This window comes from Felis catus, chromosome B2 (assembly GCF_018350175.1).
Source record: "Felis catus isolate Fca126 chromosome B2, F.catus_Fca126_mat1.0, whole genome shotgun sequence".
NCBI classification, from domain to species: Eukaryota; Metazoa; Chordata; class Mammalia; order Carnivora; family Felidae; genus Felis; species Felis catus.
The window spans coordinates 123,283,763-123,427,941 of record NC_058372.1 but is presented as its reverse complement, the minus strand read 5'-3'; the positions used below and the strand labels follow the sequence as shown (position 1 = coordinate 123,427,941).

Genomic DNA, 144,179 nt, shown 5'->3' with positions numbered 1-144,179 from the left:
CAGAAAGGTATCAAATGACACAAAGTTGCAATACAAACACATCTTTCAAGCCAAACAGATATTCAAGTCTTGTATACCTGCTTTTTTAGGTTGCTACCCACTTAACACCACCAACAGGCTCAGATCAGCATTCCAGGTGGAATTGGTTTTGTTTTTCCCACAAAGATTGCATAACATCTTGTTAATCAAAATCTGTGTTCCTATGGACACTGACCAAGCAAACTAGTCCCCAGGTCAACCCAGCACTATCGACCCTCCTCTCCCTACCTGTCTTTCACAGTAACTCACAAACACCCAGAAAATCTCCCCAACCGTGGAGAAGCCCAGGACTCCAGAATCCGTTCCAGAATGGTTTGATAAACTGAGCTGGTGTCATGCCTGCCAACTATAAAATCCTTCAAATTCCTTCTAAGAGCAAATACACACCTGCAGCTGAAAGACATGCTCCTGAATTGGCCGTTTATTTCAAAATTCCCAATAAAAGAAGAAATGACGCTATTAGCTAAATGCTATGATTTCCTTCGAGGGCAAAAAGTCAATAAATCTAAAATGTGTAAAACTGTAGATAGATGCTATCTTAATAGTTGCCTGTCATCATACATGTATGAAAAAATATATGAATATATTTGAAAATATACTTAGATTCAGATTAAGTGACTTACCTAAGGTCTCTCAGCCAGTTCTAGAACGCAGATCTGTTTGGAAGGGTAGAGCTCTTTCTATAGCACTACTCTGCATCTGATGGTTTTTATTTAATTTATTAAATTTCATATATTGTCATAAATTAAGCTGTTAAGTGGCGTTCACTACACTTCTAATAACCCTTGAATAAAAACTGCTTACAAAGGGACGAACAAAAACACAAACAAAAATAGGCGAACAAAACCTTATAAAATGAGTTAAAGTGGGATATAAAAAATAAAATTTTAAAGAATTTTTTTTAAAGTTCTCGAGTCATAGATTAAATTAAGAGCGTGTTGACTTAAAAATAACTTACTTATGTTATTCTATTTACAGCCCATTATGAATATAATTAGCTATAACCTTTTTTGGTAGTAATTTAAACCTTTTGAAAATACATTTTATTTTGGTTATTTATTTTTAAAATAAATTTTAAATACAGTTGGCATGCATTTGAGTGATATGTAGTATGAATTTAAATTCTATGGCATGAGTTTGAAATCCATGGTATGAATTTAATGTAATCAAAGGAGTTTTATGTTTGGTTTTACCTCTCAAATGTATTTTAATTAACACAAGAACTCTGGCTATTTACTTTGTACTAGTTATTTATATTTTAAGGTAAATTTTATCTCACTATATCTCAACATGTGTTATTATTATTCTATGTAACAAGTTATATGTAAAATCTATGTGTTAATCTATAGGTACTATCCAAAATGAAAGTCACTGAAAATTACCCATTTTATGTTAACAATAATCACCACAATGATTTGGTGTGAAACGTAGCACAGCTATCATTTTATCTATAAGATTTACAGTTTTATGAAGTATCCCTAAACTGAACTCAAATTAATTGGTCCTGTGTCTTAAAGCACATAGCTTTGTTTCACTGAGTAGATGACAAATGCAGTGTTGTGTTTTTTTATTATTTTATTTTTAACCCTAGTAAAGTAATGGTGATCTCAGTGTCCAAAATCCCAATGACAAAAAAAAAAAAAAGGAAAGTAGAAACTTTATCAGAAATGTAAAACATATTTTGTGCCACAGAATGCATAAATATATAAATGTTTACAAATTCTATTCTAAGTAAACAACAATACATTTTTCTGACACTTTAAATAATCAGAAGGATAAGAATCAGACTCTCATTTTTGAATGATTGAAGTATGTAGAAATCTTCATTCTGAAATTATATTCATGGATCAAATAAAATGTTTTCTCATATAAATGCATCTAGATTTTTTTTTTATTTTACCATTTTATTAGAGATCTTAATCTTACATCGTTCATCCAGAAATAACGTAAAACGATTTACTGATATATACCCTTTTACAGGGATTTATTTAAGAATCTTTCTGAATGTTGTTCATTCAGAGTTTTTTTTGAGTGCCTGGTAACTTTATTTTCAGTAAATGTATTCTAGTAAATCTGCCCTTAGGATAATATATTTTGTTAATTTACTTTTTTTAAATTTATATCTAAGTTAGTTAGCATCTAGTGCAACAATGATTTCAGGAGTAGATTCCTTAGTGCCCCTTACCCATTTAGCCCATCCCCCCTCCCACAACCCCTCCAGTAACCCTCTGTTTGTTCTTCATATTTAAGAGTCTCTTACGTTTTGTCCCCCTCCCTGTTTTTGTACTATTTTTGCTTCCTGCCTTTAGGATAATATTAATTAAATGTGACAGTATTTTATCATTTTTGATAGAAAATATCAATTTTGCACAATAATACAAATTTCTTGTTAAGTATGAATATACATTAAAAAGAAAATTAAAGTCAATCTAGTAAATGATCTGTGATTAAATATATCAAATTACTATTTTTTAAAAGGGAAATTTATTACACATGTCACCTTGAAGTATGTTTTATTTTGATTATAAATTTATCAACATAGATTTTTCCCACATGCTTCTAAAATAAACATAACTTCACTAGAGAAAACAGCGATTATTTATTTTATTTCACAGTGTGCTTTTTTTTCTTATTTTAGCTCAAAACATATCAGTAGTATCTATGCCATGGGCAAGATTGAAGGTTTAGGGTTAAAAACCTTTCTCCCCAAGTAAGATACATTGATTATGTTGTCAAAGATTTTATACGAAGAATAATTGTTTCTTACTTTAAAAAATTAGCTAGTTAACAAAGATATTCCTAAGTACATGCAGAATTGATTTATATTTTATTTGTAGAAGATCATGATAACGCTGAATAAAATCACAATTTATTTCATTTGTAATTTTAGTCTTATTGGGTTGAATAAAACATTTAAAATAACATTTATAGTGCTTTGGGTATTATGATATCAAAAATATGTATTAACTGCATTTTGCTCTTTAAAAATTCCAGGTTTCTTAATCCACTTTAATGATATTCAAGGAAAAAGTATTATATAAGAATACAATTGTTTTGTTAACTCTTATTTTACTCTAAAATATAAATGGAAAAACCTGTGAATACTATTTTTTTACTGAAGAAATTTAAATCATGCTTTGTTTATATTGTCAAAGTGTACCTTAACAGGCTTTAGTAATCTACATAGATTATCATTCTTTGCATATAATATGATTACGTATTCAGATCATCTAAAGAAATCAAACGGCAACCCTTTGAGTTCAGTGACGTGAATGGATATAAAATAAACATACAAATATCAATAGCCATGGAATGACATACAATGCCTAGAAATAACCCTACAAGATATAAGCAGGACCTATTTACAGAAAACTATAAACTTTTATAGAGCGATAATAAAAGGTAAGCTGAAAATGTTAGAAACACTTCATATTTATGGGTAGAATAATGCATGACTGTAATTCCTCCTAAATTAATTCTTATATATTAATGAACCAAATGAAAATAACATGGCAATGAGATTTTATCTGAAAGGGATGACAGTTTTCAAAATGGTTCTTGAAAAATTAATAAGCAAGAACGGCCTAATAATACTTGAACCAAAACAAAAATAGAGAAATATGTTTAGGAGTTTTATAATATTTCCATGTAAGTGGTGTGGTATTATGTAAGAATTAAGGCAGATTAATAGAGCAAAACGGTTTGGAAAAATCCTAATATATAATAAATACGTGTAATGTGAAGAGGCATCATAAACTAATGCAAAAGAGATAGATTATTTATTTAGAAGAGACTTTTGGAAAATTACATATTAAAGAATAAGCATTCAGCTTACACCATACCAGCAGATTTATTAAAGATCTTAGTGTAAACAATGAAACTCTAAAATACTATGTGGCAACAGGTGTGTATTTTTAACTGGTATGAGGGCAAAAGGGATTTTTCTGAGATAAAAGCAATGAAAGAGATCACAAAGGAAAAACGATGTAATAAAATTAAAACTTCTGTACATTATAAAAAAAAAACAAGCCCTGGGGCGCCTGGGTGGCGCAGTCGGTTGAGCGTCCGACTTCAGCCAGGTCACGATCTCACGGTCCGTGAGTTCGAGCCCCGCATCGGGCTCTGGGCTGATGGCTCAGAGCCTGGAGCCTGTTTCTGATTCTGTGTCTCCCTCTCTCTGCCCCTCCCCCGTTCATGCTCTGTCTCTCTCTGTCCCCAAAATAAATAAACATTGAAAAAAAAATTTAATTTAAAAAAAAACAAGCCCAAAACTATAAACAAATTATAAAAGTAAATACTTAGTTTGGTAAAAATAATTTTGACAAGAGGTAGCTATCCTTAATACATAATAAAAGGCTCTAAAAATCACTGTTACTCTAATAAAAAAGAAAATGAATAGATAATTCTTGATTGAGAAGACATTAATTACAACAAATATATGTCAAAATTACCAAACTCATTGCTAGACAAACATGCAATAGAGTCACAAGACACTATTTATAATCTGTACAATTGGCAAAATGTACTTTATATGTTAATTCTTTATCCTCACTAAAAAGGTATTCATGCATTATTTGTGAAGGTATAAATTAATATCAATTTTAAGAAAGCAAACTGACAATTATCTCAAAAACATTTATAGTCCTTAAATTAATAATTCTCCTTCTAGGGAAATAAACAGATAGTTTCACAGATGTATTTGCAAAGATGTTTATTGCAGTGTTATTAATAATAGTGAAAATTAGCAATAGTCAAGATGTCCAACTGTAGGTAAATAGTAAAATAAATTAGATTTATAATTCGTGAATTTCATAGAATATTATACATCCATTATAGTGATGCATTCAAGGCATATTTATTAACTTGAAAACTTTTCATGACACAATGTTAAATGAAAATTTAGGACTCAAATTTATATTTGTATAATTACTAAGAAAAATAAACATTACAAATGGGAATAAACCAAAACATTGGTAAGCTTAAGTATAATTTTTATTTTCTTCTTTATATTTTCCAAACATCTTACAGTGAACTATACTCCTTTTACAGTTATAAAAGTTCTTTAAAAAGTTTTTTTAATGTTTTTATTTATTTTTGAGACAGAGAGAGACAGAGCATGAGCAGGGGAGGGGCAGAGAGAGAGGGAGACACAGAATCTGAAAGCAGGCTCCAGGCTCTGAGCTGTCAGCACAGAGCCCGACGCGGGGCTCGAACTCCCAGACTGTGAGATCATGACCTGAGCTGAAGTCGGACGCTTAACCGACCGAGCCACCCAGGCGCCCCATGTTCTTAAAAATTTTTAAAGATATAACAGACAACCTTATACATTGACATTATTCAGGTAACAATTAAGGTGATATAGCTAGACTAGAAGATAAACAGATGTAGACAGAGATATGTTGTTATTATAGATACATATTCATATATATCACAATATCACAATAAAAAGTTACACTAAATAGCATTCACTCAAGTGTTTACATTACTTTTCTGTTGCAAGGTAATGTGGTAGCTGAGGATGGCCATTGCTTTTCCCCCTTGTATCACATGAGTTTTCATAAAACTTAACACTGGTTTAATTCTCTACTGACTTACCACTGTTCATTGTTTCGTTCATCTTTGAAAAATGGGATGTAATAGATATATAACACTGTAAGTGTAAGGTATACGATGTGTTGGTTTGACACACTTATTTATTGCAATGTGATTATCACCCTAGCTTAGCTAACACCTCAATGATGTCACAGTTACCAATTTCCTTTTTGGGAGAGAACATCTGAGATGCAACCTCTTAGCAACTTTGAAGTACATACATAACACAGTATTGTTGGCTATAATCACAATGCTCTGCATTAGATCTGCAGATTTATTCATCTTCTAACAGCAAGTTTGTAGCCTTTGACCACCATCTCCCCAGTTATCCCATCCCACAGGCTCTGGAAGCCACCATTTGTACTCTCTGTTTCTTTTTCTTCATCTTTTGGTAGTTCAAACTCTTTGCAAGCAACTACCATATAAATAAATACAAACACTATTGTCATTTTCACACAGACTTTGCCCTGGGCTTCACTGTAATTTTCATTTTAAACTAACTTCTTTTTAGGCCCTCTTTCTCCCTTCAAGAATAGCTTCTGCGAGGAGATGCCAACAGTGGACCTGGAAGGCGACTCTGCCCTGCCATCATAGGACTTTGCTTTGCCACCACTCTCTCCAGGCTGGCCTCTGGGATTACTTTCTCCTGAAAAGACAACCATTCATAACTACAGAGAAGCCTTTGTAAACCATTCCAGGAAGGAGGAATTTCCTAGGGAAGGAAATCACTAAACCATGTGTATCTCCCCTTCCTGCATTAGGGCTGGAGATCATCAATATCTCAGGAGTTGTACAGTAGAATATGACATTTTGTTAAACTGGTGACCATTTTAATAATGATTTTACCAAGAAAAGAATGTAAAACACAGATTTAGCATTGTTGAAGCAGATAGAAATCACTCTCAGTGAATATAGATTGCTATTCTGAACATAATCTGGAAATAAGTCATTCTAAATTAAAGACTTTCTTATCAGCAATTTACAGTTGAGATTGTAACATAAACTCAACTAGTTCAGATAATTAATGCAAAATGAACCTTTTATTTATCCACAGTTGCCTCCATTTATTTGCCTGACCTTCTGTTGCAACCCTGATCATTGCTGGTTTAGGGAAATGAGGAATGACTAGTATTATTCTTTCTAAAGCTGTGGTTTTTGTAGTTTTCACAGTTTCTGCTTAGGAAAAACTACATGTCTTGGGCACATAAGAGCGTGTGCACGCATTTGCCTGGAATTCAAACATGTTGAGCGTATTACTTATAATGGCACACGAGTGAAAGGCAGAATTTTAAAAAATGAAACAACTATAACACCAGTGACTTTCTCACCCTGCTGCCCTTAAAGTTGTAATGAAAAAAAAAAAAAGAAAAAGAAAAAGATAAACCACACTTTCCAACATTCTGAATTAAACATCATTCTATATTTAAAAAAACTTTTTTATTATCCTCCCTTTGTTCGAGGGGTGGGAAATAAGATGTTTATTTTCATCCGCTGGATAAATATTAATTTATCATAAGGGATTTAACAATCTGCCATGGATCAGATTACTAAATTACTAATTGAATAAGTAATTTCACACTTAATATATAATTTAACTCTAAACAGTATACTATTTGGTAAGACCATTGTCTCAGGTTATATTGAACATTATTGCCTCCTAGACAGACCCAGTTTTAAATGTTATTTTGTGACCGAATGATTTACTTTCAGTAAATCATTGCCTCTTGCTTATGGAATAGGACAAATTCTGCAACTGTTGATTTCAGAAGTGGAACTAAACTTTTTAACTTGAACAATGGGAAGATGACACAGCTGAAAAATATTAACTCTATTACAGTTAGAGTCTTTGAAGGAGAACAGGTGTATTTATCGTGCTTTTTAAAACAAGAATATTTGGCATCGAACTTTTAACAAAAATAAATAACATAAATAACAATTACTCTTACTATTATTCTCCTGATTTGAGGTCCAGGATCTCAGGCTGAAGTGACCCAAAGTACGTTGCTGTGTTGCATCGACACCTGGTGGATTAAAGCCGTTATTACAAGGTAGAAGATGGCTCTCAATTTTTCGTGAGGACAATGTTAAAGCTGAAAAACAATGTAAAGATCGTCTCCAGTCTAACCGTGTAATTTTTCAGCGATGAAAACTGAGGCAAAGAGAAAGTAAACTTGTCAGAAATATTTCAGGAACTGTGAAGAGACATGAAAATAAATATAGCAGTATTTGTTTAATTCAATTGAAGAAGCAGCAAACAAATACTAATACAGAATATATAGACTATACATATTCCATTTTGGCGGAAACATGTTGTTCCATTGCACTGCTCTCTGTGTATGTTTGAAATAAAAGAGTTTTTTTAGAGGAAATAAAAAAAATTGTGTGGAGTTAAAAAAAAATACATTGCTGCTCCTATGGTGAAGAACTTTAGTTTTTTAATTTATTCGAATGTGAAAAGGGACGAGAGAAGAAGTGAAAATGGAGACCACTGCGGGTCCCCCTCTATACATATTGTAGCAGTCCTCGGAGATGCTACTTCTTGAGGAGGAAATCACACTGAGTCAGACAACTTCCTTCAGCTCAGATACTTTGTCTCTTAAAGTAGTTCCTTCCTCAAAGAAACTTAAACACAGCATTAGAGAAAAGAACAATCTTTTGTGCAGTTTCTCAGACATTCGCTCTCCCTGCCCACAGGACCTTTTTTCTCCCTGAATCCTCATCTCAGATGCCCATGTGTGTCAACTACACTCTCTTCTCCTGCACAACAAAATTCCAACCAAGTAAATTGTGAAGATCTGGTTGGCTTTATGGAACAATTCATCTACCAAGCAGCATCCCATCTAGCAAGTAGGAAGGAGCTCCAAAAGGCTATAAGAAGGAGGAGGAGGAGGAGGAGTAAGGGGAGGAGGAGGAGGAAAGAGGAAGAGGAAGGAAGAGGAGGAAGGAGGAGAACCCTTTTAAAGGCACAACAAAAAAGTCATAAACAAACCCCCAAAAAAGATTATTTCAGGCAAAAGGGTCTATGTGGTGGATTACCTCACTGGTACTGACCAGAAAATTCCAGACTAACCAGTTAAAAGACTGTATTTCTGAGGAAGGTTGAAATTGCACTTAGGTTAGGTATTAAGCCTCAGTTTGGTAAAGTGGGTTTAGCGAAAGTGACTCCATTTTGGGCCTGTTTCTTTTTAACACCACCCAATCCTGACTCCTTAGAAGCTCCTCCAAAGAGCCTTTCCTGCCCTCCTCCCTGTCTTTAGTTTGTTTGCATTCTGTCGCTACAGCACCAAAATATAATCTTAAATGGGTTTGTTCCTTTCCCTAGCCTGTAAGCTTCTTTAGGGCAGGACCCCAGCCTGCCCCAGCCTTTTTTTTCCAGTGCCTAATACCTTCTGGCAAATAACAGGTGCTCAGATACTGCCTGCCAAATATATGTGTGCTATGGTATTATCTCCTGCACGCCTTGGTAACTTTTACAATGCTTCCAGCACCTGTGATTAATTTCCCCTATTAAAATTATGTTTTGAAAGATTCGGTCTAGCAGAAAGCCTGTATTTCTGAAGTAGTAATAATTCCTTGGGCCAATTCGTCGATCAAAAGACAATACAGAGTTTCTAGGGCTCCCTGCCCAGCTTAGGAATTGCATCTGGAGTGTGTCCAGAGAATTCCTAGCTCAGCCCAAGTTCATTATCATCTGGCCTAGGGATCTGGAGAAGTAACAAGTTACAGGAATTTCAATTAAAGGGATTCAGAAATTAAACGAATTGCATCAGTCTCTTGATTTTGGCTAAGGTCATGATCTCAAGGTCATGAGATGGAGCCCCATGAAGAGCCTGCTTAAGATTCTCTCTCTCCCTTTCTGTCTGCCCCTCCTCCGCTCATGTGTGCTCTCCCTCCCTCTCTCTCAAAAAAAAAATAATATATATATATATATATATATATATAATTAAAAAAAAAAACTTTTAGGTCCAGGAGGTGTGTGTGTGTGTGTGTCCATGTGTGTGCTGTGACTGAATCTTATGTCCTCTTATTATTATTTTATTTAACAATAGCTTTACTGAAATACAACTCACATGACATAAAATTCATCCCATTAAAATGTAAAACTGCATGGTTTTCGTAGATTCAGTGTTATGTAACCATCAAATTCCAGAAGGTCTGATTTCAGAGCATTTCCATAACCACTAAGAGACAGCTTGTACTCATTAGGTCTTTTTTTTTTCCTGATGATTTTTTGACAAATCTAATTTTCGACAACTTCTTCTTTTTTCACATTAGTAAAACCACCACTCTGTCTTGAGTTATATGCTTATTCAAAACTAAAGTGCGTTCAGGCAACTTGTTATGATTCACCTTGTCTCTAGAGAAATCTTAAAACTTTTTCAGGGAAGTGGTCAATTATTTTCATAGAACTGAAAAGTCTGTGCTTCTCAGCGTTTGAAACACAAGGTTCTCCTGTATCTTAACACTGCCCAGGCTACATTGCAAACCTATAATAGTGGCTCTGTATTTGAACATCTAAATTGCTGAAGAGTTTGGGAAATAAAACAATTTGACGTGGGTCTGTATTCTTTTTTGTCTCTCTTTTACATAAGAATCGCATTAACAAATGATTCCCAAGTGTATTGTGAGAAAAACGAATAAAAGTAATGTAAGCAAGGTGTATCTGTACTCAATTCTACATCAGTAATGAATAAGCCTCTTACTCATCTCATTTGAAAACACTGCTTGGAACTTGGCTGTAGAAGCTTCTGACTTGCATCAGTGGAAGCTTTGCCAAGAACAAACAAAACAATGAGCTCAAAATTAGGGAATGTCCTACTTTCCAATTATTTTCAAAGCTATCAGAACTCTGAATCTCTTCATCACATGGAAGTATAATAACAAAACTTCAGGATTTGAAGTTTAACCGACCTGGCTTAGAATTCTACCAAGCAGCTCTGTTACCTTGGACAATACCAAAAAAACCAAAAAAACAAAAAAAACAAAAACAAAACAAAAAAATGAAAAAAACCCAAAAACCAAAAAACAACACACAAAAAAAGAAAAAACAGACCTATAGTCTGTGACCCTCAGCTTCCTCATCTATGCTTGTAACCTGATTTCATCCAGGCCTCCCCAGTTAGACATGCAGATGAGTTCACATCAACAGTAATGATACATACTTCCTTGGCGATCGTCCCCTCCAGCTCACGCAGGATTTCTGGTTCCCTGTAAAGTTCATCTTCCTCATGTATTTCACATGTGCTTACTTGAAAAACAGTTCCACTCACATCCTCAAGAGCACTGTCCCTTCTCCACATTGTACTATGGGCGCCAACCTGTTCTTCTGCTCCCCTGGGTCCAGAAGGGGCCCTGCTGATGCTTCACCAGTGAATACAGGATTGCCTGACAGGGTGAGGGTTGCCAGGTACCTGAAATTATTCTCATACTTGAGTCTCAAAATCTGTACCCGGATCTGAGTTTCTATCAGGAATCTCTACCCTATCTGAGTTCTAAGGGCAGGAAGTCCGGGCAAAGCATCTCTAGATATGTGCGTTTCCACCCCCAAGGTGCGTAAAAAAATCAGCTGATGAATTGTTGAAAATGCAAACTCCTAACCCCACGCTCGGTCTCAGTTGAATTTCCGTGTGGAAGGTCCACAGGCCACTTGGAAAACATGCCTCTGTGTATTGCTGATTTGAATAATGGCAGTCCCTCTGAAATGTCCACAACATGTCTTCAAAGTCGTTTCTGCCTCTTCCCTCTTACAACAGGGTGCTGTCCACAATCCAGCTGAGCCTGTGAAGAAATGTAAATCTGTCACCCCATTTCTCACCATCCCCTAAAGCATTCATCCCCCCAAACTGCATCCAAGATCCCAATATATTTAACTGTTAAAACCAAAGCCGCTCAGCTGAAGGAGACTCCTGCGATGGGTTGATGGGAGCAGGCTTCCATGTACCCACTCTGCCTCCCTGGATCAACCCCACCTCTACAACCAGCACTGGCAGTAGCTCTGAGTTATCTTCATGGAACCACTGGCCTCCACAGAGCACAAGTTGAAAAATTCACCTCTAAAGGATAAATTTATAATTTCTTCCATGGCAAAAAAAACGCCTCTAGGAATCTTACCCCCACTCCTAGCCCCATCTCCTCCCATGATTCCCTCAGAAATAACCCCACGCTCTGTAGCTGTGCTGATGATGTTGGTAATCACTGGTCACATGGAACTCTTTGAATTCAGGTTAAGTAAAATTAAATCACATTAAAAATTTAGTCCCGTTGTCAATTAGCCACATCTCGAGTACTCAAGAACCACACGTGGCCAGTGGCAGCCATGATGGACATTGCAGACACGGAACATCTCCACCATCGCAGAAAGTTGGATTGGACACTGCTACTCTTTGGATACCAAACAAATTTCAGTTCCCCAAACTCTGCACATTTTCTCACAGTCTAGAACTTCTGTACATGCTGCCCTTTCTACCTAACATTTTCTCTTCTTTCTTGTCTATTTGGTCAATTCCACGCATTTTCTTTAAGATTCTGTCTGGGGAAGCCTCCCCTAAGGAACCTTCCCCTACCTGTACAATTTCCTGTCTCATTCAGGGACAGTTTGACACTGTTTCCCCATTGATCTCTTTGGACTCGGAAATTCTTTTAACATAACACTTTCACGTGGCTTTGTAATTATTTGCTTGGCTGTATATATTTTATATTAGGCTGTAGGCAGCAATATTTTAACTCCTCTTTGCAACCAAAGCAATCAATATAATGAATGAGTTGACAAAAGATGGAGAATAATCAGATCGCTGTATACATCTGGGTGAAAAATGGTAGTTGCGGTAGGCCAGCATAGTGCCCCTCCCCGAGAAAAGTTGTCCACATCCTGATGTCAGAATCTGTGAATATGTTACATGGCAAGAGGAGCTTTGCAGATGCTGATAAAGTTAAGGACCTCCAGATAGGGAGGTTAAAATGGATTATTCAGGCGGGTCAATGTAATCGTGATGTAATCCTTAAAAGTAGAAGAGGGAGGGCGATCAGAGTAATTCAATCAGAAATCATGAGTTTATCCACCACCCCTGTAGTTGGTGCCTTTGAAAAGGCAGAAGAAGGCCATGCACCAAGGACTGTGTGTGGCTGTCAGCCGCTGGAAAGGCAAGGGAACTAATTCTCCCCTGGAGCCTTCCAAAAGGAGCAGAGCCTGCCTCTACCCCTTGCTTTTAACCCATTGAAACCCACTTTAGACTTCTGACCTCCAGAACTACAAAATCTGTGCTGTTTTAAGCCACTGTGTTTGTAGTAATTTGTTAGAACACCAAAAGACCATGAATACAGTGGAGTTAGACAGGGAAGGGGGTTAGTACAGAAAGAAAATATGTTTACCTGGGGTGACTTCCCAGCCCCAGGGCCCTGGAACCCAATGGAAAGAGAAGGGCCCACCGCACCCAGAGTAAGGACATCATCACTGACCCCAAGGCAGCAGAGAGGATGTGTCCCGGGTTCTGGCTTTTATCTGAGGAGTATGGTCAGGTGTGGGAGGGTTTTAATGGGAACTCGGAGTTGGTAATTTAGCACAGGCAGGAAGATAGATTCTGTAGCCAGGCCCAGTGGTGATACCATCTGGTCCAGACTTTATCCTCTTTGAGAGTGTAGAAAATGACAAAAGATTTCTTTAATCCCTGTGGCTTACCTATTTTATAACTGGAAGTTTGTATCTCTTCATCCTTTTCACCGATACTTCACCAAATATACTTTTTAAAAGCCCACAAGTGTCTAGGCCATTACATCAATACAACAAATATTTACAAAATGACATATAAAAGACACTGCACAAGCACAGTGGCAATTTTATTTTCTACCGTGTAAACAGAAGAAGTTGCGTTATAACTATATCTTCACAAGCAATGGAGAACCTTCTATTCAGAGAAACTATAAATATTTACTATCTATTTCGCAATTAGTTTCGGTATGAATTGAATAGTTTTCAGTGTTTTTATTTTGTTTTTGAAAAAGCACTTATCCAACAAATATGCATATTCCAGGAAGCATTCCCTTGGACACAGGAATGAAAAACCTGGTCACAGGCTAGCAGTGAGGACAAGGCCGTAAAGTCTTGGTCTTGAAGTGTTGAGGGCATGCTGATCACCATGTCATACATACCCCCGGGGAGAGGTTTACAAAAGGAGGTGGTGATTAAACCATATCTTGAAGGATAAGGAAGTATCTGCCAGGCAAAGAAGGCAGGGTGGGGTGGCTCTGGGAGCATAAGGGAGGAGGGTGGCATTGGGGCCAGATATTAGCCTGAGCCATGATTGCAGGCGTGGCTGACTCAGGAAACTGCAGCCATTCTACTCTGCAGGATCACAGTGTGAATGCAGGGAGAGAAGGAGGTGAGAAGAATGTTTTTAGAAGGAAGGTGAGGGGTCCTGTCTTCCCCCAGCCCCCCCAGATCGTTTTAAGCAAGGAAGCAACACAATTAGATCTGTACCCTAGAAAAGACAAGCTGACGGCCATGCACCCGACAGAATGCTGGGTGGTATTATGAGGAAACTATGTGAATGATGTCAGAATTTATAAGAGATGGAGGGAAGAAGTCATATGCCCAAGACGTTAGCGAGGCACGGCTAGATGGGTAAAAGCTCCAGAACTTGGTTATCAGTTTGCTTAGGGAGAGTAATGGAAAGGTTTTCCGTCTGAATGACAGGAGCATGGGGGATGCCACTGAGATAGGAAGAACTTGATTGTAGACAGGTTGGGCCACAGATAGATTGATGTCTGGGCATCTTAGCAGAGCATAGCACCAGCAGTCAGATATCTGTGCTGGAAGTTCAGCAGAGAGCCCTGAACTAGAGCTGTCGACTGGGGAGGTACCAACAAAAAGGCGTCATTCACGCTCTATGCTGTGTAATAACTTCTACCAGTTGTTACTTCCTAAGTACCAGAAACTATGAGGAAGCCTTTATGCCCATTGTTGAGTGTCATCTTCATAACAGTCATGCAATGTGCATGTTGCTATCACATTTCACAGCTAAGAAATCTAACGTTTAGAGAGTTTAAATCACCTAGCCTACCCAAGTCACAATGCTTGCAAATGATAGAGCTGGAATTCAAGTCTAGAAGTGTATTCGCTTCAATGTTAGACAACACTGTCTATTATAATTGTCATCATTATTGTCGTTGTCATCATTATTATTCTATTTTAAAGATATATATTCTTTGTTTTTAAAATTCATCCAAGGGGTGCCTGGGTGGCTCAGTTGCTTAAGGGTCTGACTCTTGATTTGGGCTCAGGTCAGGATCCCAGGGTCATGGAATCGAGCCCCATGTTGGGCTCTGCACTGAGCGTGGAGTCTGCTTAAGATTCTCTCTCACCCTGTGCCCCTCTCCCACACTCATGCTCTCTCTCTAAAAAAAAAAAAAAAAAAAAAAAAAAAAAAATTCATCCAAAATGCAGATTTCAAATCAAGTGATTAAACATTGGAAGTAAATAAGACCTCCAAAGAACATGGAAAATGAAAATTGTAATGGGCCATAACAGTAAGTAAAGAATAAAATAATGGGGCGCCTGGGTGGCTCAGTCGGTTAAGTGGCTGACTTCGGCTCAGGTCATGATCTCACTGTCTGTGAGTTCGAGCCCCGCGTCGGGCTCTGGGCTGACAGCTCAGAGCCTGAAGCCTGCTTCAGATTCTGCGTCTTCCTCTCTCTGACCCTCCCCCATTCACGGTCTGTCTTTCTCTGTCTCAAAAATAAATAAACATTAAAAAAAATTTTTTTAAAGAATAAAATAATGAAGAGGAAGAAGACGAGCTTACAAAAGATTCTAAGAATGAACAGTTAGAGATGCAAGAGAAGAACAGAGACATCCCTCCAAGTCTGATACCCTCCTAAAATTATTCAATTAAAAAATCCAAAATTAAAATTATATTAGACTATCTAGAGTAAGAATTCCACCTGCTCACTTGAATTTGTTCTTTCCGAGAGATTGCTCATTCACTGTGCAGTTAAATCACAATGAAGGGGCGCCTGGGTGGCTCAGTCGGTTAAGCGTCCGACTTCAGCCAGGTCACCATCTCGCGGTCCGTGAGTTCGAGCCTCACGTCGGGCTCTGGGCTGATGGCTCAGAGCCTGGAGCCTGTTTCCGATTCTGTGTCTCCCTCTCTCTCTGCCCCTCCCCCGTTCATGCTCTGTCTCTCTCTGTCCCAAAAATAAATAAAAAAAAAAAGTTGAAAAAAAAAATGATCATTTAAAAAAAAAATCACAATGAAAAGACTTAAATATGGAAAAATGACAAGATAAAAACAAAAGAAAACAAGTCCTGGGGATATAATATACAAAATGGTTACTATAGTTAATATTTTATTGTATACTTGAATGTTGTTAAAAGAGTAGATTTTTTTTTTACACATTTTGCTGGATTTTTTTTTTAATGTTTATTTTTTTTTGAGAGAGAGAGAGACAGAGTGTGAGCTGGAGAGGGACAGAGAGAGAAGGAGACCGAATCTGAAGCAGGCTCCGGGCTCTGAGCTGTCAGCACAGAGCCTGACATGGGGCTCGAACTCACAAACCGTGAGATCATGACCTGAGCCGAAGTTGGGCACTTAACTGACTGACCATGCAGGTGCCCCAAGAAAATAGATCTTAAAAGTTCTCATCACAGGAAAAAAAGTGAACTATGTGTGATGATGAATGTTACCTAGACTTATTGTGGTGATCATTTTGCAATATATACAAATATCAAATCACCATATTGTACACTTGAAACTAATATAATGTTCTATGTCAATTATATGTCAATTGAAAGAAAAAACTGACCTTGCATCTAATGCAAATGCTGTCTTAGATAACTGACAGTTGAGTTTTCAAAGGTAGTTTTTGAAATACATCTTTCATCCTTAACTCAAAAGCTTCATCCCTAAATTTTTTCTACTCCTGCCATCTGGAAGCGATTTCTCCCCTAAACAGGGTCTGAACTCCCAAAACTGTATGTGTAACTTCCAGCTGGGTATCACATTTCTTTTTTTTTCTTACTATACAATAAACTATTTAAGGCAGAGGATCTTTTTCATAGATTTTTTTAGCTTTCCATAGTGCCTTTCACAAAGCACCTAGTAGTTGCTCAATAAGTATTTGTTGAGTTCATTTATTCATTCACTCAACAAATAGATGTTAAAGTGCCTCCTCTATGTGGGGCATTGCATAAGACAGCAGGAATACAACTGCAGGCCAAATATGCATGAACCGCACCTTCATGGAACTTCCAGGTCACTGGCAGCACAGACATTGATCAAAACATCACAGATGCAAATACAATTAGAGTGTGATTTGTAATGAAAAGTCAAGGTGTGGTGCTATGAGTGCCTAAAAGGGGCATTTCCCAGCCAGAGAGATTTGGGAAGACGTCCCTGAGTGAGTTATTCTTTAAGCTGAGGTCTGAAGGAAGAACGGGGGTTAACGAAGTGAGGGCCGTGAGGAAGCATACCAGACAAAAGGAACAGCATGCAAAGCCCTGAGCCAGATGGAACAGGAAGGAAACATGACTGACTTCCTCTCCTAGAGCAGGTTGGCCCATAGGGAAGAAGGTCAGGCCTTGTTCCTCTGCACTTTCCATCACCACTTCCCCACTCTTTCGCAACCTTGGTATCACCTATTAGATGGCAAATATCCCTACGTTAAAATAGCATAGAAAGTTTGGATTCTTTAAAACATTTATTTCAAAATTTCTCATCCACAATTCATGAATTTATATTGCAGATATAAATCAAGAAACAATCAATGCCCCAAGAATCTGCTAAAAAGAAACAGTTCCAAAATGGAGCCATCTGTGCCAAACCCACATCACCAAACCAGGGCTAAATACCTAACTTAAATTGCTATTTCAAGAATGGAATGCAATCTTACCTGGTCAGTCTAGAATTTCCTGGTCAGCACCAGTGAGGTAATCCACCTAATAAGACTCTGTTGTCCCCTAAAGGAACTTGCCAGAAAATAATCCTTTTTGCTTTTTTGTTTAGGAGTTCTTTGTCCTGCCTTTAAAAACCTTTCTCTTTGGTGGCACCCTAGAGCTCCTTTTTACTTCCTAGATAGGTTGCTGCCTAATTCATGAGTCATTCAATGAAGCCAATTAGATTTTTAAATTTTACTCAGTTGAATTTTGTAAGGTTTTTTGTTTTCAACAAATCAAAAGATCTAGGTTCTAACTGCCGTGTGATCTTGGTTACTCACTTCACTTCTCTGGGTCTTGATTTCTTTTCTTTTTTTTTTTTTTAATGCTTATTTATTTTTGAGACAGAGAGAATCAGAGTGGGGGAGGGGCAGAGAGAGAGCGAGAGAGACAGACAGACAGACAGAATCCAAAGCAGGGTCCAGGCTCTGAGCTGTCAGCACAGAGCCCGATGCTAGGCTCGAACTCACCAACTGTGAGATCATGACCTGAGCTGAAGTCGGACGCTCAACCGACTGAGCCACCCAGGTGCCCCATTGGGTCTTGATTTCTTAAGACTGCACGGTGTGTATGCTAAGATTAGACAATAGACTGTTGCTTCCTGCTCTGAGTCTTATACGTTTATGTGGGTTTAGGTATTTAAGGCTCAAAGGGGCACTGGCACATTATAATAAGAAATAGAACACATTATGACATTGTTCACACCCCAAGTGTACTACTGAATAGCTGTGTTACATTGGGCAAATGACTTAACCTTTCTAATCCACATTTTATGAATATAATAATATCTACCCTGCAGAGTTATAAAATACACACACACACACACACACACACACACACACATATATAGCAACTGACTCACAAAAGTTGCTAGTACAACTAAGATCCACTATTTTAATACTGTGATAGGTCCTATGTCCTCTTTTTAAAGGAAATTATAAAATACACAAGAGTCTCAAGAAAAATGAAACTTTGTTTCAGAGTTTTTCCAAAGACAGTAATAATTTTTCATCCAAGGATATAGGGTGGTATTATTCATTAGTGTCATTAACTTAGACACACCCAGTTAGGTAGGAAATTGTATTAAGTAAGCATTTGGCCTTTAGCCGAAAAGACCATTGAACTTGAAGACTTGGGAGGCCTTTTTTTCATCAAATAAGGGGCAAAAAGAGAAAAGAATTACTACCAATAGGGAATTTACATCTGCAATTTAATATTTTTTGTTTGTTCCAGCTTCCATCGTAAGAGGCATTGTCATTAAGATTAAGGAAACAAAAATGTGGGAAGTAAACCCATCAACATGACAGGCTGTGAGAATGCTCACTTCGGAGAGTTTTGCTATTAATTCAGTGCAGTTTTAGAAAAATTGCGTAAGAGAAATAATTTTCCCCAATGTTTTATCAACACAGGACCTGGCCCTGAAATTCCATGCAAGTATAAACCCTCCCTCTTTTCTGAATAATTGACATTACAAGGCTATGTCTTCTAAGGTAAATTGGGTTTTTGAAGACATAGTCTTTGTTCATTACAAAACAATGGTTAAAGTTATTTTAAATTTTTAAATCAAAATATTTAAACCAAAATTTTTCATTTCTTTAGTTCATTGCTTTTACTAAAGTTTTTGAAATATCATAATATTTATTCCACCTCCATTTTTGGCCAAATAGCATATTACCTTTTATAGAAGAGGAAAAATAATTTTCCCTCTACCTTCTTAGGTTCTTGACTAAAACACTCCAGGAATAAAAGACAGATTAATAGGAGAAAAACAAACAGAAGTTTAATAACATGTATACAGGAAAAAAACTAAGTAACTCCCCCCAATGTCACAAGCCATCATCACTTTAAATACCATCTCCAGATAGAGACAAAAGAAGATTGGAGGGAGGTGAGCTGGGAACAGGTAATGGGAGGTTATCAAGAAAAGTTCAATAAACAAAGATACAGGTTTTTATGCAGATTTAGGTCCCTGTTTTCTCATTGGCGATTTTGTAGAGCTGTAATCATCTATCCTCTTCCTAGTGCATAGAGGAAGACACACTTACAAATGGAGATTTCCCTTATAAATGCAAATTTCTCTTACAAAAAGGCAACTTGTGTTTTTAGAGTTTTTCCTGTCTCTTTTTTTTTTTTTTCCTGTCTCTGCTTTTTCTTAGAAATTATCTTAAGATACTAGGATAATCCTTATGCCAAAGAGGCATATTTGGGGGTAGTATATTCTGCTCCCCTTCACGATATAGAAGAGAAAAAAATTCCCAGTGCAAAACAGTTATATTAAAATTACACTAAAACCATTTATTTATTTATTTTAACTATATATTTTTCTAAGTTTTATTTTATTTATTTGAGAGAGACAGAGACAGGGCGAGTGGGGGAGGGGCAGAGAGAAGGAAAGAGAGATTCCCAAGCAGGCTCCACACCACCAGCTCAGAGCCTGACTCAGGGCTTGAACCCATGAACCATGAGATCACAACATGAGCCAAAACCAAGAGTCAGATGCTTAAACAACCGAGCCACCCAGTCACCCCTAAAAACATTTTTTTTAAATGAATGGTTGTGACGGGGTTTTGGAGTGGTGGAGGTCCAGAGCTGATGGCCAAGAAAGAATTCTTGAGACATCTTTGGTGCAAAAAGGTGATTTTATTAAAACACAGGGACAGGAGCCTTGGGCAGAAAGAGCTACCTCGGACCTTGAGGAGAGACTGATTATATACTTGGGATTTGGGGTGGGGGAGGGTGGCAGGTAAAGGCTAGAGGAAATTTCCAAAGGTATTTTCACATGCTGAAGAAGACTCACAGGGTCCTGGAGGCCTTGCTATTGTCAAACTAAGGTTGTTGTTCCCTCTAGCAAAACGTTAACATCAAAATAGTAGGGGTTGCTGGAGAAATGTTATACTCTACCTGCCTCCAGTATTTATCAATGGGCTGAAGGTTATAAGGAAATTTAATTTTATCTGTCATTCCCTTCCACCTTTGTTTCCCACATCAGTTGGACTTGTGGGACAGTAACACAGTCCTTACAGCCCCCAAACAATGGAGTTAAGGTGGTATTTATGCTGAGAGTATATTGCTAATCCTGGTAGCCCAGGGCATATAGTCTGGGTTCAAATTAATCAGATTGAAGCCCCCAGCATAAAGTATAAAGGGAGGCTAACTGGGGGGAAAAACCATTTGCAGAGCTAGGTGCTAGGGCTAATTGCCACTTGTAGCTGTGGAGCAGGAAGGAGAAGGAAGGAAGGAGGAAGGAAGAAGGAAGGAAGGAAGGAGGAAGGAAGGAAGGAAGGAAGGAAGGAAGGAAGGAAGGAAGGAGGAAGGAAGGAAGGAAGGAAGGAAGGAGGAAGGAAGGAAGGAAGGAAGGAAGGAAGGAAGGAAGGAAGGAAGAAGGAAGGAAGGAAGAAGGAAGAAGGAAGGAAGGAAGGAAGGAAGGAAGGAAGGAAGGAAGAAGGAAGAAGGAAGGAAGGAAGGAAGGAAGGAAGGAAGGAAGGAAGGAAGGAAGAAGGAAGAAGGAAGGAAGGAAGGAAGAAGGAAGAAGGAAGGAAGGAAGGAAGGAAGGAAGAAAGGAAGGAAGGAAGGAAGGAGGAAGGAAGAAGGAAGGAAGGAAGGAAGGAAGGAAGGAAGGAAGGAAGGAAGAAGGAAGGAAGGAAGAAAGGAAGGAAGGAAGGAAGGAAGGAAGGAAGGAAGGAAGGAAAGAAGGAAGGAAGGAAGGAAGGAAGGAAGGAAGGAAGGAAGGAAGGAAGGAAAGATGGAAGGAAGGAAGGAAAGATGGAAGGAAGGAAGGGAGGGAGGGATAGAAAGCTTAAAGATATAGGAAAAGAAAGAGGACGTAAGGAGAAAAGAAGAAATGAGAAAGGAAAGAGGAAGAGAAGGGAAGGGAAAATAAAGAGGGAAAAGTCTCTTTGGAAAATTCCTACCCTAACTGATACTTACATGAGTTTGAGAATTAAAATTCAAATAACCAGTAACCCAAGTTACTGGTTACAATAAAATTCCAGTAACCCAAGCTGAAAATTTAGTTAAAAATCTCTAGGTTGGTAGAATACTAAGGTTCTTGGCAGAGCTAAGGATGAATATGCTCTCAGAGACTGCACTTTAAATCAAGACATCAAGGAATTTCCACAAAAAACTTTCCAGGGGGCATGGTTCAACAGTCCTGACTGATGCAGAAATGTTGGGGTTCAGAGCCAACAGCCAAGAAAGGGTTCTTGAGCAACCTTGGGTGCAAAAAGGTGGTTTTATTTAAGCACAGAGACAGGACCAGTGAGAAGAAAGAGTTGCACTGGGGTTGTGGTGGGTGACTGATTATATACCTTAAAGTCGGGAAGGGGGACGGGATAGTGTAAGTCTCTAAGGAATTTTGGAAACAAACTTTCCAGGACTTTGAAGGAGCTAGCTGCTATTAGGAAAACGTCATTTATTATTGTCTATTAAAACCTTAGTCATGAGACAGCTTCAGATGTATATCAGTGGGCCATATGCTTGGAGGATGACTGCTAACCTATTTGGGGGATAGAGATAAAGGAAGTTTCAAAAGGAATTTTTGCACATTAAAGTAGACTTACAGGATCCTGGAATGTAGGGCTAAGATTGACTTTTGCCCTTGGCAAAATGTCAACATTGAGGCAGCTGAGTTCCTACAGTAATGTCACTCTGCCTGTTTCAAAAACTTGTCAATGCGCTGTAGGCAGTAAGGAAATTTAATTTTTTTGTTTGCCTTTGTTTCCCACATCAATGACCCCAGGCCATCAAGAAACCAAGCTACTCTATGCAAGAGTCAGCAGGAATAGGACACAAAATGTCTGTTAATAATGGCATTATTGAATACAGGAGAGCAAATAAGTATGTTCACTATGTTATAAGGAAATAATAGAAGGAATTAAAAATAAGATGAAGAAATACAAAGTTATAAAAAATGACCAAGCAAATTTGAAAATAACCAAATAGAAAATGTAAAATTTTAAAGGTAATATTTGAAGTTAGAAACTCAATGGATGGACTGAACAGTGGATTAGACACAGCTAAAAAAGACCACCTGAACACAGCCAGAAAACAATGGAATGGAAATTACGAGAGAGAGGTTGAAAGTTTCAGGTCATAGATGAGAAAATATAAAGTATATTGAATCAGTTTTGCAGAATGAGTCAATAGTTGAGAGAAAAAAAGAAGAGATATTGGCTAAGAAATCCTTGGAACCGATAGAGAAGAACAATTCTTGGATTGAGTGAGTTTAAGGAACTTTCAGCAGGATAAATATAAAGAAATCTATATCTGTAGAAAATGTATTGAGGGGTGCCTGGGTGGTTTAGTCAGTTAAGCTTCCAACTTCAGCTCAGTTCATGATCTCACAGTTCATGGGTTCTGGCCCAGTGTCCAGCTCTACATTGACGGTGCAGAGCCTGCTTTAGATTCTCTCTCTCTCCCTCTCTCTCTGCAACTTATCCACTCTCTTTCTCTCTCTCTCCATCTCTCTCTCCCAAATAAATAAATAAAAACTTAAAAAAAAACTAAAAAAAATATTGAAACAAAAGAGCACCAAAAATATCCAAAAGTAGTGAACAAAAAGGTATTTACCTATATCTTAATAATACTAAAAAAATTTTATATCCAGTTAAACTATCTTTCAAGAACAAGGGTTCAAAAATTACACAGACAAGCAAAGATGGACTTTACTAATAATAGAACTTCACTAAAGAATTTCTGAAGTATGAGGGCACCTGGATGGTTCAGTCAGTTGAGTGTCTGACTCTTGATTTCAGCTCAGGTCATGATCTCACGGTTCATGAGTTTAAGCCCCACAATGGGCTCAGTGCTGGCAGTGTGGAGCCTACTTGGAGTCTCCCTCTCTCTCTGCCCCTCACTGCTCATGCCCTCTCTTTCTCAAAAATAAATAAATATTAAAAAAAAAAAAGAATTTCTGAAGTATGTTCTTTCAGAAGGAAAATGACCCTGTTTCTGGGTGAAATGGAAAGACCTTAGGACCTGAGGCATCAACCTAGCTGGTTCCAAACACGTTGCCAAAGGTTATTGGTCTTTACTTGAGAAAAACATGACACAGTATACAAGTGAGAGATTTCAGGGGTGCCTGGGTGGCTCAGTCAGTTAAGTGTCCAACTTCAGCTCAGGTCATGATCTCATGGTTCATGAGTTCAAGGCCTGCATGGGGCTCTGCACTGATAGTGAGGAACCTGCTTGGGATTCTGTCTCCCTGTCTCTCTGCCCCTCCCCTGCTTGTTCTCTCACTCTCTCAAAATAAATAATAAATAAACTTTAAAAAAAGAAAAACAAGTGAGAGATTAAAGTGAAAGTGAAAGTATACTCTTGAGATGTAAGAGCTGGTGAGTTCAAGAGAGAAAGCTGTGCATTCTGGGGCATGGGTTGCTATCTTTTATTGACAGTAGGTAACTAGGGGGTGGAATGTTCAGTACTTGGGGTAGGGATTTCTTGGAAGCAGGGTTTTGTGCCTTTTCTTTTTCATTTGATCAGGGATTTCCTGTCATGGCACCTACCATCTTGGGCTTGTCTGATTCAACTTGGCTTCATGTGGAATGCTGCCAGGACGGGTTTTTGACTTTCCCAATAGCTGGCCATGACTTCCTTGTCCTTGGCCTCCAGTTATTCTGTTAGAAACTAACTAGCTGCTTACTCTAACAATTCCAGAGGAAAGATCTCAGATGCAAGATGGAATGGTGAGTGAGGAAAATAACATATGGCTAAATCTAGAGACTTATTTATTACATAAAATAATAAAATCAACAATGTATACTTTCTGCAAGTATAAAAATAAGACAGAACCAAAATACTGGATAAAAATAGCATTGAAATTGGGAAAACAGTAATCAGGGGCCAAGCATTCTAAGATACTGGTATTTAAAAGGAAGGTAAAGGTCTAAGTTGACTAGTCAACTAATTGACTAGTTAACTAAGTTAACTAACTTTGTGAAATTAAATATGAATGTTAACATTTATAGAATAGCTACTAAACACATAAAAATAGGATGTATAAAAAAGAAAATGGCCCTAACTGGAGTCACTTATGTTAAGTCCCACCAAGACGTAATGCCTAACCTAATTGTACTTTCAGCCTCTTTCCAATGTGGAATATTAAACCAATGAACCTCGAATTTCCTATGAGCACTAATAAGATAACCTGCATGATAAGATCCCCTGCTTTTCCCCCAGGAAAGTGACCTTGCCTGAAATAATCTTTGCTTTTCTCTTTCCCTAATAACTTTCTTGTTTCACCCCACTTTAGCCTATAAAGTCCTTCCAATTTGCACCGCTCCTTGGAATTCCTTTCTAGTTCCTAGACAAGTATGCTGCCTGATCCATAAATTTTTGAATAAAGCCAATTAGACCTTTAAATTTACTCTGTTGAATTTTGTTCTTTAACAAAGTTATGATTTCCAAATGAGCAAAGAGCAAAAATGGAACATGGTAGAGGGAGACCTTAAATCAATACATTTACATAAGTTAAAAAGGCAAAACTAAACAATATATATATATATATATTTTTTAAGTTTATTTATTTATTTTGAGAGAGATGGAGACAGCACAAGTGGAGGAGGGGCAGAGAAAGAGGGAGAGAGAATCCCAAGCAGGCTTTGCACCGTCAGTGGATGTGGGGCTCAGACCCACAAACCCACAAAGCATGAGATCATGACCTGAGCCAAAACCAAGAGTTGGAAGCTTAACCACTGAGCCATCCAGGCACCCCTAAACAATATATTTTAGCCTATATACGTGGCAAAACTGCATCTTTAAAAGGCAAGGAAATGGTGAACACAAGAGCTGGTTGGCCTTAAAGGAAACAGACGACACACTCAAGTTAATTTGAGGGGAAGTTACTAAAGGGACTACTTAGAAGGTAGAAGCAGTGTGTAGAAAAATAAGTTAATGCAATGTCCATTGGCCAAAACCAACTGGAACTTGGAAGGCAATAGAGACTATAGGTGGAGGTCATGCAAGTCAGCTAGAGCACAGAGCATGTGGGACAGAGTGAAGCAAGGTCAAGGTGAAGGGCAAATTGAAGATACCCATTCAATAAAGTTTATTTCATCCTCTTTTTAAATCAATATTTATACCAATTTGTGTACATGATATATTTTAGAACTTAAAAATAGGGGGAAAATACAACAAAAATAATGTTGTTGTTTTTTTTCCCAACCAAGGATTATTTTAAAGATGTCTTAAAAGTAGAAATGAAGAGCAAAGAATGCAAGAAACGTTGAAATGACTAGTAATAGGCATTATTTTCCCTTTGCTGTTAGCTAGCTCCTTGACTGCTATTTTTCCTCATTTGCAGAGAAGACAGTAAAATATTTTAAGTTGTCACTATCTCAGTTATCAGATCATCTACCCAAGAAATAAAGGCAATTTCCAAGTTTCTTACTGGGAAGAGTCAGGGATAACTCTTGTCATTTTCAGGGAGGGCAATGTATTGGCTCAAAAGCAGCAGATAGGGAAAAAATTAGATGCCATTTACTGTGAAAATGACATATAATATAAATAAAAATTAAATACACAGAAAAAGTTTAAACATGAAAATTTCATCCATCACAGAGATGGTGGTTTTTTTTTTTTTAGTTTTAGCTCTCTGATTATTACAAAATTATACACAAAAGCATGATTAAGCAATAGTAATAGCCAACCATTACTGAATGCTTATTCTTTTTCAGGGAGTGTTATAAGTGCTGTGCACATATTAAGTCATTCAATCATTACTGGCAACCCACAGGGTAGGATTATTAGTACCTTTTTCACCGATGAGGATACTGATAAAAACTTTATTTTGTTAGAAAAATCAAATCACTGGACAATGGAGTTGAGCTCATGTACTTGTGTCTGTGTCTCCAGAGCTGCCCCAGTTGAGTTGTGAGGATGTGCAGCCACAGTTTCATTCCTTCCATTTTCTCTCCTAGCATCAGGGCACCCTTTGCAAGGGTGTGGAGAACTCCAAGTACTACATGAGACAGTCTGAAACTTACCTATCAACTTAAAGAGTGGGAAGCACAAAAGATTATTTGAGGGCATGTCAGAATTTAGTGTATCTTTCTCTTTCTTTCTTTCTTTCTTTCTTTCTTTCTTTCTTTCTTTCTTAATGCCTATTTAGTTTTTAGAGAGAGTCAGAGACAAGCAAGGGAGGGGCAAAGAGAGAGGGAGACACAGAATCTGAAGCAGGCTCCAGGCTCTGAGCTGTCAGCACAGAGCCCGACGCAGGCCTCGAACCCATGAACCGTGAGATCATGACCTGAGACGAAGTGGGACGCTTAACCGACTGTGCCACCCAGGCACCCCTTTGAGTGTTTCATTTGATTCAAGATTTCCTTAAAGTCATAAAAACTGGGAAATAACAAGGCTTACACTGGGAGTTCTTGACCTGTGGTTCATTGAGAGCTCTGAAATCAAAGGATAACTGTTGCACATGCACATCACCTAAATGTCCCAAACATGGGACACGAAATCAAGTTTCCCTTGAACTTCCCAGTCAGGAATAGTTGAGTCTCCAGCCAGTCTTTTTCTGGCTTCCTGGCAAAAGGATTCTTGGAATTACTAGGCAAGCTTACATGTGTCACAGAGCATCCCAGTTGTACCTTGTCACCTCATGTAAACTCCTGGCTCTAGAGTGTTGTTCATCCCCTCTGCAGATCACCTCTAGCCAATTTACAAGAATAGCTGATTCCTGGAACCTTTGCCTTAGGGAGACTAAGAAGCGTAATAACATTGCAAAACAAAGATTAAGGACATAGACTTCAAGATCAAACAGGCCTGGGTTTGAATCTTGTGTCAAGCACTTAATAGCTGTGGGCAAATTGCTTAAATTGGCCTTGTTTCCTCAACTACACAGGGAGAATTGTAATACCCACTCAGCAAGTTTATAGTGAGAATTAAATCCAGTAAAGCACGCACCTAGAACATGCAGTGTGCTCTTTGAATGGTAGCTCTTGCTAGATTATTAATCTCTTGCAACAGAGACTTCTAAAAGGGTGCAGAAATCTGGACTCCCTAGGACCATTTCTCATATCAACAGTCAAGAATGCCAAAGACAGCAATATTAAGTTATATTAGTAAAGGCAACTTTACACAGAATTACATTAATTCAGGCCGGATATTTAATTTATAGTTATTTAACGGGCTAGAACTGAAACCTTACAAAGGATAAATGGCCAATATTTTCCTTAAACTGGTATGTTTTCGGGGCGCCTGGGTGGCGCAGTTGGTTAAGCGTCCGACTTCAGCCAGGTCACGATCTCGCGGTCCGTGAGTTCAAGCCCCGCGTCAGGCTCTGGGCTGATGGCTCGGAGCCTGGAGCATGTTTCCGATTCTGTGTCTCCCTCTCTCTCTGCCCATCCCCTGTTCATGCTCTGTCTCTCTCTGTCCCCCCCCCCCCAAAAAAAAAACAAAACAAAAAAAAAAAAAAAAAACTGGTATGTTTTCACGTATCAGGTACCTGAATGACATTTTTTTGCATGAGTTAACTAGCTCAACTCAAAACTGAGTTTTCTGGTGAAATCATAGGATACAGACATTCTCTGTTGTTAACTGAGAATAGATCCACAGATTTAAGGTAGCAGATGTGTACAGGGCAAATCTTACTCCTTATTTGGAAGTTATGGAGTATGGTTTGTGTGCCACATAAATGAAGACTTGGTCCACTCTGTCAAGGAGGTGGAAAACAAGGGTAAAGAAAATTCACCCCCAGAGAGCACTTCTCCTTTTTCTTCTTAGAATATAACCAAGAAGGTCATGTGAATTTTCTTTAAAACAGGGTGAGCAAGTTTTTGCCTCATGATCAAAACTTCTGCATTCAATATTACAAAGCTCATTCAAAAACAATCCGTGTATTTTGGTCCAAACTGAGAAGTTAAAATGTCTTTTTTTAAAAACATTTTTATTTATTTTTGAGACACAGAGAGAGACAGAGCACAAGCGGGGGGAGGGGCAGAGAGAGAGGGAGATAGAGAATTCGAAGCTGGCTCCAGGCTCCCAGCTGTCAGCACAGAGCCCGACGCAGGGCTCAAACCCACAAACTGTGAGATCATGACCTGAGCTGAAGTCAGATGATCAACCGACTGAGCCACCCAGGCGCCCCAGAAGTTAAAATGTTTTTAAAATAACAAATCCCAAACTACAACCAAGTGTGCTAAAGGATTTGGTCAAAATTCACCTGAATTTGATACGAGGTTTCTTTTCTCTAAACAAAGGACAACAGCTATGGTGTTAGGAAATAGTTCTGTAACAGTGGCATGCAACTTACTCATATTACTCATCTAAATTAATATTTAGGGGTTATTTACAAAGTAGTTATTATGTGCTAAATCATACTAATTTAAGTACAGAGTATTATATACAATATATATATAATGTATAATGTGTATATATAATATATAATACATACATTATATGTATGTATGTAAATATATATACATTTACATACATTTATTTTTGAGAGACAGAATAAGACAGAGCATGAGCGGAGGAAGGGCAGAGAGAGAAGGAGACACAGAATTTGAAGCAGGCTCTAGGCTCTGAGTAAGTGGTCAGCACAGAACTCGATGGAGGCTGGAACCCATGAACCGTGAGATCATGACCTGAGCCAAAGTTGGACACTTAACCCACTGAGCCACCCAGGCGCCCCCATTTTTTACATATTTTTGAAACATACTTGGTCCTCATAATGAACTTGGGAGTTAGGTGAAACAGTGCAGGTCAATATTGCTGCAAACATATCTTAAGCAGTTACGTACTATCTGTAAGGAATTAATGTCTCAGGAATTCTAGTTCCTCAGAAGATGATGAACTAATGTTGAATGCCATCACTCCACTCCAGACCGAGCCCAGAAGGGCTCTAGTGAAAAGAGAGATGAGATGAGAACAGAAAAGACTTGGGAAAATCTCAGGCAATACAGAAGAGGAAGGATCCTAGCTTTGGAGCAGAAGAGACCAAGGGCCACAGAGCAGGGGACAGGCTGCTGAGACCTTCCCTGTGGCCCCTGTTCTCTGCCCCTTGACCCTTGGCTGGATCATTACTAGTCAGCGTCCACAGCAATTGTCAGGAGCTGTGGTGTCACATCAGGGCAGCCGGTGTGAGATAAATGGCAGCAGGCACAGGCAGACCAGCTACCTCCAGATCATTTATCTTTCAGCCCTGCCCCAACATTCTTGGAGGAAAGGAGATGACAGCCCAGAGGAGGCAGCTCTGGGAAAAGGGCAGTGCTGGTCCGAGGCTCAGGGAAGTCCCCCGAAATATGGGGTAATGGGAGTTGGGGTCACAATAAATGAGACCTCACACAAGAACTCCCCAGGCTGAGGAAAATGAGTGTGTGGGCGCTCACTCTTTAAATGTGCTTGGAAGGGGAAGGGTTCCTGGGGGGCTCGGTCAGTTTGAGGTTCAACTTCAGCTCAGGTCATGATCTGGCAGACCATTGGCTCAAGCCCCATGTCTGGCTCTGTGCAAACAGCTCAGAACCTGGAGCCTGCTTTGGATTCTGTGTCTCCCTCTCTCTCTGCACCCCCCCCACACTTGCACTCTTTCAAAAATAAATAAACATTTAAAAAAATAAAAATAAAAAAATGCACTTAGAGGGGCAAAAGCTAAGGGCTGAGCCTTTGTCCTTTCCCCCAGGTATGCCAACCAGCTAAGGGCAATATGTTAGCTTCCTGGGAAAATAATAAGACGGTAAGCTCTAAGCACTTCTCCCAAATTGATCTATTGTTCCCGTACATATCTTGACATTAAATTGATTGGTGCATGTATGACTGTCACATCTTCTTGATCTAAGGTTTCTTTTACCCATATTAATGTCTCTGGCCCTCAGGATGTTTGTTGTCTTAAATTCTGCCTTAACCCAAGATGGTTACCTCAGCTTCCTTTAAGTTCATGTTTTCCTGGTGTATCTCTTTCCATTTACTCCTTTTACTCCATTTACTCCTTTCTGTATCCTTCTTACCAGAAAATGTGTCAGTTTTGACCCATCAGTTTGACTCTTTTAAGTGTATTGTAATTATTGTATTATTGTATATTGTACAATTCTGTGTTGTATTTCACACTTCCTATTGGCCATACTTTTTATTTCCTTTTTTCCCCCTTTTATGCTTTTTCCTTGGTAATTCAAACTTCTTTGTTCTGAAATGTGTACATTTTTTGTCTATCCAGGGAGCACCCCTTATATTCTAAGGTGCATATTTGTGTTTCTGTTTATTTTTCCGCATTCAACTATTTTGTCAAGATCTATTGTTTCCCTTGAACAAGGCATTCTTAACCTTCTTCGGGTTCTACTCCTTACATCCTACTATGTCTCACCACATTGGTTTTACCTAACATTTTAGTCAAGGATTGTTAGAGATTTATTTGTCCAGGGAAGGGGCAGTCTTTGTTGTTTTCTTTTAAGACCTCAGCTATGTTTAAGTGGATTAATCACAATAGATTGTCGTCACTTTATACATGACCCCCTTCAACTTTTAAAAACATGTATATATCTTCATGTATATGCCCATGAACCCATCATCCACAAATTAGAACATGTAGATTATGTAAATAATCTACATCTTCCAGTTTGCTCTTGCCATATCTTATCTCTATCTTCCCTCAGAGGGAATAGCTAAGGCTGCACAAGGCTGAACCATGGGGAACCGTTTCTGGAGTCATGGAGCTAGAGGGAGCACAGGTATCCATTACTGGTGGAATGGATGGATAAGATACGTTGGATGAGTGTGAAGGAAGGTTACGCAGCAGAGGTGAAAGAGATGAATTTTAAACATTCCGTACCTACTTACTATTTTTTAAGAAATCTCAGAAAACTGAGAAGATAGAGAATTTCCTTAAGTGAAAAAAAAAAAGATTATCTAGCAAAAACCTTTAACATATATCCTACTTAGTGGAGAAACTTTGGGTGCTTTCATGTTGAGGTCAGAAGCAACATCCTCTATCACAGCTTCTATTGGACCTAGTATCAAAGGCCTCGGCAAACATCCCAAGATAGGGAACACAAGTTTAAGGACTAGAAGGATGGTGAAACTGTCATTACTTGCAAGTGATATCATAAAAATATTCAAAAACCTACAGAGTCAATAAATGGGGGCGCCTGGGTGGCTCAGTTGGTTAAGTGTCTGACTCTCGATTTTGGCTCAGGTCATGATCATGGTTTGTGAGATTGAGCTGGGCAAGGAGCCTGCTTAAGATTCTCTCTCTCCCTCTACCTTTGCCCCTGCCTGCCTTGTGCTCACACGTGCACACTCTTTCTCTCTCAAAAAAAATTTTTTAAAGATAATCAGCAAATGGATTCTAGCGAAGAACCAGGTTTAGTAAGCTTGCCAGCAATGAGGTCAATTTGCATCCCTTAACATGAGCAATTACCCAAGAGAAATATAATTGAAAATAACAGAGCAATAAAAACAGCAAAGGAAGTTTTATTTGGAACAAAAATAGAATTCTATAAAGGAGATCACAGACAAGACAATTTAACATTATCGAGATGTCATTTCTCCTCAAATTGATCTAATGCAACTCCAAGCAAAGGTCCAGCTGGATATTTTTGAAGAACACAAAAGATGAAGAACACAAAAAAATGGTTTCAAGACATATATAAAAGAATAAAAGATGGTGCATATCTTGAAATAGTTTTGAAAAAGTAGAGCAAAGTAAGGGGCTTCTCCCCGAGAGATAATGAGCATATTACAAAGCCATGGTAATGACATTTTAAAAATAGTACAGCAACAGAACAAAGTTCAGGAACAGACCTTCGTATATATTTAAATATAATCATAAGGGAAATCATGGATTGTTTAGTAGATCATTTTGGTAAAATTGGCTTTTTATAAGAAGAAAAATAGATTCCTATTGTACATCACACCTAAGGTTAGCTCTAGATGTTTTAAAGAATTGAATATGAAGGGAAACTATAAAGGGAACAGAAAAAAGATAGGAAAGGGACTCCAAGGTGGCTCAGTCAGTTGAGTGTCCGACTTTTAATTTCGGCTCAGATCGTGATCTCACGTTTTGTGGGATCGAGCGAGCTCCGTGTTGGGTTCCCTGCTGATGGTGCGGAGCCTGCTTGGGATTCTCTCTCTTCTTCCCTCTCTGTCCCTACCCTGTTCACTCTCTTTCTCCCTCTCTCAAAATAAATAAAACTTTAAATATATATATATATATATATATATATGAGAATATTTTTGCAGACTCAAAGTCAGAAGAAATATTTTATTTTTAAAATTTTATTTATTTATTTTGAGAGAGAGAGAGAGAACACACAGGCAGGGGAAGGGCAGAGAGAGAGGGATAGAGAGAGAATCCCAAGCAGGATCTGCACTGCCAGCACTAGAGCCCAATGTGAGACTCAAACCCATGTACCATGAGATCAAGACCTGAGCCAAAGTCAAGAGCCAGATGTTTAACCAACTGAGCCACCCAGGCGCCCTAAAATAACAATAAATTCAGAAGAAACATTTCAAATGAGACCCACATACTATAAGTCATAAGGTAAAATAAAAAATTGATAAACTTATGTCAAAATTAAGGATTTTTTTTTCCAACAAAGAGTACCACAGGCAAGATAAAGTCATTGGTGAGAGAAAAGGAGAAAACATTTATGATGTCTAACGTCTAAAAGGGAGTTACGTCTAGGACAGAGAAGAAATCTGTGCAGATCAGCAAAAGACAAGAAACAAAATAAGAACAAAGGATATGATGCAATTTACAGAAGGGGACATACGAGGCTAACAAGTATATAGATGCCCAACCCTACTATTCCTTGCAGACATGTAAACTAAAGAAGATCAAGCTTTCAGGTAATCAGAAAATGTTAAGTTTTAGTAAAAACAGAGGAAAACGGGAATGATTATGCCTCACAGGTGGAAATGCAGTGTTATAGCCGTCCAGGAGAGCACACGGCAGTACTCAGCAGGCCCCTGAACAGGCAATCCTACTCCTGGCCGTAGCCTTAGAGAAGCCCCCACACAGGTCCACAGACATGGGGCCTGCACACAGGAGCAGCTCTGCAGAGCAGAAAATTAAAAGCATCACGGATGCCCAATACTGAGGGAACAGATGAGTAAAATCTGGGATGCTTCTGTTATGAATGTCATGCTACAGTGAGAAGGGAAATGGAATATTGAGTTTTAAATGTAAGGAATAAAGATCACTAGCACAATACTATTTAAATAAATTTCAAAAACTGACCTATATGTAATCAGCAACATATCATCTGCAGGATATATGTAACTCTACATTTATATTTATGCGTTTAAAAAAAAACAAAAACAAACTTTGGGACTAGTGAACCTAACTTGAGCTGCTACAATTAAGAATCATGGTCTCACATCCGGGTCCCAGTTCTGAGCCAGTTATAGGGACAGAGTTCCTTCAGTGCGAAAATGGAGCCCCTTATTAGACTGGATCTGAGCAGATCCCAATCACTGTGGAACCAGAATCCTTCTCTGGACCATCTATGAAGAGGTCAAAGAGGGAGATGAAAATAAAGTCTTGGCCTGAATTTGTCTGTGAAACTGTGACTGCTTCTCCAGTTCATGAGTACATAGTTGAAAGAGTTGTAATCAAATCCTCTAACCATGGAATAAGGTATATTTTGGTAGAAAAGACTAAACTAAGTGGGAACCCCTCTGCCTCTTCCTTCCAAAATAGCAACTGAAAACAATAACATGCCCCTAAGGGAATTACAGAGATCAGTGCCACACACCATGAAACACTTGGAAAATGTTGGGGTTGGAATGTGACTCCTGTGATATCCCCACTTGATTCACTTGCCTGGTTTGTAACAGAGATACATGGGTCCTAGAGAATGACTGTTAATTACCATAAATGTAATCACATATGGGATGACTCTAAGTTAAGGTATTTTTACAAATGTGGTCTCATTCCTGGAGCACATCAACTCAACTTAGCCCCAGCAAATTATTTGGGGACACGGAACAACTGTCAGGATTTTCCTATTCAGTGACAAATTTTGTGGAAGGCCAGAATAGCTCAATAGAGGTAGGACCACTAAGGGCTCAGACCCTTTAGGAACAATGGTAAAAAAAAAAAAAAAAAAACAAAAAAAAAAACACAAACAAACCTCAACCAAATAAACTCATTCAACCATACAAAGAATTCCAACCAGCTAAAGTGCTGGCTAAAAGCAAACGGAACATGAGTGGGTAAAGGATGAATAAAAATATAAATATCAAATATGATAATTTGCAGAAAGAAGTATTAGACTACTCAGAATTTACTAGTTGCATGGTTGAGGAGGAGACTACTTCTCAACTCTAAGCATCAGTTATCTGATCTATATGATGTAGGCTGAGGATAATCATTATCTACTGTGCAAGGTTGTTTTCAGGATTACAGTCAATATATTAGTATTTGGCACTTGGTAGGTATTCAGCATGTTTTACAGAGGCAGTAGGGTCTAGTGTAAGGTGAGGAAGAACAGAGACCTTGGTGTCAAAGTAGAGGTTGGAATCCCAGATGTTTACAGGTCTGGGGCATGTTGATTAAGTTCTCAAAGTTTTAAACATTTTTCTTCTATAAAATGGAGTTAGATATACCTATTTAATGGCTCTCTTAAAAATATTCAATTAGGCAGGGACACCTGGGTGGCTCAATGGGTTGAGCATCCAACTTCAGCTCAGGTCATGATCACACGGTTCATGGATTTGACCTCCACATCGGGCTCACTGCTGTCGGCGAGGAACTTTCTTCAGATCCTCTGTTCCCCCTCTCTCTGCCTCTGCCCCACTCATGCTCTCTCTCAAAAATAAATAAACATTAAAAAAATATTCAATTAGTAGGATAGGACACTTAAAAGTACTAAAAAGTAGTAGCTATTATTTTTATAGGGCGGAGCCCAAGTTTCTTAAATCTTGTGGGAAGAACATGCATAAGTAGATCTCTTCAATATAATGTGGTACGTGGGGAGACACATAGATGCATTCACCAGGGTTCAATAAGAACATGACAAAGTGAAGATAATGGAGATATTTAATAGTCTGGCAGACACTGTTAATGGGTCTAAGTCCAGAAAAGTAAAAGTAAATTTGCTCACGGTACGAGACATAATTAAGGAGAGAGCTGGTCCTACAGCCCAGAATTTCTAACTCTTGTACAAATTTATTTTTTGTGACTAAACGTTATATTTGTATGACATATAAAATAAATATACCTTCTTAAGTTTTCCTGTGTGGAATTCTCAGAACATAAGATGTATCTATCACGTAATTGTATCTTTTTGTTAGCAATAGTTAAAGTATATAGGTCTCTTATTTGGAACATCTTACCTCTCATTAAAACCCATCTTTTAAATGTAATACAATATGGTATGACCATTAATATCTTTAGAAGGTACAAAGGAAGGAAAAGATATTAATTCACTCACTCAATTATTTTGTATTGTGTTTTAGGTATCAGGTACTACTCTAGGTGGTGAGAATATGGAAGTTAACAAAAACAGACAAAACTGGGAGAAAGATAATAAATACTCAAGCAAAATGTGGAATGCTGCATCTGCCTTTATGTGATAAAATGGGCCAATATGGTGATATCCCTTATATATGTTTTCAAATATTGCTGTTGATAAAAAGTGGTGCTTAAATTTAACTATGTTTTCAAATTTAACCTCTGAGAGATGTGGCTGGAGAGACTATTCAATGTACATTAGTAAAATAATAAAGCAGAGGCTGAGGTTAAGAGAAAAGAGAAAGTATTTCCTGATTAGACATTATCAATAAGATTTTATCCAGGCAACTTTAAAGCTTTTCATAGGCAGATACAATCTCTCTTTTACTTCCCTATAGAACAAAGAGAAACAGAAGTTTCCATAAGAGGGAATGAGAACCTCTGAGAATTACCTTAGAAGTCAGCTTTGAGGGAGGGCTGAAAAAATAGGCAAGAATTTTAATCTTCAGCAGTCAGAAGGTTGTAAGAAAAATGTTAGGGATTTTGCCTCAAGGATTGGGTAGAATTCTCAAAGCCCAAAATTGCATAACATGTGAGAGTTGGGGGCATAAAGTCTTTGGATTTAGAAAGAAATTTCAGAAGTTTTTTTTCCATGAAGAATGAATGAAAAACCAGTATTTATGAAACAGGGAAGAAAATGTTAATTTTATTTAATTATTCATATTTCTTTGATTTTTCTTCTAATTATGTTTTTCGATCATAGAAATTAAATAGCTGTGCTCATGCTTAAAGCTTTATGATTTCCTTAGACACGCATAACAAGAAAAAGGCAGAGCTCTTATCTGAATCATAGCTCGAATATGGTGACTGTTTGGACCTTAAACCAAAGCACAGTGGGTTCTGGCATAGCTTCCTCTCAATATACATTCCCAACACCGAGCTGGTAAATTTTAGCCAACACATAGTGATAGCAATTATCACAGCCACTCAAGAAAGTCCACATGTCAAAAGAACTTCCAAGAAATCAACATAGTTCTGTGATGTGTTCCCTCAAATATTTGACCGTGCCAGGCTTTTTAAGACTTTAAGACTTTACGACAGTCCCACTCTCTCATCTCCAGGGACATGTGGACCTCTTTCATTGCCACTTAGCATCACTGTTAGTATCTAGTTTGTGTCCCACATTCTGATCAGCCTCTTCTAAAGGCAGTCAATTTTCACAAGGATTACCAAGAAAAAGGTTGGGATTGTGAACATTTTTTAAAAAAAATTTTTCCTAACGTTTATTTATTTTTGTGAGAGACAGAGCATGAGCCGGGGAGGGGTTGAGACAGAGAGGGAGACACAGAATCTGAAGCAGGCTCCAGGCCCTGAGCTGTCAGCACAGAGCCTGGTGCAGGGCTCGAACTCAGAATGGTGAGATCATGACCTGAGCCGAAGTTGGATGCTCAACCGACAGAGCCATCAGGTGTCCCATCTTTTTTTTTTTTTTTTTTAATCATGACCGGAAACATAACCCATATCCTAGAATAAGTCAATAAAGACTTTTTTAGTAGCCAACAGAAAACTTATGTTGGACATCTTTCCAAACTCTACACCTCATATCTTCTGAAATGAAATGGTTAGGGAAGTTTGAATAAGAGCATTTATCGCCTCTCTTTCTTGATAACAGTAGCTAATTTTAAAAAAAGTTCTCCTTATATAGGTCTTTCTATCAAATAAAAGATAACAAAGTCATTCTCTAATTTTTAATAAAGGATCATGCAGTGCAAGGATTAGAGGCCTCAATTTAGAGGCAAGGGAGACAAGAAATATTGCGTGTTCTAGTGTCTGGAAACAGAGGAATGGGGTGCCAACCCAAAGAATTTCTTCTTCTATTCTAAACAAAAAGAACAGCTCAACAACAATTCAGAAACATGCTAACTCTTAACGCCCAGAAATTCCTGTTTTAAGCCATGCTTTAGGTTATTCAGATATAATGTTTGACTCCTCATAACAACTTAGAAATTTCTTAAATGGTCAGCACAAATAAAGTACGTTGTGCAACTTCCCTTTAAGAAACCACAATTACAGAATAAACAGTCACATCCTTAAAAGGAGCAACTAAATAATAATAGATCCAACTTTGGGACTATGGAATAGGGAAAATCTTTTGGAAATGTAACTTTACATAGCTTTTTTTGATAAGGAATACCTCTTTCTATCAGTGATAGAAATAATAAATAACTTTAATTTACTAGGTACAAGATGCTATACTATACTACATGGGTTATCTCATTTATTCTTCGTACAATTCTATGAAAAAGATATTGTTATTATTATCATCATCATCATCATTAGTAATTATTATCCCCTTTCTACAGGTGAGAAAAATAAAGCTTCTAGAATTGGTGACTCAGCCCATGATGGTAGCAATAGAAGCAGATAGAAATGGTCAGGTTCTGAGCATAGGAAAGCCAAAAACATATGCTAATGAGTATGACGTAGATCTGAGAGGAAGAGAAGTCAAGACTGATCTCATGATTTGGGGCCTGAGCATTTGGAATAAAAGAGGACAAGTGTAGGAGACATGGGTGTGGGATTATGAAGACCAGGAGACTGGCAGTGGATATGCTAAGTTTGAGGTACCTATTACACACCAGAGCAGAGGTATTCAGTAGGTAAATATGCAAGTCAAGGCCACGGAAAAGGTTCAGGCTAAGGACACAAAACTTGAGAGGTGGAGGGGATGAGGAGGAACCAACAAAGGAGAAGCAAAGGAGCAGGCAATGTTACAGAAGATTTAAGAGGGAGTAGTATCCTAAGGTTAAGAAAAGAACAAAAAAAGCATCTGATGTGTCAATTGGCGCATGTCTATTTTGCTGAGAAGTCAGTAAAATGCATCTGGAAAACTGCCTGACCATTGGATTTAGCAAGACGGAGACTTTGTGAAATGCTATTCCACTTTGCTATTGGGATCCTTCCCCTTATCACTTAAATGTAAAACTCCAAGCGCTCCAACTCATTTATTTGCCCTCACACCAATATTCAGCTACTAATTTAGATTATCCTTTTATCATATCCATCCCTAATCATTTTTTTTGTGTGTGTGCGTTTTTTGTTGTTGTTGTTTGGTTTCGTTTGGTTTTAGTCATATTCAGCCTTTACCAATACTACAACCTAGTTCTGATCTCTGTTAGCTCAGGACTGGATTCCCACGCACCCTCCTAAACTGTCTCCTGGTTTCTAGTCTCCTCACCGGCAATGCATCCCGATTAGTCACCCTACAACAAAGTTTTTCTCAGGGATTCCCTAGGCCCTTTGGTTATCAGCAGAAACATACTAAGAGGCTTTTCTCACCTACTTCCCCAGCTCAGTGCATGAGTATGCCCTCCTAAAACATAGCATACCCGACCCTAAGTGCTTGTGAACAGCAAAGTTCTGCCTCAATTTCACAGAAGAGAATCCACAATGAGAACCATCAATCAGAATGACTGGGGTCCTCTATTTGTCATAACCCGATGGACTGATTCCATCTCTTCCGATCTAAGAAGAAATATGGGGGATTGAGAAATACCACACTGATGAACTGGGCAAAAGATTGGTGCTTTCCAATAAAATATAAGCTGACACACCTATTAGAATGGTTACAGTAAAATTAAACAAACAAAGAAACTTACACTGGCAAAGGCACTGGTGTGAATAAGGAAGGAGCAGCTGGAACTCTCATTTACCGCTAGTGGGAATGCAAAAGGGTTTGGCCAACTTGAAAACTAGTTTGGCAGTTTCTTATAAAGTTAAACAAATACTGTACGTCCTCATGCTCCCATTCTTAGGTACTTACCCAAAAGAAACTAAAACCTGCGTGCACACAAAATAACCTGTCAGTGAATGTTTACAGCAGCTTTAGCCATAATAAACCCAAACTGGAAACAACATAAATGACCATCAAATGGTGAACAGATAAAATGTCTCGTGCATCCATGAAATGGAATCCTACTCAGGAATAAAAAGAACAAATGCCTGACGGATGCAACAACACGGATGAATCTCAAAAGCATTATGCTAGGTGAAAAAAAGCCAGACACAAAATGCTACATAGTAAATGATTGCATTTATATGGCATTCAGGAAGAGGCTAAATTATAGAGACAAAAACCAGATCAGGGCTTATGAAGGGCTAGGGGTGGATAGAGGGTATGAGTATAAAGGGGCTTTTGATTTTGGTACTGGAAAATATACTATACCTGGATTGTCGTGGCATTTACATAATTCTATAGGTTCGTCAAAATCATAGAACTGTACACCTGAAAATGGCAGATTTTACGGCATGTAAATGATACTTCAATCAACCTCATTTTAGAAAGAACGTTCCATGGGGGCATGTACTTTGTTTTAGTTGCTTTATCCCTAGCAGCCAGAACAGTAATTGGCACATAATAAGTATATATAGGAAGGAAGGGAAAAAGGAAGGAAGAGAGAGGGAGAGAGGGAAAGAAGGAGGGAGGGAGGGAGAGAGGGAGGAGGGAAGGAAGGGTATCACTTCTCTTGGATATCTTGGAATTTTTCAATGCCCAATCTTAGAATCACTTGTTATTAGCAGTCTTAGTCTTTCAATGTCAACCACAGATTGTCACTTTGAAGCTTAGCCACCTCTGTCCCTGGGGAGTTACTCATTGTCTCCTAGGCCAAACCTTTTCCCCCAGTCTCTAAGTGGAGACAGAAACCTCCTCCTTTCTGAGATGAAGTAGTGAGAAATAATACAAACAGATAAATCACGGTTCACAAATCATGCAATGGGACAAAGGAAATGAATTGATTTTGTAACAGAAAAAATACAGATGGCAAGAACACATGTGAGACAATATTCAACCTCACTTGAAGGTTGAACGGATTCAATTTTTTTTCCCATTAAACCAGAAACCTTTCCTTTTTTTTCTTTTTTAAAATGTTTTTTCTTAAACTTTTTAACTTTATTTATTTTGAGAGAGAGAGAGAGAGCGTGAGTAGGGGAGGGACAGAGAGAAGCAGAGAGAGAGAGAATTCCAAGCAGGTGCCACACTGTCAGCACACAGCCTGACATGGGGCTAGAACTCACAAACTGAGATCATGACCGGAGCCAAAATCAAGAGTTGGTTGCTTAATCGACTGACATACCCAGGTGCCCCTCTTTTTTATTTTTTTAAAGTTTATATATTTAAAGTTTATTAATTTAAAGTTTATGTATTTACTCTGAGAGAAAGAGAGTGCAAGAGAGAGAGAGAGAGAGAGAGAGAGAGAGAGAGAGAGAGAGAAAGCATTAGTAGGGGAGGGACAGAGAGAGAGGGAGAGAGAATCCCAAGCAGACTCTGCGCTATCAGCACAGAACCCAACGCAGGGCTCAAACTCACAAACCGTGAGATCATGACCTGAGCCAAAAACCAGAGTTGGACGCTTAGCTGAGCGAGCCCTCCAGGTGCCCCCAGAAACCTTTCTTGGTGATACAAGAAGCAATGCTAATAAGGACACACAGCAGAGACGCTTTCATACATTGCTACTAGGAGTATAAACTGGTATAATACTCCTGAAATTTTGGGGGAAATAATTATCGAGCACACCTAAGGCATTCAGATGGTTTGGCAGGTAACTTTACATCTAGATACCTCCCTGTAATCAGAAGTGAGGGAAAAGATTTATGTATTAAAAAACTAACTGTTTGGCAATTAAAAATTTAAAGATTCCCTCAGAAGAATGAGTAAGTACATGATGGTTCATTTATGAAATGAGAATATCCGGTTTTTAACTATGATATTCATGGGACATTCACTTCCGAATGTCCCCTCTCTGCAAAGAGAGCTTTCCTACTATTCTTCCTTTCTAATATTATACTCCAATAGACTTTTGCCTGCTGCTGCAAAAAAAATGATATTTATGAAGAATATTTAATGAAAAAGAAAATGTTAAAATACAATATTAAGCCAAAAGAAGGAAAAATTCGAAGTTGACTACTCAGCTCATCCTCGCTATGTAAATTTGTAAAACATTTCATACAGGTGCCTGGGTGGCTCAGGTTAGGCATCTGACTTCAGGTCATGATCTCGAAGTTCAGGGATTCGAGCCTCACATCGGGCTCTCTGCTGTCAGTGCAGAACCCACTTCAGACCCTCTGTCCCCTTTTCTCTCTGCCCCTCCCCCACTTGCACACTTTCTCTGTCTCAAATAAATAATCTTTAAAAAAAATTTCATACAAAGAGGATTGGAAAAAATACCCAAAAGTCTTAATTAATAGTAGTTCTCTATAGATGGTGAGATTATGCATATTATTTTTTTTGTTTATTTATGCATCTTTGTACATTTTAGGTTTTCTACATGAGAATGTACTGAAAAAATCACAAAACCTTTTTTTTCTTAAATCCTTATTCATTTTTGAGAGACAGAGAGAGAGTGAGCATGCACGGTGAGGGGCAGGGAGACAGAGAGGGACAGAGGATCTGAAGTGGGCTTATAAAATGATTGATGGTTAGTGAAAGAACCTAGACACAAAAGAGTACATACAATCCAATTCCATTTATGTAAAGTACAAACACAGGCAACTCATCTCTGGCGTCCAAAGTCGGGACAGTGGTTGGTCTTGGCTAAAGAGAAGGAAAATTGAGACCCAGAGACTGCACGAAGGGGTTTGGCATAGGAGACAATCAGTAACTGCCAAGGAACCGAGGTGGCTAGACTTTACAGTGACAATCTGTAGCTGACATTTTAAGATTAAGGCTGATAATAACAAGTGATTCCAAGATTGAGCATTTAGAAATTCCCAGATACCTAAAACATCTGAAAGATAAGTGAATCAGGGGAAGTGAACACCATTTTTAACCAAAGACTTACTCTATAATGATACAGCCATACATATCGTGGAAGCTACTGTTTCTAAGCTCATTTCTAAACCTTTTTTTTTTCTTTCTCTTTCAGGCAGGGAGCATGAGAAGAATTCTAGGGTGCTGTAATGTTCTGTTTCTTCTGGGTGCTGGTTACTTAGTATACTCAGGTTTTGAAAATGAATAATATTTTCTTATGTATGCTTTTCTCTGTGTATAATTCATTAAAATATTTTAAGTTTATTTTTATTTATTTTGAGAGAGAGATAGAGAGCGAGCAGGGGAAGGCAGAGAGAGAGGACAAGAGAGAATCCCAAGCATGCTCCATTGCTGTCAGCACAGAGTCCGATTCGGGGCTCAATCTCATGAACCATGGGGTCATGACCTGGGCTGAAATCCAGAGTCAGGTGCTCCACGCACTGAACCACCCAGATGCCCCTAAAAGTTTTTTGAAGTAAAAATATTATAGTTCTCTTCCAGAAGGAGGCAAAATTGGGTATGTTAAAGAGCCTAGAAACCTTCATAAAACTATACTCGAACATAACATTCATCGTCCAATTACTCTGGTTTCCCAATACAGGACTTAATTCATCCCACTACAGCAAGCAACCAAGTAAAATAGTAACGGTTCAGAATGTCAGGGGTGAGGTCTGCACTGTGTGAGTGGAGGTCTTGGCCCTTGTATTTCCCACGAGACTTACGTGGGGATCTGCACTTGGATAAAGCCAGCCAGAAGGAAAGTAGCACAAAGCAGTTTATTAAAACGAAAGTGCCCTCTCATGGTGGGAGAACAAGTAGGTTCCAGGTGGAACAGGTGTTTTGGGATTGGATATTATTGGGTCTCTCTGGGCTGGAAGGAGATGGGAGAGTGGGGTGATCTCTAACAGAGGCTGCTTCCAACCATTTGGGAGACTCCTGCCACAGGTTGGGAGGGGGAGTTTTTGACTCTAGAACGTTTGTACCAGAACCATCATGGCAGCCTTCCTCAATGTGGGGGGAGGGGTGACTGTGCCTGCAATGCCAACGTATATAATGAGTCTAGGTGTAACCCTGGGGCAGAGGTGGAAGAGGAGAGTGTATATGCACTCTCTAGGTCTCTAGAGAGTGACTCTAGGTCTGTCAGGCTGAAGGTCTTAGAAGCCACAGGGTCAGGATGTTGTGTCCTCTGGCTTGTAATGTGTAATCTATTTATCACTCTCCTTGCTTCCAGCTTATCTCTGTCGTTCCCTTCAAGGACTTGGGACGCTGCCTCTATCTACCGCTCCTATCTAGCTTCTATCCAACAAGACCTTAATACTAACCAGTTCTCCAGATTCTCACAGATAATACTAAATACCCCCCCCAAAACTTTTAAAGGCTGGCAAGAGAATGTTTAAGGAGAATACATGCACAGAAAAAAGTTACGCTATGACTGTGACTCATCCACAAGTGTCTCCTGCTGAGAAGATTCATTGTTCTTTCCTTCCCGGCCAGGAAATAAGGACATCGATCAGAATGCTTTCTTGCAAATGGGTGGAGTATTTGAGAAGAATCAGAAGAGCCAAGCAGAAAAGGAAGAAAAATGTGATAAACCTCAGCGAGGCTTATTCGATTAAGCGCAGACCTGAATGTTAGTGGGAAAAGAGTTGAAAAACTGCCTTGTGGGGCACCTGAGTGGCTCAGTCGGTTGAGCGTCTGACTCTTGATTGCGGCTCAGGTCATAATCCCAGGGTTGTGAAATCAGTCCCCACATAGGGTTCTGGGCTGAACATGGAGGCTGCTTAACATTCTCTCTCTCTCTCTCTCTCTCTCTCTCTCTCTCTCTCTCTCTCTCCCACTGCCTCTCTCCCCAGCAGGTGCATGCTTCCTCTCTCTCTCTGTCTCTCTCTGTCTCTCTCTGTCTCTCTGTCTCTCTCTCTCTCTCTCTCAAATTAAAAGAAAGAAAGAAAGAAAGAAAGAAAGAAAGAAAGAAAGAAAGAAAAAGAAAGACTGCCTTGTAAAGCATATGTACTTAACACCTCTCCAGAGGTTGTCAATTAATGTCAATTTCTACAATGCTATAGAAAGTAAGTAAATTACAACAACACCAGGCATTTTTAACAAGAAATTGTTAAGGTCAGTAAGAAATGTGCAGGTGAGAAATGTAATAAGAAGAATGTGCATCAAAAGGAAAAAGGGAAAATAAAAACCTGAAGTCTGTTTTCCTCTTTTCCTTCACTTGTTTGTTTTTAACATCAAGAAACTCACCATCCTCCTGAAAAGTCCCCAAGATACAAATCTTGGCTTCCTCAATCTTGAGACAATGACTCATCTATTTAGTACAGCTCACCACTTTCCTCCTCCCACATCCAAAGTACCTTTGATAAAAAGCAGATGATGTCTGACAACTTCTGACACGCTTTCTGCAAGGTCAGAGCCAAGGGGGTTTTCCTGAGGAAAGAGAGTAGCAAGAAGCACGCAAGAGTGGAAAGGGTCCCAGACATGTGGCCGAGAGCCCAGCCTTCAGGATGAGCCAACCAAATCACCTGGCTTGGGACCTCGGGAAAGTCAGTTCGCTGATCTGCACTTCTGTTGGTATGTCTACAGAATGATAATAAACAGCTTGCAGTTGTGAGAATTCAGGAATATAACGGCTATTTACAAGTGCTTCCTAAAAGGTAAAGCAAACAACAATTTCCTGTTACTACCGTGGTATCAGTCAGTGAGTATTGAGACAGCCCGTATGCTCAGGCCAACTGCAATGTGAAAAATTAAAAGGAGTATTAGATACAGTATTAGACCAGGGCCCCCAAGCTGGACATCTCCACTTTAGAATCAGAATGTGACAAGTGTCATTCTACCAGTAGCTGAAACAGCCTCATAGGTAAAAATCAGAGGCCAACCGGTAGCCTTTTTAACCACGAGCGTGGGAACAGGACAGCAATGAAATAACTCTCCTGAATTAGCCCACGGTGCTCTCCTTATCCCTGCCTCCTTTCCCAAGGCCCAGCCTTTGGACCTCCTGAAAGGCCCTGCTATCCTTTCCAACAAATCCTATTGTTTGGACTAAAACAAGAGTTAATTTCAAAGCTTATTGGTAATGCAAAGGACGACCAGGCAGAAGACCTGAAACCTTACACTTAGCAGGATGGAGTCACTGTCAGTCTCTAGCAGGGAAATGCTGACTGAGGGAGATCTCAGCAGCAAGCAGAAAGTGGGGAAGTGAGGAAGGAGTTGCAGACAGCAGGCTGTTGCAGGATCCAAGCAGAAGAGCCTGAGACCAGCGTGGTGTCCACACATATGCAAAGAAAATGACAGAAATAAAGGACTTTCGCGTTTAGTCTGGTAGATTTTTTTCTTTTTCTTTTTTTTTAAGTTTTATTTTTATTTATTTTGAGAGAGAGAGAGAGAGAGAGAGAGAGAGAGAGAGAAGGGGCAGAGGGAATGGGAGAGAGAGAGAGAATCCCAAGCAGGATCTGCAATGTCAGCACAGAGCTGGATGCAGGGCTCAATCTCAGGGACCGACCCTTCGATCTTGACCTGAGCCCAAACCAAGAGTCAGACGCTTAACCAACTGAATCACCCAGGTGCTGCTAGTCAGGTAGATTTTAGTGTGAGCCGTGTGTGTGTGTGTGTGTGTGTGTGTGTGTGTGTGATTTTAAATTTTCCAATAGCCACACTAAATAAGTATGAAAAGGTGTAAGTAAACAGGTGTAAATTTTTTTAAGTTCATTTATTTATTTTGAGAGAGAGAGAGAGAGAGAGAGGAGGGGCAGAGGGAATGGGGGAGAGAGAGAGAGAATCCCAAGCAGGATCTGCAATGTCAGCACAGAGCTGGATGCAGGGCTCAATCTCAGGGACCGACCCTTCGATCTTGACCTGAGCCCAAACCAAGAGTCAGACGCTTAACCAACTGAATCACCCAGGCGCTGCTAGTCAGGTAGATTTTAGTGTGAGCCGTGTGTGTGTGTGTGTGTGTGTGTGTGTGTGTGATTTTAAATTTTCCAATAGCCACACTAAATAAGTATGAAAAGGTGTAAGTAAACAGGTGTAAATTTTTTTAAGTTCATTTATTTATTTTGAGAGAGAGAGCGAAAATGGGGGAGGGGCAGAGAGAGAGAGGGAGAAAGAGAGAATCCCAAGCAGGCTCTGCATTGTCAGTGTGGAGTCCAACAAAGGGCTCGAATTCAGGAACTCACTAGTGAGATCATGACCTGAACCTAAATAAGAGTCGGACATTTAACCGACCGAGCCACCCAGGTGCCCCAAGAAACAGGTATAGTTAATTTTGAGAACCCTTTATTAACTCGCTATATTCCAGGCATGATCATTCAGCGTGTAATCCGTACGTTTAAAATATTAATGATATGTTTTACTTTTTCCTTTTGTACTGAGTCGTCCGTATCCAGAATTCGTGCCCGAATCCGAGCACATTAAAAGTGTTCGGTAGCCACAGGTAGCTATTGGCAAGTCTAGACTCTTAAAACGTCTTCTGACCTTTTTCTCCTTCTTGTTCCCTAACCTGAAAAAGGGACTGGGTTTACAGATTTTTTAAATCCAAATCTTCATCACTTAAAAATGGATCATATGCCCAGTCTCTTTTGTGTTTCAGGCTCGGACATTGAAACGAGAAGAGTCTGCTGACATTCATTCGGACTCAAGCAATGCGAGGATTCTCCCGAGTATTCTCGCTAAAAACCACAATTACAGTTCAGCGAACTCCCCAGCTCCTTTTCACTGCTGACAAATTAACACACACATTTTAAACCACAAAGTTGAAAGAACAAACCTTTTGAAGTGATAATGACGTAATGATTACAATGTAACACTTTCTAAAAAGGAAATTCATTGCTAGTAGCTGTTTAAACTTCTGGGCTCTGATTTAAAACCCCCGCAATTCTTCCACAGAGAAGATGAGAACAATTTTTACCATCAACAGATTATTATTTCTGAATTTTCATCCCTTTCCCTAAAAGAAATATAAAAATAAATTTAATACAGTCATCATTACGGTCGCCATTTTGTAATGAAACTAGGGAGTTGCCGAAAATTTTGAGGCACTAATAAGAGAGAAATTCGAAATCGGTTTCCCCGTGAGGTTGAGCCCTGCCAACAAGGGTTTTGTCTTCGTCCTCGCTCAGTCAGACATGGGGCCCATTCACCTCCTGAATGTCTCCTCTGATTTCCAGTTTTCCTGAGGTGCTGTGCCTAGAACGTGTGCAAAAACTGTGCTGGACACGAACTGTCCTCTTCCTGAAGCGGATTTTCCTAATTTGCCTTTTTGCTTCCCAGAGGCGTGGCTAGGTCGTCAGGTCTCTTACTCTCCCAGGCCTCCTTCTGGGAATTCCGTTTTGGGCCAGTCCTTACCTCCTTTCTCTGCCTGCTCAGTGCCAAGTACCCCCAAAATGGCCACAGGAAGGCCTAGTTCTGCCCGCATCACATGCCAACGCCTGGGTGCCCTGGGACTGCGGACCGGAGAAAAGAGGAGGAAACGGTAACTAGTTGATGCCGGGAAAGGAAAGGTGGACCGTAATTTCTCATGTGCCCTCTCAGGACCAGGCCCTGTGCTACCCTCTCATGTATTCGCTCAACTCTCACATCTGCCCTGTTGAGGTGAGTATCACTATTATCCACATTTCCCTGAGGAGGAAAGTGAGGCACACAGAGGTATAATAACTTCCCCAGGATCACAGGGCTACTACACGGGACTGGGATTTGAACCCAGGCAGTCTGCTTTCCCACCCCTGTATTCTCTGGCAAAGGGGCTGAATGTGAGCATAACCAGGAATGGACATTCTCTCTGGGGCTCTGCTGGGGACACACTGAACCATTTTGCCTCTCAGGACTCTGCAGTTTTTTCTGTTTCCATCATTACTGTTCCTCTTAGATTGATGCAATTTTTTAAAACTATTCTATTGTCTCCACTTAGGTCATGATGAAATTGTTCCTCCCACTTTTAGCCTAAGGGTTAGTGTTGGCTTCATTATATTTTAATTTTAATAAACAAGCTTCTTTGTAGATGCAGACAACAGATGGGTAGTTGCAGGGGGTGGGGGGGCAGAAGGAGTGAAATGAGTGAAGGGAGTCAAAGTACAAACTTCCAGCTATAAAATAAATGTCATGAGGATATAATATACAGCACAGTGACTATAGTTAATAATACTGTATTCAAAAGTTGCTGAGAGGGTAAATCTTCAAAGTTCTTACAAGGAAGAAAACCTGTAACTCGGTATGCTGACAGATACTAGCTAGATTTATTGTGGTGATGATTTCACGATATATACAAATATGGAATCATTATGCTGTATACCTGTAACATAAAGTTGATTAACCTGTAACTGATATAATTGATAGACAGCATATATCAACTCTATCTCAATTTAGAAAAAAGCAAATTCGTGTTATGATCTTCTACCAACCTGCTGATGTACTTACACCTGACGTGAATAAGTAAGGAATGGGGTATAGGGGAGGTGCAGAATTTGGGGGCCTGTAGGTACAGGAGCTATAAAGGCAAAAACAGGGGAAATGCAAGCCGATGATGCTAACAGATTTATTATTTGCAATCATCGAAATGTACGTTGAAATGTTCACTGCAGTCAATGAAAGGTACAGTCATTTTATTTTAGTTGATAGGAAAAATACATACCTGTTGGGAAGAAAGAATTTCTTGTCCCCTTCAAGGTCCTTCCAGCCAGACTAAGAATCAAGCTGACATGAGAAGATTAACAGGAGAAAATCAATTTTAATTTAAGGCATATGAGGAATCCACACAGACATAGACATTCCAAAGACAGGCAGGATGAGGTATGGATGTCATTCTGAACTAAGGAGAAGTGGGTAGGGGTCTTCAAAGGGAAAGAATTCAATTCACGGGAAGATGGAAAAGAGCAAATGTTGGGAAACAGATGTTTGCTCAGCTTCTCAGAAGCAACTGGGCCACAGAGGAGTTTGATCAAACAGGCCTTGCGAGGTTCCTTCCTGTCTGCCAATCTAGCTCATGTCATGACATCATTATCTACAGGGAGAACTGTCTTCCTGGAGCAGATCCATCTCACTTCTCGTAGGCACTTGTGGGGAAGAAAAGAGTGGTTCCCGAATCTGCTGGCTTTTCATATTTTTTTGGTTAATATTTATTTTGAGAGAGAGCAGGGTGGGGTTGGGTCAGAGAGAGGAGAGAATCTCCCGCAGGCTCAGGCTCCACGCTGTCAGCACAGAGTCCGACGTGGGGGTCCATCTCACGAACAGTGAGATCGCGACCTGAGCTCATATCAAGACACGTAACCAACTGAGCCACCCGGGCGCCCGAGGCGTTTCATTGCTTTTTAACTCAAAAATGATTTTCATGCCAAAGCGGCCCATTTTGGCCCCCACACGTTGATAAAGTTTCTATTTTATTTTCTTCACCACTAGTCGGTGGTGGCTAGGACCCCCAGGTGAGACTAGAAACTGGATTCAAGGTTTAGTTCAAAGGTCCCCTCCTCTCGGAAGGAATTTCCAGATTGCTCTTTGAACAGAACATCCCTGCTCTGTTCCCACACAGCTAACAGGAACTTCTAAGACAAGACAAATCTGTAACACGATTTTTGTTTACAATCCTCTGCCTCATAGAGTAAGTCCCTTCCCAGAAGTAATTATACCTTATTCTTCTTTACATCCCTATGGCAGAGGGTATCTGGCATATAATAATACACAGCTAATGTTTATCTACTTACCTGTCAGGCATGGGGCTAAGCACTGTTCATAATGATCTCGTTTAACCTTCACAATAATCCTGTGTGGCACACTCTATTCTATCTCCACTTTACAGGTAACAAAACTGAGGCACAGAGAGGCGAAGTAACTTGCCCATGGTCACATGGCTAATTAACGGTGACGGATGCATTGAAGCCAGGTAGCCCAGCGTCAAGACACTTCGCACTGGGCACATTGCACTGTACAATCTCTCTTAAAAAACATCTGATGATGTGTTGACTCAAGAAAAAGACAACAGTCTTGCAAATCCATTGTTTTGCTAGTTAGGGAATGTTATAATGCTAAAATACCTAAGGGTGCCAACGCTAGAATAGTTACCAAATGCTGAGGTCTATAAGCTGTTTATCCATCTTTACTCAAAGCCAGCTAAGAGCATGTGCCTGCAGATTATAAAACAGTTTACCTAAATGTTGGTTAAAGATCAAGGTACAGAGAAGCCTTACGCTGAAGCCTTGTGAGCCAGGGCAGTTCTAGGTACTCTCAATGTAGGACAACTCTTGGTATCCAAAAAGCAGCAAGAAGGGGAGTCTCGGTGGCTCAGTCGTTAAGCATCTGACTTTGGCTCAGGTCATGATCTCATAGTTCGGGAGTTCAAGTCCCACATCAGGTGACCTTGAGCCCTGCTTTGGGTGAAACACGCACCCCGCTTCGGATGAGCCCCACATCTCTCTCTTTCTCTCTCTCTGTCTCTGCCCCTCGTTCACTTGAGCCCTCTCTGTCCCAAAAACTAAAAAAATATAAGAGTAAAAAGCAGCAAGAGGGCACTGGACATTCGTGTGGTGAGAGGAAGCACTCAGAGAGGCAGAAGCACTGAAAGAGGAAGTCAGAGGCCCTGGGGACAAACTGCAGCTTCTTTACGTCTCTCGGGTTTTTTTCAGCAGTAGTCATCCAACAGCTCAGTGTTTTGTCTGACATTGAGAAATGGTTTCTGGAAGAATATGGTAGCTGTTCTTCAAGAGACTGACCACAATGGCTAGAAATTAGGTTAAGTGAGCTTTTTTTAGTTGCCACGGACAGAGACACTCAGGTTACCTTTAGTGACCAGGGATTTGGATGAAGATGTGCCGGAAAGTCAGAAGAGGAAACAGTCACCAGTGTGCCGGTCCTCAGGGGCCACAGGGAAGGAGCACTGGTCAGGGTACACAGCAGGGCCAGCAAGCTTCTGGAGACTGTTGCAGCCCCAACACCGGGGCCTCCTGTTCCCCCTCAATGACAGATCACCTTTGCTTCGTATGCTGAAGTTCTACTTCCTGCGGCGCCTGGGTGGCTCAGTCAAGTGGCTGACTTCAGCTCAGGTCATGATCTCACAGTTCGTGAGTTCGAGCCCCGCGTCGGGCTCTGTGCTGACAGCTCAGAGCCTGGAGCCTGCTTCGGATTCCGTGTCTCCCTCTCTCTCTGTCCCTCCCTGCTTGCACTCTGTCTGTCTCTCAAAAATAAGCATTTTTAAAAAATTGTTTAAAGTTCTACTTTCTGTCCTTGAGTTGGCTGCTTTCTTTTTTTTTCTTTTCTTTCTTTCTTTCCTTTTTTTTTAAAAAAAATAATTTATTTTGAGAGAGAGAGAGAGAGAGAGAGAGAGAGAGAGAGAGAGCATGCGGGGAACAGGGAGGGACAGGGAGACTGGGAGAGAGAGAGAATCCTAAGCAGTCTCCACGCTGTTGGCGAAGAGCCTGGCTCAGGGCTTGACCTCACCAACCATGAGATCGTGACCTGAGCCGAGACCAAGAGTCAGACGCTTAACCCGCTGAGCCACCCAGGTGTCCCAGTTGCTTCTCTCTCGCTCTCTCTTTTTTTTTTCTTTCCCACTTAACCCCATCCATTCTTGCGGTTTACATTCCAGCTCTCTGAATGAGAATTTATTTAGGGTGTCCTAACAAGGAGTGCGAAAAAAATGTCAGGTCAACTAACAGAAAACCAAACTGGCAGTACCTTAAATCAATAGGGTTTTGTTATTTTTTCCCTAAAACAAGAGTCCAGAGGTTGGTGGTTGCAGACATTGGTCCAGCCGCTTGATGCTAACATTGACTCCTCAGGCTTTCTTTTTATTCTTCCATTTTTAGCTGTTGGCTTTTTTATCCTCAATCATGTTGCTTCGTGGTTGCAGGAGGACTACTGTATCATGAGTCTACAGTTCAGGCAGGAAGACTGGAGAAGGGTCAAGGCTAGCAAGTTCTCCTTTCGCATCCACCACATGCTCACATGCACACACATAGGCTTCTGCTTACATCTTATTGACCAGAACTGTGTCACGTGACTCCACGTAGCTGCCATGAAGGTTGGGAAGGTGAGTATTGAGTTTTATAGCCTCTGTGAGAAGACAGAAAGGTAGAAGGATACTGAGAAACGTTATTAGCACTCAGCTAGTGAACAGTTTCTGCCACAGTCACCATCTTACATGTGGCGTCTCTTAGGCAATGCTTCCGGACAAGCTATCTACTAAAAGACTTTGCAGTCTATGGACAATTGCCTTTGAGTCAGGGGTTGATATGATAGGATTAGATGTAACATGACAGCCTTCTTTGGAAGGGGGCTGTGTGCTGGGCAAGAACAAATGGTCTAAATTCTCATCAGTGACCCAATTATAGTTTAATCAACCATAAATTTAACTGTATCTGTTCTAATCCCGCATCTATTCACAAGCTTGCTTTGTCATTCATATATTTATTCGATAAATATTTGTGTAGTGATAGGTGCTTCTCAAGGCATAGCAGTGAAGAAAATAAGGAGCTTACTTTCTAGTGGAAGAGAGAGAGAATCTATGCTCTAATAAACTCGTTGCTCTCTTTGGTAATGATTACCACCATTTCAGTACTTATGTATCTGGAGATATATATATTTACACACATATGGATGGTAATAAGTTCTGTGGTGAAAACGTAGGTAAGGGGCAGGATAGAGGCGATGGTAAAGTGTGAGAGGGTGGGGAAGTGTTAGCCATAGTTCCTAGAATAATTAGAATTGGAAATAGACTAGTTCATAGAATAATTGGAAAGTTTGTGGCCTTTAAAGCGAAACTGGCAGACCTTTCTGCTCTAGAGGAAAAAGGAAGGAAATACACAATGCCTGCCAGGAGCCCAAAGTGCATAGCTTGTGCTGCACACTCACCCTCTGTTCTCATTACATCATAGTTCTAGCATCTTAAATTATTTTATTTGGGCTATTGATTTCCTGTTTTGACCTACAAAATGCAGCCTTAGCTTCTGAGTGCCACTTCAGTTCACACTTGGCTTTGGACTTATTCACCCCTTACCCTACATTGGGTTTGTTTTTTGTTTTGGTTTTTTGGCTTTAAAAACTCACCAGAGGACATAGTGGGGACCAACATATACTTGGATGTTCAAGGATATACTTGGATAGGCACAAGATTTTTACCAAGGAAACTGGCACTGCTCATTTGCTTTCTGTGTGGCTATGTAAGATTTATATACTGGGTTTTAAAATATATTTTATTGATCATCCTCTTACCTCTCATACTAGCCTGTGAGTCCCCATGCCCCAGTTTTGTCCAAATGAATTCCCTCTTATCTTGCAGGTCATGATTATAACTTTCTTAAGAGAGAATTTCCTTCAAACTTAGTCTAAACTAAGTTTCTGTTTACTCACCTGTAAATCCACTGGTCTCCTTGATAAGGATGACCACAATTTTAGTACTTAGTTACGTGATAGTTTGATCAATGCTTGTTTAATCGCTCATAGACTGTAAGCACCATGGGCGGGGGGCATATCGGTCTTATTCAGGTCTGTATCCCGGTGCATAACAGGGTTGCAGAGACATAATAGCACTCAATAATATTTAGTGAATTAATAAACGTCTTTAGTCTCCAAGCGACTAGCAAGGTGCCTCAGAAGGATAGGTACTATGGTGGATGCTGACTTTGAAGCTCTGATCATATCCCCCTTTAGGAACAGAAGACTTAGCCCCATCCCTCCTTGTTGCTGGGAGTAGTGCTGGCAAAACCCTTTAACTGTCAGCCCTCTTTGGATAATGCCTCAGTTAAAGAAATGGACAAGCTCAAATCACGTCTCCTTCAAGGGGTGGTGTGTATCCAATGACCAATCAATGTTGGGAGGTGAAGGCCTAACCGCTCATATCAACTCATGATCCCTCCCTCTCAAAGGCCATCCCAGCTCCCAGAGGTCCCCTGAAGCCTTTGTTAGGATGGCATCACAGATCAATCTCTCCCTCTGCTCAATCCTGTTTCCTCCCCCTCCCTTTCACAGAGGTTGATCCCAAGAGCACACAACAGCCTGTTTTGCATGCTAATCTCCCCTGCTGGGTCCATTTCATGGATAGCCCAACCAGTGATGGCTACTAAAAAATAGTTACTGAACTGGATTATGTTTTGTCCTACTCCATAAACCCCTACACAGCAAAGATCAGTTCTTATTCATCCTTGCATGCTTGCAATGACTAGGTGCCTTTCATATAGTGAGTGCTAATGTTTGAATGTCTGCGCTCCCCCACCCCCACCAAAATTCAGATGTGGAAATTCTAACTCCCAAAGGGGAGTTAGAGATGTATTAGGAGATGTATTAGTATTAGGAGATGTGGCCTTTGGGAGGTGCCTAAGTCACGATGGAAACATCATGAATGGGATTAGCACCCTTATAAATGAGGCTCCACAGAGTTCTCTCCCTCTCCCAACATGGGAGGGCACAACTAGAAGTCTCTAACCCAGAAGAGTGCCTGATAATGCTGGCACTTTGATCTTTGACTTCAAGCCTCCATAATGTGAGAAGTAAAATTCTGTTGCTTATAAGCTACTCAGTCTGTGGTTTTTTGTTAAAGCAGCCCAAACAGACTAAGACAGTGGGCATCATAAATACCAAGCAAAATATTCCCCCAAACTTGGTCTAGATGGAGCTGAAGCATTCCTATTCAAAGTATGGTCTCAGAGTCAGAGGCCCCGGGCATTCTCTGTGTATTCTGTTACAAATGCAGAAATCTCCAGATCCAGCTGAATCAGACCAGTTAAATCAACCTGCATTTTAACAAGATCCACAAGTGGTTCATATGTTCATTGAAGTTTCAGAAGTCTCAGAGCTAAGGCATTTATTAATGTAAATAAAATGATCCTGTTAATAATTCCTCTCTAGCATCTTTTTTTTCTCTCTAAAATATTGCTTAATGCTAGCATAATCAGGCATTCTTTCACTCAACAAATACCAAGTGCCAGACTTCAGGCAGACGGAGCTTACATTCTAAGAGAAGAAAATAAACATCAATATAGGAGAAATGCCCAGTAATAGGTGATGTGGCCAGGGAGGAAAGAGGGCGGATCACACGATGAGAGGTTGCTTAAGAAATCGCTATGTGATATTTAATTGCTGAAAAGATAACACAAGTTGTTTTTCCTCCAAAGATAAAGTAGTTCTGGGCCAAGCCAATTCGATATGGGCTGTCTACACAAACCATTTCACCACTGAAGCTTTTTAGCTTCCTCGAATAGAAATGCAGGGATTAGAGAAGGCATTTAAGGCTCTTCGCGTTCTAAACTCCCAGGCTTCCAGACGCCTTGATGGTGAAGTCTAACAGGGTAAGGTTAGGATTGTGGCTGGGTTGTGGCCTCAGGAAAAGCTCTGCAACCCCAGAACACTGCAAAAACAGGAAGAATAATCGCGGAAGGTGGTGCCGAATCGAAAGAACGTAACCTTTGGACTCAAGTTCCTCACAAACCTGTGGGCCGTTGTCAGGACCACAGACTTCCATGCCCTTAAGGCCGAGCGTCCTTGGAACGGGCCTCTTCCTGCCTTCCGGTCCTAGGCTTGCCTACTAGACAACGCCCGGTTCGGCACTAGGGGTCCTGCCTTCCCGCTCAGGTGCTGGTCCCCAGCCCCCCAGGCCGCATCCTGGCCCCGCCCCCCGCCCTCTCTTTCCCCCGCCTCCCGCTTCCCTACCCTGCCTCCTACTCCCCGCCCCATCCCCCACTGCCCCGCCCACGCCCGGCTTCCCCGCTCTATCCCGCTGCCCAGTCCACGCCGGGCATCCCCTCCCTGGCTCCGCCTCCCTTCCCATGGCCCAGTTTCCCCGCCCCAGTCCCGCCTTCCCGCCCTATCCCGCTGCCTGGCCCACTCCTGGTCTCCCCGCCCCCCGGGGCCCCGCCTTCGTGCTCTGGCCCCGCCTCTCCACTCTGGCTCCTCCACTGCTTGCGGGTCCGTCCTCCCCTTGGAGTGTTGGTCCTCTGGTCCGGAAGTGACGCGGGGGTCGGCTTGCAGGCTGGACGCCCTATTCTCAGGGCCGCACCTCGAGGCACCCCCGGGCAGCATGGCTCTCCTCCTTCTGCTCGTCCTCGTCTTCCAGGTCGGGAGTAGGGCTGAGATTAACGCCGCGGATCTGGAGCTGTCTTCGGGTATGTAGCTCTCGGCAGGGCGGCGGCCGGTGGCGGGGGGGGGGGGGGGCGGAGGGGACCGGACTAAGGAATCTGGAAGCACGCCCCGCGCGGCCGCGTCCTACTTAGCCTCAGACCTCGCACCGGGTTCCCGGTCGCCCCGGAACGTCTTCGCGACCGCCGGGAAGGCCACGCAGGTCTGCGCCGTCCGCGGACTTAAGTTCCCTTTTTCTCTCCTCTTCCGTTGTTGCCGAAATGACAAAACTCGCCTCTCGGTCCTCCAGTTCTTTTAAGTCATTTTCAAATAAGTGAGTTTCCCGATCAGCATTTTGTAGACGGTGGCCAGCGCTCATGACTTAAATATCCTTAGGGTGGACCCAAAATCCTTAAGAGAGAATTGTTCTTTCTCCAACTGAGAATCATTAAGTGGCATCGACTGGCCATCTTACATCTAAGTCTGGAAGTTGTGTAGTGCGTGAATTCAGGAGCGGATTTGTCAGGCTGTGCGTCTCTTCACTTAGCTTAGTTCCTCCGAGCATTTTTTTTTTCCTCCTGCTCGCTGAGATTTCTCCGGAAATAAGTGCTGGGAATACGCTTTCCAAAGCTCGGCGTAATGGTGATTAGGAACTCCAGTGAAATCAGCGAATCTTTCCTGCAACGGGGTTAAATCTAAAATATCAGAAACCCCATCAGTCTTGAGTGTCTGTTCAGTGCCCACAGTTAGCAGCTGCCTGGAAGGGGTCAAGGAGACCCACCCTCCTGCACCGTTGGCCAAACTCTGGGTCCAAACCTCTGTATTATGACTTCCTCTGTGAGCTCCTGTTAGGTGTGCTGTATTCGTATCCAGCTGTCCTTTGGACTGCTCTATAAGAGTCACACAAACAAGCAATTAGTCATTCCTTGGGACAGGTATTGTTCCAGACGTTGTCAATACAAAAATGGGAGTTACTCGGTTTCTATTTTCGAGGATCATGATTAGATAGCTAACAGTAAGTGCTGGGTACACACTGATAACTTCTCATCCCATCCCGTTTTCACGACAACCATATGAAGTAGGTGCTATTGGCATCTCCATTTATGGATGAGAAATCAAGGCACAAAGAGGCCTGCCCCACTTGTAGAGAGGTCACTGGTACTCAGTAGGGAGCTTGGCAGCTGGGCTCCAGAGTCCAAGTTCTTAACCACTGTGCAAACTGCCATTATCTAGGGCAGCTTCGTTGTCTACAAGGACAGTTGCCATATATTGTGGTAAGAGCCTGGACTTTCACACAAGCCACTGGAAAGCAAGATAGAGGTACCGGACTCTGACGAGGGGATTCAGGGAGGACTTCCCAGAGAAACATCACCCCAGAGTTGAAGCTGGAGCTGGAGGTAGAGAGAGACTTGTGTGTGCAGAGGGAGAAGTGTGAAACAGCATGTTGAATTAGTGGAATACTAAGGGTTATCACTGTAGAATAGGTGTGTGAGGATACAAGGGAAGTTAAGATAGGGAGAGAGGTAGGAACCAGTTAATGAAGTGCATTGTCACGTCTAAGAGACAGCAACATAGCATTGGCTAACCTAGGCAAAAAGAAGAATTTATTGGCTTAGAGAATCCAAGCAACAGTTAGAAAGGTGTAGGTGCCATCTGGGCCTCAGAGAGCTGAACCAGTCAGTCAAAAGTGCCAAGACACTCTTTTGCTTATTATTGACTCTGGATGTGGGTACCTTTTCCTACTTGGCAGGAACCATGGATGTTGACAGCTTTTGGGTTTTGACATCTTGCAGCCTCCACCGTTCTGACAGAATCCCAGGGGAAGGCTCTGATTTGCCCAGCTTGGTTGGGTCAGCCACCAGCTGGCATGGGAAGGACCATGTTACAGAGGCTGGTGGTAGGGGAGTTGCCAGAAGAGAAATAATGTCCCTGAAGGGAGTACTGGTGCTGAGCCAACAAAATAATATGCTCACTCACTATACCTTGCTCAAGTTGGTGGGCAGTCACTGGATTTTAAGAAGACAAATGATTTTATGCAGGATCAGTGAAGCCATTTAGAAAGACCGTTCATCTTACACAGTAGTTTGGGGGTAGACCCAAAAGAGGGAGGCCAGTTATGCCGCTGCTTAAGTCGGGAGGAATTGATGAAAATGGCAGTTTAAATGGAGAAGAGATGACAGCTTGAAAAACATTTAAAAGTCAGAGTCAGCAGGAGTCGGTGTTTGGGTGTGGGAAGAGAGGAAGAGGGTATCTAGGGTTCCTGATGTAGGTGGAGCATTAAACTATGTGCCACACCTGTCTGAGTATGGCCCCTCCTGAGCCAGCCTATCTTGCTTTCCAGTAGCTTGTGTGAAAGTCCAGGCTCTTACCGCAATGTATGGCAACTGTCCTTGTAGACAAGGAAGCTGCCCTAGGTAATGGCAGTTTGCAGAGTGGTTAAGAACTTGGACTCTGGAGCCCAGCTGCCAAGCTCCCTGCTGAGTACCAGTGACCTCTCTACAAGTGGGGCAGGCCTCTTTGTGCCTTGATTTCTCATCCATAAATGGAGATGCCAATAGCACCTACATCGTATGGTTGTCGTGAAAACGGGATGGGATGAGAAGTTAACAACAGCGCCTAGCACTTGCTGTTAGCTGTATAATCATGATCCTCAAAAGCAGAAACCGAATAACTCCCATTTTTTGTATTCCAACATCTAGAACAATGTGGGCCCCCTTGTGATTACACAATTTGCATATCCTTGAAGCCAGCCCTGGGAGTATCGCCTGTCTGCTCCCATAGGAACATCTACTCCTATGGCCTTCTGTACCCCAGCATTTTGTAAACACAAGAGCGAGTGACCCCCCCCCCCACCCAACCCTCCTTTTTTCAGTGCATTTTCAATACATTTGCCTAGATTTTTACAGTGTATTTCTCTAGTTTGTGCTGTGTTCCCTAGGCTTTTAAAGTTAGTTTAAAATGTAAAGTCTCAAAAAAAATAAAAAATAAAAAATAAAATAAAATGTAAAGTCTCCAGAGATTAGGAGGAAAACCCATTAGGACAACCTACTTCTGGCTCTTGGCTAGCTTTCTTGGCTCACCAGTGCCTGACACTTAATACACACTCAGTGTGTAAACTCTTATAGCGTTGAGTTTCACTGGTATATTTAGTAGTTCATCTCAGATGAGGGAATCTGGCAGGAACAGGAAGGCAGGCAAGAGAATACAGCCAGTCTCTGCAAAATCTAAGTGGTTGGGAATGTACTGTGTTACAGTTATGGGCTTTTGTTAATATTTCTTAGGGAATGGATAGGGAGAATGAACCCATGTGTGCTGTCTAATAATCAGTGGTGTTTTGCTTTTCATATGGTTTTACCTATAAAAGTAGTATATATATTTTGAAGTGAATCATCTCTCCCTTCTTAGAGTTTTCTCTTCCACTCTGGGTATTACCTAAAGAGCACACTGTACTTCCGCACAGATATAGGGCTCTTAACTTACCTTCTCCACTGATAAAGTAGAGAAAGCCTCTTTTCTGACTTGAGGATAATGTTCTGGGTGTGCTTGAATTTTTCCTGATTTTCTTTGGATCCTATTTTTACTTCTTTCAGAAATTCAGAATACTTACGACAGTGCATTTTAATTATATTTATTGAACAGGCTAATAGTTTTCTTTTTCAGCTTATTCTGAAACATGATCCGAATGGACTTTGAAAGGTCCACAGTTTGGTTCTATATCTAGGAAAACCTCAAGCTATCTAATACAGTGTAGCAGCACCTTGTTATTATAGGAACTAGACCAATGTCTTAATGGTTCCATTTTAAGTGGACAGAGAAACAGAAGGAGAATTGAACCAGAATTAAATGAATTCCTGACAGGAAGGAATCCGTTTGCTTACAGTTTTCTTACTACGGGAGTCCCTTTATGTTGGGTTATCCCAACACATAGTAATCAGAACGGTAGATACCCATTCAGTCGTGTCCGTTCCAAAGAAATTATTTCCTTTCATTACATGGTTCAGATTTCACAGTGGCCGTCATATAATTGTGGTAGTATGATAAATCAGGTAAAACTACTTGAATTAGATGCTTGTGAAGTCATCAGCAAATGATCATCTCCAATTCCAGTTTATATATGGAGGTCATTTTCTTATTTTATTCAACTGTGACAAACATGATGCTTCAGTAGCTTTTCTTAACTAAAACCAGCAAAACTTGACAGACTGTCTTGCCTTTAAGTAGCTTCTCTAAGCCTTTGTTCTTTCATTGGTAAAAATATGTGTAATTATCTCAACTCCCTTGTACAATGGTTTGTGTGGGTTAACTAAGACAATGCATAATAAAGTGGAGCACATCCGACTCTTGATCTCAGCTCAGGTTTTGATCTCAGGGTTATGGGTTCAAGCCCTGTGTTGGGCTCTGGACTGGGTGTGAAGCCTACCTAAAAAAAAAAAAAAAAAAAAAAAAATTATATAAAATTAAATTTAAAAAATAAAGAAATAAACCAAACTCATCCATTTCAACTATGAGAAATTTAAAATAGGCTCAGCCGCTCACTTGTTCTAGATGGAACCGAATAAATGGGAGCCTGTGTAAAATCCTGCATTTCAGGTCAGAAAGTGGCTGAGCAGATGTTTATTGGATAAGCACTAACTGGGTGGTGGTTTGAGTAAAAGATCTGGGGGGATTTGGGGTAATTATAAATTCAGCACAAGCCACTAGTTGATATGTCCATCTGTTTAAGAAGAAGAGGAAGAATAGTATTTCATTCATGTCTGTCGTATTCTCGGTTCCACAGCTTAAGAAAGAGTGAATGATAAAACCAGATCCGGAAGACACACAGGAAGACGAGCAGACTGCAGAGATATTAAGAGTATTGATCGTATTGATCCAGCTGAGGAACTATTTTGTAGAGAGTAGTAATTTTATTATGGACAATAATTATTTTATTATTTGAACCCTTAGCTCTGACACTTTTTTTCCGAAGGTATAAGAAAGCAACAGAAGCAGAAAACAGACTGTTTTTGTATTTGTTTCACAAAGTGATGGATGATTCAAAGCCCGAAAAGACTGAAATGTTTGAATTAAAAAAATGTATTTTCATGTACAAAACTTTTATGAACACTTGAAACATGTGCAAGAAACATGTGCAAGAATTCTTAAAATGTCTTTATTTTTAAACCTAGAGGCTGCTGCTTGGGCAGCTGGGTGGCTCAGTCGGTTAGGTGTCCGACTTCGGCTCAGGTCCTGATCTCACAGCTCGTGGGTTCGAGCCCCGCATCGGGCTCTGTGCTGACAGCTCACAGCCTGAAGCCTGCTTTGGATTCTGTGTCTCCCTCTCTCGCTGCCCCTCCCCCACTCATGCTCGCTCCCTCTCTCTCTCTCTCTCTCTCTCTCCCGGAAATAAATAAGCATTAAAAGAAAATTAAAAAAAAAAAAATCTAGAGGATGCTGTTATTTGCTAAGAGAAAATTTTGGAAGGCATTAAGAAAATAGCCATTTTGGGGTGCCTGGGCGGCTTCATTGGTTGAGCGTCCGATTCTTGATTTCTACTCAGGTTCTGATCCTGGGGTCATGGGCTTGAGCCCTGCGTCAGGCTCCATGCTCGGCATGGAGCCTGCTTAAGATTCTATCTCTCCCTCTGCCCCTTTCCCCTGCTTGTGTGTACTCTCTCTCTCAAAAAAAGGAAAAAAATTTAAAAAGAAAAAGAAAATAGCTATTTTGTCAGCTCTATACAAGCTTTCAGGAGGTAATCATAATATATTCTGGAAAAGAAATTCATAAGTCTTGATTTGGTATTTTTCACTTTTTTCCCCTGAATTTCTCATGTCATTTTTCAGTTTGCAATGAAAGAAGAACCCTTTGTAAAAACATCTTACATGCATGTAAGACCCCTGCATGTAAAAACATGCAGGTGGCCCTGCATCTTTCATTTGGGGAAAGTGTTAGAACTTTCCTCTGACAGTTGTTCATTCACAGAAGGGTCTGGATGCTTTCATCTGGAGCATTTGTGTTTGACCTGTAGTGTCAGATGGCGTAGAATCCCCCAAAACAATTTAATTCCTGACCCCTGTATCTTTCTTTATGCTTCTCAGCGTGTCCTTCCCGTAGAGAGGTTGGCAGGCAGATTGTCAAACGGATGTCTTCAGACTGCAGAGCTCTGTTCTGCCTTAGATGTGCCCGTCTTTTATAGTCTTTGCTGCTGTGTTCACATCGGTGAAGAGCTCCTGTGGCTGTCGCTTTTTCAGCCACGGTGCAGATGCTGTTGGTGGTTATGGAATGGGGGGGGGGCCAGGTGCAGCCTGTGCTCCGGTTAGCATCCACGCAGAAGAGACCTGGAGATGTCTGTCGTTCCCTGCTTCCCCTCTGCTGCTGTCCCCAGCAATTAGAACAGAGCCGTTCTGGCTTTTGGTCTTCGGTGACATCCCCATTGCCCTGTTTTGTGGCGCTGCTCCCTCACGTGCTGATCTCCGTCAGTTTTTCTGTCCTCCTCTTGCTCTTTTTCCATATCCTGTCTCTCCCAGTTTATCAAGAGGAAACAGTTGATTATAACCAGAACTCTCCCTTCCCCCCCCCCCCCAGTGTGATAAAGAACTGATTCTTCTTTCCTCTGTTTAGTTTTGTTAAATCCCCTAAGAGGCATCCTGGGAAGCAGATTTTAAAACAGCTGAAGTTTATTCTGGGTTGTTTGTAGACACAATGTATCAAATAACTGAATCCATTTCCAAAAACAACCGGAGTCCCAGAAAGCTAGTTGGGCATTTTCCAGAGATGGAGAAATCCGTAACATTATTTAACTTCATTAGATACTCTAGTAGCATCTTTCCCTAAACTCTATAGATAATCCTCTTGCTGTTTCTCCACACATTTTTATTGATAGAAGGTAAATTTCTTATGAATAGAAATTTGCTGTAAGCCTTCATTATTTTAATTTGAATGTATAACAGTTTAAACTTTAGGTCACAAAATTCTGAAACAATGAGAAAACTACTCATGGCTGTTTACCGTACAAGTTTGGCAAATAATGACAAAGGCAGATGTGTAATAACCACACGGTTTCTCTTCTGGTAGCATTAAAACCACAGGTTACTTCCGAGTTTCTCCTTTACTATAATGGTAATGCCTGTCTGTTACAATCCATTGGACCCTCCTCCTTCCACCACCTGCCTGTCTTGATTGCTTTGAAAGCTGTGACTTAAGCCCTTGTTCTAGTCCAACCAGGGCAAGCTTCTGCTTAAATTATGGGAAACCTCATTTGATTCACATTAAAAACTAATCTGATATACACGTCCACTGTTCTGTGTGGTTTTATAATTATGATTCAGTAACTTCTTAAATATAAATGCACTTTACTTAATACTCTTATATAGGTTGGCTTCTATATGCCTGTTTCTCAAATACAGGAATCTCAGTTGGAGTCTATACAATTTAAAAGTCATTCCTATTGGGCATATTTTTTTTTTTTTAAGAGATTCAAAAGGCAGTGAAGAACTCACTTTTACTGGAAACTGGAGGAAGTCAGGTCCTAGTTACCAGAGGCAGAAAGCTTAGCCACGCTGTGGGCTTTCAGGAACAGGGAGTCTATAGAATAGGAAATGTGCCTGGTGCCCGGCACGACCTGGCGGGGAGGTCTCCGAGCAGTGCTGAAGGTGCCACGTGGTTTCTTCTTGCTTCTTAGAGTAAAATGCAGGACTAGAGAGAGTAGTCAGGAGAATGACTGTTAATAAGAACCAGAACCTGGTGGTTTGAAAATTCTCAGCCTCTGGAGAGGCAAAGGAGGCGGAAATTAAGAAATGGCTTCTGAGAGAATTTCAGATTCATTATGAGTTTTCTTAGCATCCAGTACCTATCTTAGGTTGAAAATTAGGTGTATATGTGTGGATATTATTTGATATTAATGTTGACTTGAACCTGGGGCGGGGAGTGCCTTGTATTTCCTTCTCAACCACAGATTATAAACTGTTTGAGACTAGGTCGTTTCGTGAATTAAGGTGCAAGCATATAAAAACATTTCTAAAAACCTAGAAAAAGAAAGCTTCGGTACCCCCTGCTAAGTAGGGTCATGGTTGCTCTACCAAAAAGCAAAAGAGAAGAACCAGGGCCAGATCTGGCAAGGCCAGTGCTTTCTGGCTCACCTGCAAGGAAATTGCTTAGAGAACCAAAGATGATAGGTACCAACAGCTGTCCGCTGTATTTCAGGAAGAGCAAATGGAAAACTTGCAGGTGTCTGATCACAGGCTGCAGAAAGCGCATACGCAGGATAAGCATGTAGTATCTGAATCTGTGAGACATCCTCCCAGCTTCGTAATCTCGACCTTTTGGCACAGATTGTCACACTGCCTAATAAGTAATATGGAAGTTAGACATTTTGGCAGTAATCAAAGCTATTCATTGCGGGAGAAGCCATGAAAAATATATTGGAGTATCAAAAAAATTCTGTTTTTAAATTAGTTTTTCCTCCTAAATACTAAAAAAAAATTACGAGTACCCTACCACTACACCCAGGAGTGAGAACCAAAAATGTCTCCAGACAGTGCCAAATGTCCCTTCGGGGACAAAAAAAATCATCTCTTGTTGAAAACCACTGATATCAAGGAAGAAAATAGCCAGAAAGGGGGGGGGGGGGGGGGGGAAAGACCTTAGAATTTAATTGCCCATAAGTCTGTATTTTTTACCTAAATAATTCTTGATCCGTGTTCTGCTTTAAAAAGGTAATACAAGTGTGAGGGGCGCCTGGGTGGCTTGGTCGGTTGGGCATCTGACTTTGGCTCAGGTCATGATCTTGCGGTTCGTGGGTTCAAGCCCCATGTCGGGCTCTGTGCTGCCAGCTCAGGGCCTGGAGCCTGCTTTGGATTCTGTGTCTCCCTCTCTCTCTCTGCTCATCCCCTGCTCACACTCTGTCTCTCTCTCAAAAATAAATAAAGATTTTAAAAAAAGATAATACGAGTGTGAAATAATTGGAAATTAAAACAATGCACCAGCTTGGATTTGAATATTGGAATTTTTGCTTTGGGAAAAAATCTAGGAGGTGTTTCCTTTAATAGTAAGGAAATACTTTATATATGTGAAATTAACACCTCACGTGACAGATCAGGAAATCTGAAATGACTAGCAGTATAGCGAAGAAAGAACCCACACTTCCTAATGTCCAGCCCAGGGAGTATTTTTCTTATTGGAGCCCCATCCACTTTATACAACCCTAAATAATCATCATTATCAACTGGAGTACCTTTAAAAAAAAAAAAAACACTTTAGCTCTCAGATTTTTTTTTTTTTTAAGTAGGCTCCATGCTCAACGCAGAGCCCAGTGTAGGGCTTGAACTCATGACCCTGAGATCAAGACCTGAGCTGTTATCAGGAGTTGGACGCTTAACTGACTGGGCCACCCAGGCTCCCCTCTCTTAGAATTTTTGAGGCTGATGATGACTTATGTTTGTAAGCCACTGCACTGACCACATTGCTATTCATTTATTTTAATTGTAATTATATTATGTTTAATGGTTTTCAGATAGGTAGGATTGAATAATCTTAAAATTGAGGTCGTATCACCAACTCTGTATCTTCACGTTCGCTCATAAAGAAGGGAAGGATGGGAGAGAAAGAAGGAGAAAGAAAAGGAGGAAGGGAGGAGATGTATGTGTATGTTTGTTTTCCAAGGGGTGATAGACAACAGCCGTCTACACTGAGCAGGGGGGAATACGTGGCTGCTTTTCATAAATAGTAACAAGATGTTAAAGTGACTTCTGCCTGTTCTCTCATGGGACTCCCATGTTAGCAAACCCTTTCTAAAATGGTTTAAAAGAGCAAAAGGGAGAAGAAATATTGGGCGTGTTTTGTGAAAAGCCCTGCACACCCCAGAGAGCAAAATGTTAGTGAAACTCAAGTGGTGGATGGCTCCTTCAGGCCGTTATTAGGCTGCTATTCCTGGGCTAGAGACGAGGTGCTGAACGTGTGTAACGATACCGAGTAGAGAGTTGAGAGCCCGGGTGGTATTTTAGACTGAAATTGGCCATCGCTTGGGATAGCCAGCTCTCTAGACATTGAAGGCCAATCTGTGGTATCAAATATAGGAAATGCTAGTGATTAAACGAATTCAGGATTATTATTACAACAGGTAGCGCATCTGTTCATAAAAACTCCCGAAACATGAGAAGAATTTATGGCCTTTACGATACTTGTATTTCCCATGTGTCCCAGTGTTGTTTCAGTAATTTAAAGTGAATCAGAACTCTATACATTTTCCAATAAAATTAATTTTTATACATCTCAATTAAATAATTGTATAGTCTGTTCTGGCAAATTCTACCTTTCTTCAAAATACGTATTCGGCTACCATGGCTCTTTGTGAGGTTTTCTAATGTTAATGTTAGTTTCTTACAATTGCCCATTTTACTTTTTGAATCTCTTACAGTGCCAAAACCAACGAATATTGAAATTAAGGCCTATAACTTTAATAGTGTCCTATCTTGGGACTACCCGACCATGTCACAGACCCCTGTTTTTATCGTACAAGTAAAGAACTATGGGTAAGTGTTAACTCTTTTCATCCTTTTTATTCTACTTTGCCTAGGTCTTTGTACTTTCCATGACTGTGTTTTGCCCCATCATCTTCCTTTCCCATGTGGCAGAACTTCCTAAACTGCTTGTAGACTTCCAGAAGCTCTAAGGACACAAATTAGTTATTTTCACAAGACTTCCTGCCTTTTAGTTCTTCTTCCTGTCAAATTCAAGTAGAGGAGTCTCAGCAACTTTCAGAATTTTTCAAGGCATGACAAATAAAGCTTAGAATTCGTATTAAAAGTGAGGTCATCTTACTTGCCATAGTGTATGTGTTGTTTAGCAGAAAGATGAGAATTTCAGAACAATTTTAGGGGTTCCTGTTAAGTCTTTGTAATGTGTTAGGTTCTGCAATCAAGTAATGATTATCGATGTTAATAGAATCTAGAATTATTTAAAGACCAGATTTTTTACAATTACATATGGAATGTACTTTGTTCAGGTGTTGTATTTTGAATTGAGCCTGTTTATTGTAAAGGAATTTATAGGACTTCTAACCAGGGTAAGGGCTTCCTCCTTTGTCTGGCTTCTCCGTCCTGTTCTTAGCTCTTTCGACCAGCTACCAGCTCCATGCTGTGAGTGAAAAGCAAAGCACAGACAGAGATGATTGAAGTGTACAGATTAACAAAAGTTATCCTTGTTTCTTTACTCGTCTTCATTTTAGGGAGGCAATCTGGGTTGATGCCTGCAATACCTCTCATCATTCTTGTAATATCTTTTCCGCAATTACCGATCCATCACTTTCTCTCTGGGCCAGAATTAAAGCTAGACTTGGACAAAAAGAATCAGCCTATGCAGAGTCCAAAGAATTTATTTTGTGTAAACAAGGTGAGTAGAATTTTGAAATTTGAAAATACTGACACACGTCTTCTGTACATATTTGCTTTTATTAGCACTTGCTAAAAATTATCACAATGCCCAGGAAACCTTTGGAAGAATTTAGGGAGTTTGTATCTTCCTCTTTCCCTGAGCTCCGCAAAATAGGGCTGAGAGGTGCCCATCACTTTGCCCCGTCTAAACCATTGCATTTCTACTCCCTGTAAACACTGATTGGTGCTGCCCTGCTGGGCTCTGCACCGGCCTCCCCCGCTCCCCTCCTCCAACGCTCCTTGCTTGGTTACACTTACCGAGGCCAGGGGCACCTGCTCTCGTTCTTCCTCCGTGTGCCCAGTCCCCAAGGCCCTTGGGAATTTTATATACCAACTTAATACATTAAGAAATTTTAGATTTCTGCAGTCTCCTCAACCCCAGTGATTGTCAGCCCTTTCTCCTGCCAGCATCGCATCCCCATGGCATACCTGATCTGAGTTATGACTTTAAGCTCCAGAATCTTCAGCACCAATTCCTCTTTTCTGATTGAAATCCTACCTGTAGCTCCCCTACCCTCACTTGTGGGTAAAGAAGTGATCAATCATGTGACTCCTCCCTAGTCTTCTATGCCCTTGTGCCTTGCCATTCAACTTCTCTCCCTTCTTCAGTTGCCACGTGTCTTTCCTTCCACTATGGCCTTGATTCTGCTCCTACGCTTCAGCTGTGCCTACCCAGTCTCTTCCATTGGCCCTTCCTCCACTTGCCCTTGAAATAATTTTATCCCCTCGAGTCCGTGCCTTTGTTATCTGTGAACTGTGCCCATCTGTATATCAGATTTTTCCCACACAGATTTATCAAGGGCACACTATGTGCTAGAAAATATGCCAGGCCCTGAAGATAAAAATAAACCTGCCTGGTACATGGTAAGTGTGCAATAAATATGTGAAGAATAGGTAAATGGCTCACCAGCAAAGTCTCAAGCATCAGGGACACATAATAAATATTTGTGAAGTGAATAAATATCTGGTTTTGATTTTCGCTCTAAAAATTGAATCTATTTAGCAAACTTTTATAAGAGCCTCATGCCAGACATCTATAGGTGTTGGAGGTACAAAGAGTTTCAGTGAGTGTTCAAAGGTAACTAAAATGCCTTTTCTGAAACATTTTTTAGAGAACAGGTTTCCTTTTTAATCTACCAGAACCAAAGGAAAAGGAAAAATAACTTAACAGAGCTTCTATTATGGTAAGGTTTTTTTTTTTGTTTTTTTTTGTTTTTTTTTGTTTTTTTTTTTTTACCAGAACTCAGGACCAGAGCTCATGACCCAACTGTTTGTTTTCCTTTAGGACTAGAATTTAAACTGCTACAGAGAAGTTTAGGTTAGATAAGAATACTTCCTGCTTGAGATTAATTAAACATTTATTAAGAACATTCATTTTTTTAAATTATTTTTTAAAAGTGTTTATTTATTTTAGAAAGAGAGAACAAGCAGGGGAGGGGCAGAGAGAGAGGGAGACACAGAATTCGAAGCAGGCTCCAGGCTCTGAGCTGTCAGCACAGGGCCTGACGTGGGGCTTGAACCCACAGACTGTGAGATACCATGACCTGAGCCAAGATCGGATGCTTAACCAACTGAGCCACCCAGGCGCCCCTTTATTAAGAACATATAGAATATCATCTAGATCTTTGTGGAATGGTTTAAACATGATCCTGCTTTAGAACAACAACAGAAAGAGTAGGTTGATTGATTTTGGCAGTTTTATGCAATGTATTATAAAGTTCCAGGGGAATACTAATTCTGCATTTTTTTTTTGTCCCTGCCCCCCCTCCCCCAACCACAGGGAAAATTGGACCACCTGAACTGGGCATCAGAAACATGGAAAAACACATCATTATTGACATATTTCACCCTTTAGCTATTATAAGTGGAATGGAGCCAGTAGCCATATATGGTGAAGAAAATTGTTACTCATTCAAGTACGAGGTGCATCTGAGAATAAATGGAAATGAGGTATGTGTTTCCATTTCATCTTTTCCAAAATGGCAGGTTTTCTGTTGCTCACACGAAGTTGTTTCCGCATGTAGTGTATCAATAGTAGAATGCTTATGAACATTCAGACAAGACTTACGGATCATAGACCTTACCATAGGTTTTGTTAAGAAACACGACCTAGGGGCGCCTGCGTGGCTCAGTTGGTTGAGCATCTGACTTCGGCTCAGGTCATGATCTCACAGTTTGTGAGTTCAAGCCCCGCATCAGGCTCTACTGACAGCTCGGAGCCTGGAACCTGCTTTGGATTCTGTGTTTCCTTCTCCCTCTGCCCATCCCCCTCTTGTGCTCTGTCTCTCTCTCTCTCTCAAAAATAAATAAATAAATGTTAAAAAAGAAAAAAGAAAAGAAAAGAAAAGAAAAGAAAAGAAAAGAAAAGAAAAGAAAAGAAAAGAAACACGACCTAAACGAGTGCTGGTGGAGGGAACTGGCTTGGAGTTCATCACTAGCACTGGTGTCTTTGCCTCATTTAACAGCATGGTCCTGTTTGAGGATCTTAAACCTGTTTATTTCTTCCCTGGCAAAGTGAGGATCATTTTAATCTTTCCTTCCGCATTGGTAGTGATGTAACGTAACATGAAGCTGTGATCGGAAATCACTGTTTTGGAAAGAAAAAGTAGCAGTACTGCGGTGGGGATGTACTTGCGTTCTGGCACCGGTGTGCAGCCCACGCCTGGACTGGAATTGTGCTAGTCCATCCATTCTCCACGGCACTGCCGCTGCTTTATTTAATAGTGTTTGTTAAGCACATGCTCTGCGTGTTCTAGACAAACCTCCGGTGATGCGCGAAGCAGAGAAACAAAGCAGGGAGGGGGGAGATGGGCAGCAGTGTTGGGGGCGCTTGTGTCTTCGGTAGGGTGGTTGGAGCAGGGAAGGTGTTACTGCGGCCAGTGCTGGGGAAGGTTAGGAGGTGAGCTCCACGGGCACGTCTGGGGAGAATGTTTCAGGCAGAGAATCTGGCAAAAGCACACTGGGCAGAGCAGCGGGACTCAGCAGAGCCCGGGAGCGGATGAGGTCAGAGGTCACTGGGGGGGCCACATCCGGTGGGGCACTGGAAGGATTTGACTTTTATTCTGACTGAGGTGTTGTGCCTCTGGGAAGATTTAAGCGGGAGGAGTGACATCAGACTTAGATTTTTAAAACTTGACTCTAGATGCTTAGCAGAGTTGTCCTCTTGACGTGCACATCTAACCATAGTACTTCACCGCCTGAAACCCTTTAGCAAATCCCCACCAGCTACGCAGTTAAGGCCTGAATTCCCTCTCGTGGCGTGGCCTGCGAGACCCTCGTGATTTGGCCTCTTGCGTCCTTTCCAGCTTTCTGTCTCCCCGTCCCTTCTCACCCGAATTGTATTTGTGCTTTGGCGAACTGCTGTTGCGTTCTTAGTTCCCTGCGGGTGCCGTGCTCTTTACGGAATGCCCTTCTCCACCCACTCACCTTTGGCAAATTTCTACTCATTTTCCAGTGTTCAGCTGGCATTTCATCTCCCCTTTGAAGTCTTTTCCGACACAGAAGATTGTTTGCTCCTCTGTGGTTTGGATATCCAGTTCCATTAACGGTCCCCCTTGCACTACTCATCACTCACATTTCTTTCGGCTCTGGCGGAAGTTGTTTGAGGTCAGGTACTGCTGTCCTACCTTCGTGTCTTCAGGCCCTACCTGGCACAGGTGATGGGCACACTTTGGCGGAATGAATGGTAAACTGCCAGAGACTGCCTCGGTCCCTTCTGTGTACCACGGCCAAGAGCTGCTACAGTCTTTGCGAAATACCTTTCTTATTTTTCCTACAGATGGGTTTATAGCTCTCCCCACCTGTTTCTAGCACTACTGGAATGGGACTAATGAACGTTTGCTGGTTTAACGACGACCAGTGAACATTCTTGCTATTTGAGTTTTAAAATGTATGATCCCTAAAAAGAACATTTTACCGGAGATATTTCATAATGCTGTGTTGAAACAACAAAATTGACTTACTATTTGATATCCACAACGCTATTTTCAGACATGGTTCAACTTTCATCCCATATATTCTCTTCAGGGGTTTGATCAGGTAAATGTAGGTGATTTTGTTTGTTTTTGCAGAATAAAAGAAGCCACACATTTTCACTGTCGTTTGTTCCTATGCAGACCTCATATAAAACGGACGTAGAGGAAGATAATTGCAATGAGACTCAGTGCTATCTAACTGTCCCAGTGTCCTCGTTGGATTCTGAGTACTGTGCTTGGACAAAAGGATTCTCAGACACATGGCTTGTTACAACTGAACAGTCCAAAGAACTTTGTGTTACCACTTTGGATGGCAAACACATGGAAGGCAAGTTTCTGCTGGTTTTGTCCTAAATACAGGGAGTGATGAGTGAGCTAGGTGTTGAAAAGAGGCAGTTTCAATAAATCTCTGTTCGTTTAAAAATCTGCAATGGTTCCATTCCTCAGAGAAGTTCAAAAGTACAAATAAGCTCATTTCTCAGGCATTAAAAGATATAAAACGGCCGATTAAAGAAAGCCACATGATGACCTTTTGACCTAGGAAAGAAAAATACAACACCTAAAACTGCCTGCACTTCAGGATTACACGTAGCGACAGAAGTCAGCTTAACTATTTCCACATGGCAAGGTGTTATGCACCCATTACAGTGTTCTTTGTGGGGGTGGCAAGTTTAAAAACTGAATAGCAAAAATATTCATTGGCTTATGTGATGTGAACTGGATAAATACTAGAAATTAATATCCAAAAATAAATATTGATAAGTTTATTTAAAAATAAGTTTATTTCATCATACTTTCTTTGTGTGAGGGGGTACATATAATAGAACTTTAGGACTAACAATCTCAAGGGGCACCTACCTTAGCTGAAATTAGGGCCGTTCTTTGCAGTTATGAAATTTAAATGTTCATTACGGGTAATTTATAAAATCTAAAAAGCGAGAAGAAAACAAAATTATCGATAGTTCTATCATCCAAATATTCAGTTACAGTCTGGTGTTTTTTTTTCCTCATCCTGTTCTCTTTTTCTACATAGCTGTGATCATATTGTATAGTGTATATAATTTTGTGTACTGCTTTAAGTATTTATTATAAGTATTTTTCCATTTTATTTCACATACTTTATTAATTCTATTTTCTAATATCTTCAGACTGTTTCATCATGTAGAACGTGTATTCTATTTAATGTTCCCCAATTTTGGACTTTTAGATTACTTACAGATTTTTTTCTATGATAGATCATGCTTTGATAACTGTCTTTGTGTATATATGATTGTCAGCCTGTTTTTAGAACATATCTCCTGGGAACAAAAATTTTCTGTTACAAGTACCTTTTTGAAGAATGGGAATCTAGGCTGAAGAACTAGACCAAAGGCCTAAAATTTAATATTGATAACTTTTATTTATTTTTTTTTAATTTTTTTTTTAACATTTATTTATTTTTGAGACAGAGAGAGACAAAGCATGAACGGGGGAGGGGCAGAGAGAGAGGGAGACACAGAATCGGAAGCAGGCTCCAGGCTCTGAGCCATCAGCCCAGAGCCTGACGTGGGGCTCGAACTCACGGACCTTGAGATCGTGACCTGAGCCGAAGTCAGATGCTCAACCGACTGAGCCACCCAGGCGCCCCTAATATTGATAACTTTTAGATCATTAGGACAAGAGTTTCAAATAGGTGACTTAAAGCAATGCAGTGCATTTTACACTCTCTTGGATTGTGTTGTTTTGAAAAATAAAGTTCTTACTAACACACAAAATTCGAGATAATGCAGATGCCTTAGATTTAGTTTTTAAAAATGTGGTTTATAAACTGGGCTGTCATGGTGGCCACATGGTGGCACCACTGTGGCTCAGTTTCCCTGCCTGCCTGGACTGTGCTTCTAAACACAGCGCTGATGTTAGTTATGTCATTATCTGATCTTTACTGCTGTAATAACTTCGTTTTTTCCACATCCTATAAAATGTGTTATACAAGCATTCCCTTAGTAGCAATTTCCAAAGTCGCTGTTCCAAAAAGGTAACTTTGAAATAGAAATCAAAGGTAATAAGATGCCGGTAGAGAGGTCAAACACCACCGTGATCTGTAGAGGACTGTTCATTTGAAAGAGAGGACTGTGCAGCTAGAACGCAGAAGATTGTGCTTTGAAAATAAAAATCAGCATTAGAGCAGAATACGCAGCAGTGATTATAAATGTGCTCTGAAACAAATCTTTCCCATTGTATGTTATTGTCTCTGGTTTGTGTTGAAGGGCACCTAGTTCCTGCGCAACAGCTCCTGTCTGTGTGTGTTATGTGTGGGTCTGTGTGTCTTTACAAGTACTTGCCATCTAGAAGTGAATATAAAATGTAACAAAATTCTGAGGAGTGGGATTCAGTTATTTTAAAAGGTATAGATATTGCCAGAATTTTTTAAGGGATCGATTTTTAAACTAACTTTTACCTTGTTAATGGAGAGAAAACTGTAACTCTGGAAACACCCTATATTCAGGGCATGAAGAAAACTGTTATGAGGGGCACCTGGGTGGCTCAGTCGGTTAAACGTCTGACTTCGGCTCAGGTCATGATCTCTCAGTTTGTGGGTTCAAGCCCCACGTCGGGCTCTGTGCTGACAGCTCAGAGCCTGGAGTCTGTTTCAAGAGCCTGGAGTCTGTTTCAAATTCTGTGTCTCCCTGTCTCTCTGCCCCTCCCCCTGCTCACTCTCTGTGTCTGTCTGTCTGTCTGTCCGTCTCTCTCCAAAAAAAGTACACGTGAAAAGAGATTAAAAAATAAAAAAGCAAGAAAACTGTTACGAAAAATCTGTTCTAGCCACTCTGCATCACGAAGGTATGGTTGCAGAAAGTGGAGAATCGCAGAGCTGGAAAGAATCACCTTGGTCTCTAGGACAGGCTCCTGAGTCTTTGGTCACCTCACCTGACTTCTACGGCAAGTGCTCTTTGCAGTCCGGACCATATTAATCACCTGACGGGCAGAGCACTAAGGCTTTATAACTATTTCACAGAGACAGCAGCATTCCATCTTAATTCTAATTTGTGATTTTTCCCTTTTTTTTTTAGATTCTGTTTGGGTTCCAGTTGTTGCCGTTCTCTTACTTTTTGTAGTTCTCGTCGTGGTATTTGTATGTTGTTACACTAAGAAGATTAATCCCTTTAAGAGAAGAACCATCATGTTACCAAAGTCCCTGGTAAAATATTTAAATATTTTTCTTTAGTTGTATACACTAACACGTTAACTTGGACCTTTTTGAGAGTTGTTTAATTTTTTAAGTAGAATGATGTTCAGCAGCCTATCACCTGTCGTCAATCACTCAATCTACCGCCCATCCAAAACCCCATAATTTTTACTACACATCGTGTGCTTTCGTATATGCACAAAACAAGAACACGATTGGATAAGTCTATTAAGGAGCTTCAAGAGTAGTGGGAGAAAAAGATAAGTATTCAGTGAGTGAACAGTGTTCAAACACAGAGCTTTCCATACAGGCCAGCAAGGACTTCATCCACCTTTGGAGGGTGCTGGTTAATTGTGGCCTTTCTAGAGGCGGTGAGGCTTGAGCAATCTTGATGGAAAGACAGGAGTTTATGCAGGTACTGAGGGACAGTATGTGCCAAAGCCCAGGATCAAGAAAGCATGGCGTTTGAAAATCTCAAAATACAGTAACACTATTGTTATGGTTGGACTGTAGAAGAAAAGGCGGTCACACATGAGACTGGAAGTTTCACATTTTAATGTCTAGTATTTAAAAGCCTTTGTGTGGACGCCTGGATGCCCTGGGTGCAGTTGGTTGAACGTCCCGACTTTGGTTCAGGTCATGATTTCACGGTTCGTGGGTCTGAGCCCTGTGTCAGGCTCCGTGCAGACAGTGTGGAGCCTGCTTGGGATTCTCTCTCTGCCTCTCTCTCTCTGCCCCTCCCCTCCTCGTGGGAAATAAATAAACAAACATTCAAAAATAAACATGATTTATTTCTCTCAAAAATAAATAAACATTCCAAAAATAAATAAAAGCCTTTATGCAATGAAAAGCCCATTTACAGGTAACAGGATCGTAGCTACTTGGATGAAATATAACAGGAACAACATCCATGATACGCAAAGGAGACTTTTCAATTTGTATTGAAAACACCTTTCTCTCAACAGGAGAGAATTCATGTGTGAATTCTAGTATTTGCCCATACTAAGTAAGTAAGTAGTTAAGTAGAACGCACCGTTGCAGTCCACAACTTTACACCCACTAGAGAAGGAAAAATAAACCTGAATATTCAGTAGTTCTACCAGTAGTAAACTGGTGGAAAGTGGGAAAAGTAATCCAGCGCTGGTGGGAAGGTAAACATATAATGGGTAGAGGGTGTAGGAGTGTCATAAACGTGCCACAGCCTTTGACTTAGTAATTCTACCTTCAAGAAATTATTATTATTTTTTTAATGTTTATTTATTATTTTGAGAGAGAGAGTACCCACACAAGCAGGGGAGGGGCAGAGAGAGAGAGACAGAGGGAGAGAATCCCAAGCAGGCTCCTTGCTGTCAGTGCAGAGCCCAACGTGGGGCTCATTCCCATGAACCACAAGATCATGACTTGAGCCAAAATCAAGAGTCGGGACACTGAACTGACCGAGCCACCCAGGCGCCCCAAGAATTTATTCTTATAAAGCTGCTTCATAAAAAAAAGGTGTGTAAAAATATTCACTTCAGCACGTTCCATAAATCATAAAAATAGGAAACACTTCAATATCTACGATTAGAGAAATTACGTTAATCAGGATAGAGAAATCAGGAGGCAGTGAAGATTATAATAAAAATTGTAATTATGAAGGCGAACAGTGAGAATATTCTATAAGTAGGTATTCTCCAGCTATAGATGTAATGTGCATACGTGTGAAGTCACATAGAAAAAGCAACATGGACTAGTTGGATGGCGGATGACTTTTTAAAAATTCTAAAAACTTCTTCTTAATCTTAATATAGTATATTTTATTAAAAAGCAAGAAAAGGCAACCACCAGATGCCATTATATTATTACCATAAACATACCATTTGGTGGTATATTTCATTGACCATTACTCTTAGCGCATTTCTTTTTAAGGATGTGCACTTAAGTTTAATAATTCATTATGTTTCATCATTTATTTTTCTTCCCTTAGCTCTCTGTGGTGAAAAATGCCTCTTCGGAGACAAAATCTGAATCAAAATGTGTATCACCCATCACCTACCAACCGATCGTCTCAGAAAATGAGAAGATGGTCTGGGAAGAGCAGTTGTCTCCAGCGACAATTTCCGATCTGCCCGCTGAAGACAGTCTGGAAAAAATGGGACACCACGAAGAACTACAAGTGGTGACCCCTGAAGGGACTATTTCTGACATGGCTCCTGATAGCCCTCAGACCCCGGTAATGAGAGAGAGTTCTGTCCGTTCAAATAGTAACCAGTCTGAAACCTGTGTTGTCGCTTTAAACTCCTATCACTCCAGAAATGGTTCCGAGAGCGGCACTGTGGAATCGCAGAGCTTCTCGGACTCAGAATTTCCCCCAAGTAGTAAACCTGAAATAAAGACCGAGGAACAGGAGTCCGTAATGCTGAGAAACACGACCACCTCCTTTGGTTATGACAAGCCGCACGTATTAGTGGATCTGCTGGTGGATGAAGGCGGTAAGGAATCCTTGATCGGTTACAGACTTACAGCAGATTCCAAAGAGTTTTCCTGAGATCAGAGAAGATGCGCCATCTCGGAAGGATCTACCTTTTTCCCTAGACGGCTTTTCTGCCTCGATTTCATGAAGAGATCATGATTTTAGAAGCCGTTTCTTTGTCGACATTAACCAAATACAGTAGTATCTTGGTTTACATAAAGGGCAAAGAGCCTCTGTGGCACTGTCAGATTTGGCCCGAAAACTGCAGAAGCTGTAAAGAAACAAACCGTTGTCACATTAGGAACTTTTCCATCCAGCTTGCATTATCAGTGAACACGCTAAGAATCCTGCTTCCTACGACAGTGCGTGAGATGCCTCAGGTCCTTTCTAATCACTTCCAGTTGTAAACTAGTTTTGTTTTGTTTTGTTTTCCTTTTCTGTGCCTTAGCATGTTATTTGTTTTTGCAAGTCTATGTCCATAGTATTTTTAAATGCTCACTTTGAGAAGAAATTGTGAAAGTTTTCCAAACGTGAATTCAAAATCTAATTCAAGTCAATAGACTTCATAAAGAATATGTAAATAGACACATGTATATATTTTGTATGGAACGTTGTATTTAGATATTTGTAAATAAAGTATGTTTAAAATTCATTTTTGTACTCATTTATTCAAGCACTCAGGCAGTTAACCTGATATTTTTTTTATCCATTTGCTTGTTTCCACGTAGTAAGACTATAGAATTGTTTCGTAATTATTCATATCTAATCTTCAAAGCAGTCCTAAAATAATCTAATCTTTAAGAATGGTCCTCTGGGGCGCCTGGGTGGCGCAGTCGGTTAAGCGTCTGACTTCAGCTAGGTCACGATCTCGCGGTCCGTGAGTTCGAGCCCTGCATCAGGCTCTGGGCTGATGGCTCAGAGCCTGGAGCCTGTTTCCGATTCTGTGTCTCCCCCTCTCTCTGCCCCTCCCCCGTTCATGCTCTGTCTCTCTCTGTCCCAAAAATAAATAAATGTTGAAAAAAAAAATTAAAAAAAAAAAAAAGAATGGTCCTTTTATGTCTGGATTTCTTTTTTTTTTTTTTAATTTTTTTTTTAGTGTTTATTTTTGAGAGACAAAGTGCAAGTGGGGGAGGGGCAGAGAGAGGGAGACACAGAATCTGAAGCAGGGCTCCAGACCCTGAGCTGTCAGCACAGAGCCCGACATGGGGCTCGAACTCACCAACTGCGAGATCATGACCTGGAGCTGAAGTCGGGACGCTTAACCAAGTGAACCACCCAGACGCCCCCTACGTCTGTATTTCAATATTTAGCATCCAATGTACAGAACACTGTCCCAAGCTCTTTGGGGAAGAAACAAAAAGGCAGATTTTTTTTGTAGAGTATTAAGATTGAGGGGTCTCTAGCATAACGATGGTGGTCAAAGCCATTGGGGTGGGTGGGAGCCCTCAGAAGCATGTAGTATGAAGAGAGCGTCCCAGCAAGAGGCAAACCAAGAGTTGATTTCTATATTACACAAGGAGTTCCTGGGAATTCTAAGAGGGTAGTAATTTTAAGATTCAAATGAATTAATTGACCCCCCCCCCAAAAAAATTTTTAAATACACCTCTCTGAGTAAATTAACAAACCATGTAGAAATATTTCTCTTCACTTAAAAGTACAGATGAAGGGGTGCCTGGGTGGCTTAGTTAAGCGTCTGACTCTTGATTTCAGCTCAGGCCATCATCCCAGGGTTGTGGGATCGAGCCCCATGTCGGGCTCTGTTGAGCATGGAATTTGCTTGGGATTCTCTCCCTCTCTGTCCTTCCCCCTGCTCGTGCCCTCTCAAACAAAGTATAAATGAAGTCTATACTCTCACTATTCAGAGGCAGGGTGAGATTATTCCAGAAAGCTGTAGGGGAAGATCCTTCTTTGCCTCTTCCTAGCCTCAGCTTGCCTTAAACCTTAGCTGTATCATACCAGCCTCTGCCTCTTGTCACATGACGTTTGGAGCCGAGGAGCAAACAACAACTGACATTTACTGAGTCCTTACTGCGTGCCAGGCACGATGCTGAGTGTTTCACATGTGCTATCTCATTACTAAGATCCCATATTACCCATGTTTCATGAGTGAAGAAACAGGCTCAGAGAGGAAGAAGAACCTGTATCTTGTCACGTAGCTACCCCATGCAAAGCCATCTTTTCAAAGTAAGGGGAATGAGAACGGGATTACCAGACCAGCAGCTCCAGGAAGGAGAGGGAACCCTAGCTGCTGGCGAGAGGCCAAGAACGGCATGTTACACACAATGGGCAGGGGTGAAGTGTGGGACCTGAGCAACAGGAGGCCCTGATGCCCACCCTGAGTTAGAAACGATGGCTGGAGAAGGGCGCTCTAAATTCAAATCTCGGCGAAGGGTCGATTTCAAATGAGGATGTGGTCTAAGAAATGTCTTCTTTCGGTCGATGTGTTTTCACCCACCGAGAGCCAAGCACGCACCGGTAGCCCCCAGGCTCAAATACGTGTTGGGGGAGTGGTTAATGAAGAGCAAAGGCTCCCAAGTCAGACCCTTGAGTTAGAACCCCGACTTTGCCACTCACCAAGTGATTTAGAGCAAGTCCCTTGGCTTCTCTTTGCCCTGCTTGACTAGGTGCAGGTGCACAACATAGTCACGAAATCAGCTCAGAGAGCCGTTCGCGCGGTACTCGCAAGGGCTGTACGCAAGCACCCAATAAAGATCAGATGCCAAAGTGTGGGAAGGAAACCATAATTAAATCTTCAAATTCTTCCTCGCAAACAAACGGACGAATAAAATGAAGGAAAAGCACACGGTGCAACCACAGCATGACAAGGGCACCTAGCTGAGATCCAGCCTCTTGAAACGATATTTAAGCGTAATGATTCTGCCTGTGTTATGCCACCTATAGAGCTGTTTGTTCCCGTCAACTCCACTGTTCTCGGTAGGGCTCACATGCAGCCAGTCTGACTCCCTCTCCCTGCTCTCCACAGCAGGATTCCTGCTTGACTCCTGCTTGAATGTTCAGGGAACACTGTGGCAGCCGTCCCCCACTCACCAAGCCTGCAGGGAGGACTAATGTTTACCCTGCCTCTGCTACAGGCAGCTGTTTGGCCAATTTCTCTTATCAGCCCTCCCCACTAGCTGGTGGGGCAGGTATTACACAATTTTTTCCAAGTGAGGAAACCGGGGCACAGCAAAGTTGGTTTTTGATGAACTAGAAACCAAAGAGGTATATCTTGGGAATACAATATAGTAGGAAATCAGAATGCACCTAAAACATGGGGGGATGGCAGGACTGGGACCCTTTGGAGCTAGGGCAGTGGGGTGCAGGGGTGCCACAGAGCCTGGGCAAAGTTCCCCTCTGGGGCTGGGGCCCGGGAGCCTGGACCCTGCAGCCTTTCCCGGGAACCTCTGCTGGAGTCGTGTGTGGCTGAGGGAAGGAAACGAGGTGGGGAGAAGCTAGGGCACCCTCCGCAATATTAAGGTGGAGCCCTCCTTTGGGGAATACGGGTTTTTTAAAAACTGAAATGCAATTGACCTATCAGTTTCAGGTATACAACAGAATGATTTGCTGTTCGTACATATTGTGTAATAATCACCACAGTAAGTCTAGGGAACATCCATCACCACACATAGTTACAAATTTTTTCTTGTGAAAACTTTTAAGATCTACTCTCTTAGCAACTTTCACATATACAATACAGCATCATTAACTCTGGTCACTATGCTGTCCATTAAGTCCCCAGGACTTATTTACCTTAAAACTCAAGGTTTGTACCTTTTGAATGTAGGATGTTTAATTGGGTTCAGGAAAAGAATTCAGAGACCCCAGAAATTAAGTGAATTGAGTCTGTGCTCAGGATTTGTCTGGGCATTTGGGGAGGGATAAGAAATGACATCCTCCGGGCCTTTGCGTACCAGGATGGGAAACTCATCACAAGTGGATGAAGCTGAGATAGATCTATTTGGAGGGATTCGAACTCAAGCTTTACTCAACTTCAAAGTGCAGCTTTTCCCACTGTGGTCTGATGTCTCTAGCTTCTGGTAAAAAAAAAAAAAAAAAAAAAAAAAAAAAAAAAAAAAGACACATTACACCTTCCAGCTGTCTTGAATATAAGTCATGCTTTAACTTTGATAACCCAGAGGCCATCTCCAGAAATAGCCTTAGGTGAAGCTGGAAATACACTCTAATAAGTTGCTTATGGTGGTTCCTCACAACACTACAGTAAAATAAGACAAAGTCATTACTTTGACATTCAAAAGGTATTTTAGTTAGTCTGAGGTTCATTAGGGTTTTTAAATTTTGTTTAGATGCTCAGTGTACATCTTGTTTTTTTTTTTTTATTTTATTTTTTTTTTCAACATTTATTTATTTTTTTGGGACAGAGAGAGACAGAGCATGAACGGGGGAGGGGCAGAGAGAGAGGGAGACACAGAATCGGAAGCAGGCTCCAGGCTCTGAGCCATCAGCCCAGAGCCCGACGCGGGGCTCGAACTCCCGGACCGCGAGATCGTGACCTGGCTGAAGTCGGAGGCTTAACCGACTGCGCCACCCAGGCGCCTCAGTGTACATCTTGTTGAATGGATATTACACCTAAGCAGTTGTGTGGCCATATTTTATCTTTGTTCATGAATAATAATGAATACTAATCCAGCTTTCTGCCGTTCAACTTCCAGAAAGCAAAGCAATAAGAGGGGATTTCTGGGGGTCCCTGGGTGGCTCAGTCGGTTAAGCATCCAACCTCAGTTCAGGTCATGATCTCATGGTCCATGAGTTCGAGCACTGCATCAGGCTGTCTGCTGTCAGCACAGAGCCTGCTTTGGATCTCTGTCCTGCTCTGTTTCTGCCCCTCCCCCAGCTTGGGTGCGCTCTCTCTCTCTCTCTCACCCTCCCTCAAAATAAATAAATAAACTTTTTAAAAAAGGGGGGATTTCCAAATTGCACGTGATTGCATAAGTCGGCATCTTCTTTTTCTCTGGAAATCATTAAAATTAAAACAATCTATATTGCAGAATTGTTAAGAAAAAGAACACAAAGAATATATCCCACTTCAGAGCAAAAGAGGGAGCCTGCGGCATACATTTCAGAGTAAATTCCTAGTGTGAATACTTGTATTGATATAAAAACAAAGGTCAGCAAAAAAGGTCACAGGGCTGGAGCACTGTGGGTTAGGAGGTGAGATAAAGGAGATGTATTTAGAGATAACAGGGCCAGATTACCTAGAGTCTGGTAGGTGACTATAAGATTTTTGACTTGTATTCTGACAGAGATGAGAAGACATTAGAAGGTTTTGAACAAAGTCTCGTGTTTTAGAGAAACACTCCTGTTGCAGAGGACAGGGGCAGAGATGGGGAGAATGGACAGGAGGCTGTGACCACAACCCAGGCAAGAGACGGTGGTGGCAGGGACCCAAGTGGCTGCAGCAGAGGGGTTCCAACTGGCTGGAATCTGGTTCCACCATGAAAATCTTTCCAGAGTTGAAACAAAGTCCAAGCACATGCTAGTGTATGCGTATAATGGCACGTTATATCCAGTAGGATTTTCAGGGTCAGTAAAAGACCTTGGTCAAGAACAAAGTAAAATCAATAGCATCTTTTATTCAGAGCAACAGGAGTGAAGAGTAGGAAAAGTTACGATAAGGAAGCCCTAAGTCTTATGAATGGAAATTTTAAATAATGTATTAGTGTTCATGGTCCAAAAAATTAATCAAAGTTGAACTTGATCAGATTGGTCATTGTGTTTATTGCATGTATTTCAACAATAGAGTTCCTTTTTTTTCCCCTGAATTTAAGTCCATAAGCTATTTTGAAATTCATGCCAATTATTTCCAGAATTCAGAACTGCTTAAAGGTCATGGGCATTATTCAGCAGAGTTATTGAGGGCCCAGCATGAGAAAGAACAAATAGCTCCCAGTTATTGGTACTACAAATATATGGTTCTCTGTGGGTCTGAGGAGAAGAGTGGATTTCAAGTTACTATTCTTTATTAACTTTAAAAAGAGGCGTTTCTGCTTACCAAATCATAGAAAGAGGGAAAGAACCTGGGGCAGAAACCCAGTCCATCTGACCCCTTGGATATACCCCACTGAGGCAGTCCAGGACACCAGTTTTTAAACACTTTTCTTTTTTTTTTTTTTCTTTTTTTTTCTTTTAATTTTTTAAAGTTTATTTCTGAGTGAGAGAGAGACAGAGCACAAGTGGGGGAGGGGCAGAGAGAGAGGGAGACACAGACTACAAAGCAGGCTCCAGGCTCTGAGCCATCAGCACAGAGCCTGACGCAGGGCTCGAACTCACAGGGCTCACACTCACGAACTGCAAGATCATGACCTGAGCCAAAGTCAGATGCTTAAACAACTGACCCACCCAGGGGCCCCTAAACACTTTTCTGAAGGAGAATAAGGAACATGTGGCCCTTCACTACCAAGACCTGGATGAAGCAAATGATGCTGGCCCATCAGCACTGGCTCAGCCCATTTGTCATTACTGCATACCTCACACGGTGCCTGGGATACAGCATAGGCTCAGTAAACATTCATTTGAGTGAATAAACAAAGGGCTGCATGTCCAGATTTTCACTGACAGCATTCTATCCCTTTATGGAATAAATATTATAAGTGAAGAACAACACATAGTGATTTTATAATAGGTCCCTTAGGTCAGCCAGACCTGATTTCACCCCTTGCTCTGTCACTATATGCTATAGAGCTAGTCAGGTTCTTTGCACTTATGTCTCATTTTCTTCATCTGTAATATCAGGATAACAATACTGACCTTCTGGGCTTGTCATAAGGATTAACTAGAATAACGCATGGAAAGAATGTAACACAGTGCCCGTAGTTATTCATTCTTGTTGTCAACACTAAAATGGCATTCAGATTATCAAACGAAGTTTTATAAAGATGGCCTCTTATAGATTAACTTTTAAAATCTTTTTCCTTTTGCTATGAAAAACTTCAAATATATATAAAAGTAGAAAGTATAATGAATCTCCGTGTACCCCATATCTAGTGTCAATAATTTCCAGCTGGGGGTTGATTGGTGACCCTCTTCCTGACCCCTTGATTATTTTGAAGTGAATTCCAGGCATTGTATCGTGTTATTTGTAATACTTCAATATGTATTTCTAATAACCAAAATCCCATATCACATTAAAAATAATTAATAATGATTTCCCAGTTAGGTGAATTGTTGGTCTGCTGAAAGCCACAAGAAGAAAAGAAAAGAATCAGGTTTGTCCAAGGCAGGGGCTTAGGCAAATTCTCTCCAGACCCAGCATGATGGAGGCACCCACTGTTACTGTCAAGGTAGATTCTTCCGATAGGCTGGAGGGGGGAAGGTGGGGGATGCATTGGAAGTCAGTATTTCATGCTTGAAGCAAAGTAGAGCAGAGATCTCCTATTATCTGTAATTTTCTTACTTCCCAAAGCAAATGTCATTTCGTTTGAAATAATTCTGTACTGGGGCGCCTGGGTGGTTCACTCGGTAAAGCATCTGACTTTGCCTCAGGTCATGATCTCATGGTTCAAAAGTTAAAGCCCCACATCGGGCTCTTGTGCTGACAGCTCAGAGACCTGGAGACTGCTTCGGATTCTGTGTCTCCCTCTCTCTTTCCCCCTTCCCGGCTTGCACTCTGTCCCTCTCTGTCTCTCAAAAATAAATAAATGTTAAAAAAATTTTTTTTAAAAAGAAAGAATTCTGTATAAATTCTTCTGCTTCCAAATAGGTGGGATTTACAATTTAATTTTATCTTCTCATCTATGCAGATTATGATATCACACAACTAGGGAGCTCATTGAATGGTGACAGGACTGGTTTAGTTTCTGTAATTTAACATAGCACAAATGTTCACACATCTTTGAGAGAATTCTGTTCTTAGTATATTCTGTGCTTCCCCCCCTTCCCCTCTAATTGCCCCTTATTTGTTCTACAAAGTCAGTAAACCAGTACAAACCCCAATTTTATTCTCTGCTGCACTCATTAAACCTTGAATTAAAATAGTTTCTTGTTTTCTTAGCTAGAATTTGGAACGATTGGGTTGTTTCCAAACAAGAGCTAATTGGTGTTGAAGGTATTGAACATCAGGAGTGCAAACACAGGTTTTCACCCCGCCCCCCTACTTAAAAACCAAGGTTAATGCGAAGTCTAGAGCTTGCTGGGTAACGTGGGTGAATAAGTAGGTACTGCTGAGAGCCCTGGAGTTGTGACAAGGAGCAGCAAGACGGTGCAAAGGGGGCCTGAGGTTGGTTGCATGTTTCTTCTTTGAAAGCCTCGGTTTGCTTACGAGGAATGGAAATTTCACATGGAGGAGATAAGGGGTCTGCTTCAGAAGTGGGACACAGCACGGAGGTGCTGGGAAATCCGGCATATCTTCACAAACCCCTCCACACTGCTGGCAGCTACGTCTACTCCCCTTTGAGTAGGATTTGGAAGGCAGGGGTAATGTCTATCTGAATTGCTGCTACACCCTTGCTGCTGAGAATAATTCCTGGCACGTGATAAGGCAGCAAATCTTTGTTCAATTTATTGAATGAATGAGAACTGCTTAGCAACCCTCCCTAGTAGTCACTCAAGAGGCTGTTCTTCCAAGAACTTAAAAGAGACTAAGAAGATATTTCCTCTTTTGACCTAAAAATCCTAATTTAAAAAAAAAAAAGATGATTTTCTTCATGTGCTTTCAGTATAATTCCGGTGCCTCTAAAAACATGCGGTTAAAAAGATAGGTGAGAAAAATGAGTGTAATGAATCATAGGCAAAGAACAGATGACCTAGTTCGATCAGATTTCAAAGAAGATATGGAAAAAGACAGAATGCAGCTCAGAACGATTGTTCTCCACACTCAACCTTTTAAGGGTACATTTAGTCTGACAGCTCGAAATCTTTATCAGCTTGCTGGAATTGGAGGGTGGGCATGGAAAAGAGCGAGCATGAGTTGAGTGGGTCCCAAGGCCATCATGGACTGGGAAGACTGACCAGTAGGGCAGGGAGCCCTGTGGAGAGCCAGAGGGTATGGAGGGTATGGGGTACCAGGGAGGCTAGTCAGAGAGCTTCCAAGAAGGGAGGAAAAGGAAGAATCTCCCAGAGACCCTACCAGCTCGAACCACTGCCAGGAGCCCAGATAGCTACACCTGCCACGTTCAATTCTCGGGAATCACTCTGCCAGCCAAGTCCTGGTGACTGGCAGGCAGCTTCTCTGCCTCCCGAGGCTAGATTCCCTGAAGGCTCACGACTTGTTTTATTCCCTCACCTTTGAGTGCCTTGCACAATTTCTGCCCCACCCTGCCCTCCATTCCGCCAATCCTCAGTGTTCTGGCTTTTCAAAGCTAACTAAGTCCCAGTCCCAACGAAAACAAGCTGCCACACTGAAGTGACTTAGCACGCATATCTTTTGGTGGTTTTTTATTCTTTTATAAGAACCCTAAAATAATACATAATATAATGTATTTAAAGAATGAAATTGTAGTTCCTTCAAGGAACCGCTTAAACCCACGAGGGGATGTCCGGCATGAGGATTCTACAGTTTCCTCTTCTGTCCAGAGCTGTGCTCTCACTGAGGGCAGCACTGGTTGTCTGACCGGTCACATTGCAACCATGACGCCTAAACATTGCTTTCTAGGCTTCCTCATCAGTTTCCTCCTGACTGGTGTAGTGGGTAAGTGCTTCATTTCTTTTTAATTGTTCACGGCTTTGTCTTCTGAGTCTGCTCAAGGGACTGTTAGAAACGGCACTGGTGCTTCTCTGGGCTTTGTAAAAATGTCAGCTTTCTTCTGTCGTGAAATGATCAGAACAGACAGGGGGTCAACTTCTCTCTGCAGCCTGACTAACGCCATGCGGCCTTAATAAGTAGCTACCAAAGAGGAGGCATTCAAGAAACTTCACCCAGGACATAGGGACACCCACCTCTCTGTCTCCTTAGCGCTTCCTTTGCCTTCAAGGGACACTATGGCATGGTGATTATGAGCAGCCCCCTAAGCCAGACTGCCCGAGTCTGGATCCCAGCTCTGTCGTTTACCATCTAGAAAACCTGGGGCAATTGACTTGGCCCCCTTGTGCCTCAACTTCCTCATCTGTAGAAAGGGGGTTGTAAGTCACTGGGAGGAATAAATCAGTTAATATATACCGAGTGCTTAGAACAGTGCCTGGCACAGAATAGAGACCATAAGCTACGTGTAAGAATTTGCGGTTGGTTTTCACAGAGGACTTTTCAAGAGCAGAGAACATCTTACCCCAAGACGCCTCTGATCAAGGCCATTAAACCCCCCAGTTAACAGGTACCTCTCAGTGTAAATGGTTCAAGTAACTGTTCTAAGACTATACTCAGTGGCTGGTAACATAAAAACAATTCAATCCCTCTTCTTTCAGAAAGGTGTGGATTTGAGTACAGTGCACCTTTGGGCTGCGGCATTAGCAAGGGCTTGTTTAGCCAAATATGGCAGGAATTCAAGCACTTACCAAAATGATTCTGGCTCTCCATGTTACCAGGCCTGTAGCTTTGGGCAAGATCCACAAAGTCTTTAAGCCTCAGCTTCCCCATCTGTCACATGTATTAAAAATGCCTACCTTATTAGGTGGTTGTGAATACGAAATGAGACATAAAGCTTCCAGCACGGTGCCTGATAAACGTTTGATGTTCATACATGTCCAGTGATCGGTGAATGCCAGCCAGAAGGAGGAGGAGGGAAAGAGGAGGAGAAAGAATACCCTCAGGCTCTCAGTGCAGTGTTTTTTTTCTTCCCCCACCATTAACTTCTCTCTGCTGAGGGAGGCTCTGCTTTTGGTTTCTGTGGTGGGTGACAGGCAGGCCCTGCAGCCAGATGCTTGGGTACAAAATCAGCCTCACCGATTTTGTCTGGAAGAGGGAGACCGCAAGAGTACCTCTCTCAGAGAAGAGCTGGGCAGGTTACGTGAGTTAATGCAGGTACAAGCGCTCGGTGCCCGGCACTGAGATTTGCGATTATTGTTGGTGGTGGCGGAGGTGGTGGTGTAAAAGTGAGAAAAGAAATCCAGAGACGGAGAACATAAAGGGCATTGAGCCGACACTCCTCGGGGTGGCAGATCAGCCCCAGGCGCAGCCTCTAGGAAATTGTGTGCTTCGTGTCCTGAGACTTCTGGAATGCTTAGGTGCTACACAGGATTGATCCGGTAGTGATGCCCGTGAGAAAAATCAACGCTGGCCGTAGACTCTTACCATGAACACACCAGCATTTGATGCACTGGAGGAGTTCCAAAAAAGAAAAAGAAAAGCAAACAAACCAAATAACAGTATTTGGTTGGTAAAAACAAATACGTAAGGAAACAGCCTCCTTTATTAGACTGTAACAAATCTTAAATGTTCAGAGCTGAGATCATGGGCTCAGGTCTCAGAAGTATGTTCTGACATCTCAGTGATTTTTGAGCAAACGCTTGAAGGAGGTAAAGAAATGACGCATGCGGGGAGAGCAAGGGCCCGTGCAGGGACCCTCGGGCGGGACCACACAAAGCAGGGGGAAGCAGGAGTCAGGAGGCCGCCCTGGAGGGGTGAGGGGTGGAAGATGGACCCAGGGAAAAGAGCAGGATATATTTCCCGACGTCCTCTCCTTCTGCTGGACTTCCTATCCCTGATCAGAAAATTTGCACTTGTTGGGAGGCAAGACTTCAAGTCTGCCCATCTTAGGCTTTGAGCTGGGACTCCTTAATGAAAAGACAGATTAACGGGGCGCCTGGGTGTCGCAGTCGGTTAAACGTCCGACTTCAGCCAGGTCACGATCTCGCGGTCCGTGAGTTCGAGCCCCGCGTCGGGCTCTGGGCTGATGGCTCAGAGCCTGGAGCCTGTTTCCGATTCTGTGTCTCCTTCTCTCTCTGCCCCTCCCCCGTTCATGCTCTGTCTCTGTCCCAAAAATAAAATAAAATAAAATAAAATAAAATAAAATAAAATAAAATAAAAAAGAAAAGACAGATTAACAAGAGAAAAACAAATTGTTTATTAACATGTGCAGCGCCCATCACGAGGGAGGAACATAAGCAAAGAGTAACTCAATAGCATTTCAGCTTATCTAGCATCTTCGACGAAGAACAATACCTTTGCAGGGATATGACAGGACACAGGAAAGCAGTTGTAAGCCTCCAAGGGTGGCAGACTGTGGTAAGGGAAATATATGGGAGGAAATTAATGGAAGAAGGTTTGTTTGCAGACTCCGGTGGTGCCGTTCTGGGCTGATAAGTCCGTCTCCAGTAAAAAGAGAATTTGTATCTTGCCTTTAGGCAGACAAGGGAGAGAGTTTTCTGTGTTTGCTGCTTCTTAATTGCCTTCAGCTCACAATATTTTTTATGTCAAAGAGGCATATTTTAGTGACATATTCTAGTTTCCTGCAGACTCTAGAACAAAATTTTGTCAAGATCCCTTGCTTCCATAGGACTGAATGCAGGTGAGATTGGGTCACTCATTCCATCAGTTGTGGAGGAAAGCACAAGCCACGCCAATACACAATTATCCCCTCTCCTGCCACAATTATTGCCAAGACTCTTTTCAGAACACAGCAGGGTCTTGGGCAGTCTCCCTTGATAGCACGGACAGGTTCATCTCAGCAATTATGCTTGGGTTCTTGGAGCCAAGATGCAAACTGATAAGTGCAGCCATTTAGGACTGGGGCGGCAAAGGCTCATCTACCTGAAATAAAGCCAGGTCATCTGGTAGAGGTTAGAGGCCAATGAGGCAAGACCCAGAGACTGAGAAAGAACCTGAGAAAGGAGAAACTGAGTTCTGAGCTGAGTTCCTAGAGTCAAAAATGGTCCCAGGCCAGATTTTGTCTCAGTGTAGCTGTAACATAATGGCTCCTAGGAAGGTGGGTGATTCCTTAAAAAAAACCCTCAAGAAAGTCAGGATAGAAGGAACATACTTAAACATCATAAAAGCCATAGATGAAAAGCCCACAGCTAATATCATCCTCGATGGGGAAAAACTGAGAGCTGTCCCCTTAAGATCAGGAACACGACAGGGATGTCCAGTCTCACCACTGTTGTTTAACGTAGTGTTGGAAGTTCTAGCATCAGCAATCAGGCAACAAAAGGAAATAAAAGGAATCAAAATTGACAAAGAAGAAGTCAAACTTTCACTTTTCGCAGACAGCATGATACTCTACATGGAAAACCCAAAAGACTCCACCAAAAGGCTGTTGGAACTGATACATGAATTCAGCAAAGTCACAGGGTACAAAATCCATGTACAGAAATCAGTTGCATTTCTATACACCAATAATGAAGCAACAGAAAGAGAAATCAAGAAATTGATCCCATTTACAATTGCACCAAGAATCATAAAATACCTAGGAATAAGCCCAACCAAAGATGTAAAAGATCTGTATGCTGAAAACTATAGAAAATTTGTGAAGGAAATTGAAGAAGACACAAAGAAATGGAAACACATTCCATGCTCATGGATTGGGAGAATAAATATTGTTAAAATGTCAATACTACCCAAAGCAATCTACATATTCAATGCAATCCCAATCAAAATTGCACCGGCATTCTTCTCAAAGCTAGAACAAACAATCCTAAAATTTGTATGGAACCATAAAAGACCCCAAATAGCCAAAGTAAAATTGAAAAAGAAAACCAAAACAGGAGGCATCAGAATCCCAGACTTTAACCTCTACTACAAAGCTGTAATCATCAAGACAGTATGATATTGGCACAAAAACAGACACGTAGACCAATGGAATAGAAGAGAGAACCCAGAATTGTACCCACAAATGTATGGACAATTAATCTTTGACAAAGCAGGAAAGAGTATCTAGTGGGGGAAAAAAAAACACAGTCTTTTTAGCAAATGGTGCTGGGAGAACTGGACAGCAACATGCAGAAGAATGAAACTGGGCCACTTTCTTACACCATACACAAAAATAAACTCAAAATGGATGAAAGACCTAAATGTGAAACAGGAAACTATCAAAACCCTAGAGGAGAAAGCAGGCAACAACCTCTTTGACCTCAGCCACAGTAATTTTTTGCTCGACATATCTCGGAAGTCAAGGGAATTAAAGGCAAAAATGAACTATTGGGATCTCATCAAGATAAAAAGTTTCTGCACGGTGAAGGAAATAATCAGCAAAACTAAAAGGCAACCGACAGAATGAGAAAAGGTATTTGCAAATGATGTATCGGATAAAGGGTTAGTATGCAAAATCTATAAAGAACTTACCAAACTCAACACCTGAAAAACAAATAATCCAGTGAAGAAATGGGCAGAAGACATGACTAGACACTTTTCCAAAGAAGACATCCAGATGACCAACAGACACATGAAAAGATGCTCAACGTCACTCCTCATCAGGGAAATACAAATCAAACCACACTGAGATACTATCTCACATGGGTCAGAGTGGCTAAAATTAACAACTCTGGAAACAACAGATGCTGGAGAGGATGTGGAGAAACAGGAACCTCTTGCACTGCTGGTGGGAATGCAAACTGGTGCACCTGCTCTGGAAAACAGTGTGGAGGTTCCTCAAAAAATTGAAAATAGAGCTATCTTACAACCCAGCAATAGCACTACTGGGAATTTATCCCAAGGATGCAGGAGTGCTGATTCATAGGGGCACATGTATCCCAATGTTTCTAGCAGCACTTTCAACAATAGCCAAATTATGGAAAGAGCCCAAATGTCCATCAACTGATGAATGGATAAAGAAGATGTGGTTTATATATACAATGGAATACTACTTGGCAATGAGAAAGAATGAAATCATGCCATTTGCAGCAGCATGGATGGGACTGAAGAGTATTATGCTAAGTGAAATAAGTCAGTCAGAGAAAGACAGGTACCATAAGTTTTCACTCATATGTGGATCTTGAGAAACTTAAGGGGGAAGGTTTGGTTCCCATGGGAGAAGGGAAGGGGAAAAAATAGTTACAAATGGAGAGAGAGGGAGGCAAACCATAAGAGACTCTTAAATACAGAGAACAAACTGAGGGTGGATGGGAGTGTGGGGGAGAGGGGAAAATGGGTGATGGGCATTGAGGAGGGCACTTGTTGGGATGAGCACTAGGTGTTGTATGTAAGTGATGAATCATGGGAATCTACCCCAAAAACCAAGAGCACACTTTACACATTGTATGGTAGCCAATTTGACAATAAATGATATTTAAAAAAAATTTTTTTTTCAACGTTTATTTATTTTTGGGACAGAGAGAGACAGAGCATGAATGGGGGGAGGGGCAGAGAGAGAGAGAGGGAGACACAGAATCGGAAACAGGCTCCAGGCTCCGAGCCATCAGCCCAGAGCCCGACGCGGGGCTCGAACTCACGGACCGCGAGATCGTGACCTGGCTGAAGTCGGACGCTTAACCGACTGCGCCACCCAGGCGCCCCGACAATAAATGATATTTTAAAAATAAATAAAATAAAATAAAATAAAATAAAATAAAATAAAATAAAATAATAAGGAAGGTGGGTGAGTGGCCTTGGTGTGGCGCTTTTCATCTTGGTCATTATATTCCTTTGCCATCATGGAAGGACCTGAGGACAATATTTTCTTCGCTGCCATTTACTTCCTCTGGAGCTTGGGAATGGGGTGGGAGGATATCCCTTACGTTTGTGCAGTCAGGAACACAGTTTTTCTGAAACTTTAGTGTGCATAAAAATCGTCGCATTCAAGGTCCAAAATGTCGGCTTCTAGGTTTCACCTCCACCATCTGCACTTACAGCAACTATTTTAGGAGATCCTGATGCCGGTATTACACTGAAAAGTAGTGCTAATAACAATCGCGCCTGCATCCGTGTTCAATGTTTTTCCTTCTCTTTTTATTCCAGAAACCCAGTCAGCCCATGAATCCCTGATGCCTCAGCGAGTACATTTTCAGTCTCGAAATTTCCACAACATTTTGCACTGGCAGCCTGGGAGGGCTTGTACCAGCAACAGCAGTATCTATTTCGTACAGTATAAAATGTAAGTAATTAGCGTTTCCTCCAGCTGATGGAGATGGTCACTAGAATTTCATGTTCGAGAATGCAGTGGAGCGTTAGGATCTTTTTCTCAGTTTCAGAGAGGTTGAGAAGCAGAGGTGGGGACAGGAGGGCCGCGTCTCCTTGGGGACACAAAATGCATGATGATGTGAGTCTGTTGGGGAGACGCTTCATCCCTCGGAGACCCAGCACCGAGATCTTACAGGCCGAGCCTTTGGCTTCACGACGGAGCCCGGCACATAGAGGCCTCTCAGTACATATTTATCTAGTGAATGTTGGAAGCACATTGTTTAGCCCATAGTAGGCACTCAACTAACTTGATGCTATTGATAATTGGTGAACAAGCTGTGGGACACATGGACATGAGTGTACACAATATATTTTGTAATTGAAAAGCCATTTTTTGAAAATTTAGAAAATTCTTTTCAGAAACGAATGGCTCCTGTAAGCACGAACACAAACCAGAGCGTGGTGCTGCATGCGCCTCTCTGGGCTCTTCAGGATGTTTCTGGTGGATCGTTATCAAAACTCAGATACAATAGGGGCGCCTGGGTGGCTCAGGTCGGTTGGCATCGGCTCAGGTCATGATCTCACAGTTCGCGAGTTCGAGCCCCATGTCAGGCTCTGTGCTGACAGCTCGGAGCCTGGAGCCTGCTTTGGATTCTGTGTCTCCCTCTCTCTGCTCCTCCCCTGCTCACACGCTGTCTCTCTCTCTCTCTGTCTGTCTCTCTCTCTCTCAAAAATAAATAAAGTTTAAAAAAAAATAAAACAAAAAAAAATCAGATACAATCAATTCCTTCCCTGGATCCAGGCCTTGGACACACAAGCTCCTGATTTGCAAATGGCGGGTTTTCCCACTCATACACTTCTTGGGGTTTTCCGAGCCTCCTCCTTCTCTTTCACAGTTTAAGATGCTGGATGAGAGATACTGAGACAGGAGATATTGCACTTTCGCTCCCATGAGTTTTTTCTTAGAAATTCAGAACATCAGATGTAGCTGTGGACCAACATCACACTTTTTATTCCATAATTTTTATTCCATGTCTCTCGAGCATGGGGGTAGGCTTGAGGTCAGATCTTCCCATTAATTAACCTCTTGCTAACCTCATAAGAACTATTTCCAGAAGTTTCTCAGTCTCTAAATACTGCTGCTTTTCTCAACATATTTTGTGTAGCAGCTGTAAAATGTATGCATCTTTCCAATAAAAACTGTTCCATTCTAAAAACAGATTTGTGCATAGTTGGAGATACTCCCGCATATAGAATATAGGGATTTTTTTTATACTTCCCCCTTAGGCGGTATAAATAGGGCCTGTTTATGGTCCAGTGTTAAAATTGGATTAGAAGTTGTTTTACCATGAAACTAATGAAGATTAAACTTTAAGATCCCATGGGAGAATTTTATATTTGTAATGTTTTTTTTTTTTTCTTAAAGAAACTTGTATGAGACTCAGAATGCCTGGATCCATTCCTCTCTATATCGTATTTTCAAGAGCACAATGCAGATTTATATTTTTGAGATCTTTCACTTGGTGAAAGCACATGGTGCTATTCCATCCATGGGGGTCTACTGTTAATATACGTCCCATTTGGGATAGGACAAGAAATGAGCTGCCACGTTAGAAGAGAAGCCAACCACAACGACTAAATGTAGCTAGCAAAGACAATGTCTCAACAATAAATAACAATTACAAGACATCAAACTGTATTCAATTTATGTCACTGGTTTTGCTCTAATGGTGTCCTTTGATAAAATGCCACTGTTGCCATTATATAGTTTACAGAGTATAGAGGCCATTATATGGCCAGAAAGCTAGATTTCAAGTCTTTCCACAAACGTTTTGGGAAGACTTTCACCCCAGCTTCTAATTCCCACTGTTTCCACCATCGTCTCCCTGTGTCTTTTCTGATTTGTGACAGAAAAGACAGGGAAGCTTTAATCTTCCCTGTTGCTGTTACATCGTCCCATAGTCCCGGGCTGAGTCAACCTGTTTCTTTGACTCAGACCTTTCTATCATGGGCTCCCCTCCTTCACACCTAGTTCCTAATTACAGGATTTCCTCACTATTAACCCCTGCCCCATTTGCAACAAAAATAGTGACCAGATGTGTTGGGTAAGCAACACCTGAGATAAAAAGTGGTAGCGACTTCTCAGAATCGGCCACGTTACTCAACAGCAGGCTGATGAGAAGTGAAGAAAACCACAGGGTTGAAACCTCAGAAGCATTAAGGATGTGGGAAGCTAGTACTCAAAAGTGGAAGTTGGTTCATATACTAGAAGAATAACTTCACTAAGTATTAAAAACCCTGAAACCCCTTTGCTATGGATACAGAAGGTGTCTGTGTGGAGTTTTTCTTTCAGCAAGATAACACTTGGATTAATAAGAATAAAATATTTGTAAAAGATACTTGATGAGAGTAGCCATAAGCTTTCACAGGGGTGCTGATGTCGGAGGACAAATCTCAACCCATTTAAAGTATTCATAGACTGAAAAAAATGGATGACTCCTTCAATGGGAAGAAAAAAAACCCCTCAGATTTTTGTCTTTTCCTTCTATAGGTATGGACAGAGACAATGGAAAAATAAAGAGGACTGTTGGGGTATTCTCGAATCCTTTTGTGACCTTACCAATGAAACATCAGATATACAGGAACCTTACTATGGAAGGGTGAGGACCATCTCAGCTGGGATCCGCTCAGGCTGGACCATGACGCAGCGCTTCACTCCCTGGTGGGAAAGTGAGTTCCATGGAGTTCCTTTACATTTGCTCTTCCTGACCCCAAGGAGCCCCACAGAGCAGGCCCTGTGCTTTGCTGAGGTCTACACCATCATCTCATTTGATCTAATTCTCAGAACAACCCTAGAAGATGGCTTTTACTGAGGTCTACACCATCATCTCATTTGATCTAATTCTCAGAACAACCCCCAAAGATGGCTTTTACTATCTTTATTTTATAGCCCACAAAACCAAGGCACAGAGGCTCCAGTAGGTGGCCAGGTCTCATGGCCTGTACAACCCAAGTCAGGATTCACATTCGATGGCATCTGACTGCAGAGCTCACAGTCTAGCCTGCTACCCAATTGTTACCTGCTAGGACAAAAAAGTAGTTTTAGGCACTAAGAAAGAAGTTTAGTCCTTTTCTGAGCATGGGGAATAAGTTCTTGAAAATACTCTTCAGAAGGATTCTCTGTTGAGGAAATTAAGACTTTTAGTCATCTCCCCAAAGGGAAGACCAAAAGCTTGTTCTTGTATCCATTCCTCAATGACATATACTCTTTTTCTCAGTCATAGTCCTAGAATAATATAACCTAAAATATAAGTTATAAGAAACCATGACCAACCGACCTTATATAAAATAGTGAACAAAAGGGAAAGAGTAAAAGGAAAGTGCTTAATTTACATGTACAAAAACATGCATAACAAAACAAGAAAGAAAATATGGATATCTACAACAGTCCTTAAAACTGCGACTAGTCATGTAGCTGTAGTTAATATTTATAACTTCTCTCATTATTAACTCAACATTTGCTTTCTTTCCAGGTAGCACCTCAGCTCTTCACTCTTGAGGAGTTTAAGTCTTTTTAATCTTTACCGTGTTAGTTGAACATAATTTTACATTAATTTTTATCACTGAAAGTAGGAGTTCTAAGAGGCATCCCAGGGGACACTAAGCAGACTTCTACCTGACCCTGTTGTGTATATAGCAACTCTGCTTCCCCTGGAGAGTCAGAACCAATTGCCCTAGACAACACAGGATCTCATTTTCTCCGTGTTGCTTAAATGGCATAAAGAGCTCCAAACAGTCAGGAGGCGGTCTCAATTTCCAATTTTTTGAAACCATTGTTGTTCTAATCAAGTGTATTGGAAACAAGCCATTTCATGAGTTGCTCATCATGTTTAACAGCAAGAATTGCCCCTCCCATTTCTACTTCTTATATCCTAGACTGGTGAGTGCTGTCTACAGAAGAAATATCACCATATATTGGTCACAAGATTAGAGCATATACCAGTTCATGTTCAACTTCACAAGGTGCTCTCAAACTGAGTTTTCAATTAGCCACTTTACCTTCCCATAAAACCAGGGGTTTCTAAGTGATGGGATATATCAGAAGGTCAAATACTCCTGTGGGTATGAAAGTGACTTCACCTCTTCCACATTGACTTAGTTCTTCTGTCATAAACAACGTCTCGTCAGGTACTATGCTCATGAATAAGGCATCCATTACATTCATGGTGGGTGGTCAGGGGGGCTGCTGATTAAAGCGTTGACGCAGAGAAGACAAATCTATAATCAGAAAAGTGTCTATTCCCCTGTCTCTTTTCCCCTCCCTGTTGGAAGGGATAAAAAAAAATATATATATATATCTACTATAGAAAGTGAACTATACTAGGGGTTCAGCACTGGTCCTCTTCTATTCAGTGGTGTCAATCCAGCTTTGAAAAGGGAAGTCCATGTTGTTAAATCTATATAAAGTCTCCATTCCTTTCACACAACCATTTTGCTCACGAGCCTATGGAGCAAGTATGAGACACTGGGGAAATAAGTTTTCACTGCCTCCACCTGGAGTTTTTAAAACAACTTTGTTGAGATATAATTGGCACCCCTTACGTTCCCTATATCATGTGTACAATTCAGCGGTTTTTAGTATATTCACAGACATTACAACCATCACCTATAGTCCATTTTAGAACATTTTCATCACCCCAGAAAGAAACGCCCCACTCTTCGGCTATCACCATCCTATTCTCTCATTTCTCCAGTCCCTTAGCCCAAGGCAATGACTAATCTACTTTCTATATCTATAGAGTTCTCAGTTCTGGACAATTCACGTGAGTGGAATCATATAATATGTGGTCTTTCATGGCAGGCCACTTTCACCTAGCATAATGTTTTTAAGGTTCATTCATGTTGTAGCATGTATCAGCACTTCACTTCTTTTTGTGGCTGAATAATGTTCTAGTATATGAATATGCCACAGTTTGCTCAGCTGATAGACATCTGAATTGTTTTTCCATTTTGGCTATGATAGTGTTTCTATGAACACTCGTATCAAGTTTGTGTGTAAACAAATGATTTTATTTCTTGTAGGTGTATACGTAGGAATAGAATCCCTAGATCTCATAGTGACTTTAGGTTTAATCCTTTGAGGAACTGCCAGACTGTTTTCCAAAGCAACTGCACCATTTTACATTCCCATCAGCGGTGTATGAGGGTTATGATTTCTTCACGTCCTTAGCAACACTTACCTAACCTTTTGATTATAGCTGTCTTAGTGGGTATGAAGTGGTATCCTGTGGTTTTGATTTGCATTGCCCTGATGATTAATGGTGTTGAGTATCTCTTCATGTGCATATTGGCTGTTTGCAAACGTCTCTTGGAGAATTAGCTATTTAGCTCCTTTGCTCATTATTAAATTAGATTGTCTTTTTATTATTGAGTTGTAAGAGCTCTTAATATATTATGGATACCAGTCCTTAGTCAGATATATGATTTTCAAATATTTTCTCCCATTCTATGGTTTGTCTTTCCACTTTCTTGGTGGAGTGATTTGAAACACAAATTTTTGTAATTTTTATGAGGTCAATCTATTTTTTCCCTGTTGCTTGTGCTTTTGGTGCAATATCTACGAATCTCTTGCCAAATCTAAGGTTGTGGAGGTATATCTGAAGTTTTTAAAGGAGTTTTATAGATTTAGCTCTTACATTTTGATCTTTTTCCATCGAGTTCATTTTTATATATGGTGTGAGGTAAAGGTCCACCTTCCTTCTTTTATAAATGGCTATCCAGTTGTTCTAGTGTCATTTGTTGAAAAGACTATTCTTTTCCCTCCAAATGATCTTGGTGCTCTTGGTGAAAAAAAGTTAATCATAGACCTGTGGGTTTATTTTAAAGTTCTCACTTTGATTCCAATGATCTATACATCTATCCTTGTGCCAATACCACACTGCCTTAATTACTGTTGCTTGGGAACAAAGTTTGCAATTGAAAAGTGTGAGCCCTCCTACTTTGTTTTTCTTTTTTCAAGATTATTTTGGCTATTCTGGGTCCCTTGCAATTTCATATCCACCTAGATTTTTGAAAGTTTCCTTTTGGTAGGTGTATTTTGCTTTGCATTCACATGGACACAGAAATATTTGCTTCAGGGTCCCTCCACATACCTCTTACCCAGACCTCCTGCCACCAACTGAGTGTACATAATGTTGTAGCAGTCCACTTCTGGCCAGTGCCATCATGTCATGCAGAACCTTCTGGGAAACAGGCTTCTTTTTTTTCTTCTTAACTAGTCATAGGGGACTCCTCAAGATGCCATAACTATAAAGGAGGAAGAAGTGATAAGACAGTATGTGTAGTTGTGCTGAGAGGATAAACCACCTACTTTTGTGAATTAATTTGATGTTAAGACCTGCTAGAGGCTAGACTCCTATAATCTGTTTCCAAATACTGTTGGCATGTTTTTGTGCATTTTATGAGTTTCTGTATCAGAGGACATCTAGTTTGTGATAGGAAACTCAGACCACATGGCTCCCTGATATCCCTTGATTTAAGCATTCATTTTCTTTTTTTTTTTCAACGTTTATTTATTTTTGGGACAGAGAGAGACAGAGCATGAACGGGGAGGGGCAGAGAGAGAGGGAGACACAGAATCGGAAACAGGCTCCAGGCTCCGAGCCATCAGCCCAGAGCCCGACGCGGGGCTCGAACTCACGGAGCGCGAGATCGTGACCTGGCTGAAGTCGGATGCTTAACCGACTGCGCCACCCAGGCGCCCCTAAGCATTCATTTTCTATCAGGGTTCAGGAACAAGGAAATCTGGAGCTTTTTTCAAAAGAAACATAGTTGTTTCCTATGGGAAAAGTGGGTATGACTTTGTTCCAAAACATCCAGGGACTTAGAATTGCCACAGTCTCTAAATAGCATCCTGATCTGTCACAGATACTTTGAAGATTGTTGGATTTTCTGGATCATCAAAGACAAGTGGTAGAGTAGCTTGTTTGCAACATGAACTGGTTGAGAAGTCTGTCATTTAGTCTGGGTCCTTCTCAAAGCTGAAAATCTTATGGGTTACTTTGCAAATGGATAGCACATCCAAATACGGTATGTGTTTCCTACAAAATGCATAGAGGCCCAACAAACCCAGTGAACCTTTCTTAGCAGTAGGGGATGCAAAGTGAAATAGCTTGTCTTTCACTTGAGAGGAAATGTCTCAACAAACCCCAGAGGAAATATAGCTCCAACGTGTTTCTTACTCCAACATGTTTCTATAACATGTTTCTTACTCAAGCATCTATAGTGCCTAGAACTCTAGGCATACCAAGTTCAATCAGTGTCATGATATCCCGTGGTAAAAATATCAAAGACTCTGTAGACTGTATGTGATAAAGATCCAGATGACAATGAAAGCCAAGTGAAAAGAAATTGTTCTGATGCTTTCTAATTATTAGACAAAAGGAGGAAAAAATTCCCCAAACAATAGCTCTATTGATTGGCTCCAGAACAGAGACACTAACTGAATAGCAATTACACCGTGGTCATCACCTGAGTACATGTACAATTATCCCTTTAATTATTTAAGATCCATGGTTTGGGGAGAGGAGGGTACAATTCAAATAAATGACTTAAGTGGGGGAAGTGACACATTTCACTACCCCGGCATTTTTCAAGGTGTTTTTGATGGACAAATTTTGTTCAAAAGAGAAATTCCATTGGCTTCCACTTGGCCTTTCATCCCATCATAACTTCCATGCCACAGATCAGGGAACCAGAATGGAAATGAATTCTGTCAGTTGTGGTGTATATCTTATTAAATTTACTTTCATTGCCTGACCACTATAAGAATGCACTATAAGAGGTATTCTGAGTCCCCAGAAATTATCATCAACTGAGAACCAGGGTCCCATTACTGGCCAGAGTCTATACTTACCTTTCTCCAATTCACAATTACCCTCTGGGAAAGGATGAAAGATTTATCATAAAACTGGTAGCATCATTGCTTCCAAATCTCACCCTAATGACCTTAACTAGTGTAATGTCCAATTAAATCCAAACTAATTCGATCATGTCCAGAATGCTAGATGGAATTGAATTTAGAAAAAGACATCTTTAGTTTTGCAAATCTTCAACCAGTAAGAGAACAGAATGGCAATTGAGTAAACTACCCATGGCCTCCAGTACAGTATTTCTTGGAATAACTGGAGAGTGAAGCCCAATTCACTTCAGCAATTCTCTGGTGGAGGAAAGGAGACTGCACAACTAGGCTGATACACAGCACTGAGGGGAATTTGCAGAGTAGTTTAATTACTATATTCAAACCTACAGATGGGGTCAACTTCAAATTTATTTCTCAAACGAAGCTTTCTTGAGTGTGATCCGTTAGGCTAGTTGGTAAGATTAGCCAAAGATGTTGGCTGAGATGAGCTGAAGTTTTGACTCAATTCTACCTAAATTGAGATAGTGTTGCATTAAGGAGGTTTTGTGTTCTTTCTGTATGACTGCCCCAGGAAGGAACAAACCTCTAAAAAACAACAAAAACCTCTTCCAAGACCACTTAAGAAGAAGAGTAAGAAAGCAGTGCATCACATAGTCAAAACTGGAGCTACTCTTGTTGAAGAGACAGCAAGAGCCCTGCTCACTTGCCTGTTTCCTTACCTCCAGCTTTGTTTGCCTCTCCTGCCACAGGTCCTGAGGCTTTCTGAAAAAAATGTTTTGAAAAGCATGTTGTTAGGGATAATAGAACAGCATGTTCCTAGAGTCTATGATACAGGCCTAATGAATCAACTGGATGCACTGACTTAATGGGAGATCCATTTCTGAACAACAGGGTGTTGCTTTAGGTTAAGGGATTCTGACTCCTGGTATCTATCTATGGACAACGCAACATTAAAAAAAAAACTTAAGTTAAAGCAGCATTTGAGGCTCAATATGATTTTAGTCTTATCTAAAGCCATATTTTCTTGAATTGAAAATAGTTGTGGAGTTTTGGAATAGATCTGAGTTTCTAATGGAATGACTTAAAAATCATTCAGTAATGGCTGAATGACTTTATGCATTCAGCAAGTATTTATAAAGCACTTCCTACGTTCTGGGCATTGTACTAGGTCCTGGGGAGAAAATAGCAAGCACAGAAGACACAAAGAAGTTTCTTTCTTCATAGAGATTCCTGTTCAATGGGGAAGACAGACTTTAATAAAATAATAATACAAATAAACATAAAATGATACCAATGACAGGTGGCACAAAACAGACCCACGGTGCTATGAGAGCCTAGTCAAGGAGGGACATGATCAGGGATGTCAGGAAAAGCATGTCTGGGGAAATGACACTTGATCTGGTATCTAAGGATGAATAGAAGTTAACTAGATAAGAAAAGGTGGACAAGTCCAGGCAAAGGGAATAGCATTGGCAAAGGCCCTCTAGCAGGAGGAAGCGTGACAGGTACAAGAGACTGAAAGACAGCTGCATGTTGATGAGGGGCAGGCAGAGGGGTTGTGAAATAAGATGGGACTGGAGAGATAGACCAGGAATGAGAATTTTCTATTAAGAAGTTATAGCATCCTCCAGAAAGATATAAAGTGATTTTAATCAGGGGATGATGTGATCAGATTTGTGTATTGGAAAGATCAATTTGGCTGTATTTGGGAAGTACAGATCAGAAAACGAAGAGACTGGATACAGGGAAGTGAGTTAGTGAGTTCCTGTACTGGCCTGTAAGAGACAGTATTTGGCTTAAATTAGAACAATGGAAAGGACTATAGAAAATTTATCATTGAAGGGACATTTGGTAGGAAAAATTGGCAGGGCCTGGAGATGGGTTGCATAAAGAAGTAAGGAAGAAGGTACATGTCAAAGATGACTTCCAAGCTTCTGGCTTGCATAACCGGATGAATCACTGAGATATTTTTGGATGCCACTCGATGGGAAAAGACCAGTTTGATGGGATGCAGAATAATGGAGACCATAAGTCAATTTCGAATATGTTGAGTTTAACATGCTTTTCAGATATCTAAGGGAAATAGCTATACAGATCCAGGACTCTATTAGACACAAACTTGTGAGTCATTTGCATGTAGTACAATGGGCATTGATAGGATTGTCTAGGCAGAAAGTATTGAGGACAGTTGAATAAGTCCAGGTATCTAAAGGATGCCTGAGTACAAGGTAGGAGGAAACTAGTGAGTCCATTATATTTGTGAATATATTTGTGAATGCTCCAGGAAGCTAATGCTTCAAGGAGAGAGCAGTCGAATGAATTGGTCTTGGGAGATGAAGTAATCTTAAATTGTCCATTGTAACAAAATCACAATTCAGTGCATGGGTCAAGAATGGTCACTCAGTTACAAAGCTCAGCATCATGGACCACACAGTAGGAGCTCCTGTGATATCTGCAGCCAGGCTCACTGGAATTCTGGGCCAACACTGGAAATATATACTTCACCTGTATTTAAGGTTAAATATCACATTAAACAATAAAAATTTAAGATAATGAACACATACATTCAAAGGACAGGTTCTGCATGCATATGATTAAAAGAAAATTTTTCAATAATAACAGCTTGGGCCAGAAGGGGCAAGGATTATCAGTTTATGTATAAATACATTAGTGAGAAAGAAAATACACAGTAGTATTTAACCTTGCCATTATTCATCTTTAACTAATGTCTACCAATTGAAGTAAGTCTAAACTCTGAGTCACATTTTAAAAAGAAGACTGGATTTTTTTTTTTTTTGGTTTTTGTTTTCTTGGTGTTAGATAGGTGACAAGAATGTTAGAAATATGTTTTTTTTATCCAGGAAAACATTAAACATACATTAAACTAGCCTACAAAAAGCAGTAACTCTTCTCACCTTGCAAGAGACAGACAAGGGGTCTACGGTAACTTGATCACTCAAATTTGGAGCAAGGAAATCACAAACAGGATTAAATATCAACCACTTCACAAAATTAAAGTGTAAAAAAGGGGGAAATCCTTCACCTTCAAAACAATTAGGCAAAATTTCCGACAATTGAAAAATGAATTAACAACTTTTGGTTTCCGAGTAAATGGGATGCGGTGGGGGTTTGTGATGGTAGAAACTGTCTTCTTCTAAAATGCTTAGAAAGTCTGGATAAAACATAACCTTTTTTTAATTCTACAGAAGAACATAAAAGAAAATAAAGGGAATCTCCTGGGCCTCCAAAGCAAAGTAACTGGAACCAGAGGGGAAACCAGAGGGTAAACAAAGGGAAGCCTTGCTGTCCTTGAGGGCATTTTCCCAGACTTGGGAACTAGGCCCTAAGTGGTAACAGCCCCCACCCCTGGGGCAGGAGACAAGGCTGTAGGTCTACACAGGGTGGGGAGTTACAACTAGTACCCTCATAAAATCTTAGACCGTCGAAGAGCTCCTATAAATAAAAGAACAGACTAGGGAGAGCCCTTCTGAGAAAGAGAGGAAACAAAGGAGGGTGTGTGTTTTTGTCTCCACTCTGTCAGCAGTCAGGTGTTTCCTAAATTCATAAAGGCTTGAGATTCAAATATATCAAACTTTTGAGTTTCAGAAAACACCATCTTGAGATTGTACCAGGTTGATGGTGCCACAGGGATACCCTGCAGACACAAAACCAAATACAGTGTTGAGAAGCAACACAACCCACATATACGATCATTTGATTTATGTTCATAGTTTAGTTCAGTGGCATCACTATGGTCTAAACGAGATTAGATCAGTTGGAAAAATAATAAGTCTTGTTCCCCTAGGTCACCCATTTACAAAACCGAGTCTGGCTGGACGAAAACAATAAAACTTAGCAACTACAGCTTGTGAGCCAAATTGCCTGCTTCTAATTTTGTAAATAAAGTTTTATTGTAACACAGTCACACCCATTCATTTACATTTTGCCTGTGACTGTTTTTGCACTGCAAGCCATGGCGAAGTTGAGCAGTTACCACAGACACATACGGCCCGAAAGCCTGAGGTATTTATTATCTGGCCCTTTACAGAGAATATTTGCTGCCTCCTATTCTGTAAGACAACATGGGAGAATATTTTCATGGCTTTGGCATAGCCAGATCCCCAAAAAGTGCTACTGATGAAGGAAATAACTGATAAATTGAACTACAGGAAAATTAAGAACTTCTGTTTATCAAAACGTACCATTAAAATAATGAAAACACAAATCCCAGAGAGAAGATATTCACAGTGCTATATTTGACAACGAACTGTGCTCAGAATGTACAAAGAACTCTTACGAATTAATTAGAAGAAGACGAGGAAACCAATTTAAAAAAATGGGCAAAAGACTGGAACAGCTGTTCGCAGAGGAGGACATCCAAATGGCCAATAAACACGTGAAACTCCATTAGTCGTCAGGGAAATGCAACTTAAAAACACAATGAACACAATGAAACACACTTCTCAGAATAGTCCAAATTAATTTTTTTAAAAATAATAATGCCAAATGTTAGAATGTGAACAATGGGAACTTTCATATGCCACTAAAGGGAATATAAATTGGTGGGTCTCCTGAAGCATGGAAATATCTATAAAAGCTAAACCTACATAAAACAACCTAAGACTGTGAATAGATAAATTGTGATATACATATAATTAAATACTACATAGGGGCCCCTGGGTGGCTCAGTCAGTTGACTATCCGATTTCAGCTCAGATCATGATCTCGCAGTTCATGAGTTTGAGCCCCACACCAGGCTTGCTGCTGTCAGCACAGAGCCTGCTTCGGATCCTCTGTCTTCCTCTCTCTCTGGCCCTCCCCTGCTCATGCTCTGTCACTCAGAAAGAATCAACATTTAAAAAAAAATACTACATAGCAATCAAAAGAATGAACTCTTGATACATGCAATATTGATTAGTATATATATACTACATAATATATACGTTAGTTTGGTAGGGCTGTCACGGAATACCATAGATTCCCTGGCTGACACAACAAAAATTTGTTTTCCCACAGTTCTTCAGCCAGAAGTCCAAGACCAAAGTATCGGCAGGTTTGGTTTCTTCTAAGGCCTCTCTTCCTTGGCTTGGCTTTCTCTCTGTGTCCTCACATGGTCATCCCTCTGTGCTCACGCATGTCCATGTCTTCCTGTAAGGACACCAGTCATATTGGAGTATAGCCCACCAATACCACCCATGAAGTCAATATGGCTTCATTTTACTTTAATTAACCGCTTCCAAGTCCCTGTCTCCAAACAGGGTCATATTCCGAGGTACAGGGGGCTTAGGACTTCATCCTATGAATTTGCAGGGGCCACAATTCAGCCCATAATTTAAGTATCTGTGTCTGTATCTACCTATATCTATATCCATACCTATTACTATATCTATATGTATCAATATATCCATATAACTATATATCTATATATCTATATAACTATATATCTATATATCTATATGACTATATATCTATGTACCTATATCTATCTATATCTATATGTCTCTATAGACCTAGATCTAGATATATATATAGAGAGAGAAAGAAACAAAGAAACCAGTCACAAAAAAGTGTATATTGCATGATTTCAAAAACTGATATATGCGGTCATAGAAATCAGTACAATTGTAGTTATCTTCTGGGGTTAAGTAATTGGAGAAAACATGAAAGAGGTTTCTAGGGTGCTAGTAATGTTTCTTAATCTGGATGATGGCTATTCAGGAGTGTTTATTTGTAAAGATTTGTTGAGCCATATGATTTACTTATTTGTCAGTATCTATCTTATAGGCTAATGAAAGTTTATTTAAAATTTAAAAATTCAGGGATGTCTGGGTGGCTTAGTTGGTTGAGTGTCCAACTTTGGCTCAGGTCATGATCTCATAGTTTGTGGGTTTGAGCCCCACATCGGGCTCCGTGCTGACAGCTCAGAGCCTGGGGCCTGCTTTGGATTCTGTGTGTGTGTGTCTCTCTCTCTGCCCCTCCCCTGCTGTGCTCTCTCTCTCTCTCTCTCTCTCTCAAAATAAATAAATAGACATTAATTTTTTTTAATTTAAAAATTCATACTTTCATGTCAGAGGAGATACCATGATCACATGGTTCTCTCAAGGCAGAGGTCATCCAAAGCACTCAGGTCTTTCTGACACCTGCAATTTCCTCAAGCAGGGGAACTCAGCTGCACAATTTCTGTTCGTGGAGAATTTCGCACTGTTCCCCGATTTAAAAAAAAATTAAGTTAAATTAGATCAAAAAATCCAAACCAAAGCAGCAAAAAAAGAAAGTATCAACTTTAAACATGTGCTCAGCAACAAAAACACAAGGGAGTAGATCCATATAAGCAAGTTTGGAAGAAACAGTCATCTACCTTACTAGCACTTCAAGTACTTATAATAGTGGAAGCATATAGCAAAATAAATAAGTTTAAAGATATAACAGAGAAAATAAAAGCATAATCAAAGGCAAAATATTATTTTTTAGGACCAGATAGATTGAAAAAGACCCAGAGCTCATCAAAATGAAAAAAAAAATCATTGAAATGAAAAAAAAATTAATTTGGAGACTTAAAGACCAGTTCAGACATGGCTGAAGAGTAAATTGGTGGATTGGAAGACAGGTCTGAAAAAGCCATTCAGAATACTCTGCTGAGGAAAACAGATGGAAAAACCAAAGCTAAGATATATAGAGAATCAAGTAAGAAATTCTAACAGGTGTTGAACTGAAATTCCAGAAGAAAAGCATATATAGCTCTTTATGCACTTGTCTGTCTAGCTGTCTAGCTGTCTAGCTATCATCATTCTTATCTATCAAGAATGGTTGATTTTCAAGAATTATAAAAGATATGAATTTACAAACTGAAAATATGTAACGAATACCAAAAAGGAAGACAACAACAAATCCATCATAGAATTAATTCTTCCTAGAATTGCCGTTAGTTAATCTGAAGAAAATTAAAGTGTTAATTTATCCAATTTTCTTTCCTAGTTCATAATGATCTGGTTAATCATATCAAAATGCAAGGACCGAAAATTCTCTCTCTGGATCCTTCCCATGCTCTTCCATAGTACATAACATAACCCTGTTGAATTAATTTTATAACAACAAGTCTTCAAATGGTTTTAACACTGCTTTGAAATTTCACATCTTTAAGAACCTACAAAATATTTGAAATCTCCACCCAAATAACTTTTTACACCCCATTTTACAAAACAATCACTATGAGTTGGGGAAATGATTGATAAATGTCCTCTTAGAGCTGAATCAGGAGGTACCAGTCTTTGCAAATAAAAAATTATCTTTAAAGAGAATTCTCAGACATGCATATTTTAGGTGTCAGAGTATCTCTTCATAATGATTTTTACCAGATCTCTGAACTTAGTAGTGACTTGTTATTATGTATAATGTGTCCGTGTGAAATATTACGTTATTTTAATGATTTGTCAAATTTTCCCATTCTTTCTCCAGCGAAAATTGATCCTCCAGTCATGAATATAACTCAAGTTAATGGATCTTTGTTGGTGATTCTTCATGCTCCAGGTTTACCATATAGAGACCAAAAAGGAAAAAATGTATCAATAGAAAATTACTATGAGCTAGTATATCGAGTCTTTATAATTAACAATTCAATAGGAAAGGTAAGTTCCGGTGAATAGGTAAGTTTGGTATTTTTCTTTTGTCCATTTAAGTAACATTTTAGCTCTAAAGTATGTCCATTCTTTTGCCACTCAATTCCTTTTACTTTTCTTTACCTTTTTTTTTTCAATTCCTTCTCACTTCCACCCTCATTGATAAGCAATTTGTGACTGGCATCACTATCAGATGTGTGTGTGTGTGTGTGTGTGTGTGTGTGTGTGTGTGTGTGTGCGCCTTTGCTCAGCTGGTCTCCACTTCATCCTGCCTAGTTCGTCTGAAGAAAATTAAAGTGACTATCTAAAGATTGGTGCATATCTAAAGATTGGTGTTAACAATATTTAATTCTATTTGATGACCACAAATACTAATTTTTATGGATTTTACACACTCTTTTTAAATGGCTTTTGGATCACAGCATTATATATTTAGGCCAATTTTGTTATAGTATTTTAATCTACCATATGTGCTTTTATCTTGTTTGATAGTTAATTGAATGTTCCTTTTTGGTGTCCATCTAAGACAGGGTTCCTATGGTTGTAAGGAACAGAAACTCACTCAAACTGGTTCAAATAGAAAAGAGGAGAGGGAAGGGAGGAGCTTAATAAAACTCCCAATAAACAAGTGATCTTAGGGACAGGAAGAAACAGGAAATAAAGTGCTGCTGGGCTTTGAAGGGACAGGGAAGGACAGATAGAGAAGAGAGTCTTAAAGGATCCCGATCTGTGTCTCTGGCCACATGTTGCATGTCTACAGTGGTCTCCAAGTCTCCTCCATTTTCCTCACTGCACAGCATAAATTCTTGGAAAAGGGATTCTGGCCATTGAGTCAACCAGTCAACAGCCCTTATGTCGCATGTACACAGCCATGACCTGTCCCTTTATCAGGCTCTGAACTAGGACTCTGGAGAAAGAGGATGTGTCTGGGAAGAAACCCTATAATCCAACCACTACCGAGACCGTGGACAACTTCTTAATAATAGAGCAAATCAGTGACTAACTGAAAGCCATTTGTCATCTTACTTTTCCCCTTATGTACAGGAACAAAAGGTATATGAAGGAGCTCACAGAGTTGTTGAAATTGGAGTTCTGGCACCTCACACTGCTTACTGTGTAGTGGCTGAAATGTACCAGCCCATGCTAGACAAAAGAAGTCGGAGAAGTGAAGAGAAATGTGTGGAACTTCCTTGAAGGGTTCTGGAGTGCTCCACAATATGGAAATCAAAACTCTCTGAGAGCGGGATGGCTCATGTTTGAAGGATCTCACTGAAAGTTGTGCTTATATTTTCTTGAGGCGGTGTTCACCATTAATTACACCTTGGGGAACTCTTTGTTTACCCATTCTTTCTTCCTTTACATTTTACTGGTAAACTAATTTAAGCAACATGGCTCAAAACATTAGAATTTAAAGAGGAGGCAAAGAATAAAGTCCTCTCTGAATGCGGAACTTTGTCTCTGAATGTCTCTGAATGTCTCTGAATGAACAATGCCTGCATTGTTCTAAGACAGCTGAATAAACATTTAAGAGACAAGGTAATAGTAGACATTTAACAAAAGAGAGTTGGATTAATTTTTTTAAGAGAGTGCTACAGACAAAAACAATCTTGAAGCAATCCTTTTTCACTCGCTATTGAGACAGTGCACTTGACATAGATATGCCAATTTTTACATAAATGGAACTTTTACATGAATGCATATTTTCCATGCATTTCCTATTTTATATGAATGTACTTTTTCATACATTCATTTTCTGTTACAAAATATTTCCACTTAATGAGCCAATATTTTCTTTCAACTTCTATTCTATGTAAATACAAATAGCATTTGAAAAAAAGACTTCTCATGATCTCTGGATTAGTATCTAGATTAATATTGACAATAACATCTAAATACCAAAGGAATCCTATGCAATACAATTTCCCTCATTTAATACATACTCACATTAAAGGTTTCTTTTCTGTGTTTGTTTTGTTTTGTTTTTTAATATTACCCTAAAATTATTCATCCTTATTCTCAAAATCAAGTAAATACCTTTCAGCAACAAAGTGAAAAGAAATTTTGACTCCAATTTATACCACAGTTACTACTCAACCCTCCTGCCAAAGGGTCCTTGCTGGTGGCACCATCGCCTCCTCTCTGCACAAGGATGTTATGAATGACAGTTTGAGTGGGGGGGGGGGGTATGGAGGGTGGTTGGGGACCAGGTAGAGAAGTTGGCTTGAAGCTGAAAGCATACAGTGGGTGGTAGGTTTATTTGGAAGAGGGACTGGTGTGAGTGGAGATTATAGGGCCAAAGAAAACCCACCAGTGACCTCCCAGAAGCTCCACCGCCCCCTGAGCAAAGGTCTGGCCTAATGCTCAGGTTAGGCAACAAAAAGCTGCCTTCTCCACTTTGGGCTCCGTCTTGTATGTGTGTTTAAGGTTGTCTTTCTTGTGAAGAGATACATATCATAGAATATTTGTACAGTTCCTCATGAAAACTGCTCCTAAACGTGATAACAATACAGTAATTGCTTCGGGTTATACACAATTGCATACAATAATAGGTGGATTAAAAATTACCAGAATTGCATGGAGGGAGAGAATAAGAGACAGAATAGGAGCTAGAGAATTGGTTTCATTGCTCTCCCATATGGTCAGAAAAAAATGAATTTGAGCACAGATCTAGAGACAATCTCAGCCCAATACCAAGAACTAACCATAAAACTGGATGAAGGGATGGTCATTTCTCCAGGCACATCCCTCAGCAGGTCCAGGCTTCAGTCTGTACAAGTCCACATTTGCAGTCCACACTGTATCTTTAGCCCTCACACTTGCCCACAAGGCAGTCATGGTTATCACGAAATAGATGGTCGCTCACCTTATAGGCGAACCTCTGAGAGGTTGTGATTCGATAAGGTCAAGAGACCACATCTATCTACTCCATAGCTTAAGCGCTTTTTATCAGACCCTCTAGAACTTTCTCTGGGATTTGGTACATACAGATATCCCTTTAGTTTCCTAGTTAAAATACATTTTTTTAAATGTCAGTTTTGCTCTGTTGAACTTCAGGACATTTTTTTTTCTGTAATGTCAGTCAGTATATAGAAGGGCAAGTATTGGTCTTTAGGACGAGAGCAGTGGGGGCCAGAAGATCTAATGGGACAGCTGGGCAGCTGGTGGGTAGCCATCTGCTCTCAGAGACAAGTAGAGCAGCACCAATATAGCACCTATTTGTCATGCATGGTTGGAAGGTATGTATCCACTGGAAAGATCTAAGTCTATACGGGTATTGGCAAACTTTCACTAGTTGGAAAATTCCATCTCCAAGTTGCTTCTAAGGCTAGTCTCAATAATTTGTATGGTATCTTGATTTTCAAGAAAAAATTCAGAAATTTATTTTGTAACAGAAGACCCAATGTTTTCAAGGCAAAAAACAAATAAATCAAAAAACCAGAACCAAAATCAACAACAGCGACAGCAACAAAACAACCTTATGACTTAAAGAGCTGATTTAGAATGAAGTCTAGACAAGTCTTTTAGAATTGGAACCACGGAAATTCTTACACCAGACTCTGTGATTCCCTTTACTTATCTGCCATTTACCCAGGGACATAAGTGAACTTGGAGAAGAGAAGAAAATATTTTTTCATTGTTTCAGTGGATTTTCTTTTGTCTATTTTATCGTGCTGGTTGGGACCACATGCCCCTGAAAGGAAAGTGGGCCTCTGTCTCTAAACAGTAACAGAACTGACTACAAAACTCAGTGCTTGGTGTTGCCCAGACTGAACAACCAAAATTGATCTCTACAGAATGAGGGTGATCCAGGGGGAGGGAGCTTGACCCCAATGCCCCCAAAGCGTCAAATTCTTTAAAGCTAAGACTTCAGTCCCTTTCGCCACTTCAGTGATAGCTAGCCTCTCTTACCTCCTGGGCCTGATGTGGGCAGGGACTGGTCCATCGGGCATTCCCATGGAATGCCCCAATTCCCCTGTCTAAGCCTTCCTCCTTTCTGATCCCCCCATTGGTGACAGAAAGCAACCATGAGCCCGTTCTGCCAGATACTTGGACTGGGGCTTTTTATCTATAAAAAATTAATCAGGAGCAGTATACTTTGCCTTGAGTAAAACTAATTCCAGACATACTGTGCAGCTGGAACATACTGTCTCTACTTTCAGAGACAGGCACAGTTGGAACATATGTAATCACTGGAAAGATCTCTTAGGTCTATACAGTGATTGGCAAACTTCACTTGTTGGTAAATTCCATTTCCAAGTTGCTCTGCAGACTAATATCAAGAATTTTCCCTGCCCTTGAAATCATACAGTACCCAAGGCTGATGATCCTGTGAGAGGTCTAGGAAGGTGGGTGATGGTGAGAAGAGGCATACAGCAGCTAAGGTGGACACTGCGTAGCTGGTCCGTCTTTGCAGTCACCCCTCATTTCATCCACTGACCCCAAGATTGCTGCAAGACAGACCCTATAGCTCTGTTCTTCTTCCGTTGCCCCTGTTTGTCACCTTATCAAAGGGGTCTCCCGCACACGTGCATGGTATCTTCCCCTGGTGGGATTTATCTTTGGTGGGTCAATCAGACTTCTTTCCAAATATTGAGAGTGGGATAGAGAAGCCTGCTGTCTCCTCTGGGATGGTGAACAGTAAGGATCAGCTAAATATGGAGCTGCCACACAGACCAACTTTCCCGCCAGATAGAGAAAGCCCATTCGTGAATAAAGTGAACGTAAAGAAAGCAGAGCAGAGGTGGAGAAAGAGATTTCTGATGGTATGCAAGTAAATGTGGCAGCACTAAGTATTAGTCAACCTGCTGAACTCTGGCTTGGAGCAAGCAAATAATTTGCCTTTCCCCCTTACTTTAACTTTCAGTAAACTTCTGTCACTTTCAACCCAGAGATCCTTCACTAATAGAATAAAGTAACAAGTGTGTGTGGCATGACTTGTGTGCTATATTAACAAAAGTAAACTTTGTCCACGTCCCCTATCACTTTTAAATTCCGAGAGGAACATTGCTAGAGAGCGTACCTTTCTACAGATGATAAAATTAATGCAATTTGAACTCAGGAAAACCCTACAAGTGCATGTGTTGTCCTGCTCAAGGCTTTTTTAGAGACAGAGTCAGCCACTGTCTTGTGTTCAGCAAATTCTCAACTTAGTGATATCACTTGGTTCATTTTTCAGCTACCTTGGCACTAAATACATGTGCAATTTCATTTCTACCCATTTTTATAACAGCAAATCAAGATCCCATGTGATATTCTTTAGAAATCACATAGCTATATGAATACTGTAACCAAAGGGCCAGTATCTCCCACTTGCTCTATTAATATAATATTCCAGGCCAAAAAGTCCTTTTAGAATGCTCCACATTTAAGCCACAAATATTTGTTGATGTCCTCTCAGTACAGTGCTAATGACTCTATTCCATGTACCACACCGACTATGTCTTCAGTATTTGTTTCAAATGCTTACAGCTCTCTTGTTCTCTCTCTTCCTCACACACACACACACACACACACAGCAATTGCCATTATAGGCTCCTAGGGTGTCATCTCTACTGATTTGAGAACAGGACTTTGTAAACTTCATCTAAATTCCAGCCAATTCCTAACTTCACCTCTATCTTCCATATTTGCATAGAGAACAGTATTTTTCATTGCTTAAAGTTAATCTGGGGGGCGCCTGGGTGGCTCAGTCGGTTAAGCCTCTGACTTGGGCTCAGGTCACGATCTCGTGGTTTACGGGTTCGAGCCCCACGTCGGGCTCTGTGCTGACAGCTCAGAGCCTGGTGCCTGCTTCGGATTCTGTGTCTCCCTCTGTCTCTGCCCCTCCCCCCTCGTGCTCTCTCTCTTCTTCAAAAACAAATAAACATCAAAAAAAAATGTTTTTAAGTTAATCTGTTATTTCTTGTTTTCTCAAAATAACTTTAGCAAAGAGGAATGTTTCCAGTAACATTGTTTGTCAACCTCTTAACAGAACACCAGCCTGTAAGTGTATTTCTGTTCTTATATTTGGATGCTGTACTTCACTCCAGGGCACAGATCCTAGGCCATCAATAGTTTTTGCCACAGTGGCAAGAATGGAGCTGTGGAGGCAAGATACTGGCAGTTTGCCAAGATGTCTACAGGTTGGGACCCATTGCCATTAACGTATATAGTGTTTCATTGGTTCAAGTTCACTATTAAAAGTAGCGTTCCATTCTTTCAAGGAAAAGGTAGTCGAGATCATTACTCTTGCTTTTCATAAACCTATAAAAAGAAAAGTGAACTCACACTGCTCTGGAAGGAAAAGGCCTACTGCCAAGATCTGAACCTTATCTCTCATCACTTTAACACTAAATGGACGCAAATTCCTTTCCCTTCCTGCAAATAAGCGAGGAGAAATAATCTCATAGGAAAGCAGCCTAAGGATTTCCTTCACTAGCATAATGGCTAGTACGACATAAACACACTTTAAGTACTTGTTGACTAATTGAATTACCCTCCCTGTGCCGACATTTATTATTCTTTCAGGATGCTTCATAATGGAACCACCATCTTATGTTTGAGGAATCCCTCCAGTTTATGAAATAGTAACAGGTACTTTCTCTCCATACTTCCCTTCGACTAAGGGGCAAGTACGGAGGCTCGGCCAATCTGATAGCCCTGCCCCGGGCTGTCCCAAGACAGGTTGCACATGAGCAGTCTTGTGCAGAATCCATTCTAGCCAGAGTGGTGAGAGAATGGCACAGAGACAGCTGCGGCTTTGATTTCGGTGGCAGCCTCCGATGGCTAGTGTTTGAACTTTAAGGTATAAGTTGCACTGGCTACACCCACCACAGCACAGGAGTCTTTAATGGGCCAGTCTACAACACATTGGCACGTTGTTCCCGCCCTGCAGGTTCCAAATCAGATTCTCTCCCCTGCCCCACTCCCACCCCCCAGAGAGCCTGTGAGTTATCCAAAATGCATTTATTTCTTTCTGTTAAAATTAAGCTATAACTTATATCCCAAAACGGATGCAAGAATTAAGAATATAGGTCGATGCTTTTTTACATATGTATTCTGTATGTATTTCAGGTCAAGATATAGAATATTTCCAACATGCTGAAGGCTTCTTTGCATAGCCCTCCTATTTACTATTCCCAAGGGGTAACCACATCCTGATTTCTATCTCAGAGACAAGCTTTTCCTGTTTTTGAACTTCATGTAAATAGAATCAGACAGTGTGTAGTATTCTGCATCTGTCTGCTTTCATTTAATGTTAGGTCTAAGTCCATCTATGTTGTAGCTTATATCAACTGTGCATCTTTTGAAATCAATACGTAGGCTCCATTGTATATTTAAAACACAATTTATCTATTCCATTCATGAACATTGGGTTGCTTCCAGTTTAGGGCAGTCACAAATCAAGTTTTTACAAATTTTCTACATATATTTTTGGTATACATACTCATGGATTTCTATTGGATATCTACCCAGGAGTAGGTCATTAGGTTTAAGTATGTTTAGCTTTAGTGCTAACAAACCCATTTTTTCAAAGTAGTTATTTTAATTTATATTCACACCAGCAAGACAAGAGAATTTGAGTTGTTCTATACCCTTGTAAATATTTGGTATTGTTAATATTTTAAATTTTAGCTATATTGGTGGGTATTTAGTCACATTTCAGTGGTGTGTATGTGTGTCTGTGTCTTTAAGTGAGTGTATAATAAAGATTTAACTCATGAATGAGAGTACCGGAAGAATGGTAAGGCTTATTCAAAGGACTACAGGAGAGAGAGAAGTATTTACAGTCATTGAAGAAAGAATGTTAATTTAGAGACAAACCTAGTTGATGTCCCACAGGTCAGTGAAACTATAACCTTTAGGGTTATCTTCTGAAAATCATATACGTCTCTATAGGAAGAAAAAGCATTTGCATTGCTATAGAGACAATAATTTACATGCCATTTGATTTTCTAAAAGTTAACATCCATCTGAAGTTGTAAAATGTCCTAATAAATAGTAATTAGTGGGTCAAAGATAAGCCTGTTTTACAACGAAAGGATTGCTGTCATCCCTTTCCCTTTATAAGTTATAGATATCTTTTATTAGTGGTTCCTTCATTGTTATCATCAATAATCATATATTTCAGCCTGATGCACTTACATAGATGCAACAAGAACCATTATTTAATATATAGAAGCCAACTTGTGGTATAATCAGCAAATCTCCAGCTGGACCCATTTAAGCATTTACTAAGACCAGACGATTAACTTTTCTCAAAATTTTGTAGAAATTGTATTTTCAATAGTCTCCATCTTTCTAGAAATGTTTTATTTATTTATTTATTTATTTATTTATTTATAAATTTTAATTAATTTGCTTATTTTTGAGAGAGAGGGTGACAGAGAGAGAACGTGAGTTGGGGAGGGGCAGAGAGAGAGAGAGGGAGAGAGAGAATCCCAAGCAGGCTCCACACTGCCAGCACAGTCCTGATGCAGGGCTTAAACTCGAGTTGTGAGATCATGACCTGAGCTGAAACCAAGATTCAGACACTTAACCAACTGAGTTACCCAGGTGCCCCTCCAAAAATGTTTTTTCATTGTTCTTCTATTCCAAGATCAAAAAACTAAACCCAGAAATTCATCTCCACCAACTTTTACCTGCAATTAAATATGCAGGTAAATGCATATTTATAAATGCATGGATAAATATGGATGATCTCCTCTCTTTTCAAGGTCCCCAAAGTTTTCTAAAACATGAAGCCTGGGGCTCCTGGCTGCTCAGTCAGTAGAACATGCAACTCTTGATCTCAGGATCATGAGTTCAAGTTACACGTTGGACATTGGGTGTAGACCCCACTTAAAAACAAAGAAACAAACACCAAGCCTGTCAGGGATTGACCTTCCTTACTACATAAGACTGTATCTCTGTAAATCAAAGCAGGTACCAGACCTTTTTACCAGGGAGATTTGTAGTCATTGGTTCTATGAGTGAAGTACAACTTTTGTTCCAAAGTGGTGAGTTTGTCATATCTAGTTTTAAAAACTTATTGAAAGTCTCAATAAAATCAGTTAGGTTGTGCTATCAATTCATCAAATTATTTCTGGTTAAAAAAGGCTATTATTGACTCTATGCACTAAAGGGGGAAAGTTTCTCTAGCAATAATTGTGGCTGAATTCCAAGGACTCAATGAGAATGATAACTTTTCAAGAATGTTCTACTTAGGTAGTATTAGACATAGAAATGTTCAAGATAGATTAAGTAGCAATTTCTATCATAGATCTATCAAAATATAACACTGCAACTGATACTAACATTAATCCAAAAAAATGACTTATATATTTTTCACAAGTTCATTGTGTTTTATTTGGTGAATTCTTGCATCATCAGATATTGGGGGTGAGTAGTCTGTGTTCCTGAGTGCATCTGTTTCTGGACTGAAGAGAGTTCTAGAAATCCCAACTCAGACCCATGGTATAATCAAACGACCATCTAAGCACTATCCACTCAGAAGCTACGCTATTCTGAGTCTAGTCTTTGAAGTAACAATAGATGCAGAAGTATCTGGTAGAGTCCTTGCCACTAAGTCTCTGAAACTGTCTTTATTATTATTATTATTATTAAAGGTCCATTTCTAGAATTATAGCTTATGGTAGAGCCTTCAGGCAAGTATGGGAGGAAGATCGAAACCATTTGGCTATGAGAAGACAGACTGGCTGCAGTTAATTTGTTATAATTGCTGCCAATACAGAATGGAGGAAACTAAAATTTTCTATCAGGGTATAACATATAACTACCTTATATATATACTAATATATATATATATATATATATAGATATATATATGTGTATATATATATCTATATCTATATATATATATAGTATACTATATATACTAATATATAACTACCTTTGATCAGTATTTCCCCTGAAAGTAAAAATGGCCTATGGACAGTCAGGGCATTCACAAATTTCCAGAACCTTCTAATCTATTCTGTAAAGTTATCCATGCTGGGAAACACATTTATCAGTAATATTGTACCAAGACAGAATTAATCTACAAAAGGCTGAGCCTCTCCTTTGACAGCTTTTCCCATGCAGCTCTTACAATAGTGTTGAACTAACTAAAAAAATATGGACCATACCAAACCTAATTATTTTTAGCCTCTTCTTTTTATAAAGTTAAATTCATACATACATACAAACATACATACATACATACATCTTTTGCCTGGAGGACCTCCAGGGAACGACAGTTTGTCATAGGTTATTTGTAAAACATCTTGAAACATTCTTTGTGTGCATCCAAGATCTGACCTTTGGAAGACAAATCCAATAGAATTAATACAGAAGGATGGACATTTAGCTCAGTAACACAGATGCGTGTGATCAGTGACCAGAGAACGACCATAGTAGGTAGTCCAGCCACCTATTGGTAAGAGTGATCAGACAGCATTTAAAAATCAGCTTCGCAAAAGGTGACATAATTGTGAGACATTCTAACTCATCCAGAAGTAACTTTAGGACTGATGGCCTTAAAAAACGAGGACACAGTGGAAAGGCAGCTGTGTAAAGATGGAAGCAGAGTCTGGAGTTACGAAGGCATGAAACGGGGATTGCCTAGGGTTGCCAGAAATCACCAGAAGCTGGAATGGACAAGGAAGGATCCTCCCCAAGTGCCTTCAGAGAGAGTATGCCCTCCCAGGGCCTTGATTTCAGACTTCAGAACAAAGTTCTTGTCTGGACACAGGGTTTTAGACTGACATAGTTCCTGCCTTGGAGGCGGACACACTGTTCCTCCTTTGAAGGGCAGGTACCTTGAAGTCACCTGAAAAAAAAAATCAGCTTGGGTAGGAAGGCAGCGCTCTGAATGTGCTGTTTGTCAAAGACTTCTCTTTGTTTGAGGAGTCTTGACAGGCCTTTGAGAAAGTCTCTGATCATTGGTTTATCTCCTCCAGTGTGGGATGTAGAATGAGTTGGCTTTTCAAACCTTATGAGCCTCCTTTTTTCTGGAGGCTATTTTCTTCCATCTGTGTTCACAAACTTGCCAATTCTTACCTAGGTTCACCACTTTCTAAGAAGTCTTGTAACAAACGACAAAGAGCAGTGAACACAGGTCAACATTCTGACTCTTTCCAAGCGCTTCTTCTGCAGAAGCAGAGGAGGTGGTCTGCTTTCCGCATTACTGCCGATGGTCATTTTCCCAAATGTGTGTGTCAACCGGAACAAGCCTTTGAGCCCGAGATACCTGTACCTCCATCATTTGCCGCTCTGTCATTGTACAAATGCCACATTTTATGCTTTAATTATGACGGCACCGTTTCCCATTTCTGTTTAGGGCAACGTGCTAAGCTGCTGTAAAGAGAATCCAAAACATCCTGGTTCAAGTATGGTAGGTATCTCTTTCTTTCTCACACTACAGTTCAGGGCTGAAAAGTGGGTTTTGCCCCAGGAAACCATTCAGGGACCCATTGGAATGCAAGGGAGTGGTAATCTCGAACACATAGCTTTCTAAGCTCCCACAGAAATAGAAAAAGGATGAATGATTCAAAGGAAACATCTTTAAGAAGATGAACTGGCAGTTACACGCATCCATTGTAGTCGTTTCCCATTGGCGAGGACTTAGGCACTTGGCTACACCTAGCTGCCAGGAGTCAGACAAACGTCTCCAACAGGGCAGCCCCGTTCAACAAAAAGGGAGAGAATGATTTGGGGAGATAATCAGCCGTCTGCCATAGTCAGCATAGTATGCTCTACCTTATTGTTCATAATATTTATATAGTTATCAGGCAGAACACACATTCTGGAATTTTTCAACCATGTCCTTCTTGGTGGATTTTTTATCTTTATTATTTTTTTTAATGTTTGTTTTTTGTGACAGCGCCAGCAGGGGAGAGGCAGAGAGAGAAGGACAGAGGATCTGAAGCGGGCTCTTGGGTTGACAGCACAGCAAGCCAGAGGTGGGGCTCGAACTCATGAACCATGAGATCATGACCTGAACCAAATTCGGACACTCAAACGACTAAGCCACCCAGGTGCCCCACTTGGTGGATTTTTAAATTTTTTTAAATCTTTATTTATTTTTGAGAGAGTGTGAGCAGGGGAGGAGCAGAGAGAGAGGGAGACACAGAATCTGAAGCGGGATCCAGGCCCTGAGCTGGCAGCACAGAGCCCGCGCGGGGCTCGAACCCATGAACCGTGAGATCATGACCGGAGCCGAAGTTGGACACTCAACTGACTGAGACACCCAGGCGCACCGACCCCCCCACCCCACCAGTTGGTGAATTTTTAAAATGGTTCTTAATTTATTGTGATTGTAAACCCTCTTTATACATAATTTTGATAGCTGTGCCTCAACTGCCTCTGAAGATGTACTAATTCATCCTCCTACTGAGGACATCGAGTGTACCTGCTCTCCCACAGCCTGACAGAAGTACACTTTATCAGATCTTATAGTCTTTGCTAATTTATTGGACAAAAGGTGGTGTTCTGTTTCACTTTTCATTTCTTTAATTATATTGAATTTTTTCCTTTCTTTATAAAATAATTTTATTTTCTCTTTTTTGTAACTACCTATTCTACGTTGTTGTCAGTTTTCTGTTGGGTTTTGTTGTTATTATTATCATCATTATTTTTTTTTTTACAAATTTTTTTAGCACCTTATCAAACCATAGTGGTTTTCTAAATACAGTACACTTGGGCCATACTCCATGTCAGGGATGGGCAGATAATAAGCATGTGGACCAAATCCACCGTGTAAATGAAATTTTATTGGAACGCAGGCATGGCCCCTTTCTAACAGACTGTCTCTGGCTGGTCTTGGGCTGGCGTGGTCCTTCCCGCTAAGTGGTTGCAACTGTTGGTGAGAAGATCTTCACCTCTGCCTGTCTGAAGTTTTTAGCTGGGACTCCACAAAAAAGCAGATTAACGAGAGAAAAACAAATTGTTCATTAATGCGTGCAGCGCCCATCACGAGGGAGGAACATAAGCAAAGAGTAACTCAACAGCTTTCCAGCTTATCTAGCATCTTCGACGAAGAACAATACCTTTCCAGGGACGTGACAGGACACAGGAAAGCAGCTGTAGGCTTCCAAGGGCGACAGACTGTGGTAAGGGAAATATATGGGAGGAAACTAATGGAAGGTTTGTTTGCAGACTCCCGTGGTGCCGTTCTGGGCTGATAAGTCCGTCTCCAGTAAAAAGAGAATTTGTGTCTTGCCTTTAGGCAGACAAGGGAGAGAGTTTTCCTGTGTTTGCTGCTTCTTAATTGCCTTCAGCTCACAATTTTTTGTGTCAACGAAGCATATTTTGGAGTGACATATTCAGGTTTCCTTTACAACAAATATTATGTGGCCTAGAGCCTAAAATAATTACTTTCCAACCCTTTACAGAAAAAGTTGGCCAGCGCCTGCCCTAGACTCGGTGAAAGACTCTCCAGTGTTTGGGGGCCATACCCATGTATTTTGGAAAAGCTTCTCATGGAATTTTAAGTTCACCAAAATTTGAGAAACATAAGTTAGTTAGTAGAATACAGAAAAGTATAGTTTCTGAGCAAACTCCTTTTAACCTCTTCTGCATTTCATTTCCTTTTCCCTCCACATCCAACTATCCACAAACCAAAGTCTTAAGAGAAACATACTGGGATTTCCAAATGAGTACAGTAGGAGTCTATGTCTGGCTATTCGAGCACTGTAGAATTCTTTCAAAGCGGTAAAACTTTATTTTAAACAGTTAAATTTGGGAGAGAAACAAAAAATGAAGATTTCTTGAATGTCAAAGAAAACACGATTCTTGTCTTTAGGAAGAGATTCTGATATGCAAAGTTACATGTATGTATATGCATAGATATGCATGTATTTGCATAGGGATTAGATTATGGGTTGGAATTATGTTAAGTGTATGGACATATACATCAGAAGTGCCACTTTGGATCATCCCATGGTTCAGCCAACCCAGTACTTTGTTTCTCATGCATGTCCCAAAGGCCACTCTAAAACCGTTTTTAAACAATGAAGTAACCCCTCAAACGCGTGAAACTTTCGCCTTGTTGTCATTCTGAACATTGAAAGATAATCTAATCTGTCCTAATTTTCCCTTAGGATTCTATTTGATTCTGCTCTCCATGACTTTATTAGCGCCTCCTTGGAAGGTATTTGAATTTTCATCCTACCCTCACTCCCCTCCCAAAAGTGCAATAAGGTTCTGCTTCTAAACACAGAAAACACTTTTTGTTGCTGTTGCTTTTGTTTTCATTAAACACTTTGTGTGATGGTGTTCCGTTTTCCACAAGTCACTAAAAGCGGCGTTTATTTTCTCATTCTTTTCCCATTTATTAGATGCAATAGGTTTCAGTACTACACTGAATTTTAGGCAGATGCTAACGCAAATAAACGTTTCCTCCCTAAACGTAAATATTTCCTCTCAACGAGGAAAGAAAACATTACATGCTGTGTCTATGGACTGAACCTTCTTATGATTCAGCTGTCGTGAATTAGAATTCCAAACTGCTTCCTAACTTATAAAAATAGAATTAAAACATACCAAAAATGTATATCCATTGCATCTGCTCCTTGGGCTTGGTGTTTAGAACTGAGATTTGTCTTTATTTTATTTTATTCTATCTTATTTTACTTTAAAGTGTATTTATTTTATTTTGAGAGAGACGGAGACAGTGCAAGTGGGAAAGGGGCAGAGAGAGAAGGAGAGAGAGAATCCCAAGAAGGCTCCACACCATCTGCGGAGAGCCCGATGCGGGGCTCGAACCCACAAACCGTGAGATCGTGACCTGAGCCGAAATCAAGAGTCAGACACTTACCTAACTGAGCCACACAGGTGCCTCAATATTTGTTTTTAGATGGCACTCTGAGTGCCAAAATTTTAAGGGGCTAAATAGTATTTAATAAGGGTTGTGTGAGAAACAGCACTTTGGACTACGGAATTAGTGTATTTTTCCAAGAAAGGAGTTGTTTTATTGTCATTATTCAGAAAAAGAAATTATACTCTCCATAAGATTTTTGGGCTCTGAACACATCAAATGTGGAAGTTAATGGCCTTGTCATGGTCCCTCTCTGTTCCAAATAGCCTAAGTTCATTGTGTGGGATTTAGCTATTCAATGTCAAGCTTCAAAAGGGCCTTGGACTTATGTGCAGAGCCATAGATGACCTTATATTAAGACACCATTAAAAACAATATGAGCATTTAGGATGTTTTGATCTTATAAAATGGGTATTTTTTAACATTTTTAAATCTTCAAGATTTTTAAGTTCACGTTACTCATTCTGTTCAATATAGATTTAGTTTGTCTGGCCATGCCATCCTTCGGTTTAAACAACTTTTATTTTATCACTGATAACTTTTTCTTCTTAGTGTCTCTTTGTTCACGTATATCACGCGGATCAAAGGTTGGTAAAGTACTGTCCAAGGACCAAATCCAGCCCTTGGCCTGAATTTTGTATTTTTGTACAGCCCATTAGCTGAGTGGTATTTACATTTCCGAAGAGTTTTTGTTTTTTTCAGAATATGTAACAGAGACCATATGTGGCCCGCAAAGCCAAAAATACTTACTGTTTAGAACTTTACAGAAAAGTTTGCCTACCTCTTTTCTATATCACAGGAAACACACACACACACACAGACACACACACACAAACATATACTACCTAGCCTGTTCCTATACTGAATGAGCTTATCTGATGGAGGATATAAACAGGAAATGGCTTTAATTGTCTCGCATCATAGCTTCTATTCATGCTACATTACCTGTCCCTTCCCCAACTTTTGTCATCTCAGGCAAACTAACTTTCCAGGTATTAAAAACTCCAGGCTAGGCTAAGCCAAAACCTTAACACCACATCCACTTCAAAGCGTCTCTTTTCCTGCCACTTAACCCCGCCTTCCCCCAACCCTGGATTGAAGATTAGCTGTCAGTTGGGGATACAGTCATATCAAGGCCAAGCTGGGGCTAAAGAATACAAAGAGAAACCCAAGCTCACTCAGGTGGCTGTTGACAGAAGACCTCCTCACTCAGTTCACCACCATATGTATTTCTCCATAGGGCTGCTCATGACATGACACTGGCTTCCCCTAAAGCGAGTGATCTGTGAGAAAAAGAGAGAGGGAGAGAGAGAAAGAGAAAAAGAGATGGAAGCAGCAGTGTCGTTTATACAGTCTCAAAAGGGACGCACCCTCACTTCTGCCATCATGGTCAGGTCAGGTACGATATGAGAGAGGACTACCCAAGGCTGTAAATACCAGGATGCAGGGATTGTTGGGGGCCATTTTGAAATCCGGCCACTACAACTGCTGATCTTTGGTGACCTCCTCCGTTTTCTGCTCTCAGCAGGCCACCCTATACAGAGCAAGTTACTCCTTGAGTAACTCCTCTGCTGCGGCAGCCCTCTGGTGTTGGGTCCCAAGACAGCTCAAACCCAGTTACCTACTCGTCTTTGGGAAAATCACCACCTTGCGGTACTGAATAGGAGAAACTATTGCTTCCCTCCCACCTCATGCAGCCATCCGAGTCTACACTAGCCAGCTTCCCCCTTTCAGAATTTTTCAGGGAAGGCAGGCACCAATATGTATATTCAGAAATTTTAGGAACACGTGTATTTCTCCTGTGAGTCAAGAACTCTCAGCCACCTCACTCCTCACGAGAGCTCTCCCACCAGCCTTCTCTCTGGAGCATTTGGGGGAGCTTCTAAGTGGTGGCAGGTCAGCAAGTACCAGACAGGGGTGAGACGCTAGTCTCCCCTTGAAGCAGGATTTGCCCTCTTGGACTTCCCCTCAGATGTTAGGGTGGGGAAAGCACCATGTCTCCTATGAATTCCTCTCTTTTCAGTGCACTTTTATTATTGCTTATATAAACTGGCAGAGGGAACAGGAATGAGGACTGGAGGACCAGCTTGGCCTCCACTTTGCACTTGGGGAGAAAAATATCTGACAGAAGTTGGCTCTACTCTCTAACTTTGGGAGGAACTCACCTCATGTGGGTCTCAGCTCTGTGCATTAGCAGCAGCAATTCTGAGATGAAGACAGAAGGCCCTTTCACTTCCTGTTAGGTGTGTGTTGGGGGAGACGTGGGGGTCTGTCTGGGGGAGGCCCTGTGTACCGGAGGCCCAATTCTTTGTGAAGAACAGAACTGTTCCCAACATTTATAGGAACTAAGGGAAAAGCAGAAATGAATGAGGCTCACATTTCATAAACCTGAGTGTTTCAAAAGCAAATAAGCTGGTAAATAAAATATATGCTATCAATCTATCTTGATAAATGTGCCTTCATAAGCACAAAATGAAAACTGTGGAAAACTATGGTTTTTATGTGACTCGGAGTTGGCCAAATATCAACGATGACTGAATTTAGTCATTGTTACATATGGTTAGCGTTCTGCTCATGGGCCAGTGCCTTTCAGATGTGTAACAAACTAAAGAGGTATGTGATTCATACATTATTATCTATTTTTATCATCACTTACTTCATAATATTTATTATTCATGCCTTCATTTCTATTCACTTCATTCTACAATTACTAATTATGTTGTTTTAGTCAAGATTTTCACTTGTTTTGTATTCTGCTGGCCGTAATGTCAAGTGAGCAACCTACCTACACGCACTGTAGTTCTGATAGAATTTTTACTGTTTTCTTGGAGAAATTTTTCCTCGACCAAGGCCCACAGACTGCTTTGGAAAAGTGAAACAGCCAAACTCAGACTGATTTTGTTGTCTTTATTTTATTTTTAGGAGGTTTTGCTTATTTTATTAATGGCCAATAAGGGTTCACAGCAAATAACTGCAGAGAACAAAAATTCAAAATTATTTTGATAGTCCCATGATCTTCTTTTTGGAGAACAGCTGTTTTCACACTACTCTTTCACGGTATCTTGCATCTCATCTGAATTAAAAACCAACTCAGTTGACAGCACTTACTCAGAATGCTCATTCTTTGAGAGTGTTTATAAGGTCAAATTTTGTATGTGCTCCATCAAACTGTTTCCTCTTTAGGCAGATGAACATATTTTATGTAATCTCGGAACTGTTCCAAAGAATGTCATTACTATTGGCCTTGTGTCTCGGTAACAGATTCTAACTGTACCATGCATGGCACAAAGAATGCTTCTGGATTTTGGGCCAAAATTCTAGGTGTATGCCATTTTTATTAACAATGCTAATGCCATTATCACAGGTTTACTTTGGATAATCTCTTAAATCAATGACTAAAATTTCAAGATTAAAAATTTTTTGGCAGTCCAAGCCTGTACTTTTGAAAATGAGGTGTAAGATAGTAAGGGGTGCCCAGGTGGCTCAGTTGGTTAATTGTGAACTTGGATATATTTTTATCCATATATATTAAAATAAATGTTAAGATAAAATATAAAAATGATTATTGTATTATTTCCATAAAGCTATTTTCCATTAAAATATTCAGGATCTCTTCTTTTAAAAAAGGCAAAGTAAAAGGATAATTAGTGGCCACTTTATAATTGATAAAATTATATCTATAATTAATGAAATTTAAATATCAAAATCATTTAAATTAAATTGAAAACTCTTGAAATTTCAATGAAATAATATCATATATTTTATAAGAATAACACAACTCACAATTCTAGTGTTCTTATCTCCCTCTGGTTATCTAGAGAAGCGATGGTATTACCTTTCATATTACACCTAGACCTACGAGGCACAACATTAAGGGGAAAAAAGTAGCATTCAGTCCTGCAAAATGTGTCTTAGCTACTACTACTGGCCACTGCTGTGTAGCCTACCCAGATTTGTAAACACTTCCGAAAAGATACTTTGGAGCAGGAACAAAGCAAGAAAATGGATGCTTTTGGAAAACGATGCTTTGGATGCAAACACGTCTTGGTTTAATTAGCGTAATGAAAGGAAGATTTGACGATTCAATCTGTCTTTTCTCTTACTAAGCAGTTCTACATTCCAGGTCCTCCTAGGGCAATCTGAAGCTGTCTGCTCAGGTATACTCAGAACAGAATTTACCACTCCACACACATATAGGGCAGGAAGTGTAAGAGTCATCCTATGGTCTACACGTATCGGTATAGGGCAAGAGAACAGATGTTTAGGGCTGTGAGTGGGACTGTGTCAGCCTAGTCTGGATGTGGGGCACAGAATATTTTTCAGTATATTTGTATTGAATCAAAGAACCCTTGGTTAGTTAGGTCACCTTAACAGAAGGGACCTAGTGCTGTTGAGACCATGGAACCCAGAGCAGAGAGGAGTGGGCAGATCGAGGGGTTCGAAGGGGTTTGAGGGGTTTTAGCATATGAAGGAAATATGTTCTTAATATTAGTACATCGTTTGTGCTCCATTTATTATTTTTTTAACGTTTATTCATTTTTTGAGAGAGATAAAGAGAGAGACACAGCATGAGCGGGGGAGGGGCAGAGAGAGAAGGCGACACAGAATCCGAGGCAGGCTCCAGGTTCTGAACTGACAGTATGGAGCCTGACGCTGGGCTCGAACCCAGGAACTGTGAGATAATGACCTGAGCTGAAGTCGAATGCTTAGCCGACTGAGCCACCCAGGCGCCCCATTTGTTCTCCACTTATAAATAAGTTTAACCACGGGGAGCCTGAGTGGCTCCATCAGTGAAGCGTCCGACTTCAGCTCAGGTCATGATCTCAAGGTTGGTGGGTTCCAGCCCCATGTCCGGCTCTGTGCTGATGGCTCAGAGCCTGGAGTATGCTTGGGATTCTGTGTCTCCTTTCTCTACACCTCCCCTGCTCATGCTTTCTCTCTCTCTCTCTCTCTCTCTCAAAAATAAATAAACATTAACAAAAAAATTTTTTTAAATAAGTAAGTTCAACCTATTAATCAATTGACGTTCTTAAAAAAATGCAGCATTTCCCTAACTAATCATATTATTTACACAAGTAATTAAAAAAATGAGTATAACCAATTAGATTTATCCAAACATTTAAACACTTAATAAAAACACTTAATCAAAGATCTTTTAAAATGTAAAGACTCAGAAATGTTCTAAATTCCTTAAGAAATACACAAAACACAGACTGCGGCAAAGTTTATAAAGCCAATTAAAACTATTATACCAAATGGTAATAAATAGCATAGATTAAACAGTACTTTTTATTCTTATCCCTCACATTCCTGGGTTTTCATTTTTTATATTTTCTTGGGGTTTCAATAATCCTGCCAGCTACTGTTTTATTACTCTTATTAGGTTTATATAAATATAATTTATTACTTATTATTAGGATTTTAGTGACCTTACTGGACCTAAAGAAAACAAAGGCCATCACAGATCACCGGATAGTGTAGGTTCTCTGCCAAGAACCCATAAGCTCTTGGGTTACACAATCCAAAACCATTTAAAATTTTTTAAATGTTTTATTATTTATTTTTTGAAAGAGACAGAGTGCAAGTGGAGGAGGGGCAGAGAGAGAGGGAGACAATCCGAAGCAGGCTCCAGGCTCTGAGCTGTCAGCACAGAGCCTGAGGAGGGACTCCAATTTATGAACCCGGAGATCATGACCTGAGCCAAAGTCAGATGCTTAACCACTGAGCCACCCAGGAGCCCCAGTCTAAGACCATTTAAACCTTAGCTTTGGTCATAAACTGAGTATACTTTGTAAAACCACTTTCACTCATATCCCAGCCACTTCCAAAAGCTCTCAATTTTTCAGACATGTCTTTCTTCAAATGTATTAGCCTTTAAGTTTTGTGACACTAGCTGTCCCTTGTCATATGTAGACATCAACTGCTTCTAGTTTTTTAAAGTGCAAATATTTATCATTAGTTTTATGCAAGTAAGTAGCTATAATTAGTAGCTTTCCTGCTCATGTAGATGAAATAGATAAAAATCAACATAAAAAAATTTAAAAAAAATAATAAATGTAGAAAAATGGCTTAAACCCCTGAACTGCCAGATCATGACCTGAGCTGAAATCAAGAGTCAGATGCTTAACTGACTCAGCCCCCCAGGGGCCCCCTGAGTTTTCTCTCTTAAGCTTTGTTTTGAATCTGTTCTCAAATGAGCATGACTTAGCTGTTGGGGACCCCCTTAGGCTGCCTTCCACGACATCCTTCTAGCTCTAGACCCTGTTTTCTGACAAAAAATAGGATGTTCCAAATCCATCTTGACTTTTTTTTTTGTGGTCATCATTATAGGACTCTTTAAAGAGTCCTATATCTGAATTGGAGGCTAGACTTAGAGACCAAAATCTGAGGGCAGGTGGTGCATACAAGAATTATGAAAAGTGAGAGTACCATCACCACTAGTGTGTTGTCTGAACAAGAAGTAAAGATGTTTTTAAGGTATGGCTTCACATTAATCTTTCAAATTTATCGTATTGTTATATCTCATAGACCACTAAGATGTCCCTTTACAGTGACAAATTGGAACTCAGGAAAGGGTGAATACGACCTTACATTAGGGGACTGGTAGAACCCTATATCCAAAACATCCAGAGGTGTGTAGGTGCACATCTGTGTGTGTTAAATGAGAAAAGGGAGGTTGGCTGACACTCAAGCTGAGACAGGACTGACACTCCCAAACAATCTTAAAATTTTTGGTATAAAGCTAAAATTTTATTTTCTACCTCTTGATGTTGGTTAGATTAGGAGAGTGGGTAATACTGGATTTGAGTGTGTTGGTTTTGGAACCATTTTAGCTTGAGTCAAAGAGCCACACATCACAACATGATAATTTTTTTCCCGTTTTGGAACAAAATTCTCATTCCTCAAAAAGTAAAATTTAAACCCTTGTAACTGTTGCTTCACAAACCAGAAAGAACTTTACACAAGGACAGGTGGTTCAGACACATCATGGCAGTGCAATGAGTCCTTGAGGACTCAGTTTGTTTTTCCACTTTTCCATCTTTCTACATGCAGGCTTTTGTCTACATTCGTGTCGCCTTGTGGTGACAAGATAGTTTCTGCACCTCCAGGGCTCCTATCCACTCTGCCATTGGAACAAAGAAGCAGAAGCAAGGCAAAAGATATAGCAGTCTTTATTTAATAACATAATTCAAAGTCTTCTTGAAAGTTCCATCCAGCATGGATAGTAAAAATGGAGAAGAGTAGATGAAGTTAAGAAACGTCTAGAAGGCAATCATTGGATATTAGGTTAGATATGAAGGATGAAAGAGGAGGGGGTACCAAGCATGACACTGAGGTAGATGCTAGTGTCATTCACTCAGAAACTGGTGGACGAGCATTGGGCTGTGGGATATCATGAGTTTAGTTTTGGATACGTCGAGCATGAAGTGCCTTTGAAACATCCCCAAAGAGATGCCAGGTAGACAGTTGTATATATTTGCTCGACTTCTTTTCCTACAAAGAGACTACTTTTGTTAGAAGCAGTGCGGTGTGGCAAAACACAACATGGGGAATAAGACACTCAGTAAGTCTACACATGCTGTGCCAAACAGAAACATGGTAAGCTAGAAAAGCAAACCTAAATCTATTGCACCTACACCACTGGGAACAAATCACTGCCCCCTCCAAAATATGGCAACATACAAAGAGTTCATAGGTTGCTTGTTGCCAGTATGGGCACTCAGAATGGCAGTAGTCAGGCCAGCCTCAATGGCAGGAAGCTCATGCTTTTGAGCCATATATAATAACCTCTGTCTCTACTGCATGGACATTTGTTCATGAGAGCATTGAGAAAGCTGGCGTATGTGGGAAAGAGGTTGAGTAAGTTACATATTTACAGAATGGATCATCTTATCTGTCGGTTCTCAAGGTGCTGAAGTTTATTTGTGCTCTAAGAACATGTTTGAGTCCAGTCTTTTTTTTTTTAAGCTTATCTACTTAGAGAGAGAGAGAGAGAGAACAGGGGAGGGGCAGAGAGATAGGGAGAGAGAGAGAGAATCCCAAGCAGGCTCCGCACTGTCAGCACAGAGACTGATGCAGGTTCAATCTCACGAACCGGGAGATCATGACCTAAGCTGAAATCAAGAGTTGGACACTTAACCAACTGAGCCATCCAGGTGCCCTTGGGTCCAGTCTTGATTATGCCCCTCCTGCCTCCCAGCTTGATAGTCCAAAAGAATACCCATTAATGATGGGAAGCTTGGGTCATGTGGTCACACAGCTGCACTTGGTCAGGCTTTTGGCCTCTTTGTGTGCCTGGGGACCAACCAATAGCTGTTTTCCAGAACCAGACTAGTTATTTGCTGAGGAGGGTAAAATTTTGCTCCAAAACCCTAGAAGCCTCTGCGGGGCGTCTACTACCAAGTTCACTTACCGCAGACTTCCTTTTTGGTTTTCTATTTAGACTTGCCCTCTCCCGTCTAATTTTCATGTGATAGCCAGAATAACCTTTCTGAAACTAAAATCTGATCATAGCTTTCTCTTGTTTAAAATCATTAATTAGTTCAATTCCAATGCTTTTTAAATTTTTTTTTAATGTTTATTTATTTTTGAGACAGAGAGAGAGAGAGAGCATGAACAGGGGAGGGGCAGAGAGAAAGGGAGACACAGAATCTGAAGCAGGCTCCAGGCTCCGAGCCATCAGCCCACAGCCCGACACGGGGCTCGAACTCACGGACTGCGAGATCGTGACCTGAGCTTAAGTCGGATGCTTAACCGACTGAGCCACCCAGGCGCCCTCAATTCCAATGCTTTAACACATGTTGAATGAGCACCAATTATGCACCCATTCTAATCGAGGAGGATTCAGCAGAGATCAAGATAGGACTGTGCTCTATCCTTTGAATCTGAAAAATAGGTCCTTGCCTCATAACATGACTTAAAGAGTATTAGTCCCACACTGGTGCCCAAATTCCACCATTAGAGATTCATTCTTTGGATTAAAGCTCTTTGTCATATGCTAAATGCCCTTAAAGCAGTATGGCTTTTCATTCTTGGCCATAAATACTCTGGGTAAGTTCACTTTGAGGATGGGTTCTCATATGACAGTAACCCAAGATCAGACAGTCTAATATTATCTATTTGAATTTTATGGCATCCTTTACAGTGGCTTTTGTGCCAGAAAACTTACTCAGGGAACGTTGTGCTTTTTTTTTAAATTAATATTTTAATTTATGAAAACTACAAATTCAAGTCCCTTGTTATTCCTTGTGTTTAAAAAAAATTTTTTTTAATGTTTACTTATTTTTGAGAGAGACAGAATGTGAGTGGGTTAGGGGCAGAGAGAGAGGGAGACACAGAATCCAAAGCAGGCTCCAGGCTCTGAGCTGTCAGCCCAGAGCCCGACGTGGGGCTCAAACTCATGAGCTGTGAGATCATGACCTAAGCCAAAGTCGGACACTCAACCGACTGAGCCACCCAGGCGCCCTTTTTCCTTGAGTTTTTAAGTTCAACTCATAAATCTTATTCTGTTTGTAAATCTGGCAACTTTTAACAATCACCTTTTCTGAGGCCTTTCCCAACTTAATTGAATTATTTTACATGTCTATGAATTTCACATATTTCATATCCTTTTTGAATACTTCAGTTGTATAACACACTGTTAGGAACTTTCAGAGATCTGGTATTGTACCCTACTTGTAAGCTAACAAGTCAGCCTGTCAAAGTTTCTTTGATGCTGGCAGTTGCCAGGAGACTCCCGGGTCAAAGACAAAGGTCTTTAATACTCACAGCAATAGCAATAACCAGAGTAGCATCATTTTGCATTAGGTCACTAATCAGTAGGTCTGGGTTAGGAGCCAAATGTAATATGAGGAATGAATTTAATTTAGTGATATCCTAGATGGGATCAAGAAACAGGAAAAAAAAAAAAGGACACTATGTAAAACCTAAGGAAATCTGAATAAGATATGGACTTTAGTTAACAATAACATATCGATATTGATTCATTAACTGTGACAAGTAGACCCTACCAATGTAAGAAGTTAATAATAGGGGAAACCAGGTGAGGGGTATATGGGAAATCTCTGTCCTAGCTTCATACACTTTTTGTAAATTTAAAACTATTTTAAAACAGTTTTTTAAATAGAATAAGTGAGGGGCGCCTGGGTGGCGCAGTCGGTTAAGCGTCCGACTTCAGCCAGGTCACGATCTCGCGGTCCGGGAGTTCGAGCCCCGCGTCGGGCTCTGGGCTGATGGCTCAGAGCCTGGAGCCTGTTTCCGATTCTGGGTCTCCCTCTCTCTCTGCCCCTTCCCCGTTCATGCTCTGTCTCTCTCTGTCCCAAAAATAAATAAACGTTGAAAAAAAAATTTTTTTAAAAATAAATAGAATAAGTGAAAAATATTAAATAAATAATAGCACATCTAGTACTTGAACATGGAAAACATTGTGAAAATTGTAGTCAGTGACTGAAGTCTGGGAACACTGGTCTTGGGCTTATGAGGGATGTCTGAATTATCTGCTGAGCACTCATTCTTTCAGTGTGACAGGGAAAGATGTGTACTCAAGCTGCATCACTATCTGGCTACAATTTGAGATGTTCTTTTGCAGCGCTAGTGAGAAGAGTCTTTCGTCAAGCACCCTGAGAATCAGCAGAGACTAACCACCAAAAGCAGAGCTGAAACTTCGCCAAGAGTGAAACATGTCTTTCTCTGGAAGGAACTGGGGCTTCTTGGTGTCTGGGTTCTCAGGGGATTTCTTAAGTGGAGAGTCGCTATTAACACCCAGGCTCTGGTTTACCACAGGGGTGTGGTTCTTCAGAAGCCTTGTGTCTTCTAGCCGTCCTTTGGCAAACATGAGTCCTTATCTACACTCACAAAAGCCCTCGCTCTGGGAGTAGGGAGACAGAGTGGTGGACCATCCTCACCGATGTCCATGCTCAGTAGCCCCCTACCATCTGTCTTCTGCCAAGGGTTCTAGCACTTGTCCTTCTCTCAACACCAGAGATCCCAAGGTAAGAGAGAAGAGTGTCAACATTCCTCATCTGTAAAATGGAGGACAAAAAAAAAAAAAGGGTTGGCCCAAATCAGTGGTCTGGAACTTTACATGAGAATCATCTGGAGGGTCTGTTACAACACAGGTCACTTCCCCCCACCCTCCAGGGTTCCTACTCAATATAGCACCAACAATTTGCATTTCTAACAAGTCCCCGGGTGATGTTGATACTGCTGGTTGGCAAGCCATATTTTATTTTATTTTATTTTATTTTATTTTATTTTATTTATTTTATTTATTTTATTTTATTTATTTTATTTGTACTATAATTTATTGTCAAATTGGCTAACACACAGTGTGTAAAGTGTGCTCTTGGTTTCTGGGGCAGATTCCTGTGGTTCATCGTTTACATACAACACCCAGTGCTCATCCCAACAAGTGCCCTCCTGAATGCCCATCACCCACTTTCCCCTCTCCCCCACACCCCCATCCACCCTCAGCTTGTTCTCTGTATTTAAGAGTCTCTTATGGTTTGCCTCCCTCCCTCTCTGTTTGTAACTTTTTTTTTCCACTTCCCCTCCCCCATGGTCTTCTGCTAAGTTTCTCAAGATCCACGTATGAGTGAAAACATGATATCTGTCTTTCTCTGACTGACTTATTTCACTTAGCATAATAGTCTCCAGTTCCATCCACGTTGCTGCAAATGGCAGGATTTCATTCTTTCTCATTGCCAAGTAGTATTCCACTGTATATATAAACCACATCTTCTTTATCCATTCATCAGTTGATGGACATTTGGGCTCTTTCCATAATTTGGCTATTGTTGAAAGTGCTGCTATAAACATTGGGGTACAAGTGCCCCTATGCATCAGCACTCCTGTATCCCCTGGGTAAATTCCTAGTACTGCTATTGCTGGGTCATAGGGAAGTTCTGTTCTTAATTTTTTGAGGAACTTCCACACTGCTTTCCAGAGCAGCTGCACCTGTTTGCATTCCCACCAACAGTGCAAGAGGGTTCCCATTTCTCCACATCCTCGCCAGCATCTGTTGTTTCCTGAATTGTTCATTTTATCCACTCTGGCTGGTGTGAGGTGGTATTGATTTACATTTCCCTGATGAGGAGTGACGTTGAGCATCTTTTCATGTGTCTGTTGGTCATCTGGATGTCTTCTTTGGAAAAGTGTCTATTCATGTCTTCTGCCCATTTCTTCACTGGATTGTTTGTTTTTCAGGTGTTGAGTTTGGTAAGTTCTTTATAGATTTTAGATACTAACCGGAAAGCCACATTTTAATAACCACTGGTTTAAATGACCTGGAAGGCAAATTTCTACTTTCATATTTATTAAATCATATATCTCAGACTCATGTGATCGTAAAAATCACCTGGGAGCTTGGTTAAATATGTAGATAAGCAGACTCTACCTCAAACCCTAGTGACAGAATCACCAGGAGAGCACCAGAGGTGATTCTTATGATCAGAGGATTTGGGAAAACTTTATTATATCAAATGCAGAACACCATCAGTGAATATCTTAGGTTGGAGCAGGATATGGTGGGGTGGGTCACAGGCATTCAAGGACAACATGCATGCCCCAGGGGAAATGGGTAAAGCTGAAGGAACCGGTTAGAAGGAATCCATAGGGTCACAGTTTTGCCTTGACCCTTGCCCACTGTTTGCAAAGCACTGCAGAAATTATCTCAATCACTTGGCATGGTTTTTTTTTTTATTATTCTATGAATACTATTGGATGGGGGGAGGCTGGAGGCCACTGTACAAATGGCCAAAGTGTTACTGGGTCAAAAGGCAACATGGGAGGGACTCCTGGGTGGCTTAGTCAGTTAAGCGTCCGACTGTTGGTTTTGGCTCAGGTCATGATCTCACGATTCATGGGATCGTGCCATGGTTTCTGCACTGAAAGCAGGAGCATGCTTAAGATTCTCTATCCCTCTCTCTCTGCCCCACCCTGGCTTGCATGTGTGCACTTTCTCTCTCAAAATAAATAAGTAAACATTTTTTTTAAAGGCAACATTGGAGGGTCATCACGTGTAACATCATTGAGTGTTTTGAACGTGCTCAGTTTCCCCCAACACATAATAACATATCGGCAGAAAGTCCTCTTATTTATTTATTTTTCTCTCCTCTCTTGTGTGTACAGTGTCCAGGGACAAAGCTGGTCTTATGAGTAATTACAGCATATGGCTGCTAGAGTCTCTTATGGCCAGAGACCATATGTCTAGGTTTTCCCAGGACAGTTTGCTATTATCACGGCTTCCTGTGCGGTTCTCACCCCCACTCTCTCTCAAAGTAGCCTGGTTTGGATGATAAGTTATATTACTTATATAAATTAGACAAATTCATGTAGCTGTAACATTTCACATGTCTATGGATCTAATCATGGTCACTTCTATTTGTCTAATGTCCTAAATCTTAAAAGGTACCTTTTAGATACCTTTTATATCTTAAAAGGTATTTGTGTAAAATGAATTGGAGTTCTTATTATCCCCCATGTTAAGTTCTGGAAATACAGGGTCAGAGAGGTTAGGTGACAGGACAAACATCACAATACTATTAGGGGCCAAATAAGGACCCAAGACCCTTCTAAGCCCCTAGACCAATGGAGTTTCTTCCAAAATGGTATTATTTGAAGGTACAGTGCTCCTTCTCTTTAAACTATGTTATCTCTGTGTCCCAGAAAACAAAATTCCATCATTAAGACGTTCATTTCTTTGACTTTTTTAATATCAGTGGTAGAAGTCCATTTTGAAGAAATAAAAAAAAAAATTCTAAGCTCCCATCACCTAAGACATCAGTGAAGTTCAACAGAGAGGCAGTCTACTACTACTGCCATTCATCATCTGCTCTAGTAGATTATGAAGGGCATGCCACGACCATAATCCCCCACCCCCTGCCCCGCCAAGAAGCAGAAAGAAAAATGGTAACAGAAAGGAAGAACAGTGAATAGGGAGATAGACCCTCTACAAAAGCTTTTGTTTTGGTTTGTTTTGGTTTGTTTTGGTTTTTTGAGGCAAGTTGTATGGTGACAAGGACATCATAGCTCTTGCCTCCCTCTTTTGCCTGCGTAGCCTCCAGGAGAGCTGGTGGATCCAAATTAAACAGTGATACTAACTCTGACTGGAAGCAATGTGAGGCTGTAATGTGGCCTAAAATCTCCTTGTATTGATTAAGGGACAGAGAGAAATCTCTTCTTATAAAGACCCGGCCCAATGATGGCAGCCCAAGATGCTCCATTCAAGACCATTTTCAAAATGCCATTGGATACTTAGGAAGTCTTACTCAAAATGAGACCAAGAATCTTCCCGGAGGTATTTCTCCCTTTCTTCTCTGAAAGGCAGATTCAGGGCCATGTCATTTTCCCCTGCCGGTGATCCCCACCCCCCCTTTCTTTCCCGCAGCATGGGGGAGCTGCTCGATTAAACAAGAGACTCAAGGAGAAGGCCGTTAGAAAATTGGAAAGAGTAGCGGCGAGAGAACAGATGCTCCTGCTTATAAATTAGTAGAAGATTATGCACGGCCAGCTGTACCATATAAATGCCTGGTTTTTATACCACACCATGACCCTCTGTGTTTCTCATATGGTCCAGCATCTGGTCAATTCTGTCCCCAGCTCCCATATATCTATTCAAATCAAGCATTGGCTGGGGATTTATTTATGTATATGCTTCAATCTCAATCAGGATACCCTCCTGAGGTCTTCACTTGCAGCATGCCAGAGAATTAATCCAGCAAGTCCTGTGTATCATGACTATAAGTTCTCATTCACCTGGAGGATCATTTCATTTTCACAAGGTTTAGAAGGTGAGTAGTGGCCACATGAAGAATATATACATGTACGTAGGTAGATAGAGCTACAGATATAGATATAAAGACTCAACGTTTTTATGTAGCAAGAGAAACAAATATGAATACTCTAGAATAAGGAAAAAGTAATGTTTTATATGCCTCAAATAATTAAGATGAAAAGGGATTTTCTGTGTTTTAAAAATCTTGGGCTAGGGGCATCTGAATAGCTCAATTGGTTAACCATCCAACTCTTGACTTCAGTTCAGGTCATGATCACTGTTCAGGAGACAGTGTCCCATGTTAGGCTCTGCACTGACAGCATAGAGCCTGCTTGGGATTCTTTCTTTCCCTCTTTCTCTCTCTCTCTCTCTCTCTCTCTGCCCCTCCCCTGCTCTCTCTCTCTCTCTCTCTCTCTCAAAAATAAATAAATATTTTTTTTTAAATCTTGGGCTAAGCCTGAGCTTACATAAAGTTTTTCTAAGTTTCTTTCTTTTGCAAAGACAGTTTTCTAAGAAAAAGAAATCCATTAATTGATTTTTTTTTTTTTTTTTTTGGCTTTGGGAGTTTTGTTTTAGATGTCTTTGTTCACTTAATTTTAACGGGACCCAAGTTATGTGGGCTTATCTTTGTGGAGCACTCAAAAGAATACTTTGATATTTTTCTCACACCACACATCAAAAGAAAGTCTAAACTGAATAGAGAACTGAACTGAAAAAAAGTCGAACCAAAAATAAACGTGGAAGAAAAGACTTCAACATTTTTTTCTGATCTCTGGAAGGTGAAAGGATTTAGATGATAAGAACAATGAAAGAAGTTGTAATAGAAAAAAATTGCTAGATTTTATCCCATAAAACCATAAATTATTCTAAATCTTAAAATTTAATATAAACTGAATTGACAGCCAAACAGCAAGGTGTGGGGATTTCTTTTTTTTTTTTTTTTTTTTTTGGAACAAATAATGAACAAAGAGTTAATCTTAATATATGAAGAGCTCTTGGGGATCAACAAGAAAAACAGCAAAACATTGATGAATAAGAAAAACACATAAATAAATTGTTCTTAATGGAGGAAATACAAATTGCCAGTAAATATTTTTATTATTTGGCTCATTAGAAATGTTAAAATGTTAAAGTAAAAAAAAGTACCATTCTACAACCATCAACCAGAAAATAATTAAATTATAATAGCAAGGATGAGATGAGGTTGATAAGTTAGGGTAACCAATTTGGAAAACAATTTTGCTTTAAAGCATTCATATCCTTTGACTCAGTAATTGCATTTCTGGCCCTCTATACTCAGGGTGAAAAATTTTAAATGCAAATATGAATTCAGGTACAGTGATACTCACTGCAGTGTAAGTTTTTTTTTTTAATTTTTTTTAAAGTTTATTCATTTTTGAGAGAGAGAGAGAGAGAGAGAGAGAGAGAGAACAGGGGAGGAGCAGAGAGAGGGAGACAGAATCAGAAGCAGGCTCCAGGCTCTGAGCTGTCAGCACAGAGCCCGACACGGGGCTCGAACTCACAGATCATGACCTGAGCTGAAGTCAGAAGCTTTACCCACTGAGCCATTCAGGGTCCCCTGCAGTGTAAGTTGTTTTTTGTTTTTTTTTTTCAACGTTTATTTATTTTTGGGACAGAGAGAGACAGAGCATGAACGGGGGATGGGCAGAGAGAGAGGGAGACACAGAATCGGAAACAGGCTCCAGGCTCCGAGCCATCAGCCCAGAGCCTGACGCGGGGCTCGAACTCCCGGACCGCGAGATCGTGACCTGGCTGAAGTCGGACGCTTAACCGACTGCACCACCCAGGCGCCCCTGCAGTGTAAGTTTTAATAGCAAAACAAAGAGTAAAAACAATCTAAATGCTCTTCAACTATAGGGAAATGGTAAAATATGTTAGGATGTGTCCCATAGGCTATTACGTTTGTTATGTAAAAAATCTCTTACAAAAAGTGTAATGGCATAGAAAGAGGGAATAAATTCACATTTCTCTGGCCTCATATTTAATGTGGCAGCTTTTCTATGTGTACTTGATCTGGGTGAAGGATCAAGTCAACGTGAAGCTGTCAGCACAATACGGAAGGGTTCAAGATATGCCACCCCCAAATATGCCACTTCGTCATAGACATTATTCTGAACTAAAAGCAATTAAGAATCAGCAGACACAAGAAGAGTTCTCTGCCCTCCCCTTTTCTGCCTACATGCAGGGTAGGCATTTCCCTTCGTAAAGGGGGAATAAGGTTTCCCCACCGTCCTGCTCCAGGATGAGGAAAACCACCTCTCTTGCAAGAGACAGAGAGCACCAGAATAGTCTGCATAAACGAACCTTACTAAAAACCTTTCTCTCTCATGAGTTCTGCCGTGTTATTTCTTTGTTACTTCCCCACAACTTATACATTCTTGAAACCCAAACCCTCTTTGCTTGGTGAAAATGGTATATAAGCTCCCAAGGCTCACCACCTCTTTGAGTTTCATTTCTTTCCTGTGGAATCCTGTGCATGTAAACCTTTTAATCTGTCTTTGGTCAGTTACATTCACAGGCTCCCAGACACTGAACCTAAGGGTAGAGGAAAAGTTGTTTTCCTCCCCAACAATTCCTAGCGCATAGGAACGCCTTCTTGTATCTTAGCTCTTCTTGTCATTCTCATTTAATCGTGGAAACAATTCTGTAAAACTGACATTATTTTACCCATTTCCAGTAAGGTCAAGCACAAGGGCTCTAACTGAATAGCTATTTGAATGCAGATCAGTCAGCCTCCACAGACCATGTGTTTTGTTTTGTTTGGTTTGGTCTTGTTTTGTCTTGGTTTGTTTTGTTTTTCAAAATATTATGCTCCAAAGACTGGAGAATTCAACAAGACGCATCATAAGATTCAACACTGCAAGTTAAAGAGTGGTTTTCAATTATTTGGAGGATTATATTTTTGTACTTCAGGGTTGGTATGGAAAGAAGGCTGCTATGATTCTGGTAGGAAGGGAAACAGCTTAAGATCTTAAGATGATTAAAAACTAAAGCAATATAAGAAAAGCCTATCATGCTAATGATAATACTTGCAAAAAGAGTTTAAAAAGATACGCAGTAGCATGATAAGGCTTCTCCTCAGTGATTTTTTTCCAACTTAAGAAAAGGCTTATGATTAGAAACAAGTATGCCTATAAATTGCAATCTGAAATTATAAACACGGACTCTGCAGCATGTTATTGAGTGGAATGTTATAAATGGGACCCAGCTGTTAACTTTGCACGCTGCAAACAGAGATGTCTCAAAATGGCTCATCAAGTGACTTATAAATACCAGCGATGCTGAAAACACAACTGGTGTCTTTCTACAGCACCACGATGTGACATGTATGCTCTTTATTGGATTTGGGCACCTACGTTTTTCTTCTGTTTATTTTTGAAAGGTAACATCCCCTTTACCATTTTCCAGACCGACGTCGGCCCGTTGGTTTGCACGTTGAAGTTGGTAAGAAATGGAACTATTGTAGAGTGGGTCTCTGGCACAGAAAGGAGTCATTGAAGACTTTAACATGATTTTTTTTTAATTTTTTTTATGTTTATTTATTTTTGACAGAGAGAGAGACAGAGCATGAGTGGGGGAGGGGCAGAGAGAGAGAGCGACACCGAATCCGAAGCAGGCTCCGGGCTCTGAGCTGTCAGCACAGAGCCCGACGCGGGGCTCGAACTCACGGAGTGAGAGATCATGACCTGAGCTGAAGTCGGACGCTCAACCGACTGAGCCACCCAGGCGCCCCAACATGATTTTGAAGATATTTGGGAAATTGGAGGTAAAGAACCATCATGCAAAAAGCATTAGTTGGAAAGAGGGTTTTTAAAAAGCAAAGAAGGTGAGAAAAATGAGTTTCCATGATTTTGCCTCATTTTTTAGGTACTCTGGATACAAAGATACCTGTAAACATTACAAATTTGAAAGGACACATCTTGAATTTGAAGCGTCTTACTCAATAGATTACTATAAATGTGATCACAGCTGTTTCCTCACATGCTTCAAAACATAGGTGTCCCAACATCACTCACTAAGTGGCTTTTAAATATCAGTGATGCAAGGAAAATTAACTTGGCTTTATGCAATTGGGCACTATTGAGATTTTGCAAGGCTTCGGATTTTACTGCTGGTAGAAGCAATAAATGGAGTCTCCCCTTACCAACATTTCCTTTACCTTAGATCATCCCCAAACTCCACTTTTCCAACATGATAAACAGTTGAACCCCAGCATAATTAACCAATTTTATAAGATGGTTTTATCATCAACCTAGAATATAAACGATACAAATGTCTTTCCATATTATGGGATGGCTAGTCTATTTTCATCAGACATTTAAGAGGAGATCATTCTTTCTGACCTCCTCATTCCCAACGTAAGAGGTGGTCGGGGCAGGAGGGTGGACAGACAGTAAGAAAGAGAGAGAAAAAATTCACCCTCACAGGTACATTAAAACCACATAAATAGAACATTATACATTTGCCACAAGAAAGAAAGAGAAAGAGAAGGAGAAAGGAAGAGAGAAGAAGGGGAGCAGGAAGGAAAAAAAATGAAAGTTCTCCTATCAAGAAAATTGTCCGGGGTGAGTTTTCATGTCAGGGATAAGAGCAGTCTGGAGAGACTAATAGCAGTGATTTGGGGTTTATTTTGTTTTGCTCGTTTATTTTTAGTTACCGGCTTACAACCACAATGAAAATTCAAAAGACAGATGACATTCAACTTTAAAAACTGAACAACTGATCCTCAATATCATCTGAAGGGAAAATACTTACCTTCTGACACAATGGCTGGTGGCCATGGGGTATCGTCACGTGACTTACACATTGGAGTCTGTGTTTTAATAAAGAAGCATCTCTGTACACACACACATACACGATGTTTCTGTTGCTGTCTTGCCAATGGATTTCAGAGGTATTTCCATGTAGTCTCTTTGAGGTCTGGTGGGGGTTGGAGATGAGAGAGGAAGTCACTGGTCCCATGGGAAACTGAGCTTGGGTGCAGCCTCTCAAATGGGAAGGAGAAGCTACCCAGGACCCAGCTAACTCCTCGAGGCAGTGCAGGATGGTGAATACCCACAGAAATCCTCAGAAACTGGCTAACAACTACAGTATGGTTGAAAACTTGCTTTCTGTGCCTAGGAAATATCATTTATATTGGGATATCAAGACACCAGCCTTCTTCCAAATTATCTGGATCTTCTGTAACAATTGTTGACTGACCTGTAGACTGAAACTCAGAAGAAACTCAACTTTCCACCAACCATACTCCTTCTTTAACTAGTATTTTTGCACATTGACTGTAAAACTAAAGCTGAAGCTTGCACTACTCAGTGACTTTGAGAGCTCTCACGTGGCTCTCGCACAAA

The 144,179-nt window shown here is 40.5% G+C and overlaps 2 protein-coding genes, 1 long non-coding RNA gene and 1 pseudogene across 3 annotated transcripts; 3 read left to right on the top strand and 1 right to left on the bottom strand.

Annotated features, from left to right (window-relative positions):
- Positions 1 to 47,014: 47,014 nt before the first annotated feature.
- Positions 47,015 to 56,347, bottom strand: LOC109499916. The gene is made up of 4 exons (XR_002157498.2): positions 56,162 to 56,347; positions 52,414 to 52,791; positions 49,382 to 49,443; positions 47,015 to 48,197 (listed from the first exon to the last, which is right to left on the bottom strand). It is a non-coding gene; the product is annotated as an uncharacterized LOC109499916 (long non-coding RNA).
- A 114-nt stretch (positions 56,348 to 56,461) lies between these two features.
- Positions 56,462 to 78,436, top strand: IFNGR1 (interferon gamma receptor 1). The gene is made up of 7 exons (XM_003986606.5): positions 56,462 to 56,834; positions 67,178 to 67,292; positions 67,988 to 68,151; positions 69,973 to 70,142; positions 72,308 to 72,494; positions 75,217 to 75,344; positions 77,299 to 78,436. The coding sequence occupies exons 1-7, from the start codon at positions 56,750 to 56,752 to the stop codon at positions 77,857 to 77,859; spliced, it is 1,410 nt and encodes a 469-aa protein (XP_003986655.1). The 5' UTR covers positions 56,462 to 56,749; the 3' UTR covers positions 77,860 to 78,436.
- Positions 78,437 to 87,115: 8,679 nt separating this feature from the next.
- Positions 87,116 to 110,711, top strand: IL22RA2 (interleukin 22 receptor subunit alpha 2). The gene is made up of 5 exons (XM_003986594.3): positions 87,116 to 87,427; positions 93,563 to 93,698; positions 96,276 to 96,454; positions 109,101 to 109,270; positions 110,306 to 110,711. Exons 1-5 carry the CDS (start codon positions 87,214 to 87,216, stop codon positions 110,453 to 110,455), a joined length of 849 nt encoding a protein of 282 aa, XP_003986643.3. The 5' UTR covers positions 87,116 to 87,213; the 3' UTR covers positions 110,456 to 110,711.
- Positions 107,702 to 107,856, top strand: LOC111560718 (annotated as a pseudogene).
- Positions 110,712 to 144,179: the final 33,468 nt, after the last annotated feature.

Excerpts from the sequence above, each read along its gene's own strand:
- IL22RA2 (XM_003986594.3), top strand. The coding sequence starts at position 87,214 with ATGTATTTAAAGAATGAAATTGTAGTTCCTTCAAGGAACCGCTTAAAC. Across the intron at positions 87,428-93,562 it reads CCTCCTGACTGGTGTAGTGG|AAACCCAGTCAGCCCATGAA; the intron begins GTAAGTGCTTCA and ends TTTTTATTCCAG. Across the intron at positions 109,271-110,305 it reads TTAACAATTCAATAGGAAAG|GAACAAAAGGTATATGAAGG; the intron begins GTAAGTTCCGGT and ends CCTTATGTACAG.
- IFNGR1 (XM_003986606.5), top strand. The coding sequence starts at position 56,750 with ATGGCTCTCCTCCTTCTGCTCGTCCTCGTCTTCCAGGTCGGGAGTAGG. Across the intron at positions 56,835-67,177 it reads GGATCTGGAGCTGTCTTCGG|TGCCAAAACCAACGAATATT; the intron begins GTATGTAGCTCT and ends AATCTCTTACAG. Across the intron at positions 67,293-67,987 it reads GTACAAGTAAAGAACTATGG|GGAGGCAATCTGGGTTGATG; the intron begins GTAAGTGTTAAC and ends TCTTCATTTTAG.